Below are 144,179 nucleotides of genomic sequence, written 5' to 3'. Positions count from 1 at the left end.
TTCCTGCTGTGTCTAGAAGTTGTGAATGACTTCACAGAATTTATAACAGAGAGCCAATCAAGGAAATCATGAAAGACATTGTGGATATGGAAAATGTTTTTAAAAGGCGGGGAGAGAAGGGTTTCAAGATATGGACCTTGGAGAAATTTAAGAGTTAATAAACACCAGATGAATTAACAGAAGACAACTTGATGGAGTTGAGTGCTTCTGAACTGGTACCAGATGATGAGGAAGAAGACATATAAGGAGCAGTGCCAGATAATGAACTGACATTAGTCAACCTGGCAAAAGTGTTCTGATTATTCGAAACTGCTTTTGACTTCTTTTACAACATGGACACTTCTATGATGCAGGCACTGAACCTAAAGCAAATGGTGGAAGAAGGATTGGTACCATATAGAAATATTTTTAGAGAAATAAAAAACCAAAAATGTCAGAAAGAAAATTACAGTGTCTTTGCATAATACAAGTGTAACTCCCCTTTTACCTCCTTCAACTCTTCCACCTCTGCCGCCCCTGAGACAGCAAAACCAACCCCTCCTCTTCCTCATTCTCAGCCTACTCAATGTGAAGATGACCTTTATGATGACCCATTTGCACTTAATGAATAGTAAATAATCGTCATGCCTTACAGTTAATAAGCTTATCTGTTGCGTATGTGTGTGAGTGTCTTTGTGTGAAAGTCTAATAACTGCATGACAAGAACTGTATGAGATGTTTTTGTGTCACCATCATCATCAACATTGCTTAAGTACTCATCCTGTAGAACGCTGTGTGCAAGACTTGTATTGAACTGCATAGCCTATTGTTATATAGGCATAAAGTGAGCGATATTTAATATATAATTAATAATGTGTTAGTTTTCTTACTGTTTTATAACTTTCAGAGAATTGCATTACCATACAGTATACCTCTCTCTCTTGTAATTGGAGAAACTACATATCAGCCTATCATCACATGTAAATGGTTTTTTAAAAAATGTAACAATGTTTCCATACTGTATTATGAATATGACTGTAATACTGTATGCCATAAAAATGTGGTAATGAGTTATTCATTAATGAATAGACTAGGCTACTGTGAAGCAAGTATATTGATTACACTAGCCTACCATAAAGCAGTCATATTGATGCTTCTTTTTTATCAAGGCATGAATTGTTATACCTGTAAATAAATATGAATTTCTTTTTCACATCATCTTTTCATTTCTCACGTCTGGTGTTAGTAATGTGAATAATGTCTACAGTGTTCTGTATCATATAAGGCAATATGGATACAGGTACTTCAAGATGAATGACAGATGATTCATCTTGTAAACAGACGATGTAAACTTACAGCATCAATAAATACAGTACTGTACTGTAAATGTATTTTCTCTTCCTTGTGATTATCTTAATAGCATTTTCTTTTCTCTATCTTACCTTATTTTAAGAATACAGCATATAATACATATAACATACAAAATATGTGTTAATCAGCTATGTTATCAGTAAGGCTTCCAGTCTACAGTAGGCTGTTAGTAGTTAAGTTTGGGGGAAGTCAAAAGTTATACTTGGATTTCCAACTGTGTGGGGGAGGTCACCATCCCTACCCTCCCACATTGTGCAAAGGTCAACTGTATGTGGAAATTAAACAACATACCCCTGAGCAACCAATGGGTCAGAGGTAAAAGCAAAAGGAAAATCAAAACATCAAAAATGGAAATGTAACATACCAAAACTTATGAGATGCAGCAAAAGCAACACTAAGGGAAGTTATAGTGACAAATGAGTACATTAAGAAAAAGGAAAGCTCTTAAATACACAACTTAAATTTACACCTCAAAGAACTAGAAAAACAAAAACAAAGCCCAAACTTAGCAGAAGAAAGTGATAACAAAGATCAGAGAAGAAATAAATGAAACAGAATAGAAAAACAATAGAAAAGATCAACAAACTGAGTTAATTTTTTAAAAGATAAATAAAATTGATAAATTTTTAACTAGACTTACCAAGAGAAAAAGAAAAAGGATTCAAATAAATAATATTATAAATGAAGGAAGAAACATTACAACTGATACCACAGAAAAACAAAGGATAATGAGATATTACTATGAAAAATAATATGCCAACAACTTGGACAACCTAGAAGAAATGGATAAATTCCTAGGAACATACAACCTACCAAGTATGAATCTTGAAGAAATAGAAAACCTGAACAGAACAATAACAAGTAATGAGATTGAATCAGTAATAAAAAACCTCCCCACAAAGAAAAACTCAGGACGGGATGGCTTCACAGGTGAATTCTACCAGAAAGTTAAAGAAAAATTGATGCCAATTCATCTCAAACTCTTCCAAAAGTCAAAGAGGAGGAAACAGTTCAAATTTATTTTACAAGGTCAGCATTACCTGATACAAAAGCCAGTTAAGTATACTAAGAGAAAACATGTATATGTCTAACTGAATCACTTCATTGGACCCCTGAAACTAACACAACATTGTTAATCAACTGTACTCCAATATAAAATAAAAAGTTAAAAAATAAGAAAAGAAAAGAAAACTACAGGCCAATATCCCTGATGAATATAGAGGTGAAAATTCTCAACAAAAATCTTAGCAACCAAATTCAACAGTACATTTAAATGCTCATACACCATGATCAAGTGAGATTTGTCTCTGGGATGCAAGAATAGTTTAATATGTGTAAATCAATAAACATATATCACATTAACAAAATAAAGAATAAAAATCATATGATCATCTCACTAGATGCAAAAAAGGCATTTGACAACAATTCAACATCCTTCATGATAAAATGTTCAACAACTTGGATATAGGAACACCATACCTCAACATAATAAAGGCCATATATAACAAGCCCACAGCTAACATCATACTCAATGGTGAAAGTTTGAACACTTTCCCTCTATGGTTAGGAACAAGACAGAGGTTCCCACTCTCACTACAATTCAACATAGTACTGGAAGTCCTAGCCAGAGTAACAAGGCAAGAAAAGGAAATAAAAGAAAGAAAAAGAATTTCCATCTAAATCAAAAAGGAAAAAGTAAAATTATCTGTTTGCTGATGACATGATCTTGTACATAGAAAATCCTAAAGACTCCATGGAAAAACCGTTAGACCTAATAAGTGAATTTGATAAAGTTTCAGGATACAAAATCAACATACAAAAATTAGTTGCGTTTCTATACACTAACAATGAACTATTTGAAAAAGAAATAAAACGATCCCATTTACAATAGCATGAAAAAGAATAAAACACTTAGGAATAAATTTAACCAAGGAAATGAAATATATATTTACACTATTACACATTGATGAAAGAAATTGAACACACAAATAAATGGAAAGATATTCCATGTTCATGGATCATGAGTTAATAGTGTTAAAATATTCATACTACCCAAAACCATCTATAGATTCAGTGCAATCCCTATCCAAATTCCAATGGCATTTTTCACAGAAATATAAAAAAATCATAAAATTTGTATGGAACAACAGAAGGTCTCAAATAGCCAAAGCAATCTTAAGAAAGAACAAAACCAGAGGCTTCACATTTCCTGATTGCAAACTATATTACAGAGGTGTAGTAATCAAAACAGTATAGTACTGACATAAAACCAGATACATAAACTAATGGAACAGAAGAGACAGCCCAGAAATAAATCCACACATACTTGGTCACCTAATGTTTGACAAGAGGGCCAAGAATACCCAATGGGGAAAGGATAGTCTCTACAAAACTGGTATTTGGGGAAATGCCCTGGTGGTCCAGTGGTTAGGACTCTGAGCCTCCACTGCAGGGGGTGCAGGTTCAATCCCTGGTTGGGGAACTAAGATTCCACATGCCATGTGGCACAGCCAAAAAAAATTTTAAATGGTGTTTGGAAAACAGGATATACACATGTAAGGATTGAAATTGGTTCCCAATCTTAACATTACTCACAAAAATTAACTCAAAATGGATTAAGTACTTAATTGTAAGACCTAAAACCCACAAAACTCCTAGAAGAAAACAGGGGAAAAGCTCCTTGACATCAGCCACGGCAATGATTTTTTTTTTTTTTTTTTTTTTTTTTTTGATTTTTTTTTTTTGATTTTTTTAATATGGCACCAAAAGCAGAAGCAGCAAAAGAAAAAATCAACAAGTGAGACTATCAAACTACAGATTTCTGCACAGCAAAAGAAATAATAATATGAAAAGGCAATATGCAGAATAGAAGAAAATATTTGCAAACCACATATCTGATAAGGGGTTAATATCAAAAATATATAAGGAACTCATAACAATAGCAAAAAAATAAAAACAATTTAAAAACGGACATTTTAAAAAATAGACATTTTTCCAAAGAAGGCATAAAAAATGGTCAAGCTTATGAAAAAGTTCTCAACATCACTCATAATTAGGGAAATGCAACTCAAAATTGTGATATATCACCTCACACCAGTTAGAATGGCTGTTATCAAAAAGACAAGAAATAACAAATAACAAATCCTGGGGAGGATGTAGAGAAAAGGGAATTTTGGTGCACTGTTTTTGGGAATGCAAATTGTTACAACCACTATGGAAAACAGTATGGAGTTTCCTCAAAAAAAATTAAAAATAGAACTACCGTATGTTTCAACAATTCCAGTTATAGGTGTATCCTGGAAGAAAATGAAATCACTATCTCAGAGAGATACCTGCACCCTCATGTTCATAGCAGCATTATTGCCAATAGCTGAGACACGGAAACAACATAAGTGTCCCTCAACTGATGAATGGATAAAGAAAATATAAGGTACATTATATAAAATATGAGATACGTACAAAATGTATTCACATATATAAATAAATGAAATATTCGTAAAAAGGAAAAAAATCTGCCATTCCGCAACAACATGGATGGAACTTGAGAGCACTATGCTATGTGAAAGAAGTCAGACAAAGACAAATACTGTATGATCTCACTTATATGTGGAATCTAAAAACATCAGTCTCATAGAAACAGAGAGTAGATTGGTAGTTGCAAGGGGCTGAGGGGCAGTGGGGGGAATAGAGAGATGTTGGTCAAAGGGTACAAACTTTCAGTTTTAAGATGAATAAGTTTGGGAAATCTAATATACAGCATGGTGACTATAGGTAACAAGCTGTCTTGTGTGTTTGAAAGTTGCTATGAGAGTAGAGCTTTAACGTTCTCACCATAACAACAACAACAATAAAATGGTAATTTTGTAAGATAAATTATGTGTTAACTAACCTTATTGGAAACATTTTGCAATACATATGTGTATCAAATCATTACATTATATACTGTTTAAAACATTTTATGGAAGTATAGTTGATTTACAGTGTTGTGTTAGTTTCAGGTGTACAGCAAAGTGGCTTAGTTAAATATATATATATATTCTTTATCAGATTCTTTTTCACTATAGGTTATTACAAGATATTGAGAATGGTTCCCTGTGCTATACAGTAACCCCTTGTTGATTGTCTATTTTATATATAGTAATGTGTATTTGTTAATTCCAAACCCCTAATTTATCCCTCCCCCCCTTCCCCTTTGGTAACCATAATTTTGTCTTCTATGTCTGTGAGTCTATTTCTGTTCGATAATAAGTTCTTTTGTACCATTTTTTTAGATTCCACATATAAGCAATATCACATAATATTTGTCTTTGTCTGGCTTACTTCACTTAGTATGATAATCTCTAGGTCCATCCATGTTGCTGCAAATGGTATTATTTCATTCCTTTTTATGGATGGGTAATATAACATTGTACATATATACCACGTGTTCTTTATCCATTCATCTGCCGATGGACATTTAGGTTGCTTCCATGTCTCAGCTATTGTAAATATTGCTGCTGTGAACATTGAGGTGCATGTATCTTTTCAAATTAGAGTTTTCTCTGGATATATGCCCAGGAGTGACATTATACACTTTAAATTTACACAATGTTATATGTCAATTATATCTCAATAAACTGGGGGGAAACGAATATGAAGGATTTGGGGCTTAATTTTTAAGTATTCCGATCTTGGAGGCTGATCGTAAAGCTTGGCATCCTGTACCCATGGTGACTCTACAGGTGGATTGGGTCATTAAGAATCTCCCCTCCTGTAATATGCTACTACTTTATGTAATGAATGACCCCAAGCATAGATTCTTATAGGTATTTAGAAGAGAATTTCAAACTAAAAAGAAAACATAGTAATTTTGTCCCACCACAAATCAGCCCATCTGTGATTTGTGTATCGAGACTTCCCCAGAGAGATTTAGGCAATTAAAAATTGCAAGCCCTTAATTAGGATGAAAGAGTCAGAGATGGTAGATGAAGATGCTGATGAGTTCCAGAAGGGCTCTGTGCGTTGGAAGAGTTGGGTAGTCAATGCAATATTACATGTAAAGCAGAGTGGAACATTTCATTAGCAAACAATGTAATGATGCCCAGAGATTCCCCAGAGGGGCTCCTCGTGTGTCCTGATCTTGGGGACCTGTTTCTTCTGGTGTGCTTTCGGTACCATTCAGTGGGTGGACGGCCCTGCTTTCCCCCAGTGGAACTAAAGAGGGCGTGTCGAATCCAACACCTTCCAGAGCTCACACTGGACTTTGTCAGCCGTGACTTTGTCAGCCGTATGCTTTCTATAATCATCCATCATAAGCAAAGAAGAATTGTTTCTACCCCTCTCTCTGCCAGGCCTGCCTCTAGTACCCAAGTTTCCCCTCCGCCACTGGGTGGTTTACATATCATTCTTTCTGTTTGGAACAACCTTCTCTGTTTTCCACACCTAAGTCTCTCCTGTTCTTTGATAGACAGCTTGAACGTCACCTCTTCCAGCAAGTATCTGCGGGTTAGGCTCACATTCTTAAAAAATTCTATTGTGAATTCCTTGATTATATGGTGGTGTAACTGCCTGGGTTCATGAAAACAGTACTAACCAGGGGTCTTTAATTAAAATGCAGTAATGGTGAGGCACAAGTGAGATGCCTGCTGGTCTGGAATTTAGGAGAACAAATGTCTGAAGGGAAAAGGAAAGTAGGATTCAAGTAGACTTTCTAACGATAAAGACTCCAAAGAAAAGACTGCATTTAGGAAACTTAAAATACTGTTAATCATAAATAGAAATCTAAAAATAAGTTTGGACGGGTATATGTGGGAGAGAGTGTAAAAGAATAACAATTAAGAATTCTGCAAAGTGACACAGGAAATGGAAATAATAATCTGAATATTTTAGGCCAACACCAACAAAACACCTAACAATTGTTTTTGATGTACTGGAAAAATAAACAGATTTCATCTTTTAGTTCCTGGGCAATATTAAAAAATTTTATTCTACCATTAGATATTCCCTCTGCCAACTTCCTAAAATGATTCTAGAAGTATTACTGACTTTTCTAACTTTATTTCCCCTGCTACTATTATTTTGTATGTTATTCTGTAAGCACCTTGCTTATTCTCTTGCCTATAGGGAATAATTTTACCTAAATATTAACATTAGTCATTTGAGCATGTTTCACAAACATTTTTACCCCTCTGCTTTTCTAAGACCATCCATTACTTTTATTCTGTTTCCTGCGTCGACATTTTTCATGCTGTTTGCAATGATTTTCAGTAGGAGAAAAAAGCTTAAATGCATACAATGATGCTTCCGTGAAACGGAATTTTCAAAGATATTTGTTGCCTGGATCTGTTGCTACAGTTTTAAAATAGAAATGTTAGACCCAGGAAAATAAGGGCGTATTTTGCCACTGTAGGTAGGTTCAAATTTCCCTAAATATTTTTATTGCTTTCTTTCCTTTTTTTTTTTTTAGTTTCACAAGAAATTATTTGTGCATTCAGAATTTCTTTCTATTTATTGAGATCGTTTTTACTCATTGTTCCTTGATGTCAGCTCACCAAAATATCTGATTTCAGTATGTTTTCTGGTTGGATTCCTGAGAGCTGGCAACCTCAAACAGGTTTGTTTAGCCGTGTGATGCACAGAACTGCAGGAAGGAAGCAAAGGCTGTTAGCAGAAGCCAGGAGGAAATCTTTAAAAGTGTGATGAGCCATGTCACACACACTAAGGACACAAAGAAATTGCATTCCGCACCCTCCGTAGAGATATTGATGGTAAGTAACAGAATGTTGGGAGCAGAGTGCTTACGCAGGATCAATGCAGCGTCGGCTGCAGGTGAGAGGGAGCTGAGGATGCCAGAGCCGCCGGACACCAGGGTCAGAACTGCTGGTCCTGCAGCCTGGAAACTCTGTGAAGCTAGCCTTGAGTGAGAGCATTTTTTTTTTTTTTTTTTAAGCTGGAACGAGACAGCTCCTTGAGTGCAATGGCATTCTGGTCATCAGATCCAAATACAAGCTCAGCTGCTCTTTAAAAAAAAAAAAAGAAAAAATAGCAGATAGCTGCAGGGCCAGCCCTTCCCCCTGATGACTGTACACATTGATTTGCTTTGCAGATTGATTGCTTTTGGCATTTGCAGCCCTCCTGAACAACGGGGGGGAGAAATCCAGGGACTGGGCCAAATTCACGATGATGAATGTGTGTGAAGACACATGTGGCGTCACATAGCTTGCTCTGGATAACAGCACTTAAGAGTAATAACAGCTGGATTCAAGTTTTTTAAATGAAGGCCATATTATTATTGGGGGGAATTGGATCAATGGGAGTCAGAGGGAGATAAAAAATTACTTGACATGAATGGGTTGTACCTTGGGATAGCGGCCACCAGGCGGGCATGACACACTGCTCTGGGTCTCTGTGGGATGACTTTTCTCACCTGGACTTGGGTGTTACGCCTTAGTTTGCAACAAGGGCACAGAAGGAACACAGAACCTCTTCCGTATTTATCGTGGGGATTTTGTAAAGTATATTGTCCAATAAATCTCACGCTGCTTTCTTCACGAAGATATGCAAGAGAAATTCCTCACAGACCTTAGAGACAGGAAAAGCTATGTTCTCCAGAGGAATGGTGCTGTCTCCCCATTGTGGGCACTGCCTCTGGTGACTGCCAGGGTTTTCCTCCTGCTTTGACCCCTAAGACGTAGGAACTGGGTTGAGGGTTAGGATCAGACATTCCATATACCTTGTTCATTACTTTTATTCCTGACTTCATTCTGCTATCTTAACCTCATTCTGCTTTTAGTTTCATCTCTCTTTCTCATAGGCATTTTTGCAATATAGCAGAGTATAAATGAACAGTAAATACGAGTTCTATTTTTAAGTGATAAATTGTCATTTAAAACTTTGCCCAAGTGACGTCATCATGAGGGAAATATCCTTAATTTTTAAGAGATGCATGCTAAAGTATACATGGGAGTAAAATGATATGGGGCTGTGATTTGCTTTAAAATACTTCAACAACAGTCAAAGGGGGTAGATAAAGCAAGGATGGAAAATTTTTTTAAAGTGTCGAATCTAAGTAGTTTCTTTCCTGTTCCCTCAATTTCTGTGTATGTTTAAAAATTTTAATTAGAAAATGTTTTCCATTTGGATCAAGTTTCTGACATAGTGGGAGGCCAGGCTCTTTGTGAACTTAACAGTTACATTTCCATGAGGAAATGCTTTGTTTAATAGTTGTTTATATAGTCTTCTGAACTGGCTTTGGTTGTTGGTTTGCTTGTTGTTTGGTTTGGTTTGGGTTTCCTCTCTGCCTACTCAGTTGGCGCTCCAAGTCAAAATCGAAGACAGAATGAAGGCAGCAGGTCCGAAATCCAAGGCTACTTAAGTTGTGCTAAACTGAACATAGAAACCCTCCCATGTGCTTAGAAACACATCCTGATCTCCTCCTTGATTGCCCAAATATGCCCTTCTGAGCTGCCATTTTTTTTCCTCTCCACCCAATCCAGATCCAGACCTGGGAATTTAAATCTAAACAAGCAGGGAGTGCTGGTTCATGACAAAAGTGCTACACTATCTCGCAAAGTTGAAAGCACATAACATACCTTGTGCTCTTCCTGTGTCATGCCTGTTACTGAGTTTGGTTACTTTCTCTGTCTCTGTGTTTCCACTCCTGTATAAGAGTGAAGATTTGAGGTAAAGACTGGAATTTAAGTGTGTATCAGGAAGGAATGCATCTTGGTTTCAATATGAGTCTGAAAACATCTGTCATGGGCACTCAGCTAGCTGTTTACTTAGGGAAGTGGTCATCTTAAGAGAAGTTTATCATATGGCTTCATTGTAGTCACCCCTCCATATCCATGAGTTCTGCATTGCAGATTCAACCAACTGACCAAGGATCAAAAATATCTGGGAAAAAGAATTGCAAAAGTTCCAACAGGCAAAACTTGAATTCGCCGTGTACAAGAAACAATTTACATAGATTTACATTGTATTAGGTATTATAAGTGATCTATAGATTATTTAAAGTATACTGGAGGATGTATATAGGTTCTATGCAAACACTGCGCCGTTTTATATACGGGACTTGACCGTCAGTGGATTTTGGCATCCACAAGGGTCCTGGAACCAATCCCTCCTCGATACCAAGGGACGACTGTATTGTCTGGGAACTGATGAAAACAGGAGTAAAATAACCTCTGCTTTCTCTCCATCTGGCGATGGTAAAATGGTTGAATAAATGCACTTTGCTTGTGGCCTCGAAAAGCACAGGGGACTTCATCTTTCCAAGTGCTTTCATGCAATGCCCAAGGCTTATTCTTGGCATTTCATGCATAACTTGTCCTAATGTTTTATTTTCTTAACACCTGCTGGATCAACAAGAACCCACAGGATCATTGCTCCAAATTGTCTGAAAGAATTCCGACTATGAACCATTGATCACAGTGCAACCCCTTAGGCCACTAAAAGTAAAATGTCCTATCATCTTCAGCATCATCCACAAAATTGTACTTTCTTCTTGCACAGTCGTCATTCCAGATGTACTTTTTTTTTTTTTTTTTTTTTTTTGCGGTACGCGGGCCTCTCATTGCCGTGGCCTCTCCCGTTGCAGAGCACAGGCTCCGGATGCGCAGGCTCAGTGGCCATGGCTCACGGGCCCAGCCGCTCCGCGGCATGTGGGATCTTCCCCGACCGGGGCACGAACCCGCGTCCCCTGCATCGGCAGGCGGACTCTCAACCACTGCGCCACCAGGGAAGCCCCAAAAGTACTTTTTAATGAGCCTGATAGTGCTATTCTTATTATGATTTACAGTGGTGGCATTTCACCAAAAAACCGGTGCTACGCACACTATCAGTTAATAAACTTTGGGGAAATATTAGGTTGAACCATAGAAATGGACATTTTTACACTTCAAAATGAACGAATCTTGAAAATTTGACATGGCTCAACTTAACAGTGATCTCTCTTTCACGCAAATTATTCTGTTTGTTATTTTACTTTTCAGGACTTGCTTAGGTCAACCCCAGGCCGTTTCTGTCAGTCATGGCCTGATGGGCACATGTCGATTTCCTGGGTGTCATCAGTATTCTTGAGCCATGAGGCCAGAGCTTCAGGGGCCAAGAAATGTGCTTTGTCACCTGCCATGTGGGAGGCAAGGACTGGAGTTCCCTGCAGTTGTCAGTGGGCCCTTCAATGTCCATGTGCCCTAACTTTATTCCCTCTCTTTGTGTTTGAGAGAGATCTAACAGCCACATAGAATGCTAAGGCTCTTAATCCTTAAGGAGATTACCTACCTCAAATTTTAAATTCCTGTCATCACAGGCCATGTTTCTCAAACTGGTATAAATTGTATGTCATGCAAAACCAGAAGATGCTTGGAAATTGTAGTCAGTCCTACCCAGTGATGAATGACATAAATCACCAGTTTTCTTTGTGTTGAAAGAAACATAAATATACTATGAAATAAAATACAAAAGTCATGTGAATTTTTAAGACTAAATATGACACTCGTTAGACATGTTTTTCTTTTAGAGCTATTGCCACTCCCAGAACCATGCGATGGGAGTTCACTGTTCTCGGCCAGTAGAGGGACTTTAGTGGAAGATTTGAGACCCTGAGTTTAGGAAATGCTTAGATTTGACAGCAAAGCCCATGCAACACTCTGTAAAATTACACTGTAAAGTTGGCATAGAATATTAGTCTCTAATCATTCGTGGAATGAGGGAGGGTATATATGACGATTATCCTGATAAAAAAAAAAGCCAGTATTTATTGAGTTCTTAAAATGGGCCAAAGTATGCGTGCACCAGTATCCCAGAGGCTGGCAAACTATGTCCTGAAAGCCAAATTCAGCCCACTGCCTGTTGTTATAAAGTTTTATTGGAACACAGTCACGCCAAATCATGTACCTGTTGTCTCTGGCTGCACTCACTCTTCAACAGCATATTTGATTTGTTGCAACAGAGACTGTGTGTCCTGCGAAACCTAACCTATTTATCATCTGGCTCTTCATAGAAAAAGTTTGCCAACACCTGTATTAATGCATTTATTCCTCAAAGCAAGCTTCTGAAGGACATTCTATTATTGACTTCATTTTCTCATGAGAAAACTAAGGCATGAGAGGTTATATAACTTACCCAAGGTCATAGAGCAGGTAAGTGGCAGGACAGGGTTTGGAATCCATCAGTCTGGTTCCAAAACCCATATGTCTTAACTCATTATTAGAGATCCTTCTATATAAGAAGAAACATCTTCAAGGTCATCTTAAAAAAGCAGACGTTAGGTTGATAGCTCCCTAGTAGGTGATGCTGATATATGTATCTATAACTAAAAATGGTGCCTGAGAAGATCACGGCTCATCCATGTGATGTCCATTCCCCTTCTGCCTGTGGGCAGACCAGAGAGTCTGAGACACCTGAACAAAGCCCCGTGGAAACCACGGCTCCAGCCAAAATCACTCTTCCTGAACTTGGCTCATAAATCCCGATTCCACGCTTGTACGTTCCCCAAGTTGTTCTTTTCTACTTTAATGCCCTTCCAATGCCCACAGTGAAAGAGGTGGGGAGTTCAGACATTATGTGAGACAACGTTGATAATGGTGGGGAATGTCAGGTTTACCCTGTGGTGGTCATGACAGTGGCATTCTTTCTTTTTTTTTTTTTTTAAGAAGATGTTGGGGATAGGAGTTTATTAATTAATTAATTTATTTTTGCTGTGTTGGGTCTTCGTTTCTGTGTGGGGGCTTTCTGTAGTTGTGGCAAGCGGGGGCCACTCTTCACCGCAGTGCGCGGGCCTCTCACTATCGCGGCCTCTCTTGTTGCGGAGAACGGGCTCCAGACGTGCAGGCTCAGTAGTCACGGCTCACGGGCCCAGTCGCTCTGCGGCATGTGGGATCCTCCCAGACCGGGGCTCGAACCCGTGTCCCCTGCATTAGCAGGCAGACTCTCAACCACCACGCCACCAGGGAAGCCCAGTGGCGTTCTTTTAACTTAATATTATTAATCTTTCCAGAGGACAAAGGTTACGACGACTTTATAAAATTCTTAAGATCCTGCAGTGTGCGTGTGACTACGTCATAAATAGAACAGATGATCTCGTAGTCAGGCTTCTGTTAACTGGGATTGCTCTGTTCATTGGTATTCCTGTGCTTATAGAGTGAGGGTGCTTCCTCATTCAGAACCTGCATTCATCATAGTTTCAACATGAAAGGTATTTGACTCTTCCTGATTCTGTTTAAAATGTGCAATACATATGGTGTGCTATTTTCTTTTTAACTGGAAACAGGTTGCTTAAAAAGCATTGGCAGTTCTCTCTAATGATAAAAATGGCAGCTTACCTTTGGAACTGGCTTCCTTTGGGGGGCGGACAGGGAAATTCCCAAATAGTCCCTTGTGTGATATAAATGTAAAGGAAATAGCCACCCAGGTGTTGAGGGAGGAGATAACCAGGTGTTTGTGGGGGTTGAGCCCCAGGCTCTGGCTCTGTAGGTAGATGGGGTCTCATAGCCTGTCAGTGTCCAACTGGTTCCTCTGCTTTCAGGGTCAGAGCTGTCAGAGTGGCCTGATGGGACTCAAAAGCCCCAGTGGAGGCCAGATGGCCAGGAGGGGTCATTAAGTCCTGAGGTACGGTTTGCCATAAGCCGGGAGGGTTTGCACTGGTGACGCTGTTTCAAGGTCAGGGCTTTAATCAGCTGAGCGGAACACTAACTCTGAGTTCAGTGCATAGCCTATACTAGAACCTCTTTGGACCAGTAACCCAGTACTGTGTGTGCGTCCTGTGTAGAAATGGCTGAGGGTATGATTCAGCAGAGCTGATTTCATAAAGTCCTTGAAGTCCAGGCCGTATCTCTTGTGGGACACGCACGGCTGAGTCTACGGAGAAAGATGCATCCCTCACTGCTCCCCAAGGAGCTCTGCGCAGAACAGGGACAGTGGGAGTGCAAACAGTGGACTGCCCTGTCCACCCGACTTCCTACCAGGGAGTGAAGGGTGGGGGATGTCCAGAGTTGGGGTGTCCTCTTATAGATGGACAAGGGTCTTAACTTCTGACTTGGAGTAACGAGAAGATCCACTCACTATTATTCTCTAAATGATGTCATTTTCTCACCTCACTGTACTATGAATACTTCTGTGTACACGAATTTATTGGGCCCGTTGAGGGCTCTTCGTGAATGGATAATCTGCTCTTTGAAAATGTTTGAGTCATGAGTCCACAGTCATTTGGAGGAACTTTAAAATATAAAATTTATATTAAATAAAGTATGAGGCATAATTCTTTTCCACTGCTATGGGGTATATGGATGTTTGGTAGACACAGGGATCTTACTGAAATAGTAAAAGAGAAATCTTAAGCAGATAAAACTCTTCATGTATAAGCCAGGAACAATCTAAAATATTTTCCCCTTCCACAATAGATTATATATGTAAAATCTATGTTTTGTTGAGTGCCTAGCAGTGTAATCTAATATTTTACTGATCATCTGCTATTTCATCAGAATGATAGTTGGGTAGTTCTATTAACAGTCTTTGGTCCTCTTCAAGGATTGCTACCTAAGGTTATCATTTAGATAATAATGCCCCTTCTTCTTCATGTCCAAAACAGATTTTTTTCAGTGCTAGCTATTTCTCTAGGAGTTAAGAAATATGTCTACCTTATGGTAACAATACACAGTCAGGAGTCTCTCCCCCTGCCTTTTCCCCTTACTTGCATAAAGCTTTATAAAAGGACATCTTACTTAGAAAAAAACAGAGATTCCATAACTGTCACTGGGAAGTTGGAAAAAATTTCCAGTGCTTCAGAGCAGCATCCTCGTACAGAGAGGCCCTACCTTATTATTATTATGTTTAACATCTTTATTCGAGTATAATTGCTTTGGCCCTACATTATTGATCCCTGCATGTCCTGGGGACATGGCACATAAAAGGTCCTCACATCTGGTAAACTGCCCCTTTTTGATTTTTTTAAATTGAAGTATAGTTCATTTATAATGTTGTGTTAATTTTGGGTGGCCAGCAAAGTGATTCAGTTATACATACATATATATCTATTTTTTTCAGATTCTTTTGCTTGTACGTTGTTACAAAATATTGAGTACAGTTCCCTGTGTTATACAGTAGGTCCGTGCTGGTTATCTGTTTTATATACAGTAGGGTGTATATGTCAGTCCCAAACTCCTAATTTATCCCTCCCCTGCTTTCCCCTTTGGTAATCATAAGTTTGTTTTCAATGTCTGTGGGTATATTTCTGTTTTGTATATAACTTCATTTGTGTCATTTTTAAAAGATTCCACATATAAACAGTATCATATGCTATTTGTCTTTCTCTGGCTTACTCCACTTAATATGATAATCTCTAGATCCATCCATGTTGCTGCAAATGGCATTATTTCATTCTTTTCTGTAACCGGTCATATCCCATTGTATATATGTACCACATCTTCTTTATCCACTCCTCTGTCAATGGACGTTTAGGTTGCTTCCGTGTCCTGGCTGTTGTAAATAGTGCTGCTGTGAACATTGGGGTGCATGTATCCTTTCGAATTATGGTTTTCTTCAGATATATGCTCAGGAGTGGGATTGCAGGATCATATGGTAGCTCTATTTTTAGTTTTTTAAGGAACCTCCATACTGTTCTCCATAGTGGCTGCACCAATTCACATTCCCACCAACAGTGCAAGAGGGTTCCCTTTTCTCCACACCCTCTCCAGCATTGATTATTTGTAGACTTTTTGATGATGGCCATTCTGACCGGTGTGAGGTGATACCTCATAGTAAACTGCCCCATTCTGAACACGATCATAGCTGGATAGACTTTGTGTTAGAACTCATTCAGGTGCAAGTGACAGAAAAACCCGACTCATACTGCCTTAAGCGAAGAATGAATTTTTGGTTCACGTAATTAAAATACCCCAAACCAGGTCTTTCGCCCTCTACCCCTCCCCTTCCCCCTCCCCATCTCCCTCTGCCATATCTCAGCTCAGCTTTCCTTTTGCATGTTATCACCATGAAGTAATTCCAGCAGTTCCTGGTAAAGATAATTTTTTTCTTTTCTCAGCTGTTCTATAAAAGTCCCAGATTTATTTCATTGGACCAATTTGGAGCATGTGCCTTTCCTGAACCAATCACAGTGGCTGAAGAATTGGAATCTCTTATTGGCCAACCTAGATCATAGGCCCAGCCCTGGAGCTATCACTCTCACTTGGATAAGATTGGAAAAGTTGTGGTTCTTCCCCCCAGTATGGGTTATTTTACTAGAAAAACATAAATGGATACCAGGCAAACAAAAACAACTGATTCCAGGTTGGGTTTTGTTTTTTTCTATGTCTTTCCCAAGTTAAGTAATGGCTGTAATCATTCCTCCGTTTCCACAAGAAGGAAACTGTTCACACAAAGACTATAGAGAAAAGGGAAACACGAAAGAGGTGAGAGCTGTAGCCAGGCATATGCAGGTCGCCTCTTAAAATTGGAAAGCCCCTAAACATTCAAGGCTTTGATATTTTGGCTCAAATTATACATTTCAACACCTTACTGTTTGTGTTTGAAGTCTGGGTTAGTAATATTAATGCAAAAAAACCATCTGGGAAAACATTTTTTTCCTTTCTCACGTGGCTTCTTAATGGATAAGCAAAATGTTAATTATTTCAGCAAAAGTGTTTATAAAATGGAGCTGCAATGTTGTTTTGAATAAGGAGTTTTATCACTGTACTATCCACTTCTAGTTACAGAAAAACAGAAGCAGATTGCTTTGTACTCATGAGGAAAGTGTGGAGACCATTGCTAGAAACGCATTTTAGAATTTGCCCCAAATATTAATCTGTAAACACCATTCTTTGTAATTAAGCTCTGTTATAGCATAAGAAAAAAACTCAGTAAATCCTTTTAAGTGATATCTCATAAGATTATAAAATTTCTGAAACCATTTTTGGATTAAGAAAGCCACAGACACAATATTCACTGGGAAAAGAGGATTTTTAAAATAAAATTCTTGAAACTAACAGATTGGCATCATTAAATCAGGTGAGTTCTGGTAATTACTGAGAAATAAGACACCTGGATTCAATAAATATGGAAGCATTTAAGCATGTAGGAAAGCACAGAGAGACAGAGTAAAATGTGTAAATTTGAATTCTTATCCTATTGAAAGTCACAACAATAAGAATCACGTGAAATACTCTTGGCTTCCTGGGCAGAAATGAGCACATCAACACTTCAGGCTATGGCAATACGTATTAATGCATTACAGATAAACCAATTAAAGGGCTTGATTACCAAATGTAAGACAATGAAAAGCAGTGCTTCTCATATAAATGTATGTGGATATTAGCGTACAGGACACTGGCCCTAAAAGCCCTAGGGATCTAGATCCTCACTCTTCACACAAATTCTGTCCTAAACCCATCTGCCTACGGACACCCATCTCCTCCGCTGCCACTATCCTCTTTCTCCCACTTCACCAAAGAAGAACAAACCTCTTATCTTCTTTTCTCTTGAATCTAACCATACTGCATTCTCCCAGGGTAGAAGAACCTCTCATCCAACCAAAGGGACTACTTAACATATAAAATATAACGGGGACTTATAACGGTGGTGCAGTGGACAAGACTCCGTGCTCCCAATGCAAGGGACCTGGTTCGATCCCTGGTCAAGTAACTAAATCCCACATGCATGCCACAACCAAGGAGCCCACGAGCCGCAATTAAGACCCGGTACAAGCAAATAAATAAATAAATGTTTTTTTTTAAGTAGGAAGCTTGTTTATAGAGAAAAGAAATTAATTTAAAAAAACATAAAATATTGCCACAGGAAAAAAAATCATCAGTAAGAAATGAGGATCTCGATGCCTTATTTCATGCAGGTGACAAATGTATGAAATGATTGTTTTCATCAAAGGTTTTTATCTATCACAGAATTAGAATATTTAACTGTGAAAAACATGCTGGGAATTTACAGTCAGCTAAGAAGTGTGTTCTGTCTGCATTTTTACGATTCTCCACAGCGAGAATGAGCTTTGGTGATTCATGTTATTAACCTGTGTCTTGGTCTGTGTCTCAGTCGCACATTTTGCATGATTTCAAGGAAGGATAAAAATGTCCATGTTTACTTGCATGAAATTTCTAAAGGTTATAATATAATAGAAATCTTTGTGTTTTTTTTAAATATAGGCACACATCTCCTCCTGTCACTCTTCATGCATTCCATTTATTTATGTACTTAACATTGCTGTGCTGTAGATGACGCACTTAACAGCAATCATTTTATTCACTTTTTGTAAACTCTACAACTACTAGGGACTAAGTACCTCCTCTTTGCTGTTAATTCCCAGAAGAGTTAACTGCACTCTTTAAAGTAAAACATCTATTTAGGTATGGGTGTGTGACAAAATATTCTCAAAATGCAATCTAGTATGTAATACCCTGAACTTTAGAAAATCATCTTTATTTAATAAGGATTAGTTCCTTCCACTCAGATGTTGATATTTTAATACTGTCAAGTGTGTAATCATAAACTTAATAATTTTCATCCAGGAAATGAAATTCCTAAGCAGTCCATATGTAATAATTCTCAACTGTCTGTCTTTAAAGCCATCTGTCATGCCTTTGTAAGGTCCTTCAAGTCAACCTAGAATATTGAAATTGGCATAAAATAGGTCTTTGTTCATGAACGACAGAAAAATTCTTATAGTCTCCAGTTTCATGAGGTTGTTTTTACCAGGTTTGGTCCAAACCCAGCTCCACAAACAAGATGCCTCTAAAGAGAGTATAGCAGGTGAAACTAACCATCAATTGGTTAAGTCTTGATATAGCATGAAGGTATATTTACCAAAAACTGAGAAACTGAAAGGCTTTTAGTTTGTCTGGCAAAATACTGGGTGATGTCTTGGATATTTTAATATTTCGTATCCCAATATTATTACCAGTAGTTGAATGAAACTCACCTGCAATGGGTTTGGTAGGCCTCCACTCTGTACTTCCAACTTCTGACAGGCGTGTGCAAGGAAGAGAGCTCTCACTTTAGATCTGAAACATGGGTTAGATCTGAAAGACAGTCCATTCTCTCTTTTACTGACCCTCTTCAGGCTGACATAACTAATACTCATCACCCATCAAAGACAGCATGAAGAGATTTCCTGATAAAACAAACATGGTATCTTAGTCTGCTTGGGCTGCCGTAACAAAATACCATAGACTGGGTGGCTTAAACAACAGAAATTTATGTCTTGCCATACTGAAGGCTGGGACGTCCAAGATCAAGGTGCTGGCTGATTTGCTTCCTGGTGAGAGCTCTCTTCCAGGATTGCAGATTGCACCTCCTCACTGCATCCTCACATGGCCTTTCTTCTGTGCTCATGTGGTGTCTCTTCTTATAAGGACGCTAATGCTATTGGATAAAGGCCCACCCATATGACCTCATTTAACCTTAATTACTTCCTTAGAGGCCCCATCTCCAAATACAGTCGCACTGGGGGGTTAGGGCTTCAACGTATGAATTTGGGGGCCATGCAAATATTCAGTCCATAACACATGGGAAATGATAATTAAGTGCATGCCAAATAAATGCAAAAAATAGAGACTGAGCAGTCCTGTATAACAAACCACTCCAATACTTATTGACTTAAAATAACTGTTTAATACTCACAATTCTGTTGTTCAAGAATTCAAAGAGTACTCAGAAGGGAAAGGTTATTTCTGCAGTTTGTGGTGTTGGTTGGAGAATCCCTGATAGCCTTCCTCACGTGCTTGGTTTCTTAGCTATTGCCTGAAATGGCTGGGGGTTGGCTGGGTCTCTTTCTCTCTCTTTCTCTCTTTCTCTCTTTCTCTCTTTCTCTCTTTCTGTCTCTCTCTCTCTCTCTCTCTCTCTCTCTCTCTCTCTCTCTCACTTCCCCCCTCCCTCCCTGATTCCTAATAGGCTTTTCTACTCTAGAGCCTCTTTTTTCCACATGCCTCCCTTTACAAGGATTCTTTAGATGTCCTCTGATTTCCCCCATGATTGAAAACAGAAGCTATATAACCTCTGAAGTCCTGGGCTCAGAAATCCCAAACTATCATTTCTGCTGCATTCAGTTTGTCAAAATGAATCACAAGTCCAGTTCAGATCCAAGATACGGGGAGACAGACCTACCTTCTTGGTCAGAGAAGTTGCACAGGCGTACAGGGATGAGATTAATTGTTATTGGCTCTAGTTGCAGACAAATCTACCACAGTCAGCCCTCGGGCCACAAAAGTTTACATCACTTCCACATGTAAACCATAATCAACTCCTCCAAAGACTCCCAAAGTCTCATCCAATTTGACATCAGGTTCTATGCCCAGAATTTCTTGATCTGTGTTGATATATATTTTTATTTATTATTCTTTAGAAAAATTTTCTTTTTGAAAATGGTTTTTGAATTGAATGATTTTATAGGTCAACAAATATAAGAAAAATAATTATTCATTTCATAAGTGAATTTTTCTAAAAACTGCAAACGTCCCGGTATAGATTTTTAATGTCATAGTCACCATTCCACAGTTGTCTAGTACACTGCTTTCTGCAGTGATAGAGATGTTTTGTAGCTGCACTGTCCAGTGCTGTAGCAATTAGCCACATTTGAATATTGAGCGCTTGAAACATGGTTTATGTGACCGAGGAATTAAATTTTAAATTGTATTTAATTGAATCAAGCCAAATGTGACTAGTGGCTACTATACTGGATGGTTCAGGTCTAACAAGTCCTTTTGCTAGTTAAGTGGTATATAATTCTTTTCTTTCAACAGACTTAAAGAACATAATAGTGTTGTCCAGTGATAGACTGAATGGGTCATGGCAACCACCCATGGTCACATGGCAAGAAAAGCATGGCATATGCACATTAAAATAATTCCAGGAAGATTGAATACATGGACTATTGATAAATGTAAGCAGGATGTAGGGAAACTCCCAAAATAGTGCAATACCCTAGGGATAGTAACAGGAAAGTTGTTACCATCTTTGGGCCAGAAGGGGTAGGAGGAGGGAGAGTTGACCAGAACCCAGAAGGAAACAGGCAATGTAGAGAGGGTCACCTTGAAAGGAGAGAGACCCTTGCAGGGAAGGAGCTAGGAGAACAAATATTCATCTCTTCTCTTCCTATCACCTCCTGCCAAAAGATCTTCATTGGCCAAATCCGACTGGAAGCAAGAAGGAAAGAATACATTGGTGTAGTCTGTACAGGTCAGCCTCTGGACAGAAAGTGGGGTTAAAGAGGATGACGTAGATGTAGAAGGATAAGTAGAAGATGCCCCGTACATAAAAACATTAAAATAATTTTGTACTATAAATTATTATGTGTTTTTGGCATCCAACTCAAATGGAATTCAAGGAATTGAGTGACATTGCTATAATTAGACTCTTTCTATTTCATTTACTTATTTATGTAAGTAAGATTTTCTCAATCTGAGCTCTGTATCATTTGAGGAATAAGTGATTCATCCAAAGGTATACAAACTGAGTGGAAGGGAAAGCTCCATTCATCTCACATTTTACAAAAATATAATTAGACTTGGCAAATGTTTTGTGTATTTAGATTCTTAAATCAATGATGAGTTTTATTATCATAATTATTAGCTTCAGGTGAGTGAGACTTTTCAAAGGAGGTGAATGGAAGCATCAGCAGTCCGTGATGAGAGGCAGCCAGTGGGGGCTCAGACTCTGGGCTGGGTGGCCTCGGTTCTAGTGTGCCACCACTTGTTTGCTATGGAGCTTCAGGCGAGTTCATTAACTTCTGTGCCTCAGCTTCCTAACCATAAAATGGTGATGATACTAGTACTCACCTCATAGGGTTACTGTGAGGAATAAATGACCTGATGAACATAAAGAGCTTTAGACAGTACTGTATAAATATGTGTTGTATCAGTCAGCCATTGCCACAATAACACTGAGTAACAAAAAAACATAAAATTTCAATGGCATAAAACAATAAGCATTCATTTCTCACTGTGCACTTGTGGATTGCTTAGAGTTGCCTCAGGCTTCAGGTTGAGCCCAGGTCTGCTCCAAGAGTCTCTGATCCTCCTTGGACCAACAGCTAAACAGAGCATGTTCTTCTCATGGCAAAAAGCAGGAACATGAGGAGATCTTAATCTCCTTCTCTGAAGTTAAGACGTAAAGAACTTTTCTGAAGTAACTTTTTGCTTAAGTTTTAAATTTTCTTTTGTTGCATATCTCTTTCTGAAATCTTGTATTTTTATTGGAATCTCAATAGAGAATACATTGTTAACTGAAAAACATTCCTTGATTTTGAACCAAATTCACGCTTCATTCAAAAGACCAGTATATTCCATTCTTTGCAAGAGTCTGCATCGTGTCTGCAGCAAACAAATGACATGAATCCTGGACAACATAAAAGAAAATGGAGAGAGATCATTTTCCTTGGATTCTAGATTCGTTTTGAAAATAATTTTTTCTCTCCTTCTTTTGATAAACCTGTCTGTGGACTATCTGAGCAATTTCATAGCATCAACTGAAGATAAATAATTTGGCAAACACATCACATGTGCTAGCTAAGAGATTAATCTTGCCCCTGAGCAGATGAGGTAGGATTCCAAGGGAAATTATGGATCTGTCCATCGTTTGGCCTGCATGTTTTATTATCAGAAGCCAACGAAGTTTTAATTTCACCTTCTTCTGTTTTCTGGTGAGTAAACAACAACTGTAAACAGTGCTGCAGTGAACACTGGGGGGCATGTATCCTTTCGAACCATAGTTTTCTCCACATATATGCCCAGGAGTGGGATTGCAGGATCATATGGTAGCTTTATTTTTAGTTTTTTAAAGAACCTCCATACAGTTTTCCATAGTGGCCGTACCAATTTACATTCATACCAACAGTGTAGGAGGGTTCCCTTTTCTCCACACCCTCTCCAGCATGTATTGTGTGTAGACTTCTTTGATGATGGCCATTCTGACTGTTGTGAGGTGATTGATATCTCATTGTAGTTCTGATTGGCATTTCTCTAATAATAAGTGATGTTGAGGATCTTTTGATGTGCCTCTTGGCCATCTGTATGTCTTCTTTGAAGAAGTGTCTGTTTAGGTCTTCTGCTCATTTTTTTTTTTTAACATCTTTATTGGAGTATAATTGCTTTACAGTGTTGTGTTAGTTTCTGCTGTATAACAAAGTGAACCAGATATATGTATGTGTATATCCCCATATCCCCTCCCTCATGCATCACCCTCCTATCCTCCTTATCCCACCCCTCTAGGTGGTCACAAAGCACTGATCTGATCTCCCTGCACTATGCAGCTGCTTCCCACTAGCTATCTATTTTACATCTGGTAGTGTATATATGTCAATGCTACTCTCTCACTTCATCCCAGTTTACCCTTCCCCCTCTCTATGTCCTAGAGTCTATTCTCTACGTGTGTGTCTTTATTACTGTCCTGTGCTTAGGTTCATCAGAACAATTTTTTTTTCTTTTTAGATTCCATATATATGTGTTAGCATATGGTATTTGTTTTATTCTTTCTGACTTACTTCGCTCTGTATGACAGACTCTAAGTCGATCCACCTCACTACAAATAATGCAGTTTCATTTCTTTTTATGGCTGACTAATATTCCATTGTATATATGTGCCACATCTTCTTTATCCATTCATCTGTCCATGGACACTTAGGTTGCTTCCATGTACTGGCTATAGTAAATAGTGCTGCAATGAACATTATGGTACATGACTCTTTTTGAATTATGGTTTTCTCAGGGTATATGACCAGCAGTGGGATTGCTGGGTTATATGGTAGTTTACTTTTAGTTTTTAAGGAACCTACATAGTGTTCTCCATAGTGGCTGTATCAATTTACATTCCCACCAGCAGCGCAAGAGGGTTCCCTTTTCTCCACACCCTCTCCAGCATTTATTGTTTGTAGATTTTTTTGATGATGGCCATTCTGACCGGCGTGAGATGATACCTCATTGTAGTTTTGATTTGCATTTCTCTAATGATTAGTGATGTTGAGCATCCTTTCATGTGTTTGTTGGCAATCTGTATATCTTCTTTGGAGAAATGACTATTTAGATCTTCTGCCCATTTTTGGATTGGGTTGTTTGTTTTTTTGATACTGAGCTGCTTGTATATTTTGGAGATTAATCCTTCGTCAGTTGCTTTGTTTGCAAATATTTTCTCCCATTCTGAGGGTTGCCTTTACATCTTTTTTTATGGTTTCCTTTGCTGTGCAAAAGCTTTTAAGTTTCATTAGGTCCCATTTGTTTATTTTTGTTTTTATTTCCATTTCTCTAGGAGGTGGGTCAAAAAGGATCTTGCTGTGATTTATGGTTCTGCCTATGTTTTCCTCTAATAGTTTGATAGTGTCAGGGCTTATATTTAGGTCTTTAATCCATTTTGAGTTTATTTTTGGGTATGGTATTAGGAAGTGTTCTAATTTCATCCTTTTACATGGAGCTGTCCAGTTTTCCCAGCACCACTTATTGTGGAAGCTGTCTTTTCTCCATTGTATTCTCTTGCCTCCTTTATCAAAGATGAGCTGACCATATGTGCATGGGTTTATCTCTGGGCTTTCTATCCTGTTCCATTGGTCTATATTTCTGTTTTTGTGCCAGTACCATATTGTCTTGATTACTGTAGCTTTGAAGTATAGTCTGAAGTCCAGGAGACTGATTCCTCCAGCTACCTTTTTCTTTCTCAAGCTTACTTTGGCTATTCGGTGTTTTTGTGTTTCTATACAAAGAGTGAAATTTTTTGTTCTACTTCTGTGAAAAAATGTCATTGGTAGTTTGACAGGGATTGCATTGAATCTGTAGATTGCTTTGGGTAGTAGAGTCAATTTCACAGTGTGTATTCTTCCAATCCAAGAACATGCTATATCTCTCCATCTGTTTGTATCATATTTAATTTCTTTCATCAGTGTCTTACTGTGTTCTGCATACAGGTCTTTTGTCTCCTTATGTAGTTTATTCCTAGGTATTTTATTCTTTTTGTTGCAGTGGTAAATGGGGGTGTTTCCTTAATTTCTTTTTCAGATTTTTCATCATTAGTGTATAAGAATGCAAGAGATTTCTGTGCATTAATTTTGTATTCTGCCACTCTACCAAATTCATTGATTAGCTCTAGTAGTTTTCTCTAGGATTCTCTATGTATAGTATCATGTCATCTGCAAACAGTGACAGCTTTACTTCTTTTCCAGTTTGGATTCCTTTTATTTCTTTTTCTTCTCTGATTGCTGTGGCTAAAACTTCCAAAACTATGTTGAATAATAGTGGTGAGAGGGGGCAGAAATAAATGAAAAGAAACAATGTCTTGTTCCTGATTAGAGGAAGTGGGTTCAGTTTTTCACCATTGACAATGATGTTGGCTGTGGGTTTGTCATATATGGCCTTTATTATGTTGAGGTAAGTTCCCTCTGTGCCTACTTTCTGCAGAGTTTTTATCATAAATGGGTATTGAATTTTGTCAAAAGCTTTTTCTGCATCTGTTGAGATTATCATATGGTTTTTAATCCATCAGTTTGCTAATATGGTGAATCACATTGATTGATTTTTGTATATTGAAGAATCCTTGCATTCCTGGGATAAACTCCACTTGATCATGGTGTATGATCCTTTTAATGTGCTGTTGCATTCTATTTGCTAGTATTTTGTTGACGATTTTTGCATCTATGTTCATCAGAGATATTGGTCTGCAGTTTTCTTTTTTGTGACATCTTTGTCTGGTTTTGGTATCAGGATGATGGTGGTCTTGAAGAATGAGTTTGGGAGTGTTCCTCACTCTGCCATATTTTGGAATAGTTTAAGAAGGACAAGTGTTAGCTCTTCTCTAAAAGTTTGTTGGAATTCGCCTGTGAAGCCATCTGGTCCTGGGCTTTTGTTTGTTGGAAGATTTTTAATCACAGTTTCAATTTCAGTGCCTGTGATTGATCAGTTTATATTTTCTGTCTCTTCCTGGTTCAGTCTCGAAAGGTAGTGCTTTTCTAAGAATCTGTCCATTTCTTCCAGGTTGTCTATTTTATTGGCATATAGGTGCTTGTAGTAATCTCTCATGATCCTTTGTATTTCTGCAGTGTCAGTTGTTACTTCTCCTTTTTCATTTCTAATTCTGTTGATTTGAGTCTTTTCCCTTTTTTTCTTGATGAGTCTGGCTAGTGGTTTATCAGTTTTGTTTATCTTCTCAAAGAATCAGCTTTTAGTTTTAATGATCTTTGCTATCATTTCCTTCATTTCTTTTTCAGTTATTTCTGATCTGATCTTAATGATTTCTTTCCTTCTGCTAACCTTGGGTTTTTTTATTCTTCTTTCTCTAATTGCTTTAGGTGTAAGGTTAGGTTGTTTATTTGAGATTTTTCTTGTTTCTTGAGGTAGGATTGTATTGCTATAAACTCCCCTCTTAGAACTGCTTTTACTGCATCCCATAGGTTTTGGGTTGTCGTGTTTTCATTGTCATTTGTTTCTAGGTATTTTTTGATTTCTTCACTGATCCCTTGCCTATTTGGTAGTGTATTGTTTAACCTCCATGTGTTTGTATTTTTTACAAGTCCAGCCTGTAATTGATATCTAGTCTCATTGCTTTGGGTCAGAAACAATACTTGATACAATTTGAATTTTCTTAAATTTACCAAGGCTTGATTTGTGACCCAAGATATGGCCTATCCTGAAGAATGTTCCATGAGCACTTGAGAAGAAAGTGCATTCTGTTGTTTTTGTATGGAATAGCCTATAAATATCAATTAAGTCCATCTTGTTAATGTGTCATTTAAAGCTTGTGTTTCCTTATTTATTTTCATTTTGGATGATCTGTCCATTGGTGAAAGTGGGGTGTTCAAGTCCCCTACTATTATTGTGTTACTGTCAATTTCCCCTTTTATGGCTGTTAGCATTTGCCTTATGTATTGAGTTGCTCCTATGTTGGGTGCATAAATATTTACAATTGTTATATCTTCTTCTTGGATCGATCCCTTGATCGTTATGTAGTGCTCTGCTTTGTCTCTTGTAATAGTCTTTAGTTTAAAGTCTATTTTGTCTGATATGAGAATTGCTACTCCCGCTTTCTTTTGATTTCCTTTTTCATGGAATATCTTTCTCCATCTCCTCACTTTCAGTCTGTATGTGTCCCTAGGTCTGAAGTGGGTCTCTTGTAGACAGCATATATAAGGGTCTTGTTTTTGTATTATTCAGCCAGTCTGTGTCTTTTGGTTGGAGTATTTAATCCATTTACACTTAAGATAATTATCGATATGTATGTTCCTATTACCATTTTCTAAATTGTTTTGGATTTGTTTTTGTAGGTCTTTTCCTTCTCTTGTGTTTCCTGCCTAGAGAAGTTCCCTTAGCATTTGTTTTAGAGCTGGTTTGATGGTACTGAATTCTCTTAGCTTTTGCTTATCTGTAAAGGTTTTAATTTCTCCATCAAATCTGAATGAGATCCTTGCTGGGTAGAGTAATCTTGGTTGTAGGTTTTTCCCTTCATCACTTTAAATATGTCCTGCCACTCTCTTCTGGCTTGAAGAGTTTCTGCTGAAAGATCAGCTGTTAACCTTATGGGGATTCCCTTGTATGTTATTTGTTGCTTTCCCTTGCTGCTTTTAATATTTTTTCTTTGTATTTATTTTTTGATAATTTGATATTTTTTGATAATATGTTTCTCTTTGGGTTTTTCCTGTATGGTACTGTCTGTGCTTCCTGGACTTGGTTGACTATTTCCTTTCCCATGTTAGGGAAGTTTTTGACTATAATCTCTTCAAATATTTTCTCAGACCCTTTCTTTTTATCTTCTGCTGGGACCACTCTAATTTGAATGTTGGTGCATTTAATGTTGTCCCAGAGGTCTCTGAGACTGTCCTGAATTCTTTTTTCTTTATTCTGCTCCCTGGCAGTTAGATCCACTGTTTTATCTTCCAGCTCACTTATCCATTCTTCTGCCTCAGTTATTCTCTTATTGATTCCTTCTAGAATATTTTTAATTTCAGTAATTGTGTTGTTCATCACTGTTTGTTTGCTCTTTAGTTCTTCTAGATCCTTGTTAAATGTTTCTTGTATTTTCTCCATTCTTTTTCCGAGATTTTGGGTCATCTTTACTATCATTACTCTGAATTCTTTTTCAGGTAGGTTGCCTATTTCATCTTCATTTATTTGCTCTTGTTGGTTTTTACCTTGCTCCTTCATCTATAACATATTTTTTTGTTGTGTCTTTTTTTTTTTTTTTTTTTTGATGTGTGGTGCTTTATTCCTGTCTCACTGGTTGTTTGGCCTGAGACATCCAGTACTGGAGTTTGCAGAAGGTTGGATAGAGCTGGGTCTTGGTGCTGAAATGAAGACCTCTGGGAGGCCTCACTCCAATTGATATTCCCTTGGGTCTGAGGTTCTCTGTTAGTCCAGCGGTTTGGACTTGGAGCTCCCACCACAGGAGCTTGGCCTGACCTCTGGCCTGGGAACCAAGATCCCGCAAGCTTTGTGGCATGGTTAAAAAAAAAAAAAAAAGGAGCAGTACAATATCAAAGAATAAAAAACAAAATAGAATTAGAAAGATAAAAATTATATTAGGAAAAATAAAACTGTAATTGGGACAACTGCAACAAGGTAAAATAAAACCACAACAGAAAAAAGGAAAAAAAAAAAGAAAAGGAGGTTACAAGCCAGAAGGAGAGAACAATAATGAAGTATAAAGAATAAAATAAAATTAGAAAAATAAAAGCTATATTAGAAAAAATATAAAAGAATCAACAACAGTGAATCAACAAGGTAAAACAGAACCCCAATCTAAAAGTGGAGAAAAGAAAAAGAAAAGCCTTGGCTATGGGGACGGAGTTTAGGCGGGGGTGGAACTTAGAGGCAGAGTTTAGGTTGGGACGGGACCTAGGTGGGTGGGGGGCTGATGTTTGAGCGTGGGGCGAGGCATTGGCGGGGTGACGTTCAAGCGTGGGGCGGGGCCTCTGCTTAGGACCTGAGTGGAAGGGGAGAGGCAGCATGTCAAAAGGAGGGCCTCTGGAGTGTGGAGTTCAGGACTTTGGAGCTAAGGCCCTGAGTGAGGGTGTGTGGGTGGGGTTTAGGCCCAGCTCATTGGAAGGGGTCTCCCAGTGTAGAGGTGGGGCCCTGGGTGGGGCTGTAGGGGCAGGACTTGGGTTCTGTGCTGCAGGAGGGAGGCTCGGAGGGCAGAGGATTAGGCCTGGGAACCCAACAGGCTCCTTGGTGCCTAAGTGGACAGGGAAAGCACTGGCCGCATTCCCTTTCATTCCTCTGTGCCCCTCCCCCATCTCCCCCACAGTCTCCCCCATCGCTACTGGACCCCTAACCATGGGTGCGTCCCATTGGGTGTAAGAACTCCTCCCCTCCCCCAGCCACCCCTCAGGGGTGCCAGTTCCAGAGGTCCAGCCTTTACTTTTGCTCCCCCTTCCCTCCCTCCCACTCCCTCAGGACCCACGTGGCTGGAGGGGGCCTAGGTGGGCAGAGGATCAGGCCCAGGATCTCAGCAGGTTCCTGAGGGCCTATGTGGGCAGGGGAAACCTGGCCATTCTCCCTTGTGACCATGTGCCCTCCCAATGGTTCCCCAGTTTCCCCCTTTTCCCCTCCCCCAGCTGCCCCTCAGGGGTGCCATTCCTGTCCCGCTTCTACTTCTCCTCCCTCTTCACTCCCCCCATGCCCCACGTCCTACCCATTTGCTGGGGGTTCCTCCCATACCCTTAGTTGTCCATGGTCCCCCTCCAGGGCCTGGTAGGTAGTTGTCAGGAGACATGAATTCCACATTCTCCTAGTATGCCATCTTGACTCCACCCCGCTAGGTCTTCTGCTCTTTTTTTTTTCGTGTGTGTGTATGTGTGTGTGTGTGTGTGTGTGTGTGTGTGTGTGTGGTACGTGGGCCGCTCACTGTTGTGGCCTCTCCTGTTGCGGAGCACAGGCTCCGGACGCACAGGCTCAGCGGCTATGGCTCATGGGCCCAGCCGCTCCACAGCATGTGAGATCTTCCCAGACCAGGGCATGAACCTGTGTCCCCTGCATCGGCAGGCAGACTCTCAACAACTGTGCCACCAGGGAAGCCCCTGCTCATTTTTTGATTGGATGGTTTTTTTTTTATATATATATTGAGCTGCATGAGCTGTTTGTAAATTTTGGAGATTAATCCCTTGTTGGTCGTTTTGTTTGCAAATATTTTCTTCCATTCTGTGGGTTGTCTTTTTTTTTCACTTAAGGTTTCCTTTGCTGTGAAAAAGCTTTTGAGTTTAATTAGGTCCCATTTGTTTATTTTTGTTTTTCTCTAGGAGATGGATTGAAAACAGTATTATGCAATTTATGTCGAAGTGTGTTCTGCCTATATTTTCCTCTAAGAGTTTTATAGTATCTGGTCTTACATTTAGGTCTTTAATCCATTTTGAGTTTATTTTCTTGTGTGGTGTTAGAGAATGTTTTAATTTCATTCTTTTACATGTAGCTGTCCAGTTTTCCCAGCCCTATTTATTGAAGAGACTGTTGTTTCTCCATTGTATATTCTTGCCTCCTTTGTCATAGATTAATTGACTGTAGGTGCATGGGTTTATATCTGGGCTTTCTATTATTTTCCATTTATCTGTATATCTGTTTTTGTGCCAGTACCATAATGTTTTGATTACTGTAGCTTTGTAGTATAGTCTGAAGTCAGGCTGATTCCTCCAGCTCCATTTTTCTTTCTCAATATCACTTTTGCTATTCAGGGTCTTTTGTGTCTCTATACAAATTTTAAAAGTTTTTGTTCTAGTTCTGTGAAAAATGTCATTGGTTATTTGAATCTGTAGCCTGCCTTGGGTAGTGTAGTCATTTTGACAATATTGATCCTTCCAATCTAAGAACTTGGTATATCTTTCCGTCTGTTTGTGTTATCTTCTATTTCTTTCATCAGCATCTTACAGTTTTTCAGAGTACAGGTTTTTTGCCTCCTTAGGTAGGTTTATACCTAGGTATTTTATTCTTTTTAGTGTGATGGTAAACGGGATCATTTTTTAAATTTCTCCTTCTGATCTTTCATTGTTAGTGTACAGAAATGAAAGGGATTTCTGTGTATTAATTTTGTTTCCTGCAACTTTACCAGATTCATTAACGAGCTCTAGTACTTTTCTGGTCTCTTGTGATTTGATGACTAACTTTACTGTTGTGTTTGGATTCCTTATTCTTGAGTGTGTGTGTATCTATTGTAGATTTTAGGTTTGCAGTTGCCATGAGGTTTTGATATAGCAGTCTGTGTATAAACAAGATTGTTTTAAGTTGCTGGTCTTTTAATTTCAAATGTATTTCCAGTATCCTACACTTGTACTCTCCTCTTCTCATGATTGCTGGTTTTGATAGCATATTTTTGTGTGGATGATTTTCTACCTTTACTGTATGTTTCCCTTTACTGGTGAGCTTTTCCATTCATAATTTTCTTGTTTCTGGTTGTGGCCTTTTTTTGCTGCCTAGAGAATTTCCATTAGCATTTGTTGCAAAGCTGGTCTGGTGGTGCTGAATTCTCATAGTTTTTGCTTGTCTTCTTCTCCTTCTCCTTCTTCTTCCAGATACTACCTCTTGCAAATGCTTTTGTTAAAGGAATTCTTGCCAGGAGGCTCGGTGTGAACAGGAGGTTAAACACAGGGCTGCTTTGGTAGAGGTGAAGCGGAGATCCCCGCTTACCCTTCCCCCTTCCCACACCCGAGGGATTCTGCACAGACCAGCTTTCAAGGGCCATGTGGGCAGTGTGTGTGTGTGGGCCTGCGGGCCTGTCTAGAGGTGGGTTGGAGAGGAAAGAGATTCTATTGTTCATAAAAATGTAACATGCTCAACAACACCCCCCCCCCCCTCTTTTTTTCTTTTCTAAATTACTTGATTTTGTATTCTGGGCTCCCTAGAACTTGGATTGACTTGTAACTGAGCAAATACTTGTTTAGTTCTTGCTGAGCTGCTATCATGATGTGAGGTTTTAGAGAAATACATGGAGCAGTCCTGCCCCCAGAAAGTATATAATCTAATTGGGAAGCCAAGACGGTCACCGTCCTGAGAGTGGTTCCAAATTTACAGGTTTTCATTTCTGATCTCTTGCCTGAATTTTAGCTCTAATACTTTACCTGTCTGTCTGCCTCCTGGACAGTCTCTGCTTGGCTGTCCCACTCTCACCCGAACTCAAAATTTCTAAACCTGGAGCTATGCTCTTTCTCAGAGAACCCAGAAAGTTCACAACATCTACATCAGAGTTGTCCGCTAAAAGAACAAAAGCACTGAGGAGCATCAGGAGACAGCAGGGATCATCAAAGTGACAAAAGCAACACAGATAATTGGGGAGAGTTGCCATTAAATATGTGAAGCCCATCATGCATGACAGGGAAGAGGTGTGTCCTGCAGGGAATGTATACCAACGTCATCCCGACTAGTCTCAGATGTCTTGTGAGGCTCTCTCTATATTAATGTGATGGTAGTATTAAAAAACAGGTGTTTTATATATAAATGGCCTTTAATTGCTTGTCAACAACTACCACCACTGTTCAGCCAAAGAAATAGGAATCTGTTCCAAAAATGAAGGGAAAACTGGCCATGACGGATTTTCTCAAAGATGGTACTATGTACACAAAACCATATTTACTATAACTTCTGGGTGATGACTGGGATTTTCAAGGGTAATATTGACCTCGTCTGCTTACTTTATTTTTTAAAATTTTTATTGGAGTAGAGGTGATTTACAATGTTGTGTTAGTTTCAGGTGTACAGCAAAGCGAATCAGTTATACATATGCATACATCCACTCTTCTTTAGATTCTTTTCTGTATAAGCCATTACAGAGTATTGGGTAGAGTTCCCTGTGCTATACAGTAGGTCCTTATTAGTTATCTATTTCATATATAGTATCGTCTGCTTACTTTAAAATGAAAATACTCCGTGAATTGTGACTTCACTGTATTTGATTTTGCTATAGAGGACAAACCGAGGCGGCAGGTAGCAGACAATTGCTCGGTGTAAGGGAGAACTGCTAACAAGACAGCTGCCCAAAGGCACACTGGGTGGCTGCGAGAGCAGTGTGCTTTCCTCCCAGTTCAGACACAGGCCAGGATGAATTCCTGCATTTGGAGGGAGGCTGAATTGAAAAGCCTCCCAAGTTCCTTACAACTAAACATTTTATGAGTGTATGAATATGAGTTCCTTCGGAGGTCAGAGAGGTGAGAAACTAAAATTAGGAGGTGTTTTCGCAGAGGGGCCTTCCTGATGGAGGAGGTTATTGGGGCTTGCTTTGAAGGACTGCAAGGTTGGGGAGGTGAGGCAAGGAAAAGCGTTATTCTGGGTGTCAGAGGTGTGGAAGAGGCTAGGCAGGGGCAGGGGAATGAAGAGGCCAGCTGATGATGATGGAGGAAGAAAGAAAGATGCTAGAAAGAGCCCCCTTGAGAGAGAGGATGAGTTGAACTGTGTTTGAGGCAGTGGTGAGCTTAGCCAAAACCTGACAGCTGTTCATACATTATCTGAGAAACCTGACAGTTGCCTAAGGACACGTGAAGTTTGGAGCAGCTCTGAAATGAAAAGAGGTGGGAAAACTGTACGCTGTGTTAAAGCTTCCTCCGTAGAGCTGAAGAACTGGGGTTTTCCTAAACACAGGGCAGGGCTACCCATCAGAACTCCCAGTAGGTCCAAGGCCAAGTAATTTGCTCTTTTTAGGTGTCTCACCCCTCTGTCTAGACTGAGATGAAAGGGCAGTGAGAAAAATCTGTGAACATCCCACTAAAGTCAGGACATGACATTTTAAGAACTTTATTTCCCCACAGAGGTGAAAAGGATTTTTTAAGAATATGATAAAGATGTTTTGTTCGTGAACAAACAAGTACAGAAATGGTACAAGATCATTTATTACATAACTGAAAGCAATCCTGACATGGAACTGTTTCAAAAGGACCTTTGAATGATTGATTATCCACTTAGTAACTCTACTCTTGTATTTATTAGTTTGCCTGTCTCTATGTTTTCGTGTTATTGGGTTACCACTGTGTAACTCTGTATTTTTATTTTATTCCTTTTATCTATACAAAGGAAAGAAAGGAATACATTCAGAAAATTGGGAGCGACACAAATAACGTTTCAATCAAAGAGACCTCAAATCTAGAAATATCGTTCACCTGGAGCAGGTGAAGTCCCAAATGATCTACTACGACCATCCGGTTGTCCAGGTGTGAGGAAAACACTGGTGTGAGCACAGAGGCTAATCACAACACTTATCATTGGGATAATGAGGCTCCTTGGTGGAATAAAACATCAGGAAATTATGCTCACTCTGAGAAATAGACATAAGACTTTTGTAGCTTGGATTCTGGCAACACCCAGTATTGTTTATATCCCGTTACCTTCTGCTATAGAATATTATCTCTCCTTGGGTCCTACCAGTTTATGATGAACCTTGATTTCGAATGAGTTTTCCAAGACATTGTAGTTTTTCCTCCTCTCTTTTCAAATGTTCATACAAGTAGGATTTGGATGAGATGAGGGGAAAGGGACACTCAGGGCAAGGGAAGCAGCCCAGGTAAAGACAGTATATTCAGGTAGGAGGGAAACCAGAGGGGGAGCAACCAGGCTGGGACAGATGATTCCTCCTGGAGGGGGAATAGTGGAAGGTTAAGGAGAAATATTTTGGGGGGCGATCTTATATAGCAGTGGACATGCTGGGTTATAGAGCAGTGAGATGGGGGCTAAAGAGGGGATGTGGCAGAGGAGAAAATGACAACTCCTAGGCGGGTCATCATGAGGAACAGTGGGGACAACTGGGTGGCTTCTGAGTGCGGAGCTAGGGAACAGTCCACAAGACCACCCTCATGCAGACAACGAGTTCAAGTTTGGGGGGCCCCAAGGCCAACTTCAGCTTCAATATTTTGCTAGCAGGACTCACAAAACTTACTAAACGTTGTTATACACGTTAAACCGTGGTTATGACGTATTACAGTAAAACAATACAGATGAAAGTAAGCCAAGGGAAGAGATGCATGGAGAAGAGTCCAGGAGAGTTCTAAACTCAAGAACTTCCAGCTGGAGTGTGGAAAGCATTAACATTTCCAGGAACAATGTGAGACAATGAGCACAAATTATTGCCAATTGGCAAAGCTCACCTAAGCCTTGGTGTCCGGAGTTTTTATGGGAGCTCAGTTACATAGACCTGAATGGCCGCCCACATGGCTGACCTCAGTACCAGCCCCTCTGGAGGTCTAGCTGGTGCCATGGGACCCAAAGCCTCCACCCCTAATCACACCGTTAGAGTATTGGTGTGGCCCATGGCCCTCAGACACTCTGATCAGACATGACATTCCAAGGGTTCAGAGGTCACCTCCCAGGGACCGAGGGAAAAAGCCAGACCTCCCTTTCGGGTGCAGTTGATTCTTTACTACACACTGAGGTAACACACTTTTGCTCCTTTTTTCTCCTCCCTCACATTTCTGTCCCTTCCTTCTTCCTTTCCCTAAATCTTTTAACGTTCAAAACAATCAATGTCCCGAAGGACCGCCTCTCAGCGGCTGTCAAGTCAGGCTACAGTCATAGTGACTGGGCTCCAAGAAATGAGAGCAGAGTCGGTGGCGTGTCTCATCCTCAGCTTGACAAGCTCCATGGAGGGCACTGGGTAGATCTCGTGGTGCCAGGTCCCTGGAGAATGTTATCTGCAAGGATGACTTCTACTAACTTGGGAAATTACAACAAAAAGAAATTACCTCCGAGGCCAAGGACTAAGAGTCTGATTTCCATGGTAACATAGAGATCGCACCTCTCTGCTAGGGATGGAGAATATATGGCCCTAGAAGACTTATTCTGGGGCCATATATTCTCAAACAATGAGATTTCTTTAAAAAGAAAAAAAAATTACCCCAAAGAAAGTGACTATGTGATTTAGATCAGGCTGCCTCAAAGCCTTAGGACAGTTCCCTTTAGAGCTCTCCCAGGTGGCTTTTTGTTTTACTTACGATTTCTTTCTTGGTCAACTTGTTCCCTTCATGGAATGCTTAGCCCAGAGAAAGCCTTCTCAGATAATGGGGAGCTTTTTCTTCCTGCAGATGTTGTCATCTTCAGGCTTGCTTAATCATCTGTAGAGATTTCTATGAGGGTTGCCTACCTTAAACATTTTTTTTTAATTATTTGGAAAAAGCAGGTTTGTCTCAGCTTTGGGCTTAGGGCTGCATTATAAATGGTAAAGGGCTTTATTTGCAGATAAAATGTTTTCCACAAGCACTTGTCTAACCAAATCACAGAGCACAAAAATAAGAGGACTTGAATTGACAAAAACGATCATTATTTGCCAAGGGAAACTCTTTCAAATGTGCTTATACCTATCCACATCTGGTTTTTGATCTTGGGGCCAAAAACCCTCTTGATTTAAGTGTTTTGCCTAGGGTGCACTTATCTCAGAATTGTGACATGAAATAAATAGGGAAAGTAAACAGCATTATTTTAAAATAATGCAATTTGTATCTAATGTGGTCATGTGTGGTACTCTAACTTATTGTGTGGAGCTGTAATTTGAAATACTTCATATCCTACATTTTAAAACTAACCTAGGGTTTTCTCCGACGTTTTCAAAAGTCACTATTATATTTTCATATTGTCATTAACATTGATTATGCTACCATTCTAGTGTTCTGCTTTATATATTTTAATTAAATGTTTTATATTGTGTACTTGAACCCTGAGGCAATTTTAACATGAAGGGGACAATTTTATAAATGGAAAAAAATAAAACCTTACAAAATGATTGGTGTGTTCCCTGCTGCACAGAACATTTAAGAACCAGAATTCCTGCCTCAAAATGTTTCCAGGCTAAGTAAAATTATAAGGAAAATTAGATGCTTTCAAAATGTCAAGAGTTAGCTCTTTTATTTGGTTTGATTTTTGGTTTGTTTGATATAGGCATGAAACGTTTTCTCCTTAAAGAGGAGTCCCTTTTTGCTGAAGAGAAGGTAGTATAAAGGTTTATTATATGATTATTTGTAATCATTTAAAAATTGGATACAATATAGGTGTCCCAAAATAGGGGGCTAGTTGCATGGTTAGGTAGCATCCACACCACGTAATAACACATGTTTACTATATGTTAAGAGAAAAAAATCAGATCATAATCAGTATACACAGAAGAGTCCTTATTTTATTAAGAAAAAATATGCAGAATATGAATAATATGTGTAAATATGCATGGAAAACCCTGAAAGTCTATTTACACCAGGTTAGTAGTGGTCTCTCTGCATGAACGTGACATGATTTGAACGGTCATAAATCCCTAAATCTTAGAGTTGAAGGGACTTGGAGATCATTTAATTCAGTTTCTCATTAATTCACCAGATAGCTCATTCCATTTACAGACTGATCCAAGTATTCGGGAGTTCTCTCTTAAATGGAATTCCTACCTGCCTCCCTGTAGGTTCCACTAGCTGCTGCCCTCTCCGCCCTCGGGGGACGTGTGGAATAAATCCATTTCCTTATACATCACTGCTCTTTAGCTATTTAAAGACCGCTACTCCTTCCTAAATCTTCTTTTCTTCAGGGTAACATCCCTAATTTATTCAATCCTTCTTTGTGATTTCCCAACTCCTCCTATGGCCCCGATTCATTTTTCTGGAGGTCATGGAATTGTTGGCATATCCCTCTTAAGATGGGTCACCCAGAACAGACCCCCATGTTCAAGTGCGCTCAAGCCAGCCCAAATCCAGTGGACCTTGTTTGCTCCTTTGATCTCTAACCAGTAAAGGCCACGGTTTGTATCAACTTGAAGTCAACAAAAACTTTTCCAGAGATTTTCTATATGAGCGACTGTTAAGGGCCATGTTCCCCAATTTGAATTCATTCTGTTAATTCTTTGACTCCAAAGCAGGATCTACGCAGCTATAACAAGCTGCAATTCAGCTTCCAGCCTTTCTATTAATCCTTACTAAGCCATATCTTATTTGTTTTATTCTATATCCAAGTCTGTCAAACTCATTTCAAATCTTGATTCTGTCCAGCAATGTGTCACCTCTTTTTCAGTTTTTTGTACTTCCTATATTGATAAGTAAACCATCTCTATCTTTAGTCATCTCTGAAAATCATTTTTAAGGGCAAAGACTAGAAGTCTCTGAAATCCCAGATCTGCTTTTCACACAGCACTTGATGGTACAGTATTCCATTGGCCGTCCCCCTCTATTCACGACCTACAACTCTGGGGTGAGCCAGCAAGCATCCCTGATGAGATGGCACAGGCAGCAGCTGGGGAGGAACGCAGCCCTGAATTTCCTACCACTGGGCACAGTAAAAATGTCTTGTGCTTTTCCCACCACCAGGCACGGGAAAAAGAATATGAAAGCCAAAAGTGGAGACAAAACTGAAGAGAGGGTATTTTCCCGAAAGAAAGGAAATGTAGTAAAAGAACGGAGTCCCTGGTATCAATCAGCGCTTCCATGCCACTGACAAGCTAAGACCCTATAAACAGAGTAACGGGTTGGACCCCTGCCTAGTTTCCCCTGTAAATGCCACCCATGTCTGGCCCACTTATTTGAAATGTGGTCTCCAGAAAAATCTTGGATGGGGCAACCAAGTTCCTGGGAGAATTGGTCAGCTGTGAGTTTCACAGACTTTTGTCTTTAACCTGATTCTGCAGCGTCCCCATGGAGCTCTGGTTCCACACGTCCAAGGTGAGGGAGTTGAATGTGACCTGGTGACCTTCATGTCTTCTCTGTTCAATACTTTTGATATGAAGATAAGTTTGATGCACGGTCAAGGGGCAATTTCCAGTTTTTCCTCATTATGCTGTTCAAGGTTATCTGTGGAACACAGATTTGATATTTCCAGAGCTTCTCTCCTTTTAAAAAAATTTTTATTTTATTGAAGTATAGTTGATTTACAATGTTGTGTTCATTTCTGCTGTACAGCAAAGTGATTCAGTTATACACACATATCCAGAGCCTGTCCCTTGCTCAGCAATTCTCTCACATATCTCAAATAGGCTCCCTTCTTTTTCCATGCCCCTCAGGCACTGCTTTCTGCCCCTGCATCCTCCCTGTTTCCTGAGAAAATCGCAGAGATCTAGCCTGATGGCTAAGGGCAGCTACGGCAGCCTCTCAGGCCTAGACGACTGCACGCCCCTCAGCTGTGAATTCTGCTCCTTTCTGCGAGGGACCCAGCCCACCACTAAATTTCTTACAGCCTCAGTTTACTTATATAAAATGGGGATGATAATTCTCTCAGGACCATGGTGAGGCTATGTCAAAGAGAGAGTGTGAACTGTTAAATATATCATCTGGCACATAGAAAACACACACATAGATGTTAGCAAAAAACCCAAAAAACTTCACATTTCTCTGCATCTTCACCCTATCTGGTCTGAGAGGAAGTAGGATACATATTCTTTTTCTGAGGTGATCACAGTTCCATTTGTACTGATTACTGGCTTAAAACAATAAGAGGAATTACAGGTTTATGTAAGTGGAGGTCCAGAGAGAGGACAGAATACTGACAGCAACCTGAGGTTAAGGTGAGGGCCCCTCGGGGTCAGGAGATGGCTGCAGAAGTTCCAGCACCTCACATTCAGCAGAGAAAGAGAGTTGCTTCCAGAACTTCACTCAGAAGAGCAAAGCAGCTTCTTTTTCAAAAGTCTAAAGAAAACTCCTCTCATATCTCACTGGTCTAAATGAGATGAAATGCCTTCCCTGGGCTTCCCTGGTGGCGCAGTGGTTGAGAGTCCGCCTGCCGATGCAGGGGACACGGGTTCGTGCCCCTGTCTGGGAAGATCCCATATGCCGCGGAGTGGCTGGGCCCGTGAGCCATGGCCACTGAGCCTGCGCGTCCGGAGCCTGTGCTCCGCAACGGGAGAGGCCACAACGGTGAGAGGCCCGCGTACCACAAAAAAAAAAAAAGCCTTCCTTAAATCAGTCGGGTGATAAGTTCATGCTATTTTAGGCTTGAACCCCATACTCTATTTCTAGAAACAGGGTGGAGTCAAATTTCCCCATTGCATATAGGGTTTGGGGTACCCAGGCAGCATTGTCCAATTATACAGTTTCAGGAGGCCTGACCCCTATGATTTCTCTTCTGGAACTGTGTTCTATGCTATCCACGTAAAGTGCCATGGGAATAGTGCTCGGTGGAGTTACTCAGCTGGAAGCACTGGACTTGGAAAGAGGTACAGAAGTCCCCTACCTACACACCTTCAAATTGTGAACTTTCAAAGATGTGAATATGCGTTCGCATGTCCAATCACATAAGTTAGTTCATGTGTCTGGCGTATATTGTCACGTGCATGCATCCTCTACAAGTGGTTGTGCTTTTGTATCGATCTGCGAGAGGATGACTTCATTGAGCTCCTTGCTGTGCAACGCGAGGGGCTTACTAATGAAGACCTGATGGAATTGGAGGCCCAGAGAAAGGACGAAGAGAGACAAGAGGAAGAAGAAGTAACTGAAGAACTGAAGAGATTCACGTTGCAGGAAATGGCAAGGGGATTTTCTGTATTTGAGGAGGCACTGTTAGTTTTTGAGGCACAGGACCTGAACGTAGACGGTACACGAAGGTTGCAGCAGCCGTTCAGAATGCAATCCAGTGCTACCGTGTCATCTATGGTGAGAAAAAAAGAGCTACTAGCCAGACATCCCTGGATCATTATTTCAAGAGGGTAGATAGAATTGAATCCAGCAAGGAACCAGAGCCTGTGCCGTCAGCGTCAGGCGTGAGTGCAGTTGCAGCCTTCTGTCTCCTGTTGCTGACGATCCTTCAGCTCTACCATCTCCCACCTCCTCTCCCTCCTCCAGTCTGTAACTCTTCTTGCCTGTTCCCTCGATGCCAGCCCCTGTGTGCCAGCTGTTGGACTACTGTGCTTTTCAAGGGACTGTACTGTAAGGTTAAACATGTTTCTTTATTTTTGTGTTTGTTCTTTATGTATTATTTGTGTGAAAAGTATTATACACCTATTACAGTACAGTACTATATAGTCGATTGTGTTAGTTGGGTACCTAGGCTAACTTTGTTGGACTTACGAACAAATTGGACTTACGAACGTACACATGGAATGGAACTCGTTCGTATGTAGGGGACTTACTGTACTTGAAGTTCAAGGAAGTTACCACAGAGGTACTAGATATTGGCTAGCTCATCACACAGGTCATTCCACTAGGTGCCTGAGTCCATCTCCTCCTCCTTTTCCTACGGAACGTTCTCCTGTTAATTTATCCTTTTTCTTGAATTGGCATCAGCTCCCGTTTTTATTGGGTCACTTATGCTGATTCTTCTTCATCCAAAACCAAACAAAAATTAAAATTAAATTAAAATTAAAAAATCAAAGCTTCCCCAAACCTGCTACTCCACCAAGCTACCTTAACTCCCCTGTCACAGTTACTGAAAGCACGGTCTGTATTCATTGCCCCAGGTCAATGATCTTGCTTCTGCCTCAACCTCTCCGCTGAATCTGCTCTCTCAGAATCATTTCTCTGTAAACTAATCGAAATGTCAGGCCAGTTCCAACTTCTCCGATCACCATATCCTCCTTCTTGAAACTCTCCTCCTTTCTATCCATTTATTTGATCAATATTTATTGTTCACCTGCCACGAGTTAGACACTGGGGTAGATGCTGAGAATGCAAAGATTAAAAGAATCTGGTCCTCAAAGAGGTTATAAGGCAGTGGAAGGGCAGCCAATGAAACAACAGGTGAGAGCCTGAGTGGAGGAAACATGTAAATCTACTAGGAATAGGAGAAGCTTCTAAAAAGGCAATTCTTGGACTGTTTTTAAAAAGCTAGGCGCCTGTTGACTGGAAAATGTCAAAGGCACAGGGAGAAGCATGGTGCAATCAGGAAACTACAAGTGGCTTGGTATGGTGTGAAGGATGGCAGAGACTCTGGGGCGGGAGGGAGATAAAGTTGTTCAACAAGGTAGAAGCCAGGTCGGTCAAGGGTTTGGACAATGTGACATAGATCGTGGGCAGCTGCGGAAGAATTCTGAGCCATTTAGTGACATGATCCAATTCATATTTTACAAAGATCATTCCAGTGGAGGACAAAATAGGCAGGCCCAGAAGCTGGAGGACAAGTAAGGAGGATGCTAGAGAATTTGGATAAAAATGATGATGTTTCTGAACTACAACTATGGTGGGGGTCTGTTAAGGTGGTAGAACAAATTCAAAAGATATTGAGGAAATAAAAATATACAGCATATAATATGGGATAGGAAGGTAGGACCAGTAAAAAATGGTGAAACCAAGTGGGAAGAGAAATGCAATAATGTCAAACATAGTGGAGAGATTAGTCAAGAAAAGAACATAGAATATTCTTGGTTTCCTCGTTACTTCTATGACCAGTTCTTACTCATGCTTGGGTTCTTAGCCCTGCCCCTGAGCAGGGGTGCTTCCCAGTGAAAAAGCCGGAGCAGATCTGCATTCTTGCCTTCACAACACCATCTAATCTTATGGTTTCGACAATCACATCTATGTCCTAAGCTCCGATTCTACTCATCTGAGTCCGAATTGTTTCTCAAATTCCAACGTCAGTTTTCAGTGCTTCCTCAGTGTCTTTTGCTTGGATGTCCATCTCTGCATTCTAACTAAACTGAAATCATCGCCTTTTCTCCAAACATATTCCTTCTCCCCTGTTTCTTAATCTGTTAATGCTGCTGCTCTCCTTTTAGCTGGACAATTTACTGTCACCTTTGCTTCCTTATTAGTTCATTCATTCACTCATCAAATATTATCGAGCGCCTACGATATCTCTTGAACTCTTCTAAGTGCTGTAGATATAGTGATGACCTAAACAAAGTTCCTGCCCATATAGAGCTTCATTCCAGTAAGGGAATACATATCGTATTAGATAAGTGCAAGAGGGTAAGAGTGACAGAGTGCTTGCTTGCGACATTCAATAAGTTGGTAAGACCTTTCACTTTAATGTCTTTTGCATTTATCCTCATCCTCTATTCCAACACTGTACCAAAGTTCTGCCTTCAGTGTCCCTCAGACAAATGGTAATAGTGTCTTAGTTTAATCCAATTCATTTGAAACGATACGTAGTGAGCCCTTACTACATGCTGGATGCTTGGCTTGTTACAGATCCCGAAATGAACTCTAAACACTTTGCAATTTAGAAAAAGTGATGAAATGACCACCTAAACCACTTAAATACAAACAAAAAATTGATAAAATTCCACATGGCAATTCTACCTAACTAGCCAGGGAAATTCACAGGATGGGTAGATCACTTCTGAAGTGGGCTCAGCTGAATTAGGGGTATTCAAAATGCCACTCAAAGGATAGATTGGACTTTTATTGGGTCTAGGGTGGCAGCTGGGGAGGAAAATGCATTCCAAGGGGAAGACACTGGATGAGTAAAGGAAGGAATGTGGGAAGGCATGAGTGTCCAGGTAATAGTGGGTAGTGCCATTTTCTGGGAGCTTCGGTTACTGATAGAGGAAGCTGAGGCTAGGAAGACAGACTAGGACCATCCTGTAAAGAAGCATAAAGGCTGGTCTGATGAATTTATATTTAAATTATGAAAATCCATCGTTTTTTCTCTTATTTTTATTACATACATGACCTTTTTATTTGTTAATTTTTTTATTTATAGAACACTTGTGGAATTACTACCACTACTATCCCAGAATATTGGTAATTTAGTAAAAAATTGCTATACAAGACCCATGTGTTGAAACAGTATCTTATGATATGAAAGTTAAATGAACTCTGGTAGACGGTGACATGAATGTATTTGTATCTGAAAAATTATGTTCCTGAGCTTTGAAATATTTTGGGTTTCCCATTATTTTGAAATTAGATAAAGACTAATTTGGACGCTAGCAGTGAGCTAGCTTCCAAACTTCTATTTTTGCTAACTTCGTAGAATGAAAAAAAAAGAAAATTTCTCTCCTGTGGGCTTTATCAAAATTCTATGAATTGGCAAAGGCTATGAAACATGAGAAATTTGAAGAACAAATCTGAGTAGAATATCTCCAGACTTTAATAAATGTCTGAATGAAAATACCAAAAATATGGTTTCTTCCAAAAATATGTTAATAATTATCCATTTCTAGAATGAGACATTAGTTTCTAAAGAGGTGCTAATTTGTCTTTCTAAATAAAAGATTGAGTTGTTTTAAGTTTTGCATCACCTTATAAAAGGAAATTCCCATTCGGAGGATTTTCAAAAACAAATAAACCAGTTGAAGTTTCCAAATATAGAGCTATGTGTGTTATATTGATGACATCTCCTAACAACCAGCTTTCTGGTTTAGCTTCTGAATTATTCTGTACATGGACAATCTCTTGAAAGTATATATTTGGTAATGAGTATCACACTAATATTCTCCTATGTGAGTAGATTTGAAACCCAATATGATTTCAAAATTGGCCAACTTTGCCAAGGAAACATGAAGGTTTCCATGGTTCCAGAGAATCAATAGTGCCCTCTAAAGGAAATCCATGTGAGGTACATCCCATATCCAGGTTTAATTCAGCAGTTAATCTGCCAAATTTTTACTCAATTGTAAATCCAAAAATGGATTCAAAATTATAAAAAGAATGCAGGCCAGCCCTCATCATAAGTACCCTAGGTGGCTGCCCACCCCACTTTGGGACTGTTGGAGCAGAAAGACCATTCTTCAGCCCTAGCTGCTGCTTCGTGCTGAGAACTGTTTGTCACCACCCTGGTGGAAAGTTCCTGGAAAGGGAAAAGGTGATGGTTTCTAAAGGGAATCCAGGTACGTGTCTTGGGAAAGTGTGTTACGTGTAAGGAAAAATGTGTAGGATAGAGTTTCTAGGAAGCCTCGTCAGCTTTTTGCCCTGGGCCAACTCAGAAAACCCAAATATCGGGAAGAGAGCCAAATCAGCTGAATTCCAAGAGGACAGACAGTGTGGTCTGGCTGAAACGCATGGAAATAAAAAGAAGTGATATGAAACATTTATGGATATGTGTCTGTCCATGTAATTTTGTGGTTTAATCTTAACATTTTTTCTTCTCTCCATCTTTCATGATACACAGAGAAATAGCCACAAATGACTTGAGAATGTTACAAGAAATCCTGGGCAAAATTTTATATTGTTACTATTGATTAGTAGCGGGAGAAGCCTTGGAGATTAATATCTGCCTTAGAGGCATAAAAAGTCAATAAGTACAGAAGATGTTAATCCCAAATATACATTGCTGAAGCAGGTTATTATTGTCATAATGAGATGGCTGAGAATGAAGTTTACAGTATTTCCTTTCTTCTGTTGCCAAAACTACACGTATAGAGAATTGTTTATATTTTTAAGATTTTCCTTCAGCATTCAGGTCCAGTTTTGTCAGACAATAAATATCACGGTAAGGTTGGCACTCAGCACATACACCTGTAACAGGTGAGACAGCTTACCTGGCACCTCCAAATATAAGACTTCACCTGAGCCTCACATTGACCTTGTAAGGTCGGCAGGTCAACTATTTATTTTTAATTAGTTAATTATTTATTTTTGGCCGCATTGGGTCTTCGTTGCTGCGAGCGGGCTTTCTCTAGTTGCGGCGAGCGGGAGCTACTCTTCGTTGCGGTGCGCGGGCTTCTCATTGCGGTGGCTTCTCTTGTTGCGGAGCACAGGCTCTAGGCACGTGGGCTTCAGTAGTTGCGGCACACGGGCTCAGTAGCTGTGGCGCACGGGCTTAGTTGCTCCGCGGCATGTGGGATCTTCCCCGACCAGGGCTCGAACCTGTGTCCCCTGCATTGGCAGGCAGATTCTTAACCGCTGCGCCACCAGGGATGTCCCAGGTCAACTATTATCATAGCAGAGATGGAAAGAAATCTCATGAGCGTTTAATTTCCCAAGATCCTCTTTTCTACTTATTGATTAGAATATTAAAGCACCTGAAGATACATTAGGTTAAAGCTGAAGGGAATTTTAAAATCTGCTAAGTTGATCCATCAGCCACAGCAAAGCTTTCCCCTACCTTTCGGGACAGTCCAGTTGAAGGGACACCTTTCCACAGATATGGCTGTGGTTAGTAGAGTGAGTACCATCTTAATTAGACGTGACCCATTCGTCTAAAGGAATCTGAGAATTACGGCAACTAGAGTCATTCTTAGCAGGTTCCTCAAACTGTGAGCCAAGCTAAAAGGTGCCTCGTCAGAGCAAGCGGGTGTGCGAGAGCTGACAGGACATGCTGGCTCACTTATAGCACTACGTCTACTCACAAGCACCCTAGGATGCATTTGAACTTCACAGGCTAGAAGTTAAAAGGGTTTTTAAGTGTTCATTTAGGTTTCCCTACCACATGGCTCTTGGAAAAGACAAATCCTGGAAACTATAGATTTCTTTAAATCTCCAGGGCCGGAGGTTACAAAAAATCCCTCCTCCTATGACTTATCCTTTTCAGCTAAGAGGCTATTTTAAAGTAGGTGCCAAAGATGTACTTCTAAGGGTTTATCACCACCACAGCCCGGCACAGTGGCTGGCGGGGCGAGGATCACAGAGCTCCCTGGGTCTGACTGCCCATCTCAGTGTGGAGTGGGATGTGGGCAGCCTTCTTCCAGCATTTTTGGAATTCTTTTCTGGAACCAAGGCCCCACTTGGGGAACAATGGCTCTTGATGGAGTTTCTGCTCACGGGGGGCCTCTGGCGGGGTGAGCAAGAAAGCTTCTAGCCTGGGACACACAGAAACAGCCTAGGTACGACCGAGGGTCAGAAGCCGTCTGCCTTCAGTGCCTTGGCCACTGAACAGAAACAGTACTTTCTATTTTAGGCACTAAACTCTGTATGAGGTCAGATCCCATGGCTCTGAGAAGGGTGCTGTTCAGTTCGTACTGACTCCGTAACTGCTGGGTCTTCTCACTGTCACAGACCAGTTTCTCCTTGTCCTGTGAATTACGGTTATCATGCTATTCTGTGTGGTTGTCATACCTGGACATGGCAGGGACAGCAACTCCAGACGTTAGGAGGGCAAGGACTATTATCCCCACCTCGCTGCTGGGAAACCAAGGGGGAAACGGAATGATTGGGCCTGAGGATACTCTGCTGGCTGAGGACACTTGGCCCCACCCTGTAAGCAGTGCTCTTTGCTTTATATCATTACCCACCCTCCTTCCCTCCTGTACCGCGTGTCCATGAGGCAATGTGATAAAAGAACTAACACCGATAGGATGAGATCAAAAGTGATTCCCCCTTGGCCTCTCTTCTTTAAGATCTTTCTGGAGACAGTATCTTTAAGTGTTCACTGTCTTGGTAAGAATTTGAGGCTGGAAAGGACAGCATTTTCTTGTGGCTTTTAGGGATGATGAAAAGCAGTGAGTAAATGCGCACCTTTCATTTTCTCGTATAGGACGTTCAGGAACACACTACAGGTCTTTCGGCTGTTCAAGAAAACTGGCCCAGGTACTAGGATTCTGCTCTGCGTTGGGCTAGGGGGGCATGGGCGCTACATCGGTTAGACAGAGGATTATGACCTGTATGTATGGAAACCTTCTGCCAGAACACCGTAGTTGTTCAACGATAGAGTCGTTCAGGATGTTTCTTGTGGATAAAGGGGCAACGATCGCACATTTCATTTCTATTTTACTGGATTTGAACTTTGCTTTGGTGACTGGGAGAGCATGAATAGTTTGGGGGACGGTTTTGAAGTGCAGTGAGAGGGTGAGGAAAGAAGAACAGGCAGGAGTCAGTGGACCCTTTACCTAAATGAGTGGTTCAGAATATGCATGGCCCACAGAATTGCTTTCTCAGTCTGCTGCTAGAGAAAGCAAATAAATCCTGAGGACTATTTCTGAAGTCTTACCCGTTACAGGGTCAATCACTGGAGGCACTGGCCTCCATTAAACTGGCTCATCCCAGTAGTCTAAGATTCTACCAATCAGGAAACAACCATTTTCCTGACCTCCCCAAACTGGAAAGCGAAAAATGACATTCCCCAGACTTGTACGTACCTAGGGTTCTGGAATCAATGAGGTGAAGGTTATCTTCTTTCAGTTTGGGGCACTTTTTTTTTCTGCTGGCAACCAAGACTGTGGAGACCCCTATATATACCCTCTAGATGCTGTAGGGGCAGCAGGAACTAGACTCCAGGCTCCAGTGTCCAGCAATTGTGGTGATGTTGCTTTCCAATAACGGCTTTTAATTCCCTGAATTGAAGCAGGGATAACGCGTTCTTGAAGTCGGGGGGCCCTGCCTGTGTCGAGGAAGGGGTGTCCTGGGGGATGAGTCAGGCAGTGTTCTGGAAGTCAGCTGTAGGATCCCAGTCTAGAGCCCACTCCTCCAGCTCTTCTGTTTTCATAAGCACTTCGTTCCCAGTGTTAAATCCTTTCTGTTCAAGATCTCTCGAGTGGTTTCTGTCTTATGCTGAACTTGTTCTGATACGCAGGGTACCAGGAAAAATAGGAGAGGCCTTCAGTAAACATGGCCCATTGACATTCTTATTTCAGTAATAAGGAAAGAAAATCTAGGCAAACAAAGAAGTTACTAAGGAGAGGGGATTTGAATTAGAGTAACAATTCTCTATAATACTAAATAGCAAGAGAATTGGAGCGGTATCACATTTAGGAAGTGATGCACACTCCACTTACAGATTCATAATATGTAATCGCCTGGCACAGACTCGGAGAAGCTTGCCACAAAGAAGCATGCTTAATTCTGTTTACCCTTGTATTTCCCGAAGTCATTCAGAATGACAGTCATTATTTGGGAGATGCTAGTTTACTTCAATTTGAGGTAAAAAATATAGTCTTAATAACTATTTTTAAAGTAGATTAGTACTTTGTGGTAACTTACTAAGGAAATACTTGAGACGCACACACACACAAAAATCATGATTTAAAAAGCAAAGACAGGATATAGAAGAAAAGTCAGCAAGCAGTGAAACCAATACAATAGTGAATGTTGAACTAACAGGTGGCTAGTAAACTTAAAATGCATCTTAAGCAAAAGTCTTGAAAGATAAAGTAAAATGCTAATAATAACTATAAATTTAAAATCTTCTAATATTTGAACAAAAGACTAAGCAGTAGGAAAGGAGGAATGAAGAAATTATGTTAATTTTTATATTCTACACTGAGGGGGGGGCAACAGATTTGGATTTGTTCTTGATGCTGATAGGAAAATTTAGGAAATACATACATACATACATATTTAATGCTTAAGTAACAGAAAAGTATTTGGATTAATAGCTTTTAAATAGAGAGAAAGAAAGAAAACCTAATAGAGAAAAACGATCAAGAAATTCTAGCATTAGATGACAAACATAAAATAAAACCCAGGAGTGACACCTGTAAGTGTAAAAAGCAAAAACACTTACACCGGCTTTTAAAGAAATCCAACTATATGTTCTTTATAAGCAATCTATCAAAACCAAAATCATATAGAAAGCAGAAAATAAATCAAGGGATAAACAAAGATATCACGAGAAATGCAAACCGAAAAGAAGTAGGAGGTCTTGGTATCAACACCCAAATAAAACTCAAGGTAAAAAAAATTAACTGGAGAAAAAAAGGAGATTTTAATGTTGCTAAAAATTACACAGTGATGACAAAGGGGAGAGATGCCATTGACTCCCTCTCTGAAATAGGAGATCCCCACCTCTCAGAAGTGTTAAGGCCCAAGCCTTCAGAAGTGCTTTCCCCTTTGCTCTCCTATGTCCCTTCCAAGGGATGCCTCATTTGATCAGTGAAATCAGAAAAGGATCCTGTGTACTCATGGACTCCACTCTTGGCACACTTCCTTAGAGCCACCTACCTAAAAGCACAATGAGTTCCACATGGAAATCTCCCTGGAATATAGAATGATTCCATTGGCGAGTGGCTTTGGAGAAATCCAGCCCCTCCTCACCGAAGCCACTAGAATGAAGAGTGAAACAGTGTGCTTGCTCTGCAGACACGGCTTCAGGATCTGCTCCCTGGCATGCTCTGCCAACCTCACTATACAGAACCACCCCAACTATATAGAAATTCTGGGCTACTGCCTTTTCTGTCCTGGCTACTCCGTTAATGACTAAATGAATTCAGTGAGTAGAGGAAGGTCTATTTTGGCTAGAAATCCAAGTTAAATCCTCCAATTCAGTTTAGTATGCAATGAAGCTAGTATTTTATCCCAATCTGATTTCTGAGTATCTTTACCAATTAGTTTATAAACTAGAAAGGAGAGAGCTGTGGGTAATTACAGCCTCCAAACCTCCAAAATGGGGGCCATTAACTTTAATGAAAATATATTAAAGCAATATATAAGAAGAAGTTGACAAAACCACATTCTAGAAGGGACACTTAAAACACTCTGTTTCAATCCTTAACTGAACAAAAGGACAAAGATTACGACAGGAGATAGAGAATTTGAACAAATAATAAGAATATGAATACATCAAAATTTGTGCTCTATGAACAGAGAGGATATGCATTCTTTTCATATATTTATGGAAAAATTTACAAAATTTGATCATATACTAGCCCCAGATAGAAACTCAATAAAATTCAAAAAGTGACAGTTCTTCCTGCTATATTCTCTGACTGTAAAACTAAAACTGAAGATTAACAATACAAGCAACAGTAAAATAAAATTTTAAATGAATTAAAAATATTGAGTAATCCTAAACTTCCGGTCAAAGAGACAATTCAAATCACAGTTTCAGAAAGTTGAAATAAATCACATCAGATGCCGCCTGTGTACCTTACATCCTTCTTGGTTTCACCTCTGATTCCATCTGTATCTGAGACAATTATTTCCACACAGGTTTCAGCCTGTTATGTGCGGATAACCATGCCCCTCAAGGGTGGGTCATACTCAGTACTCATGGATTCTCAACCAGGACGTGTGGGGAAGTTAAGGCCTCAACCAATGGGGATGGGAGTCAGTGGAGAAATAGTTCTTCTTTTTGTCCTTTGGGGAGACAATTCTACGACACTTTCAGTACAGTCCTCAGAATGTCCCTATGGGATCAAGGACCACTTTCACATACTGCTCATCAACTCAATAACACATACACACCTTAAACGTCCCTCTTTTCCCTGTTTCACTCTCCCTGGTCTCTCACTCCTGCTCCTGGTATCACTTCCCATATAAACTACTTGTACACAAGCTCTTGTCTCAGGCTTGCTTTTCCCTTTCCCAAGAACACAAGGTAGGTGAAGCATGGTCCTAGAAAGCTCACCCTTGGGATGGTATCTGGAACCCAATTCACCAGGCAGATGGCAATAAGAACCCCACTGTGGTGAAATGAACTTCAGGTAACTGCAAGAGGACTGAGAATATCACCACGAAAGGATTGCTACCTATGAGCACTGAGTATATTTACCTATAGAATTAAGACTAAAGCAAATGCAGAATAGGGTATCAGAACAGAGTGTAAATGTTTTATGTCCTGATATTACGGAAATTATTAAACTTGGGAAAGGAAGGGAGAAAGAAATAGGAGCTATTGTAAGAACATTAATTTCTTCATCTGTAATAGTTTATAGAGTTAAAAGATATCATTTAAAGCTGATGACCCAAGAATCAGAAATATAATAATATTTAACAATACAAAAAGAAGATATTATCAGCTAAAATTTGTTGTTAGAGAAAAGGGGATGGGGGGAAGAAATATGCTATTTTTTTAACACTGCAGGGTAGGAAATTAATAGATATTGTCCAAAGTAGTAGAAGACTAAGTAAGGGTATTTAGTAGGGAAAAAACTCACAAACCTTTCTTAATATCAGAAAAAGAAAACACACACACACAGAGGCATATGCATGTACAAAGAAAACAAGCCACATAATGAAAGACATTTTAAAAACTGCTAAAATAGAGTACATAAAATAATACAGTGGAACAAAGATCATCTGAATATCAATAAATGTAAATTTAATTTATATATTGAAAGAAAGATTTTCAGATTAGATCACAGAATAATCCCCAACTCTATGCTTTATACAAGCGGCATATCTAAAACAAAACAATCTAGAAAGGTTCAAAATAAATACTAAGCAAACACTTCCCAAAATAAAAATAGGGTCAGGATCTTAATATCAAAAAAGGAATTCATACCCCAAAGCAGTAAACAATACACACAAAAAAGGACTTTTTTAAACCTAATGGGCACAATCCACAGTGAGTGTATACTTAAGAATCTTTCATGCACCAAATAATGTTGCTGCAAATTTTATAAAGCAAAAATTGCAGAACCTACAAGGAGAATTAGAAACACAGTCTACTAATATCGTTCACCACATTATTAGACCATTCATATAATCCTATCTATTGTTACGAAAAAACATTTGGAAAACAACTGAACAATCATTCTTGATTACAAATACTCAAGTAAAATGGGAAAATATGATTATTTGCTTAACATGATAAATCTATTTCAGCCCAAAAGTCAGCATCATGCTTAAAGGGAAAACAATAGAAGCATTCCTACCAAAAATTATGTGCAAAACGAGTATGATCACTGTCCTGACTATTATATAAAACTGTGCTGGAGGAAGGAGCCAATGCAATCAACCAAGGAAAAGAAATTAGACACATGTGGAATGAAAACAGATAAAACTACCGTTATCAACATGTTCACAAACCTGGAAAACTCAAAGAGTCGCTTTGACATATACAAATAGTAATCAGATAAAATATATGATATGAAAGTAAAGTTGCAAAAAGATTAAAAACCTAGGAATGAACTTAACAAGAAATGTGTGAGACCTTTACAAAAACAATAACAACAAAACTTTAAAACATACTGAAAGATACAAAAAAAATCGAACAAATGGAAACACATACTATATTCTTAGATAAGTCAGCCAAATATTAAAAGCATCAGTTTAACACAGTTTTAATAAAAATACCAAAAATTAAAAAAAAATAGACAAAAATGATTCTAAAGTTTTTAAGGCAAAAAGCAATATATATCAAGCAGAACTCTGAAAACATGAGGTGAGAAATGCGGTGGAGGGTCTAGTACCACTAGATATTAAAATATATTCTATAGTTTCAAAAGTTAAAACAATGTAATATTGGCAAATGAATAGACAGACAACCAAAGGAACAGAATAGAAATACCAGAAATACATTCAAATACATAAAATAATTTAGTATATGATAAAGGTAGAATTTCAAATCAAAGACAAACTTTTAACAAATAGTGTCAAGACAATTGGATAGCCATCTTGAAAAAAAATTACGTTGAAACACTGTCTCACAGTATATACAAGTATTGATATAAATTCTATCGAAAATGAGACTAGAAAATTGTTAGATGAAAATAGAGGATTCTTTTATAACTCTGTGATTCAAAACAAAAGACTGATAAATTTTACATAAAAATGAATCATGCATGGTGAAAAGAAAAAAACACATAAGCAAATCAAAAGACAAGGGATAACCTGGGGGAAAAGTTTCCAAGTCATATCACGGGTAAAGAGCTAATCTCCCTAATATGTAAATAAATTCTAGAAATAAAGAGTAATAACCTAATAGAAAAATGGAAAGATTATGAACAGTCAGTTCAGAAATGTAAATGGCTCTTAAACACAATCCCACACTTACTAAGGGAAATGCAAATGAAAACCATATTGAGAGATCTTCAGAAAGGCAAAACAGGCACTTACATTGCTGAGTGTGTAAACTGGTTAAAACCATGGAGGGTAATACTGTAGTATCCATCAAAATAACAAATTATATATCTTCTGGCCCATCAATTCCACTTCTGGGACTTTGTCCAAATGAAGATATACTTAGATATACATAAAACTGATGTACAAAGTCATTCAATGAAGCATTGTTTGTAAGAGCAAAGACTGGAACAATACAAATGCCCATCAATAGAGGACCAGTAAATTAACTCTGGTTATTCCTCACAATGGAGTACCGTGAAGCTATTTTTTAAAAGCAAGGATGCTTTCTATGTAATAATGTAAAAAGATCATCGTACTAGTTTCTCAGGGCTGCTGTAACAATTCACCACAAACCGGGTCGCTTTAAAACAACAGAAATTTATCCTCTTACTGTTCTGGACATAAGAAGTCTGAAATCAAGGTATTGGCAGGGCCACATTCCCTCTGAAGACCCCAGGAAGGATCTGCTCCGTGTCGTTCTCCTAGCTTCTACTGGTTGCAGGCAATCCTTGGCGTTCCTCGACTTGTAGGCGTCACTTTAGTATCTGTCTCCATCCTCTTGTGGTGTTGTCCTCTAGATTAGTGTTTGATTGAACAACTGGGTACTACAGCTTGCCAAGTTGACACATAAAATTAACCATCACAATCACCAAGAAATATATTAAGCGAAAAATAATTCAAGATACACAGTAGTATGTAAAATATGCTACGCTTTATTTACAAAAGGGTAAGAATAAGAATTCATATTGCTTGTATTTGCATCAGTTCTGGAAGGATTCTCGTGGTTATCTGTGTGCATGTGTAACTGGTTAGATTAGGGACAAGGAACAAGAATTTACTATAAACCTTTTCATATTATTTTAATTTTTGAACCATGGAATGTATTACCTAGGCAAAATGTTTAACTTAAAAAAAGAAGATGCAACAGTGAGATCTGTGGTACAGATGTAAGAAAAGGCAGATCATTAGAACAAGATAAAAAGTCCCAAACTAGACACACACACACACACCCCGTTTAATTTTTTTTCCTATCCGTATTTTTTATTTCCTCAGTGAACTTGTTTCTTCTGTGGCGCTAGAAAAATAATTAAATGTCCTTAATCCCTCTCGGAAAGTTTAGCAGAGACAAAGGATGATGGATCAAAGCCTTTTGAGAATCAGAGAATTCATCTTCACAAAAATGTTTAAAAACTGATAGCCTCTCCTATTTTTTTTAAAAGATACGTTTCTTACCTTGAAGGATTTGAAGGGTGAGAGAAAACAGAAAGGTCCAGCAACTTCATTATCTGTACAGTTCATGTATTTATGAAACTCAGAATTAAAAGTGAGAACTGATCTTTAGGGAAACTGACACGATCATCTCTGCTATTACCGACGTTTGCATTTGCAACATTTACATATTTCGTAACCTTGTGCAGATCCATGGCTACAAATTCCAGACATGTGTGATTGAGTCCCAGATCAGTATTTCTGGTGTGTCTCTTCCTTCAGTTTGCCAGACATGTCCATATGGACAACAAACTCAACATACTTAAACTGCAGTCACCCACCCCACCTCCTACCTCACACATCTGCTCTTTTCAGTCCCCATTTCAGTCTGTGTCACCTCCTCAGTGACTTGGGGCCTCTTCTCTCTCCCGCCCTCCTGTATCTAATGGATTACCGAGTGCTGTCAATTCTCTCTTAAAAAATAACTCTACAATTCATCCATAGTGTAGTCCTATTGACTCTGTCTCTTGTTATTTCTATTTTTCCAGTTTTATTGAGATATAATTGATATACAACACTGTATAAGTTTAAGGTGTACAGCATGATGGACTGACTTACATGTGTTGTGACATGATGAGCACAATAGGTTTAGTTAACATCCATCATCTGATAGAGTTCAATAAGAAGAAAAAGCAAAAAAAGGAAATGTTTTTTTCCTTGTGATGAGAACTGTTAGGATTTAATCTTCCGAGAACTGTCGTATGTAATGTACAGCAGTGATAGCTGCAGTCATCATGTTGTACGTTATATCCCTCATACTTACGTTTCTTATAACTGGAAGTTTGTGTTTTTGACCACCTTCCTCCAATCGCCCCTGCTTCACCCTGCCTTCTTTGATAACCGCATACATCATCTTTTTCTATGAGTTTGTTTGTTTGTTATTATATTCTACATATAAATGAGATCATATATCATTTATATAGTCATTTATAGAATGACTTATTTCACTTAATTTCACCTAGCAAAATGCCCTTGAGATCCATCCATGTTGTTGCAAATGGCAGGATTTCCTTGTTTTTTATGGCTGTTTTATTATATCTGTATATCTACAGATACAGCTATAGATATATCTATATAAATATATAAATAGAGATATATCTATAGTTATGTCTCACAACTTCTTTATCCATTCATCTGTCAATGGACACTTAGGTTGTTTCCATGTCTTGGCTGCTGTAAATAATGCTGCTATTACATGGGGGTACAGATATCGTTTTGAGTCTGTTCTCATTTCCTTGGGATCTAGTCCCAGAAGTGGAATTACCAGGTCATATGGTAGTTCTATTTTCAATTTTTTGAGGACCTTCCATACTGTTTTCTACAGTGGCTGTACCAGTTTGCAATCCCACCAGCAGTTCACAAGGGTTCCCTTTTCTCCACACCTTCGCCCGCATTTGTCGTCTCTTGTCTTTTTGATGGTGGCCATTCTAACAGGTGTGAGGTGATCTCTTATTGTAGTACTGTTGATTTGTATTTCCCTAATGACTAGTGAGGTTGAACATCTTCATGTACCTGTTATCCTTACGTATATCTTCTCTGGAAAAATGTCTATTCAAGTCTTTTGCCCATTTTTAAATTGCATTATTTGAATTTTGCTATTGAGTTGTATGAGTTCTTTATATATTTTAGATATCAACCTCTTATCAGATATATGGTTTGCAAATATTTTTTCCCTTTCCATAGGTTGTCTTTTCAGTCTGTTGATCTGTTAAGAAATCTGTTCATTGTCTTACGGGATTTCCCTTGTGTGTAATTTCTCACTTTTTCTGCTTTTAAAATTCTTTGTCTTTGACTTTTGACAATTTAGGTATAATGTGTCTCGGTAGAGCATATTAGGGTTCAACCTATTTGGATCCTTTGGGCCTCTTGGATGCAGAGGTCTATTTCTCACCACAAGCCTGGGAAGTTTTCAGCCATTATTGCTTTAGATATACTTTCTGTCCCTTTCTCATTCTCTTCTCCTGCTGGAATTAGCTTCCCTACCCAGGCTCATCAGCTAAGTATCTCTAAGGCCACTAATGCTCTTTGTGGTCTTGACTCAAGTCAGCCTGCACCCCAGTTTCACTGGCTGAACAGGTGCTACTGACTTTGCTCTGGGGGCCGCCGGTTCTGCCCACTCACCTGCCTGTCAGCTCAAGAGTTGCTGGGTTGTGCGGCTTCCAGATGTTCTTGTCAGCCCTTCCCGTAAGATAGGAGTAGGTAAAGACCACACTCTACAGTGCGTGGGGCTGTGACCCAGACTTCTGCCTGGGTGGGACTGGGAGAGCCCACTTCAGGCAACTCCCTAGTTTTTTCTGAACAGGATTTCTGGTAGGGAGGCTGGGGGAGGAGCTAAGACTCAGTTCTTCTGCTGGGCGTGGGCAGACCAGGCTCCAGGGCTGGCGGATCTCCTCATTGGAAGACCCGAATTAGGCAGACTTGTGCCCCACCAAGCTCCCTCGTCAGACTGTGCCACCAAACGGGCTGCAGAAGAGCAAAGCTGCTGCTTGGGTTGACTCTTTGGGCTCTGCAGGCAGGAGCTCAGTCTGCCAAGATCCGAGTGCTGCTTGTTGGAAGCCCCTCCTCCGTTTCTCCATCACAATCAGATTCCCAGTGGTTGAGCCCACAGATGCTCCTGTGAGCCCCATGGGGTGAAACCAGAGTAGGGGTTCCCATGAAGTGACCCCCGGTGCTGGCGGTGCTGGATGTCACCGCTGTGTTCTCTTTTGCCACTGGAGGAGCTGTAGGCACGGTGCTGTGCCGGCCCAGGGAGAGGGCCATGCGGTCAGCGTGTAGCTGTTCCTCTCACCCTTGAATTCAGTCTGTCTTGGTCTGTGTGGTGCAGGAGGTGCTTCAACCTCACTCCCGTGTTCTGAGATTCTCTGAGTGATGTTTTATTCTTGCATAGTTCTTAGTTGTTCTTCTTGTGAAACGGAGTCAAATCAGGTATGACCTATGTCACTATCTTGGTGATGTCATTCTCTCATTATTTCTGATCTGCAATTCCTAAACAGTTTAATCCATTTTCCACATTAGTATAGAAGTTATTGCTCCACAGTGAAACTCTTATGTCATCAAAACTCCTCTTTTGACTTCTATTAAGTTCCATTTTATATAATAGAATCTCCATAAACTCTTGTTAAATGAATGAATGAAGAAGTGGACAACTGGATGATAGGCAGTGAGCAGATTCAGGCACAGTTATTTTGAGACTTATTAGCCATAAAACAATTGTTAGAAGAAATGCCAGCTAGTTAAACCATTTTGCTAGAACTTAACCTCTGAAACAACTGTCCATATCACATCAAACTATTACAGATGAAGTTATTTTTCTTTGTAAGTTTCTTGATTTTATTTCATTAAATCAACCAGAGACAATGATGGCAACTTTATGAAATTTTGGAATTGAAAAGACCAGTAAATAATAATCATAGTAATCACAATAGGATTTCTGCAGTACTATAGACACAATGGAGATGTATTTCCTAGGGGTGATTTAAAATTCAGAATTCTTTCAGCTCCAAATCCATATATGTTGTGCAACACAAAGGAACACTCTCCCTCAAAAAAAGTGACTAATTCTCATCCACTAAATTGTTTAAAAACACATTCTTTATAAGTGTACCTGCACACATTTCTGTAAAGCTAAAAGCGTCCAGAGATATATAGCGCTCATCTTGCTATAAATTTAAATGTAATCCTGACCTGTATTTTTATGAATTAATAAAAATTTTACTTGGGCAGTCTGGGTTTTGCAGTTAATCAAGAGAATTGTACCTTTAAGAGAGTATCCTAGCAACCTCTCAGCAGCTAAGGAAAGACCCAGCTGACAATATACACAGATTTAATTACTCTGCTGGTCTCCATCAAACTTCGCGGTTAATCAAAAAGATACTTAAAAACAGAAACAGAAATTAAGCCACAGCTGAAAATGAGAACTATTGGTAAAAGGGCATAAGGGAAGAATTATCTTGACTATAAAGAGAACTTTTTACTCTGGAACGTGTTTATCAAGAAGCAGAGTAGCAATGAAATTGGTAAAGTTATGATTGCAGTAGGGGTGTCAGAACCAACATATTATTACTCTAAGAGATCGCTAGTTCCAGGGTCAAAATTACATTGGAATAATCACAGCTTTATAGATATTCTCAAACTTGAAACCCCACTACATTTCAAGGCACTGTCTAAATGTACACTTTCTAGTGGTGATGCATTGTAAGGGAACTAAGCCCTGGAGAGCCATGTTTCTCTTGAGCACACATTTGGAAACAGAGCTGATTTCATCACCGCTATGTCCTACGTCCTTCGACCACCAGTCCAGACTCCCCATAATCACCACCGTTATTCTACATGGCCTGATATTCGGCCCCATCTTTATCTCTATATCTATATATGTTTATAACAGATTACACAGAAACAGGTCTGTCCGAGATGAGGTAGGGTATTTTTGGGTAACAGATGCATAAATCAAGGAAGCCAGAGAAAGACAGATGGAGACTTTGTACAGCAAACAAAATCCAAACTTGTGAAAACATGGCCTACTTTGTCTAGAAATAAAAACTTCCCCTGGATGTATATAGGCATTCTTGTTTATATACATGTCTTCAGCAATGCTAAGGAGTGGACATGAGAAATCTGAATACTTCTAATTTTTCTTTTGTTTAACATATTCCCTGTATATAGGCTAATTTAGATAATTTTAATATTTCTTAAACCTCAGGCACAGAAAGCTACTTGCCTGGATCATTAAGCACACACACACACACATACACACACACACACACACACCTCAAACTGAGAAAGCTGAACTTTTAGATGTAATGTCAAATTTAAACCACATTGATTAGTTTTCCTTCAGGGAGTGCTGGAGGATGTTTGGAAAGTTTTTCTGGAAGCTTGGGGGTTACAGGCTGTGATGGAGGAATGACATATGAACTAACTAATCTTTTTGGTGCTGGTTGTTCCAAAGGCGTTTCTCTTTCCTGACTAGTTCAAATCTTCTGATATATTAGCCACAGAGAGCTAACAGTTAGACCGTATCTGGTTATAGCCGTAAAGAAGTGGCTTATTTCTAGTCTAGGTGGCACGCAGTGTGAGGGGCAAAGGTGAGTCCAGATCCAGCACCTGCACACTGTAACCCCAAGCCCTCAGTGCTAAGATTCGAATTTGCAAAAACTTGCAGGCAGCCACTTCCGTCTGTGTAGGAACGTTTCCCCTCACCACCACCTCCTATTGTTAGGTTAGAGCAGTAGTTCTCAGACTTCAGCTGCAGTGCCATCCCCTGGAGGGCCTCTTCAAATACAGACTGACCCACCCCTGGACTTTCTAATTTCAGAGGTCTGGAGTGGAGCCCGGGAACTAGCATTTCTAACAAGTTCCTCAGGGGACACTGCTGCAGCTCTGGGTGGCTTTGGGGACACACTTTGAGAACTACTGCCTCAAGTTTAAAGCAAATGTGTCTATTTAAATGAAGCTGAATCTGTTCTTCAAGAGAAAAACCGTGGTTATTGTTCAGAGAGATGCCATTATTTCCTGCTTAGAACCAAGGACTGCGTATTTATGATAAAGCTCGACTTCAGAGTTATGCGTGCCATTGTTTCTGGACCCCGGTGATAATGTTTGAGGTGATAACATGACAGATTTTCCTGGCCCCTGTTCTTTGGTTCTACTGATTCTAGTTTTTACTGAAAATATTTTAAATAAAGAACAGATATGTGCCGATTAAGTCAAGGAGGTCCTTTGTCAGTGTTTAGGAGAGTAAATAGTACAGATATCATTGAAATTAGAAGCAAATATTGCAGCGAAATTTAAGATTTGGGGCTAAGTTCTTATAGAAGGACAAAAGGACTTCAATAAACCTTTGTTCTCAGGTGTACCCAGAAATTTTCTGTATCCACGATTGCCTAGGTAGGGTAACTCTTGGGTTCTTTTTATCAGGATAAAAAAAAAAATCTGAAATCTATGATGTCCTGTTATATATATAGATTGTATGAAAAGTATGCCTAGCCAGGATCAATATCCACTGGGACGGGAGTTCTGAAATTTGATATTTAGGTCAGTTACAGAGAGAGAGGCAAGGCAGCTGCTTTTGGCCATGCTATTCAGGGCGATCCTCGCTCTGTGGCAGGGAGGCTTCACCCTGAATTTCAATGCCCTGTCTTCAGAACACAATGTGGGCTCCGGATTTCCATCTATTCCTCCTCCATGGAAACGGCTAGTGAAGCAAAACTATGTGTGTAAAACTGCTTCTCCCACAGGCGGCTTGTTCCCAGAAGCAGCAAAGTGCCTTCTGTGGAAAAACTGTAACCTCCGCGTGGCTCTGTAAAGACAAGAGCCACTTCAAAGATGGCAGATTACAGGGTGAAATCGCACGTTTCGTTTTTTAAAATTCCGTATTAGCAAGCATCTGCTGTGAAACAAAAGTTTGAGGCGTTTGGTACGGAAGTAAAACACTGACGAGGTGATGCTCTCCCTATGCTGACATGCCACACTGTTTCACTTATTCTCTTCTCTCAAGAACACATCCTTTTATTAATCATCGCGATAACCCTTGTAAGATATGATCTGCCCTACTCCCCATCCGAGGAACCTTAAGTCAAATTATTTGACCAAGGTTGTAATTAGCAAGTGACAAACCCCAAATCCTGTGTTCTTTCTACCCTACCCTGGCTACCTATTTCTGATTTTTGTTTTGTGCTGGACTGAGACAGAATGTCTTCATTTATAAACAGATACAGATTTTGCAAATGTAGCATTGAGTACGGGAAAATATGTATCTGGATCTCTAAGCCTTTTCTATGAACGTAGAAAAGCGTAGTTTAAATGTCTTGCAGACTCACCTACCGCTGAAATTGCTCACCTTTAACAACAAAGTGAACTTCTTAACACAAGCATGGTGAAATCCTATCTTATCACAGAAATGGCTTGTTCCTAGGAATAAGGCGTATGGAGTAAGCAGCTAAAGCTTATTCCATTAAGAGCCTTTCGATGTTTTCTTCTGTTAAGAGCCATTCATTTTTTTAATTAATTGGGAAATACAGTAAATACGATTTTCTTTTTTATGCCCAAAGTGTCTTCATCAGGGAAAAATGCCTCCCCCACTCCACAGAAATACCAATCATTCCAGGAAGAGGGCTAAGAGTAGGGAGTCCACGCCTCCCATGCACATGCCACCAGCCCTACAGGCGAGCACATAACGTAAACTAGCCAGGCAGACCTTTGCCAGAACTACAGGAAAGATTTTCTCTTTCTGAGGTGGGTGCCAGCTGAAGGGAGGCTAGCGCTTGGGGCTGCCAATTGCAATACTGTCAGCAAATGCAGAAGTTATCTGGAAATGATACCCAGCAAATGATACGCTAAGAGGTGGAGAGTAGGCACTACTGTTTTAACCTCCGGAGCAAAGCACATTTTCTTGAGCTTTCCAGATTCAAGCCAAAATTAATTTCCTTGCTCTGTTTAAGCTAGTCTTATTTGGGTTTCTGTCACTTACCACTTAAAGAGCACTACTGCAAAACTCTTCCTAAAATACTTTATTTCTTTGGACTTCTTACATTGAGACTATTGAATGCAGCCTGTTACCTGTGTAATCTATCATATATTACAACCCGTTAGTCTCAACTGTCAAATGGAAGCAATAGTAAGCACCTTCTTTAGAAAAAGCTTTGGGAGGATCACGCGAAAAAAGCACATACATAAAAACACCAACCGCCAATTCTATATATAGAATTCAACAATACCACTTCATCCCCCCTTTTCTCCGTTACCTTTCCAGAACATCAACAATTTGAGCATCAAATGGTTCCAAGATTTTTCACGTATGAACTCATTTACTGTATGCAACTACCATGAGGTAGGTACTGTCATTAGCCCCACCTCGTAGAGGGGAGGGGCGGTATGGAGAGGCTTTGAACATATCCAAGGACACACACAGACATTGACGGGGGAGGGAGCTGGGCTACAAATTGTCACATTCTGCAATCCAAGTCCGGTGTTTTCTGGACTTCATTGTCTTTTTGCTATGAGGCTAACTCTCTACCTCTCCTTATGTCACTAAAACTGTCTTCAGAAAAGCTTTCCAAAACTTAGCTGTTCTACTTACTCTTTTGTAGATTAGGAAGCCAGCTCATCAGTCATACACAGTTAGTGCCGAATAAAGGGACATTCTAAGTGCAGACCTAAGAGGCACAATATATTCAGTAACAGATATTGTACGTTAATTTGGAGGTTTAGAAGCTCTTTTTGCTTGTCTCTTACTCAAAGTATAATGTCAATGTATTTTGTGTACATTACCTATGCTCTATTTTTTCCAAGTAGTCCCTAAAGGAAACTCATAACAACTGTGATAACAACAGCTGATGTTTACTGAGTGCTTATAACGTATCGTGCACTGTGCCAAACATTAACCGAAGTATTTCAGGTACTCCTCATAGCCACCCTAGGAAGCATTATAAAAGACTAGTAATCGCTAAGTAGCCCAAGGACGCCCAGGGAGCGGATGGAAGGGCAGGGATGCAGCCCGGCTCGTGTCCACACTGAGGGAGAGGCAGGGCCTTACTCTCCCGGCACCTCCTACCGTGCCGCGCACCCCCCAGGGAGCACGCAAACAAGCAGTCAGTGAATGAATACATGACGTGCTCTTTGCTCAAAACCCAGAACAGAAAAACACTTTCAAGTGATACGAAAGGGGACTTGAAGGTGAAAGGGGCATTTATTGCGTAGAAAGGAAAAAGCTTTAAAAGATCCTTTCTTGACAATTTATGGTAACTTCTTTAATCCTAAAAAGTCCACACTGTCACCGTAATACAAGTTTCCCATCCCCTTTGCACCAGACGGACTTGCAGGCTCTACCCAGGTTAACACCCAGCCAGGGACAGCAGAAGTTTCAGCGTGTCTGAAAGTGAGGTGGGGATGAGCATCAGAAAGCCAGTGCGTCAGCACTGAAGTGTTTATTTTGATTCAATCTAGTCCCCCTTACCGCCGCCTTTTAATATTATAAGCAACATAAGCCGTTATGACAGCTATGAAGCGTGAAAGAATTCATTAAGACTATAATTATCTGATAAGGCTAAGCATACTGTCTAACCCGACTTAGGGCAGATTCGTCTACTTCAACTAAAAATACTGAATAGGAAAATTTAAGAAGGTGAATAATGAAATAAAAACCCTGCAGGTCCTATTTCCACTATATATTTCCCAAGTGACCTTAAGGAAGGTACCATTCAAACAAAGAGTCAGTGTGTTTTACATTTTTATTAATAAGAGTTCTGAGTGCAAATAAATTTAACTTGACATTTAGGGGAAAAAAAAGTTATTCACTAAGGTTTGTTCATAAAAACTTGTTCTGTATAATCTCCAATTTTAACGCTTAAGACCATAATGCTAAGCCTATAACTTAATTTTAGGTTTAATTTAATAATTCTGCCTTATTGCATCTGGTTACAAAGACTAGAAAACATCAGGTAGAAAAAAGCAAGAGACTAACTAAAATGACCTGAATATAAAACTTTACTAAAGGACTTTTTACAAAAGCCTTTAGAACAAAAAAACCCTAAAAATTAGAATACTTTTGGCTGAAAAATTAGCAGCTATGAACAAAATTAACAGTACATAATATTTTATCAAGAACTCCACTACAATATTGTGGTTTACGTATATTAGAATGATTTACAATATACTAAATGCTTATTTATATCAGTCATAGAAAACTTTATTAAAAATTTTTTAATATAGTTTAGCACTTTTGAGAGATTCAGTTCCCAGTAAATAACAGGAACACAATTTAGAAGATGCCAGGTGGTAACATCTTTTCATTAGAGACCTAACCAGGTCAGTCTTGTCAAAGAATTATGAAATTATATTCAATAATAAGCATTTATAAGAACTCAAGATAAAACAGTAACTCTAGTCCCCTCATCAGTATGTATGCTTGGCATGAGAAATCATACTATGAGCAAATATGTAGTAAATTCTTGAAAACAACAGTTCACTTTAGAATAAGTGCCCATCAACATTATTTATTCTTCCCCTGACACACTATTTCCACCACTCTTCATCTGAACTGTGTTTTCTCCTTGGTTGGTGGTGTATTACTGTTTCTTAAAGACCAGTCATGCCCAGCATAATCCAAGGTCATCAACTCCTTTGCAGCTGACATGAGCTACAAACAGCAGAAGACCAAACACTTTTCAACAGAAAATCGACCACCCTACTCCGCAAGGCAGGAGCCCCATCTCTTAAACAACTTTTACCAAGGTTGCTTTAAAATCAGCCCTGTAAGTCCAATAGTATCACACTATCGTTATCTCTTTGGTTTGACAGTAAGTTCAAATCTTAAAAGTACGTATTAAAATTTCCTAGTTACATTACTCTGGAAACATAATTGAGTTGAAAATCTTGCTATTTTGGGATGAAATTTCTTCTGTTCCGTGTATTTGGTATGAACTCTCACATCTAGTCACTGAGATATAAAAAGCGTAGGAGATCAAGAAGACGAATTACTGATGACACTGCACCCAAGCCTCTGGGAGCCATGACAGGGAACTGTCCACCCAAACAAACATCTTCTGAATTCAACCTAATGTATTAGCACAGTTGTAGGTAAGTGATTTAACGAGACTCTGTAATTGGGAAATGAGTGGCATTTAACTGTGGTTGCTTCCAGAGGAATGGGAAGTCCCCATGTTGTCACTGTTCCCCTTAAGAGTACCCTCAGCCTTGCCACACTTCCCAACAGAGCCTCTCACTCTTCATTTCCATTCGACAATCAGCAGGAAGACTGTATTTAGCTCAGAGAGGACAGGGCCAAAAATTAAATAAATAAATAAATAGGGTGGAGTAAAACTCCCCACTGAGCTGATTCAGAGGTAAAACCTATTTGTAAAAAGAAAGTAAGATGCATGTCTATTTTCGGTTTCAGTCAAAAGAGTATGCTTCATTCTTGGCAAACTAGCTATGCAGTGTGATATGATCTTTTTATTTCCGCTGTATTTATACTTTAAAAACTATTGCTTAATAAGGACTTAATATTTATTAAAAACTCTTTATAATAAAATAAATACTGTATTGAAACATTTTAATATTTACAATTGGAAAAAATATATACTGTCAGTCATCTCAGTGCTACTTCTTCAATTTCATCTTCTACAGAATCACCTTTTACTGCTGGTTTACTGTTTGCATGTTTTAATTGGTGTCTATTTGGATTAAAACTTCTTCCTTTGCTGAAGAAAAAGTCATCGTCATCATCATATTCCCTACCCCTGCTGCTTTTATCCCCAGGGAGAAAATTTAGAGGGTCAAAGTCTCCATTGGTGGCAGCCAGAGAATTTGGGTCACTGCTTTTAGAGGAAATGCTGCTGCCGCCACTGGCACCAAATAGCTGTTCCATCAGATTAGCTTTTTTCTCTTTTCTTGTAATTAAATCGACACTGTCTTTACTAAATTTCTCTATATTGTTTCTTTGGAAATCCAAAAGGCTACTCTTGTGGCTAACTGGACTTGACTTGCCTAATGTTTTCGCAAATGAAGGCACATAGCTACCAAATGCAAGCCCATCTGGAGAGGCTGGTTTTCTGATACTGCCTGGATTCTCACCATCGCCTTTTGTACTGAAAAGACTGATGTCTTGCAAATGATGCCCATTAAATAGTCTCTCCGAGGATTCAAAGAATGTGTGTGTTTTGGGGTTTCTCTCTGGGGAGCGCAGCTTTGATTCCAAATCACGAAGCAATGGCAGAGAAGGATATTTTAGATTCCGAGAACCTTGGAGTTCTCTGCTGATTTCATTCAGTTTAGCAAGTAGCATTTCTCTCTTCAGCCTTTCTTCTTCCTCTTCTTCCAATTTATCAGTATTTTGAATGTGGTAGGTTTCCATTCGGTATCTTCCAGTTTCCAACACTGGCTTTTCTTCTCTCTCCAACAAAGATGTCTTTTCCTTTTGCTTTTTAGCAAGTTCTTCTCTTTCCCGCTCTGTATGAAATCAAATATTAAAAATGGGATTTTACAGTAGTATTTTCAAATAAGAAAACTCAACTCTCATCTTTTACAAAGCAATAGCTTTACCTAATTTGTGTATGATCGCTACAGTGAGGGTGGACACCATAAATTTCACTTTTATACTTGATATTTAGGGTTTCAAAAAATAATATATACTTAATATATATTTAAGAGTCACAATTATAGAAAAAATTTTGTTCTTCAAGTTAGGGGTGAGAAAGAAGGTTCTCTGCCTATTTTTTATACCTAATAGTGTGCTGTACACTGAATGGAGGATGGTGGGATGGGTGGAGCAAAAACTTTAAAAATAAATTGAACATTTGGATGTCATACTCTGAGAGGGACACAACATCACTTATGTAGTGTTCTGACAGAAGATGCAATAACCTGAATTTAATTAAAAGAAAACTTCAGATAAACCCCAAACAAGAAACATTTTATTAAAAAAAGGGGTTGGTGTTCATGAAAAATGTTAATCTCACAAAATATTTTTAAAAGGCTGAGTAGCTGTTTTAGATGAAAGGAGACTGAAAAGATATGAGAACTAAATGCAATTCATGATCACATCCTAAAGGGAAGAAAATGCGGAGACGGCGAGGAAGATGGCAGACAAGTAAGACGCAGAAATCACCTTCCTCCCCACAAATACATCAGAAATACATCTACACGTGGAACAACTCCTACAGAACACCTACTGAACGCTGGCAGAAGACCCCAGACCTCCCAAAAGACTCGAATGGTGATTGGTGTCTGAAGCAGGCGGGAGGGCAGTCGCAAAGGACCGAGCCCTGGACCCGTGGAATCTGATGCCATCTCCAGCCATGTGGATGAAAGGCTCTTGGTGCTGCAGGCAGGAATCAGTGCTGTGCCTCTGAGGTGGCAGAGCCAACTTCAGGACACTGGTCCACAAGAGACCTCCCAGCTCCACATAATATCAAATGGCGAAAATCTCCCAGAGATCTCCATCTCAACACCAGCACCCAGCTTCACTCAACGACCAGCAAGCTACAGTGCTGGACACCCTATGCCAAACAACTAGCAAGACAGGAACACAACCCCACCCATTAGCAGAGAGGCTGCCTAAAATCATAATAAGTCCACAGACACCCCAAAACACACCACCAGACGTGGACCTGCCCACCAGAGAGACAAGATCCAGCCTCATCCACCAGAACACAGGCACTAGTCCCCTCCACCAGGAAGACTACACAACACACTGAACCAACCTTAGCCACTGGGGACAGACACCAAAAAACAACGGGAACTACGAACCTGCAGCCTGCAAAAAGGAGACCCCAAACACAGTAAGATAAGCAAAATGAGAAGACAGAAAATCACACTGCAGATGAAGGAGCAAGATAAAAACCCACCAGACCTAACAAATGAAGAGGAAATAGGCAGTCTACCTGAAAAAGAATTCAGAATAATTATAGTAAAGATGATCCCAAATCTTGGAAATAGAATAGACAAAATGCAAGAAACACTTAACAAGGACCTAGAAGAACTAAAGATGAAACAAACAACGATGAACAGCACAATAAATGAAATGAAAAATAAGATGGGATCAATAGCAGAATAACTGAGGCAGAAGAACGGATAAGTGACCTGGAAGATAAAATAGTGGAAATAACTACTGCAGAGCAGAATAAAGAAGAAAGAATGAAAAGAACTGAGGACAGTCTCAGAGACCTCTGGGACAACATCAAACGCACCAACATTCGAATTATAGGGGATCCAGAAGAAGAAGAGAAAAAGAAAGGGACTGAGAAAATATGTGAAGAGATTAGAGTTGAAAACTTCCCTAATATGGGAAAGGAAATAGTTAATCAAGTCCAGGAAGCACAGAGAGTCCCATACAAGATAAATCCAAGGAGAAATACACCAAGACACATATTAATCAAACTGTCAAAAATTAAATACAAAGAAAGCATATTAAAAGCAGCAAGGGAAAAACAACAAATAACACACAAGGGAATCCCCATAAGGTTAACAGCTGATCTTTCAGCAGAAACTCTGCAAACCAGAAGGGAATGGCAGGACATACTGAAAGTGATGAAGGAGAAAAACCTGAAACCAAGATTACTCTACCCAGCAAGGATCTCATTCAGATTTGATGGAGAAATTAAAACCTCTACAGATAAGCAAAAGCTGAGAGAGTTCAGCACCACCAAACCAGCTTTACAACAAATGCTAAAGGAACTTCTCTAGACAAGAAACACAAGAGAAGGAAAAGACCTACAATAACGAACCCAAAACAATTAGGAAAATGGGAATAGGAACATACATATCAATAATTACCTTAAATGTAAATGGCCTAAATGCTCCCACGAAAAGACACAGATTGGCTGAATGGATACAAAAACAAGACCCATATATATGCTGTCTACAAGAGACCCACTTCAGACCTAGAGACACATACAGACTGAAAGTGAGGGGATGGAAAAAGATATGCCATGCAAATGGAAACCATAAGAAAGCTGGAGTAGCAGTTCTCATATCAGACAAAATAGACTTTAAAATAAAGACTATTAGAAGAGACAAAGAAGAACAATAATGATCACGGGATCGATCCAAGAAGATATAACAATTGTAAATATTTATGCACCCAACATAGGAGCACCTCAATACATAAGGCAAATACTAACAGCCATAAAAGGGGAAATCAACAGTAACACATTCATAGTAGGGAACTTGAACACCCCACTTTCACCAAAGAACAGATCATCCAAAATGAAAATAAATAAGGAAACACAAGCTTTAAATGATACATTAAACAAGATGGACTTAATTGATATTTATAGGACACTCCATCCAAAAACAACACAATACATATTTTTCTCAAGTGCCCATGGAACATTCTCCAGGATAGATCATATCTTGGGTCACAAATCAAGCCTTGGTAAATTTAAGAAAATTGAAATTGTATCAAGTATCTTTGCCGACCACAATGCTATGAGACTAGATATCAATTACAGGAAAAGATCTGTAAAAAATACAAACACACGGAGGCTAAACAATACAGTACTTAATAACCAAGTGATCACTGAAGAAATCAAAGAGGAAATTAAAAAATACCTAGAAACAAATGACAATGGAGATACGATGACCCAAAACCTATGGGATGCAGCAAAAGCAGTTCTAAAAGGGAAGTTTATAGCAATACAAGCCCAACTTAAGAAACAGGAAACATCTCGAATTAACAACCTAACCTTGCACCTAAAGCAATTAGAGAAAGAAGAACAAAAAAACCCCAAAGTTAGCAGAAGGAAAGAAATCAAAAATATCAGATCAGAAATAAATGAAAAAGAAATGAAGGAAACGATAGCAAAGATCAATAAAACTAAAAGCTGCTTCTTTGAGAAGATAAACAAAATAGACAAACCATTAGCCAGACTCATCAAGAAAAAAAGGGAGAAGACTCAAATCAATAGAATTAGAAACGAAACAGGAGAGGTAACAACTGACACTGCAGAAATACAAAAGATCATGAGAGGTTACTACAAGCAACTCTATGCCAATAAGATGGACAACCTGGAAGACATGGACAAATTCTTAGAAATGCACAACCTGCCAAGACTGAATCAGGAAGAAATAGAAAATATGAACAGACCAATCACAAGCACTGAAATTGAAACTGTGATTAAAAATCTTCCAACAAACAAAAGCCCAGGACCAGATGGCTTCACAGGTGAATTCTATCAAACATTTAGAGAAGAGCTAACACCTATCCTTCTCAAACTCTTCCAAAATATAGCAGAGGGAGGAACACTCCCAAATTCCTTCTACGAGGCCACCACCACCTTGATACCAAAACCAGACAAGGATGTCACAAAGAAAGAAAACTACAGGCCAATATCACTGGTGAACACAGATGCAAAAATCCTCAACAAAATACTAGCAAACAGAATCCAACAGCACATTAAAAGGATCATACACCATGATCAAGTGGGGTTTATTCCAGAAATGCAAGGATTCTTCAATATACGCAAATCAATCAATGTGATACACAACATTAACAAATTGAAGGAGAAAAACCATATGATCATCTCAATAGATGCAGAGAAAGCTTTCAACAAAATTCAACACCCATTTATGATAAAAACCCTGCAGAAAGTAGGCATAGAGGGAACTTTCCTCAACATAATAAAGGCCATAAATGACAGACCCACAGCCAACATCATCCTCAATGGTGAAAAACTGAAAGCATTTCCACTAAGATCAGGAACAAGACAAGGTTGCCCACTCTCACCACTCTTATTCAACATAGTTTTGGAAGTTTTAGCCACAGCAATCAGAGAAGAAAAGGAAATAAAAGGAATCCAAATCTGAAAAGAAGAAGTAAAGCTGTCACTGTTAGCAGATGACATGATACTATACACAGAGAATCCTAAAGATGCTACCAGAAAACTACTAGAGCTACTCAATGAATTTGATAAAGTAGCAGGTTACAAAATTAATGCACAGAAATCTCTGGCATTCCTATACACTAATGATGAAAAATCTGAAAGTGAAATCAAGAAAACACTCCCATTTACCATTGCAACAAAAAGAATAAAATATCTAGGAATAAACCTACCTAAGGAGACAAAAGACCTGTATGCAGAAAATTATAAGACACACTGATGAAAGAAATTAAAGATGATACAAATAGATGGAGAGATATACCATGTTCTTGGATTGGAAGAATCAACATTGTGAAAATCACTCTACTACCCAAAGCAATCTACAGATTCAATGCAATCCCTATCAAACTACCACTGGCATTTTTCACAGAACTAGAACAAAAAATTTCACAATTTGTATGGAAACACAAAAGACCCCGAATAGCCAAAGCAATCTTGAGAACGAAAAACGGAGCTGGAGGAATCAGGCTCCCTGACTTCAGACTATACTACAAAGCGACAGTAATCAAGACAGTATGGTACTGGCACAAAGACAGAAATATAGATCAATGGAACAGGATAGAAAGTCCAGAGATAAACCCACACACATATGGTCACCTTATCTTTGATAAAGGAGGCAGGAATGTACAGTGGAGAAAGGACAGCCTCTTCAATAAGTGGTGCTGGGAAAACTGGACAGGTACCTGTAAAAGTATGAGATTAGAACACTCCCTAACACCATACACAAAAATAAGCTCAAAATGGATTAAAGACCTAAATGTAAGGCCAGACACTATCAAACTCTTAGAGGAAAACATAGGCAGAACACTCTATGACATAAATCACAGCAAGGTCCTTTTTGACCCACCTCCTAGAGAAATGGAAATAAAAACAAAAATAAACAAATGGGACCTAATGAAACTTCAAAGCTTTTGCACAGCAAAGGAAACCATAAACAAGACCAAAAGACAACCCTCAGAATGGGAGAAAATATTTGCAAATGAAGCAACTGACAAAGGATTAATTTCCAAAATTTACAAGCAGCTCATGCAGCTCAATAACAAAAAAACAAACAACCCCATCCAAAAATGGGCAGAAGACCTAAATAGACATTTATCCAAAGAAGATATACAGACTGCCAACAAACACATGAAAGAATGCTCAACATCATTAATCATTAGAGAAATGCAAATCAAAACTACAATGAGATATCATCTCACACCAGTCAGAATGGCCATCATCAAAAAATCTAGAAACAATAAATGCTGCAGAGGGTGTGGAGAAAAGGGAACACTCTTGCACTGCTGGTGGGAGTGTGAATTGGTTCAGCCACTATGGAGAACAGTATGGAGGTTCCTTAAAAAACTACAAATAGAACTACCATAGGACCCAGCAATCCCACTACTGGGCATATACCCTGAGAAAACCATAATTCAAAAAGAGTCATGTACCAAAATGTTCATTGCAGCTCTATTTACAATAGCCCGGAGATGGAGACAACCTAAGTGCTCATCATCGGATGAGTGGATAAAGAAGATGTGGCACATATATACAATGGAATATTACTCAGCCATAAAAAGAAACGAAATTGAGCTCTTTGTAATGAGGTGGATAGACCTAGAGTCTGTCATACAGAGTGAAGTAAGTCAGAAAGAGAAAGACAAATACCGTATGCTAACACATATATATGGAATTTAAGAGGAAAAAAAATGTCATGAAGAACCTAGGGGTAAGAAAGGAATAAAGACACAGATCTACTGGAGAACGGACTTGAGGATATGGGGAGGGGGAAGGGTGAGCTGCGACAAAGCGAGAGAGAGGCATGGACATATATACACTACCAAACATAAGGTAGATAGCTAGTGGGAAGCAGCCGCATAGCACAGGGAGATCAGCTCAGTGCTTTGTGACCGCCTGGAGGGGTGGGATAGGGAGGGAGACACAAGAGGGAAGAGATATGGGAACATATGTATATGCATAACTGATTCACTTTGTTATAAAGCAGAAACTAAGACACCATTGTAAAGCAATTATACCCCAATAAAGATGTTAAAAAAAAAAAAAAGGGAAGAAAATGCTATAAAGGACAATACTGTGTCAACTGACAAAACAGTACTGTGGACTGCAGATTGGAGAAATGTGTTGTATCAAAGTTAACTTTCCTGAAGTTAAACTACACCGGAATGATAGAAGAGAATGTCCTTATCTTGGAGAAATACATATGAAAGTATTTTAGGATATGGCCATGAAGTATACAACTTACTCTTACGTGGTTCTCTGGCTATTATTGCCACTTTACTATAATTCTGAAAGGATTTCTAAATGAAAAAACTAAAAATATTAAACATGTAAGGACACTATGCATTTGGTAACTTTATAAATGGCACGTATTTCTCACTGATAATCAGATCATTCCACACAGACTCCAGGAAAAAAAAAAATCAGTCAAAAATGACAAAGAAGTGATAGTCTTCTGCTACTTTATTCCTTTTCCTGGTTCCTAGACAGAACTGACCATAATACCTATTTTCTACTCTATAGTTTAATATGTTGCAAGCGTCTTCCTTTGTGGTTTAGCCAACATTGACATAAATGTGGCTTCTATTTCAACTGTTAGATGGTTTTAAATACACACACAAAAATATACATACTCTAAGCAATAATTAGGTCATGATTTTTTGTTAACTTTAAGGGAAAAACAGTATTTCTCTGTAAGCAGCTAATACATAATTAATAAAATACATGCAAAGGATTAGAGTCTGGGATCCTTCTCGCTTATACCTTTAAGACATTTTATCCAAATGAAAATGGATTTATTCCTGAACTTCATTTCCAGTACCTGAAACTATGTGAATTGGTTCACTAAACTTCCACATTAATGGTTGAATATGTTAAAGATTTATTTTATATATTAAAACTGAAGAAAAATTATAGGAATATATTCAAGGCCTCACAATTCATTGATTTTAATGTTTGGGCTTGTCTACAGAGTAGACAGGCTCAAGGTCAAGCCAATAAACAGGGTTGTCTTTCAGTTATCTCTTCATCAGGCTTTAGTAATACATAAAGAATTTTTTCCCCTTTCAAATGAATTCTACTTTATCTGAATTTTCTGAAGGTAACTTGTTTCTATCCCCTAATCCCAAATAGCAACTTACAGTCTTCATTCTTTTTCTGTCCTTAGTAACTTCATTCAAACGTTTCTGACTGCTTGATAGACTCCCCCCCACCACTGTAACAACCTTTTCTTGTTCTGTATAACCAGTTCACTGTTCAGCTAGAAGATATTAGGGGATATTAACCCTTTCTTTTCCAAGGGATGCTGACTTATCACTTGCTTAAACTCTTTCTTACCATCCTCCAGCTTCTCAGCCTCCTGTTTCACAGCATGGAGTCCTTGATCTTTAACAAATTTGTCTTCTCTTTCCACAATTGGGTTTAGAATCCCTGCTTCTTCATGATCATCTCTCCCTTGAGATTCCAGATCCTATTATACATTTTTTTAAATGCAAGTTCACATGCAGGAAAAGGGGGGGAAAGTAATTTAAATATCATAGATTTATCTCCCATTAAGCACAATCCCAACTGTTAGAAATTAAAGCAAATTTTCCATTTCTAAAGCAGCAAGCTACAAGTTACCACCTTTGAAAGATTTTCAAAAGCACACAAGATTATTTCTTACTTTAGTTAAAATTTTTAAAGAGGCATTTGGAAAACATATCAGAACCAATATAACGGAAGCAAAGCCAATGCCCTACATAAAATTCTTAAGAGACAAGTATCAGAAGTATCCTTACCGGGCTTCCTTGGTGGCACAGTGGTTAAGAATCCACCAGCCAATGCAGGGGACACAGGTTCGAGCCCTGGTCTGGGAGGATCTCACATGCCGCAGAGCAACTAGGCCTGTGCGCCACAGCTACTGAGCCTGCACTCTAGAGCCCACAAGCCACAACTACTGAAGCCCACGCACCTAGAGCCCATGCTCCGCAACAAGAGAAGACACCGCAATGAGAAGCCTGCGACTGCAACAAAGAGTAGCCCCCGCTCGCTGCAACTAGAGAAAGCCTGCACGCAGCAACGAAGACCCAACACAGCCAAAAATAAAGAAAATAAATGTTTATTTTAAAAAAAAAAGAGGCATCCTTACTTTGCATATTTCACAACAAAATCTGATGAATTCAGTTAACCAATAAAGGCTATTCATCAACTATTAAAGGCCAAGTGATACGGTGTTGAGCTGTAACACCGGCAGCGACAATGGCATAGAATCTTTCAAGTTTATACTATGCCCAAGGTCTCCAATTAATAAATCTTACAATATTTAAATCAAATAAAAATGTAAACTTAAAATTTATTGTTTCTTATGGTCCCTTTCACGTGTGTGTGTAATTTTTCTTAATAAAAGTAAAATTTATTACTAGTGGATTTGTAGAGAATTGTCTCCTAGTATCCATTTTCCCCTTCTTCCTTTTTGTTACAGAATCCCTTAAGTTTTAGCAGAGCACAGCGCTGCCTAACTGGAGACCACATTTGCTAGCCTCCCCTGCAGCTAGACAGAACCAGTGGAACGTGAGTGGACGTATGTATGCAACTTCTGATCACATTTATAAAAACAAAAGCTGCTTGCCCTCCACTTCCTCATTCCTCCTTCTCCCAGGTATGATAAGACAACTGCAACCACACAGATGTGGTTACATGCTTCATGATCGAAAAACAATGAGATAGAGAATGGCTACCATGGAACAAAGGTGTCTACCTATTCTGGGGACTACCCACTGACCTTCAGTTTATTACAAGAGAAAGAATCTTATCTCTTGCTTGAGCCACTGTATTCTGGGTCTCTTTCCAATAGCAACAGCCTATACTTTTACTAACAGAGCTCCCATTTGCTGGGACCCCTCAAAGTGACAGGATTAGTCTTAAGGGCTTTATAAACTTCATGATTAGTTATTACCACAACCCTGAAGGGTAACCCACCCTTGTTTTATAGATTAGGAAACTGAGGCTCCAACAAGTCACACAAGTCACTAAAATGTTAGAACTGTAATTTAATTAAAACACTAACTGCTAACTCCAGGGCTATATCCTCTTTCACTATATCAGGTTGCTGCTTCTGCTGAATCTTATAAAGGGCAAATTTTTTAACCCTTCTAAAATTAAGAATTACTTTGCTATTCCACACTTTGCCTTTTCAAAAAAAAAAAAAATTAACATGACCTAGTCTCAAGGATTTGTAAATATAGGAAGAAACACACTTAGCAGATACAGCTAACTTATCTAAATTGTAAAACAAAAACAAAATAAAGGAAAAAAACAAAACAAAACTAGAGTACACACAGGAATCAATTCAGTCCACACACAGGAGGTGATCTCAGGATCCCTGGGATACTTACAAGTAGTATCAAAAATACAGCATTATATGAAATATGCAGGATCCCTCGTATATTGTTTTCTTTAGAGTTTCAACTGTAAACACTAAAGATAAAACCCTAATAGAGAAAAGGACCTTCCAGTACTCAGTATGAGTCCTTTTAAATGAAGATGCAACACAGGCCTCCTGAATTCCACTCTAATTTGAATGATATAAAGTCAGAGTCCACTGCAATTACTTTGCTCGACATTCAGCTAAACTATAAAATTCTCTTACATAGGAAGCCAAAAAAATTAAATGTAGTCAAATTCTAACAAATCATTTGAAAGCTACTGTAACTTGCTATTATACATAAAAGCCAGAAGGATTTTTAGAGACTATCTGGTAAGAGACATATAAGGTAAGAAACTTAGATAATTTTCTTTTCTTCTTCCTCCAACCTAGAGAGTACAACTGACATTTCTGAAGCATCTGAAAGATGCAGTGTTAACTAAGAGTCAATCCAAAGGAGTTTAATAAAATGCACAGATGTTATCTCTTTCCCTGTAAAAGGCTAGTTGCATATTTATACAGCTATGGCACTAGCTTCATTGCTGAAATTTTTAAATGTTTGATATTGTGCATTTAGGAATAACTTCAAACCTAGAGTTTCATACCTAATCATATTGCTAAACTCACCAAAGAAAGACGTTCAGGTTCTTTCCGTTTGTTTTCATAACACATAACTGTTTGTGGTGTTATAGGATATTCCTCCAGCTCGAAGTCTTCACTGGTTTGTACTTCTTTTGTACACTGGTTTGTAAAATCACTCTGGCATGCAGCTACCATGAAAATTATAAAAGAATTTTTCTAATCGTATTGAACAGTGCTAAGATATATGGAATTCAATTGGTATATGTTCACCCTCTAAATGAGAAAATGCACGTTTCTCAGCTCCATGACTACTCACTATTACTGTTTTTATTTCTAGGATTTACTGGCAATTTTGTCATTTGAGGACAACTCTGAGGGATAAATCAATCTATTAAACTTTTACAAAGTTTATGTTTTTAACTTTTTGCAAACCAGAGAAGAAGGAAATTATACTTTTGTTTTTTGAAAAAGAATATGCATAAAAATAGCAAAGTATTTATGAGTGAAATGAAATGACAGCTGGGATTTGCTTTAAAGTACTCCAGAAAAAAAGTAGAAAAAATAGGTGAAATAAAATTAGTAAAATGTATAACTGTTAAAGGTGGTGATACATAAATAAAGGTTTATCATACTATAATCTCCTGTTTAGGGTATGCTTATAGTTTTTCATAAAAGTTTAGAAAAATAAGTTATAATTAGGAAAAACATTTTAATTATGTAAAACATAACTGTAATGACCTCAAGGGAAAAAACTGAGAAAGTGAAAGGATTTCTGAAAAGTACCTATAAGGAAATCTATTTCAATAAAGTTCTTTCCCTTCATCTTCCTTCTACTTCAAAATTAATTTATTTTATTATTAATAACTACAATGTTTTTCAACAATAATAACTACTATACCATTTTTTTTTGATGTAATTTCTTTTTCTTTCTTTGGAGAAGCCTTTGGCAGACGATTAGAATATATGTTTTTTAAGTCCAGTTCTCTCTCCTTTTCCTGAAAACAAACCCAACACAATTAAGAATGTAGAGTCTCAGTTTAAAATAAAACAAAAATCCTCATCTTTTCAATTGGTATTTTCCTCACCAAATTGGAATATACCTAAGTTCAGCTTCCCTTTGTAACTACCGATTATAGAAAGGAATGTCTTTAGGACATTTAGGTTACGGTAGAGCAATGATTCTCCATTGAAAGTCCAATATGCACTAGCAGTCATGAAAATCAGAATAAGGCAAAATTCATTTTCTACCCACTCCTACGTGATATAGTAATGTCTTCAACTGACTTCCAGGCTTAGCCACACAAAGAATTTAATTAGCATCTCTCAAATGTGGGTTCCAAATTAATGGCGAGTTAAAAATTAGACCATTTTTTAAAACACAAGTGTTCTTCACCATTTTGCAGCTATGGCTTTCTCTTAGAACTTGATTAACAAAATGAAAATTCTATGCAAGATAATGCACAAACACTTAATGTTGCACAAAATTTCAACCCATCAATGACCTCTGGATAGAATTAAGAACACCTACTTTAACAGAATTAATTAATTCTAATGCTTCTTCTAAACACTGTGAAAAGGAAGGGCAGTATTTGGAACAACTTTAAAAATAATCAATCATGGGGTTATCTGAGGAAGAACACTGAGCTATTCAACCGTGCAACACAGAAAAACTCTAGTTCCCATAACTTTCTTGCAGGATTTTATAACTTTTTTCAGTTATATCATTCCTATTAGTGTATCTAATGTCTCATTTTAACAAATATTTTCTTTATAAGTGCCAAAGAAAATATTAGAATTTTGTAAATGATATGGTACCAAAGTTCCAAATATAAATGATAACAATGTTTTAAAATAGAGTCTTCATCTAATATATAACATAGGGAGAAATGATGCCATTTAAAATAAAATGCTTACCTTTAATTTGTGATGTAGTTGTTGTAGCTCATTTTGAAGAATTTTGTTTTCATCATGAGCCTCATATGCCCTTTTCCTTTCAGCAAGCAACTGTCGCTGGAAACTGTTAGTACTTAGCTCAAGGTTTCTTGATAGTTCCTATGGTATGTGTATAAATACGTTAAAAAATAGTACTAAAAAAATAATTCAACAGTAAAATACTGCACTTAGTGTCAAAATGACATTTTTAGTGGTACTAAACAAGACATACAAATCAGGTTGGCCTTAGTGTTCATAAACATACAATAAAACAGAATATAGATTTATCAACAATTTAGTAAGATACTTCGCCTATTATTCCTCTCTTTGTTTTCCACAATGATTTGTAGATAAATTCTTAAGCAGTTGCATCAAGAGCACATGGATAGTCATTTAAGTTGGGAGCAAGAGACAGCCAAAGGATGTGACGAGAAGCACTGGCTTTTGGGAATCATTGTTTGGGCAAACAGAACCTGAGGCAGCCGTGTAAAATTACACAGCACTATTCAAGGTGCAGCGACCATCATCCCAGTTTTTACTTATTTCAGCTCTAAAGACACACAGGATCAAAGTGAAAGGATGGAAGATGATATTTTAAGCAAACAGAAACCAGAAGAAGGTGGGCATAGTCATACTTAGATAAAATAGACTTCAAGGCAAAAAGGGTAACAAAAGAAAAAGAAGGTCATTATCTAATGATAAAGTGGTCAACACATAAAGAAGACAACAATCATAACACATACACTCCTGGGACTTCCCTGGTGGTCCAGTGGGTAAAACTCTGCGCTCCCAATGCAGGGGGCCCTGGTTTGATCCCCACATGCATGCCACAACTAAGAGTCTGCATGTCACAACTAAGAAGTCCACATGTCACAACCAAGAGTTTGCATGCCACAACTAAGAAGTCCTTATGCCACAAGTAAAAGACTGCACATGCTGCAACTAAGACCCAGCACAGCAAAAATAATAAATATTTTTTAAAAAACACATACACTCCCAACACCCAAGCACTGAAACATATTAAGCAAATACTGATAGATTGTAAGAGAGAAATCGACAATAATACAATAATAGTAGGGAACTTCAATACCACACTATTAGCAATGGAAAGACTGTCCAGATAGAAAATCAGCAAGGAAATGTTGCAACCACACTTTAAAACAAATGGACTAACAGACCTATACAGAACACTACATCCAACAGCAGCAGAATACACATTCTTCGCAAGTGCACATGGAACAGTCTCCAAGATTGATCATACTGACCACAAAACAAATCTTAGCAAATTTAAGAAGAATAAAATCATACCAACTATCTTTTCTGACCACAGTGGTACGAAAATAGAAATCAACAAGAAGAAAGTGAAAAGATTTATAAATATGTGGAAATTAAACAACACACTTCTAAACAACCATTAGGTCAAAACAGAAATCAAAAGGGAAATTTAAAAATTATCTCAAAACAAATGAAAATGGAAATGCAACATACCAAATCTTGTGGGATGCAGTAAAAGCTGGAAGTTTAGAGCATTAATGCATATATTAAGAAATTAGAAAGCTCTCAAATAAACAACCTAACTTTATACTTCAAGAACTCGAACAAGTTAAGCCCAAAGTTAGCAGAAGGAAGGAAATAATAAAGATCAGAGTGGAAATAAATGAAATAGAGACCAGGAAAGCAATAGAAAGGACCAACGAAACTAAGAGCTGGTTCTTTGAAAAGATAAAATTGACAAACCTTTACTTGGACTAAGGAAAAAAGAGAGAATTAGAAGTGGAAGAGGAGACATTACAGCTGAACTACAGAAATGCACTGGATCATAAGCAACTAGTATGAAAGATTATATGCCAAAAAGCTATGTAACCTAGAAGAAATGGATACATTTTTAGAAACACACAACCTACCAAGACTGAATCAGAAAGAAACAGAAAATCTGAACAGACTAACGAGTAATGAGATTGAATCAGTAATCAAAAAACTCCCAACACGGAAGAGAAAAGATCAAGATGGTGGAGGTAAAGGGACATGGTGCTCACCTCCCCCCATGAACACATCAAAAATACACCTACAGGTGGAACAATTCTCACTGAAAACTAACTGGAAACTAGAAAAAGGACTGAACAACCAAGGCTGTAAGAAAGAGGTAATCACACAGGAATGGAAGAAAAGCGATCAGGTAGGGACCTGTGCTCCTGGGAGGGAACTCAGAGGAAATAAGAAATTGCAAAGGTGGATACCCACCCTGGGTATCCAGGAGTGGGTCAAGCCACAGACTGGGTGTCCCGGTCCTGGAGTCCTATGTGGAGGAGACAAGCCTCCTAGACTGCTTGGACAGATAGAAAGGCTGGAGAAGCCTGGACTCTATTCATGAGGTGTGAGCACTGGCCTGCCTCTGAAGCAGGGTGAAGAGAGGTCTGCTCTAGCAGCTGCCAGATTTCCCACAACCGTGCCACTCTGGGCCCCACTGTACCACACCTCAACACCTCCCTACCCCATAAACGCAGAGAAACCATTCAGGCTCCCCTCCCCTGTAGAGCACAGTGGAGGCTGGGAACAGCAACCAGCTGTGAGGGGAAAAGGGGTCTTGCTTCTGAGGAGAGGTCTGCGTGGTTACTGGGTTTCCCACAGCCACCTCACCGTGCACCAGTGAATGCTTTGGCTCTACTCAGTCTGTGCCACAGTGCGGCACTGGATGTGGGACAGCCACGACCAGGAAAAAGACTCTACCGTGGGTTGCATCTGAAGGAGCCACAGATACCTACACAAGCAGTGCGTTGAACCTTTGTATGTGAAAGGCCCCACTTGCTTCAGCACTCCCTACTCTGGGGCAAAGGTCTTGGTGCTGGGAGAGAGAAAAACACACATGTAAAGGGAACAGAGGCAGCTTGAGCCTGACACAAAGGGCTTCTGCTTCAGCAACTTGGGATCAGACCCCGCCCCTGACAGAGAAGTGATAGCCACTGAACAGAGAGAAAGTCCTGTCTCACACCAGGAGCCAGCTCTAGCCCCTCCATCCCCAGTCACACCCCACTACCAAGGTAAGAGCTGCCAGCACAACATCAGGAAAGATGTGACTGGCATCCACATCAAATCCAGCCCTCCCACCAAAGGCACTGGGCATGTGCAGTCTGCATAGGGACACTCCCAAATAAGAACACCCCTTCAAGTCCACAGAAGGTCACTGCTTCACCTTAGTTCATAGAAGCAGAGAAAAGTAAAATTAGGGCTTCCCTGGTGGCACAGTGGTTGAGAGTCCGCCTGCCGATGCAGGGGACATGGGTTTGTGCCCCAATCCAGGAAGATCCCACATGCCGCGGAGCGGCTGGGTCCGTGAGCCATGGCCGCTGAGCCTGCATGTCTGGAGCCTGTGCTCCGCAACGGGAGAGGCCACAACAGTGAGAGGCCTGCATACCGCAAGAAAAAAAAAAAGAAAAGTAAAATTAAAAGGCAGAGGAACTATTCTCAATTCAAAGAGCAAGAAAAAAACCCTGAAAAAATAATGAAATGGAAATAAACAACAGATAAGTAATTCAAAACAATTGGTAATAAAAAGCTTAACTGAATTAGGTAAAACAATTGATCTAAACACTGAACATTTTTTTTTTTTTTTTTTTTTTTTATGCGTTACGCGGGCCTCTCACTGTTGTGGCCTCTCCCGTTGCGGAGGACAGGCTCCGGACGCGCAGGCTCAGCGGCCATGGCTCACGGGCCCAGCCGCTCCACGGCATGTGGGATCTTCCCAGACCGGGGCACGAACCCGTGTCCCCTGCATCGGCAGGCGGACTCTCAACCACTGCGCCACCAGGGAAGCCCTAAACACTGAACATTTTAACAAGGAATCAGAAACATAAAAAAAAAACCCACCGATCGGAAATGAAGAACTCAACAGCTGAAAAAAAACACACTGAAAGGAATGAATAGCAGGTTAAGTAATACGGATAATTGCATAATTGACCTGGAAGATATAATCATGGAAATCACCAAATCAGAACAGCAGAGAGAAAAACACATTTTATAAAGTGAAAGCAATCTAAGAGATCTCTCCAATAACATTAAGTGTTCCAACATTTGCATTATAGGGGTTCCAGAAGGAGAGAGAGAGAAGGGGATCAAAAATGGATTTGAAGAAATTATGGCTGAAAACTTCCCAAACCTGAAGGAGGAAACAGATATCCAGATACAGGAAGCAGAGAGGGTTCCAAACAAGATGAACCCAAACAGACCCACACCAAGATATACAATTAAAATGGCAAAAGTTAAAGAGAATCCTAAAGGCAGCAAGAGAAAAACAAAGTGTCATACATAAAGGAATCCCCATAAGGCTATCAGCTGATTTCTCTGCAGAAACTTTGCAGGCCAAAAGGGATAGGCATGATATATTCCAAATCCTGAAAGGGAGAAACCTGCAACCTATGATACTCTGCCCAGCAAGATTAGCATTTAGAATAGGAGAGATAAAGAACTTCTGAGACAAGCAAAAACTAAAAGAATTCAGCATACTAAACCTACCCTAAAAGAAATGTTGAAGGGTCTTCTCTAAATGGAAAAGAGGTAAGAATCTGTAGGAAAGGGAAAATCCCAGTAGGAAAGTCAAATACACAGTAAGGATTGAAGATCACTTAAATAAGCCAGTATGTAGATTAAGACAAAAAAACTATAAAAGCAACTATAACTAAAAATAAATAGTTAAGGGATAATCAAGAATATGATATCAAATACACAAAATGTGGGTTACGAAGGTAAAACATGTAGATCTTTTAGAATGTGTTTGAATTTAAATGATTACCAGTTTAAAACAAGTAGATATAATTATGAGTCAACATATATGAACCCCATGGTAACCACAACTGGAAAACAAGTAATAAAGTGGCAATAAGTATTACCTATTAATAATGACTTTAAATGTCAATGGACTAAATGCTCTGATCAAAAGACATAAGGTGGCTGACTGGATTTAAAAAGAAAACAACACAAGACTCTTGAATATGCTACCTACAAGAGACTCACTTCAGGGGTGAAGACACACAGAGTGTGAGAGGATGGAAAAAGATGTTTCATGCAAACAAAAATGACAAAGTGTGGGTAGCAATACTCATATCAGACAAAATCATATCAGACTTTAAAATAAAGACTACAATGACAGACAAAGAAGGCCTTATACAATGATAAAGGGATCAATACAAGAGGGTATTACACTTGTTAACATAAATACACCCAATACAAGAGCACCTAAACATATAATGCAAATACAGACATAAAGAGAGAAGTTGACAGCAATACAACAATAGTATGAGATGTTAACACTCCACTGACATCAATGGACAGATCATCAAGACAGAAAATCAATAAGGCACAGAGGCCTTAAATGACACAACAGACCAGTTAGACTTAATTGATATCTACATGAGACTACATGCAAAAAAAAGAATGCACATTCATATCAAGCACACATGGAACGTTCTCCAGTACAGATCACATACAAAGTCACAAAACAAGCCTCAACAAATTTAAGAGGACAGAAATTATTTCAAGCATCTTTTTCAACCATAGCAATATAAAACTAGAAAATCAACTACAGAAAGAAAAGTGGATAAAGAACAAACGTGGAGATTAAACAACATATTACTAAAAAAACAATGGTCACTGACAAAATCAAAGAGGAAATAAGAAAATACCTCAAGACAAATGAAAATGAAAACACAACTTTCTAAAATCTATGAGATGCAGCAAAAGCAATTCTAAGATGGAAGTTCATAGCAATACAGGACCTTCCTCAAGAGCAAGAAAAATCTCAAACAACCTAACCTACCACCTTAAAGAATTAGAAAAAGAGCAAAGTCAGCAGGAGAAGGAAATAATAAAATCAGAGGAAATAAAGATTTTAAAAATGTAGAAAAAGATCAATGAAACCAGGAGCTGCTTTTTTATAAAGGTAAACAACATTGATAAATGTTTAGCTAGGCTCACCAAGAAGAAAAGGGAGAGGACCCAAATGAACAGAAATGAAAGATGATAAATAACAACCAATACCACAGAGATACAAAAAATCCTAAGAGAACACTGAACAGTTATATGCAAACAAACTGGACAATCTAGAGGAAATGGACAAACTTCTAGAAACATAAAGCCTGCTAAGACTGAGTCAAGCAGTTTTTTTGTAATTAAAAAAAAAAAAACCAGCAAACAAAAGTCCAGGACCAGATGGCTTTACAGGGAAATTCTACCAAGCATTTAAAGAACTTATACCTATCCTCAAACCATTCCAAAAAAACTGAAGAGGAGATAACACTGCCATATTTATTCCACAAGGCCACCATTACCCTGATGCCAAAACCAAAAGAAGACACTACAATAAAAGAAAGTTACAGATCAATATCTTTGATGAATATAGATGCAAAAATCCTCAGGCAAAGTACTCGCAAACTGAATCCAGCAATATGTAAAAAGGACTACACAACATGATCAAGCTGGATTTATTCCAGGGTCACAAGGATGGTTCAATATTCGAAATCAATGTGAACATCACATTAACAAAAGGAAAGATAAAAATCATATAATCATCTCAAAAGACACACACGAGAAGCATTAGATAAAATTCAACATGCATTCATGATAAAAACTCTCAACATAATAATGGCCATTTATGACAAAGCCAGAGCCAGCATACTCAATAGTGAAAAGCTGAAAGCCTTTCCACTAAATTTAGGAACAAGACAAGGATGCCCACTCATACCACTTCTATTTAACACAGTATTGGAAGTTCTAGCCACAGCAATCAGACAAGAAAAATAAATAAAAGGCATCCAGATTGGAAGAGAAGTAAAACTGCCACTATTTGCAGATGACATGATACATTACATAGAAAACCCTGAAGTCTCCACCCCAGAACTATTAGAATTAATGAATTCAGCAACGTTGTAGGATACAAGATACGTATACAAAAATACATTGCGTTTCTATACACTAACATTAAACTATCAAAAAGAGAAAGTAAAAAAAAATCCTGCTTAAAATTGCATCAAAAATAATAAAATACCTAGTAATGAACTTAACCAAAAAGGTGAAAGACCTACACTCTGAAAACTATAAAACACGAATTGAAGATAAAAAAAGAAATGGAAAGATATCCCATACTCTTGGACTGGAATAATTAATATTGTTAAATGACCATACTACCCAAAGCAATCTACAGATTTAATACAATCCATGACATTTTTCACAGAACTAGAACAAGTAATCCTAAAATTCATATGGAACCACAAAAGACCCCAAATTGCCAAAGTAATCTTGAGAAAAAAGAACAAAGCTGGAGGTATTACCTGATGAGATTTCAGATTATATTACAAAGCTACAGTAATCAAAACAGCATGGTACTGGCACAGAAACAGACACATAAATCAATGGAACAGAATAGAGAGCCCAGAACTAAACCCATGCACCTATGGTCAATTAATCTATGACAAAGGAGGCAAGAATATACAATGGAGAAAAGACGGTCTCTTCAATAAGCTGTGCTGGGAAAACTGGAAAGCTACATTTAAAATAATGAGATTAAAACATTTCCTTATAACATATACAAAAATAAACTCAAACAGATTAAAAGATCTAAATGTAAGACCTGAAACCACAAAACTCCTAGAAGAGAACATAGGTGGAAGCCTCTTTGACATAAATCCTAGCAATATTTTTTTGGATCTGTCTCCTATGGTAAAAGAAATAAAAGCAAGAGTAAACAAATGAGATGTAATTAAACTTAAAAGTTTAAAACTTAGAACCCATTTCATAGGTCGTCTTTTCATTTCAACAGAAAGGAAACAACCAAAAGCAAACAAACAATCTGATCAAAAAATTGGCAGAATACCTGAACAGACATTTTCCTAAAGAAGACATACAGATGGCCAACAGGCACATAAAGAGATGCTCAACATCACTAATTACTGGAGAAATGCAAATCAAAACCAAAATAAGATATTGCCTCACACTTCTCAGAATAGCTATCATCAAAAAGAATACAAATAATAAATGTTGGCAAGGATGTGGAGAAAAGAGAACCCTTGGTGGGAATGTAACTTGGGGCAGCCACTATGGAAACCAGTATGGAGTTTCCTCAAAAAACTAAAAACAGAACTACCACATGATCCAGCAATTCCACTCCTGGGTATATGTCCATAAACAAAAACACTAATTTAAAAAGATACATGCACCCAATGTTCATAGCAACACTTTTTACAATAGTCAAGACATGGAAAGAACCCAAGTGCCCATCAACAGATGAATGGTTAAAGAAGAAGTGGTATGTATATATGTATGTATGTATGAATGTGTGTGTGTATACATGCACACACATAATGGAATATTACTGTCATAAAAAAGAATGAAATTCTTCCAATTGCAGCCATGTGAATGGACCTAGAGGATATTATGCTCAGTGAAAGAAGTCAGAGAGAGAAAGACAAATACTGTATGATACCACTTATATGTGGAATCTAAAAAACAATACAAATGAATGTATATGCAAAACAGAAACAAACTCACAGATCTAGAAAGCAAATTAGTGGGTACCAAAGGGGAAATGGAAGGGGAGGGGGCAAATTAGGGGTACAGGATTAAGAGATATAACCTACCATGGGTAAAATAGACAACCAACAAGGACATATTATATAGCATAGAGAATTATAGCCATTATCTTATAACAACTTTTAATGGAATGTAAACTGTAGAAATACTGAATTACTATGCTGTACACCTGAAACTAATATAATATTGTAAATCAACCATACTTTAGTTTTAATTAAAACAAACCAGGGCTTCCCTGGTGGCGCAGTGGTTGAGAGTCCGCCTGCCGATGCAGGGGACACGGGTTCGTGCCCCAGTCCGGGAGGATCGCACATGCTGTGGAGCAGCTGGGCCCATGGGCCATGGCCACTGGGCCTGCGCATCCGGAGCCTGTGCTCCGCAGCAGGGGAGGCCACGGCAGTGAGAGGTCCACGTACCGCAAAAAACAAAAAACAAAAAAACCCAAAAACCTCCCAACACGGAAAACTCCATGACCACATGATTTCACTGGAGAATTCTACCAAACATTTAAAGAATTAACACCAATCCTCCTCAAACTGTTCCAAAATATCAAGGAGAACGGAACACTTCTGAACTCGGAAATTCTAAGAAGCCAGAAATACCTTGATACCAAAATTAGATAAGGATACCATATAGAAAAAGAGAAAACTATAGACCAATATCCCTCATGAATATAGATGCAAAAATTCTCAATGAAATATTAGCAAACTGAATTCAAGAACACATTAAAAGGATTATACACCATGGCTTAGTGAGATTTATCCCTGGGATGCAAAGATGCAAATACATCACATCAATAAAATGAAAACTAAAATTCATGTGATCATCTCAAAAGATGCAGATGAAGTATTTGACTACAATATCCTTTTATGATTAAAACCCTTAACAGATTGGGCATAGAGAGAATGAATGCATCTCAACATAATAAAGGACATATACAACAAACCCACAGCTAACAATATACTCAGTGGAGAAAAACTGAAAGCATTTCCTTTAAATCAGGATCAAGAGACAAGGATGTACACTCTCACCCCTACTATTCAATATACTACCGGAAGTCCTAGCTAGAGCAATTAGGCAAGACAAAGAAATAAAAGGCTTCCAAATCAAAAAAGAAGAAATAAAACTGTCACTATCTCTTGATAATATAATCATTTAGATAGAAGACCCCAAAGAGTCAATCAAAAAACTGCTGGATCTAATTAATGATTTCAGTAAAATGGTAGGATATAAAATCAATATACAGAAGTCGATTGTGTTCCTTTACACTTAAAATGAAGCAACTGAAAAAGAAATAAAACTATTCCATTCATAATAGCATCAAAAACAATAAAATACTTAGGAAAAAATTTAACAAAGGATGTGAAAGATCTGTACAACGAAAACTACAAGATTTTGCTGAAAGAAACCAAAGAACACACAAACAAATGCAAAGACATAACATATTCATAGATTAGAAGAATATTGTTAAAATGGCTATACTACCCAAAGCCATCTAAAAATTCAATGCAATCCCCATCAAAACACCAAAGACATTCTTCAAAGAAGCAGAAGAAACAATCCTAAAATTTATGTACAACCACAAAAGAATCCAAAAAGGCAAAGCAATGCTGAGAAAAAAGGACAAAGCCAGAGATATCACACCTCCTGATTTCAAACTATACTACAAAGCCAAAGTAATAAGAACGGTATGGTACTGGCACAAAAACAGATGCCAAGATCAATGGAACGGAATAGAGAGCCCAGAATTAAGTCCCAGCACATACGGTCAACTAATATTTGACAAGACAGCCAAGAACACACAATGGGGAAAGGATACTGTTTTGAACAAATGGTACTGGGAAAACTGGAAAAAAGACATGCAGAACAATGAAGCTGGACCTTTATCTTACACTGCTCACAAAAATTAAACTGAAACGGACTAAAGACTTAAATATAAGACCTGATACCATAAAACTCCTAGAAGAAAATGCAGAGAAGCTCATTGTTATTAATCTTGGCAGTGATTTTTTGCAAATGACCTCAAAAGCGCAAACAACAAAAGCAAGAAATCAACAAATGGAACTACATTAAATTCAAAAGCTTCTGAAGAGCAAAAGGAACAATTTACAAATTGAATAGACAACATACAGGATGAGAGAAAATTCTGGCAAACCATATATAGGATAAGAGGTCAATGTCCAAAATATATAAAAAAACTCAGTCAACTCACTAACAAAAATACAAACAATCCAATTTTTAAAATGGGCAGAAGAACTAAATAGACATTTTTCTAAAGAAGGCATCAAAATGGCCAACAGGCACATGGAAAGATGATCAATAAGGGAAATACAAATCAAAACCACAGTGAGATATCACCTCACACCTGTTAGCATGGCTCTCAAGAAGGCAAGAGACAACAGGTGCTGGCAAGGATGTGATGAAAAGAGAACCCTTATACACTGTGGGTGGGAATGTAAACTGGTCCAACCACTATGGAAAATGATAGGGAGGATCCTCAAGAATTTAAAAAGAGACCTACCATACAACCCAGCAATTCCACTTCTGGGTATATACCCAAAGGAAATAAAAACAGGATTTTCATGAAATACATGCACTCCAATGTTTATCACTGCATTATTCACAATAACCAAGATGTGGAAACAACCCAAATGTCCATCTGTCGATGAATGGATAAAAAGATGTGAACATATATACACATAACCAAATTTTTTTAGCCATGAAAAAGGAGGATATCCTGCCATTTGTGACAACATGGATGGACCTTGAACACAATATAGTAAGCAAGATAACTGAGACAGAGAAAGGCAAGTACTGCACAATATCACTTATGTGTGGAATCTAAAACAGTCAAACCTGTAAAAACAGAGTGTAAAATGGTGGTTACCGGGGATGAGGGCTGGGGGGATAACTGATGGTGTTTAAGGGTACAAACTCGTAATGAGGAGTAAATAAGCCATAGAGATCTAATACATCATATAATGAATGTAGACAATAAGACTGCACTATAATTATGTAACACTGATAAACATCACTACAGTGAGTCATATTACAGTATTTAAGTGTATCAAAGTAACACACTATACACCTTAAATTTATTTAAATTTATTATACAATGTTACATGTCAAATTTATTCAATTAAAAAATTTTCTTTTAAATAACTTAAGTTGTCAAGATACCATTTCTAACATCTGGATGAAAAAATGCCTTTTATTGATATAACTATAAAATTTTACTACAAATGTAATAAGTGTTTACTTTAAAATATTAAAAAATCACAGAGAATTTTAAAAAGTGACAGTCTATCACTCTGTGATAATCACTGCCACCACTTTGGTGTGTATAATTTGAGACTTTTATACATTTTTCTCAGTAAATAATATCATAAATGCCTTTCTATGTCAATAAAAACACTAATATCACAAAACTTTTTAAGGAGATAGCATTCTATATTATAGATTATCAAAATTTAATCATATTCTGCTCAACATTTGAGTACTTCCAGTTTTTCCTATGGTGAACATCCTATTACACATAAATTTAAGCTTATTTTTTATTATTTCCTCAGGGTAAATGCTAAGAAATTAAGTTTCTGGGTTGATAGACATTTATACGATTTTAACGCTTTTCAAAAGCACTACCAAAATGACTGCTGGAGAGATTGCAACAATTTACATTCTCTTCAAAAGTCTACTAGCCTTTATTTTACTATATTCTTGAAATAACTGGATATTGGAATTTTTAAATCTATAGGACTAGCAAAAAAGGATATTAATATTTTAATTTGTATTTCTTGGATTAATACTTAAGTTAATTTTTATGTTTATTGGCCATCCATATTCTTTATAAACTTTTTATATAGTGTAATAGGAATTTAAAAGATAATGACACAATAGGGGAAAAAAACAATATTGAAAAACAAAACGACTAAGAATTTTCCAGAAAGAAAAATATAAAAAGAAGATATAAAAAGAGAGATAGAGCTGGAAAAACCATTACAATTAAGACTGGATCAGGAAAGAATCATCAATGGATGTTAAACTTTGATGGGAAATAAGATATATAAATTCCAAGTGGCTCACCACAGACTGCTTATTGGTTTCACTGAAGGGGAAAAATAGTAATTGTATATATGGTGTACAAATCAAGAAACATCGGTAAAGTGATCAAAATTAACATCAACAATAAAGGATAGGTGAAGATCATGTACCTCCAGCTGTGATATCTTAAGAAGGAAATTACATCACCTATTCAGTATTCTAGCCAAGAATACAAAAACCTCAGTCTAATAACAATAAAACATCAGAGGGCTTCCCTGGTGGCGCAGTGGTTGAGAGTCCGCCTGCCAATGCAGGAGACACGGGTTCGTGCCCCGGTCCGGGAAGATCCCACATGCCGTGGAGCGGCTGGGCCCATGAGCCATGGCCGCTGAGCCTGCGTGTCCAGAGCCTGTGCTCCGCAACGGGAGAGGACACAACAGTGAGAGGCCCGCATACCGCAAAAAAAAAAAAAAAAAAAGATGAAAGTAAAAGAAAAAATATATTAGGCAAAAAAAAAAAAAAGTAGTGTAGATTCAATAGGCTTTAAGACAAAAAGCATTATTAGGGAGAGAGAGGAATTTTTATTCAACATTGAAAAAAAAAATCACCAGAAAGGCAAAACAACCCTGAATATGTTTTAGTTTCAATTCTGAACCTATAAATAACACAGCTTCCAAACATGCTACGTTTTTTGGCAAGCTTTATCAAGAAAAAGAAGAGGTACATATTAACTACATTAGGAATAAGAGTGGGGTATGTAACTATAGAAGTGACAGAAATTTAAACATCATAAATGCTATGAAAAACCTAATGCCAACAAATACAAAATCTGAGATAAAATGAATAATTTCCCAGAAAAATATAAATTATTAAAACTAAAAATATAAGATCTGAGTCAATCTACAAATGAAGTGAATAAGTAGAAAAATTAAAAAAAAACAAAAACAAACTAGATCCAGGTTTCAGAAGTGATAATCTACAAATTTTAAGACAGAGATATTTCCTATCTTTATAATCTGTGAAAGAGAACAGAAAGAAGAAAAAGCTCTCCAAGTCATTCCCTGTGAGAACGTATATAACCTTGATGCCAAAACTGGATTAGGACGGCTTGAAAAAAAATACATCATAGACCATTCTTACATACGCATATTGCTGCAAAAATCCCAAATATTATTAGCAAAAGGAATTCAGCAATGTACAAAAATTACATCACAAGAAGCACTTCTCCCATAAAAGCAAAGCGTAAGAGTAATGTAACAGTAAAAATATATAAATGTAATTTTCCATGTTAATTAAATGAGAAAAAAATACTCGATCACTTTAATAGACGCAAAAAAAGGCATTTGAACATTTGACAAAATTCTCCACTATCTGTGATTTAAAACAAAAATCTTAGGAAGCTAGTAATAGAAAAGCTAGTAATTCTTCATCTATAATACATATTATACACATACACAGAAAAGATCAAGAAGGATATACGGGCTTCCCTCGTGGCACAGTGGTTAAGAATCCACCTGCCAATGCAGGAGACACGAGTTTGAGCCCTGGTCCGGGAAGATCCCACATGCCGCGGAGCAACTAAGCCCGTGCGCCACAACTACTAAGCCTGTGCTCTAGATCCCACGAGCCACAATTACTGAGCCCGTGTGCCACAACTACTGAAGCCCGCGCGCCTAGAGCCCGTGCTCCGCAACAAGAGAAGCCACCGCAGTGAGAAGCCCATGCACCACAACGAAGAGTAGCCTCCGCTCACCGCAACTAGAGAAAGCCCACGCGCAGCAACGAAGACCCAATGCAGCCAAAAATAAATTAAAAAAAAAAAAGGATATACACTAAAATGCTAAAACTGATGATATCTGGGTGTAAGAATGTTTTTATTTTTCTCAAGTTTTAAAAAATGTGTATGTGCTACTTATATAAAATAAAAGGACAATTTCTAAAAATACATTTAACTGTAAAAAGTCAAATAGGAAGAAGATATATCAACTTCAGAATAGTTACTTCTGAGGAAGGAGAGTAGAAGAGAGATGTTTTGGAGAAAGTGTACAGGGGAACTTTAACATCTTATTTTTAAAAATATGACCTAAAGCAAAATTAACAAAATATCAAGTAGGTAGATGAATGTTTTAAATATTATTCTCTTTTTTATACGTTCAAAATATTTCATAAGAAAAAAATTAAAAGTGCTTTAAGAAATTAAAGATATGGAATAGAAAAAGAAGAAAAATTTTTGGCTGGAAGGACTATGGGTGTTTTCCCCCTACTTCACTGTAAGTCTAAAAATGTCTTTAACAAACATTTTTATAATACAAAAAAAAACTTAAATAACTTATTTTTTTCCAAAAGGAAAGAGCACAGAATTCTAACTGTTTAAAAGAGAGAAATAAAGGTTTACATAATTTAATTTTTGCAAGCAAACCCAAAGGATAACTGAACTTACCTTCACTTATTTTTTATTAATTAATAGAGCAATATATACTTAAATAACAACACTCCATTTGTTAAAACAGGTCTATAAATGTCAGTTGTTTTATTCATTGCTCAGTGTTACCGTAACTCAATTCTGAAGGCTTAGACCCTTGTATAAGCAAGGAACCTATAGCTGTGGTCCCCAACCTTTTTGGTACCAGGGACCGGTTTCGTGGAAGACAATTTTTCCACGTACTGGATAGGGATGATTCACGCGGTAACGTGAGCTTCACTCACCCGCCTGCCATTCACCTCCTGCTGCGCAGCCCAGTTTCTAAGGGGGTGGGGAACCCCTGCCCTATAGGAACAGTTTATACATTCCTAGTAGGTGGTCATGCAGCCTCCGTACAGATACCTGTGGTGGCAGAAAAGCTCAATAATATAAAGGGTACTGATTTCATTATCATTGGACAATTACAACTATTAGGAAGCTCTTGTTTATAAATGAGTGGAAATCTGCTTCCCAGAAATATCCATTAGGTTCATGTTGCCTTCAGAACATCCAAAAGCATATCTGTTTCTCCTCTTTCACACAACAGCTCTTTAAATACTGAAGTTACATTTTCCCTTAATTTGAATCTTATCCATAATTTCATGCTTCTTCCACTGTTCCTTATATGCCAGTTCTTTGACCCCCCCCCCCTTGGTTCTTCTGCTTGCTCTCTACAGGTCAGTTTGTTACCTAAAATTGGGTACCTGTTATCAGATGTGATCTGGCCAGTAAAATAAGTTATTATTACCTTGAGAGCCTGGGCACCACCATACTCAATTAACTTTTTTCTTTCAGTTATCTTTTTAAACAGTTATATGATTATAGGTTCCTCAACTGAAACCTTAGACTTTTTAAAAAACTGAATAACTTTCAAGCCAGGTCTCCCCATATGGTATCCATAAAATGGATGGAAAAAAATTGAGGACTCAACAGTTAACTTGATTAAATTTTATCTTGCTTGTTTTCTGCCAGATTTTGAACCTAAGGAGATCAATTCAATCTCAGTCTTCTCATCCATCAAATTAGCTGTCCCTTCTACTTGTGAACCTGTCCACGAATGCCACTTTATTTTATTGATCTATCCATCCATTCATTCCTTTAAGAGACACTAATTCTAGCCAGATAGTGTATCAAATGTTGCAAATACAAAATCAAATAAGACTTGTTCTTGTCCTTAAGGAGCCCACTCAAATACACTGATAAACATGCTGAAAGGGACAGGGCCTAATATGGCACCCCACCTAGAAATGTTCTCTCCAAGCTGACAGCTGTGTGTTTATTTGCACTCTTTGGGTTCAGTTACTGATCCAACTGTAATGCTTTCTAACATTATTTTCAACCAGTCCACATTTCTCCACTAAATCACAAATATGAAAGATTTACTGTATCTACTGTGTATCAAGATATATTCTATTTATTATATATCAAGATATACCTATTAGAATCCAGTAGATATAGTATATACCTACAGAATATAGACGTATGTAGTATATATTATATACTATATAAGTGGTATAGTATAATCTGTAGTATATATTGTATAGTATAGAGCATATAGTTTAGAATATGGATGTATACATATACTATATGTAAATAGTAGAATATAATAAAGTATACCTCACTGTACCAATCTACCAACCTCATGGGGAAAATAGTGAGGATACTTCTAAGTGAGAAATATGTTCCAAAACATACTCAAACATTTGGTAGAGGCTGGCATTAAGTATACTGATTGATAATTTCTAACATCTACTTCCACCTATCTTTGAAAACAGTGGTACTTGTTTTTTGTTACTTTTCTTGCCTTTCTTACTCTTCCTAACTCCACAAAGAATACTGACAAAGATTCTGAAATCACATTCACAGGGTTCTTCAGTCCTCTGAGGTATAATTCATCTAAATCTGGAGACTGAGATTTTTAAATGAGTTACCCATCACTTATTATTTCTTCATCTGCCTCGAGCAGGAAAAGAAAGAAGCAAAACATAGAATCCAAAAGTTATGTTTCCTTTGAGCATTTCAAGTGTTGAGTTTTGGTAGAATTACTCTAATGAAACTTCTACTGTTTCCTTTTAAAATGTTTGCAAGCCTTTGCTTACTCTGAGTTTTTGTCTTCCAACATTGTTAGATTTTACTCCACAGTATTCACCACAGTTAGCGCCAAAAATAAAACAGATTTCCAAAGTGTTACCTACTCAACAAACTGCATATAGAAAATTAGTATGAGAGATTCTGAAAAAATGATTTGTTTCTTTAACAGCATGTGGATACTGATAAAACAGCCAAAGTTAATTTTAACCTTAATTCATGCTATCGTTAAAAATTATGAAAAAAAACACAAATGCACTATAAGAGGAACATATTATTCAGCATTTAGATACATGATAAAATCCTAAGGCTTTTACTAAAATGATAATAAAATAATAGAGCAACAGAATGGGAGACAAAAGACTGCAGCTCTAGTTCCAGACATGTGGTCCTAATGACCTGTGCGACTCTATGTAACCTAGAACATGGTAAATAACATCTGTCTGTCATAACCTCCTCAACTGTAAAATGCTTGAGTTGGACTAGAGAGTGCCCCATGAAGGAGTTTCATGGGCTGCCTCAGATTGCTGGGCAAGTGACTTTCTAAAGCCCTCTCTGCAGCCTAACTCACCAATCACCACACAGAATAGTTCAAGTTCACCCTCTGTCTGGTTTTCTACGAAGAACTGCTAAAATTTGAAAAACCGATGGACCAAATCAGTAGTTGTAAACTTAAAAAAAAAAAAAAAAAGAAATAGAACGCTTAAAGTCCACTGAGCTCAATTTGAAAACCAATGCACTAAACCATTTCTACGGTCCTTTCAAATTGTAGGATACTAACTGTAATGTACTTATTTTTTAAATAGTGTACTTTTCCCTCAGTGTATTTTTTCTTTTTCAATTCATATATTAGGTGCCTGATAAATACCAGGCACTAAGCCAGACTCTTTATGAATTTTATCTGTAACATGGTTCATCACCACCTGCAAGGTTTTACAGATTGAAAACAGAGGTTCAGATAATCTAAGTGGTAAAGCACATCATAGAGCTAGCCCGGTATAGAACAAAACTTGGAACCTGGTTTATATAACATATGTCCATAAAATTCCAAGATTCATTAGGATTTAACAGCTTAAGAGATAGGTATTAATTAACAGAATAATTAAATGATAAATAATTGTTATGTGGCCTTGAATGCTAAGGCCATATTTTCTAACAACTAAGTTACAAAATTCAACAGTTTTCATATTAAAGATGCTTACATAAAAATGCATATGTTTTAAAATCTTAGGTGATATTAATCACAAGGAAGGCCAATTTGATCCTTCAAAAAATAGAATAATTTACTTTATTACTCCAAGAAAAACAATTATCCAGCAACATTCTTTAGGACCTTATATTAACAAGTAGCAAAAATGATTTTTAAATGACTTGCTGATCCAGAGACTTTAACTTGCAGAAATTTTGCATTAGTATACTTATATATGCATGCAAAGACTTATGTTCCCTGCCATGTATATTAGACTACCCCCAAAACAAGAAACTAATATATATATATATATATTAATAAGGGAAAGGGTCAACATAATATATATACACAATTGAATAATACAAAACCTTTAAAAAGAATGAGAAGTTTAGAATGACATAACCAAGATGATGACGTAAGTTGTTCCTGACTTGGCTCTGCTTTACAAGAAAAACAACTAACAACTATGCAAGAATAAGACATTACTTAGAGAATCTCAGAACAACATGGGAGTGAGGTTGAAGCACCTCCTGCACCACACAGACCAAGACAGACTGAATTCAAGGGTGAGAGAAACAGCTACACGCTGACCGCATGGCCCTTTCCCTGGGCCGGCACAGCACCGTGCCTACAGCTCCTCCAGTGGCAAAAGAAAACACAGCGGTGACATCTAGCACCGCCAGCACCGGGGGTCACTTCATGGGAACCCCTACTCTGGTTTCACCCCATGGGGCTCACAGGAACATCTGTGGGCTCAACCACTGGGAATCTGATTGTGATGGAGAAACGGAGGAGGGGCTTCCAACAAGCAGCACTCGGATCTTGGCAGACTGAGCTCCTGCCTGCAGAGCCCAAAGAGTCAACCCAACTAGCAGCTTTGCTCTTCTGCAGCCCATTTGGTGGCACAGTCTGACGAGGGAGCTTGGTGGGGCGCAAGTCTGCCTAATTCGGGTCTTCCAATGAGGAGATCCACCAGCCCTGGAGCCTGGTCTGCCCACGCCCAGCAGAAGAGCTGAGTCTTACTTAGCTCCTCCCCCAGCCTCCCTACCAGAAATCCTGTTCAGAAAAAACTAGGGAGTTGCCTGAAGTGGGCTCTCCCAGTCCCACCCAGGCAGAAGTCTGGGTCACAGCCGCACCCACCAGAGTGTGTGGCCCCCAGCCCCATCTGGAGGAAGGGCTGACAAGAACACCCAGAAGCTGCACAACCCAGCAGGTGAGTGGGCAGAACTGGTGGACCCCTGAGCAAAGTCAGTAGCACTGTTCGGCCAGTGAAACTGGGGCACAGGTTGGCTTGTGTCAAGATGACAAAGAGCATTAGTGGCTTTGGAGATACTTACCTGATGAGCCCGGGTTGGGAAACTAACTCACAGCCCCACTTATTGCTGAAGACAGACTTCAGCCCGCCTGACCAGGGAACCTCACCAGAGCACACAGGGGGGCTGCAGAGCCCAGCCAACATCCCTGCTGACAGTGGCACTTGAACAGAGAGCACGGCCCGTGGCTTTCCCTGTCTGCAGAGCAAAGCTGATGGCCTCACCTGATTAGGATATTCAGTGCACACTCTTGCCTGATCTGGGTCCCCAAACAATGAGGCACCCAGGCATCCTGTTACCCCACCAGGGCAGGGACGCTAATTCATAGTCCCATCCACCGCTGAGTATATCTCCCAGTCTGTACTGTCTAGTAAGCCTCTCCAGAGAATCCAGGCAAAAGCGAGGCCATCCTACAGCCTCACTTGGTCAGGGAATCAAGCCAGCAGTCCTACCCAGCTGCTCTCCACCAGTGGCACACCCCACCACTCCTGACCTCAGAACTCAAGTAGTTGCCTCAGCCAAAAGTAGACCCTAAAATCAGGCCCTGCCTGCTCAAGGATGTGACCAGCAGAAACATCCAGAAACCCAAATTGAGCTGATGAGTGAAGAACTGTCTCTGCCAAAGCAAACCTGCAAAGTCTGGAAGAAGGCACCACTTACTCAAATGCACAGACAACCAATGCAAGGAATCAAGGATCACACACACACACACACACAAATCAGGTAAATATGACACCACTGAAGGGAACTATTAAAGCTCTAATAACTGACCCTAAGGAAATGGAGATCTATGAACTGTCAGACTAAGAATTCAGAATAATCTTCTTAAAGAAGTTTAGTGAACTACAAGAACACAGAGACAACTAAAAATACTAGGAAATCAATGCATGAACAAGACGAGAAGTTTATCAAAGAAACAGAAACCATAAAAAACAAATGAACAAACTGAAATTCTAGAGCTGAACAATGCAATAACTGAACTGAAGAATTCAATAGAGAACTTCAAAAGGAAAGTCAACCATACAGAAGAAGAAATTAGCAACCTGGAATTAGGACACTTGAAATTATCCAGTCATAGGAGTCAAAAGAAAAGGGAATGAAAACAGTGAAGAAAGCCTATGGGACTTATGGGACAAAATGAAAAGAAACAATATTCAAATTATGGAAATTCCAGAAGGAGAAGAGAATGAGAAAGGGACAGAACGTATATTTAAAGCAATAATGGCTGAAAACTGCCCAAGCTTGTGGCGAGAAACAGACCTCTACATCTAAGAGGCCCCAAAGACCCCAGATAGGCTGAATGCTAATAAGGCTAGACTGAGACACATTGTAATTATATTGTCAAAAGTCAAAAACAAAGAATTGTATAAACTCAACAACAACAAAAAAAGAGAGACGTTACATACAAGGGAAACCCCACCAAGACTGTTCGCAGATCTCTTAACAGAAACTATTCAGGCTGGAAGAGAATGGAATGACATACTCAAAATATTAAAAGAAAAAAATCCCAACCAAAGATACTATACCTTGGTTATAGGTTATAAAGTTGTCCTTCAGAAGTGAAGGAGGGAAAAACACTTTCCCAAACAAATGAAAGCTAAGGGAATATATGTATACCTGAATCACTTTGCTGTACAGCAGAAATTAATACATTGTTAAACAATTATACTTCAGTAAAATTAAGTTTTAAAAAAACTGAGGAAATTCATCACCAATAGACTTGCCTTACAAGAAATGACTACGGAAGTTCTTTGAGAAGAAGTAAAAAGATGGTCATGTCATAAAAACAGAAGGTAGTAAAACTCACTGGTAATGGTAAATATATAGTCAAATTTGGATTCTGTAATATGGTAATGGTGGTGCATAATTCACTTACAATTCTAGTTTAAAGTTAAGGAAACAAACTCAGTAAAAATAATCATTACTACAATAATCTGTTATTAGTTACACACTATAAAAAACGTGTAAACTGTAACATCAATAACCTAAAATGGGAGGTAAGAGAGAAGTGAAAGTGTAAAGTTTAGGAATTTTACTCAAATCAAGTTGTTACTAGTTTAAAATACAATGTTATAACTTTAAGAAATTTTATGTAAGCCTAGTGGTAACCACAAAAGAAAACTCTACAGTTATTGCCTCAGAGAACATGATAAAGTCAAAGCATAATGATACCTCAAGACATCAAAACACACACACACACAAAGACAGAAGGATAAGAAACAAGGAAGAGTGGGTCTACAAAACAACCAGGAAACAGTTAACAAAATGGCAATAGTAAGTCCTAACTTATTAACAATTACTTTAAACATAAACAAATTAAATTCTCCAATCAAAAGACACAGAATGGCTGAAAAATTAAAAACAAGATTCAACAATATGCCACCTACAAGAAGCCATTAGCCTTAAAAGACACACATAGACTGAGAGTAAAGGAATGGAAAAAAATATCTCAAGCAAACGGTAATAAAAACAAAGCAGGGGAGAGGGGGAAGATGGTGGAAGAGTAAGACGTGGAGATCATCTTCCTCCCCACAGATACATCAGAAATACATCTACATGTGGAACAACTCCTACAGAACACCTACTGAACACTAGCAGAAGACTTCAGACCTCCCAAAAGGCAAGAAACTCCCCCACGTACCTGGGGAAAGCAAAAGAAAAAAGAATAAACAGAGACAAATGAATAGGGACGGGACCTGCACCAGTGGGAGGAAGCTGTGAAGGAGGAAAGGTTTCCACACACTAGAAGCCCCTTCGCGGGCGGAGACTGCGGAAGCTTCGAAACCGCGGAGGAGAGCGCAGCAACAGGGGTGCAGAGGGCAAAGCAGAGAGATTCCTGCACAGAGGATCGGGGCCAACCGGCACTCACCAGCCTGAAAGGCTTGTCTGCTCACCCGCTGGGGTGGGTGGGGCTGGGAGCTGAGGCTCGGGCTTTGGTCGTATAGCAGGGATCTCAGGGAGATGACTGGTGGTGTGAACACAGCCTGAAGGGGTTAGCGCACCACGGCTAGCCGGGAGGGAATCCAGGGAAAAGTCTGGACCTGTCAAACAGGCAAGAGACATTTTCTTCCCTCTTTGTTTCCTGGTGCGAAAGCAGAGGGGATTAAGAGCGCTGCTTAAAGGAGCTCCAGAGACGGGCGCAAGCCGCGGCTAACAGCGCACATCCCAGAGACAGGCATGAGGCGCAAAGGCTGCTGCTGCAGCCACCAAGAAGCCTGTGAGCGAGCACAGGTCACTATCCACACCTCCCCTCCTGGGGGCCTGTGCAGCCTGCACTGACAGGGTCCCAGGATCCACGGACAACTTCCCCGGGAGCTGTGCAAACAAAGAAGGGAAAGGGAAATTTCTCCCAGCAGCCTCAGGAACAGCAGATTAAATCTCCACAATCAACTTGATGTACCCTGCATCGGTGGAATACCTGAAAAGACAACGAATCATCCCAAATTGAGGAGGTGGACTTTGAGAGCAAGATTTATTATTTTTTTCCCCTTTTGCTCTTTTTGTGAGTGTGTATGTGTATGCTTCTGTGTGAGATTTTGTCTGTATAGCTTTGCTTTCAACATTTGTCTTAAGGTTCTGTCCATCCGTTTTGTTTTTTTTCACTTTTTAAAAAAATTTTTTTCTTAATAATTATTCTTTATTTTAATAACTTTATTTTATTTTATCTTACTTTATTTTATTTTATCCTCTTCCTTTCTTTCTACTTTTCCTCCCTTTTATTCTCAGCCATGTGAATGAAAGGCTCTTGGTGCTGCAGCCAGGAATCAGTGCTGTGCCTCTGAGGTGGCAGAGCCAACTTCAGGTCACTGGTCCACAAGAGACCTCCCAGCTCCACATAATATCAAATGGCGAAAATCTCCCAGAGACCTCCATCTCAACACCGACACCCAGCTTCACTCAATGACCAGCAAGCTACAGTGCTGGACACCCTATGCCAAACAACTGGCAAGACAGGAACACAACCCCACCCATTAGCAGAGAGGCTGCCTAAAATCATAATAAGGTCACAGTCACCCCAAAACACACCAGCAGACATGGACCTGCCCTCCAGAGAGACAAGATCCAGCCTCATCCACCAGAACACAGGCACTAGTCCCCTCCACCAGGAAGACTACACAACCCACTGAACAAACTTTAGTCACTGGGGACAGACACCAAAAACAATGGGAACGACGAACCTGCAGCCTGCAAAAAGGAGACCCCAAACACAGTAAGATAAGCAAAATGAGAAGACAGAAAAACACAGCAGATGAAGGAGCAAGATAAAAACCCACCAGACCTAACAAATGAAGAGGAAATAGGCAGTCTACCTGAAAAAGAATTCAGAATAATGATAGTAAAGATAATCCAAAATCTTGGAAATAGAATAGAGAAAATGCAAGAAACATTTAACAAGGACCTAGAAGAATTAAAGAGGAAACAAGCAACGATGAACAACACAATAAATGAAATTAAAAATACTGTAGAAGGGATCAACAGCAGAATAACTGAGGCAAAGTAACGGAAAAGTGACCTGGAAGATAAAATACTGGAAATAACTACAGCAGAGCAGAATAAAGAAAAAAGAATGAAAAGAACTGAGAACAGTCTCAGAGACCTCTGGGACAACATTAGACACACCAACATTTGAATTATAGCGGTCCCAGAAGAAGAAGAGTAAAAGAAAGGGGCTGAGAAAATATTTGAAGAGATTATAGTTGAAAACTTCCCTAAAATGGGAAAGGAAATAGTTAATCAAGTCCAGGAAGCACAGAAAGTCCCATACAGGATAATTCCAAGGAGAAACACACCAAGACACATATTAATCAAACTGTCAAAAATCAAACACAAAGAAAACATATTAAAAGCAGCAAGGGGGTTTCCCTGGTGGCGCAGTGGTTGAGAGTCCGCCTGCCGATGCAGGGGACACAGGTTCAGGCCCCGGTTGGGAAGATCCCACATGAGGCAGAGCGGCTGGGCCCGTGAGACATGGCCACTGAGCCTGCGCATCCAGAGCCTGTGCTCTGCAACAGGAGAGGCCAAAACAGTGAGAGGCCCGCGTATAGCAAAAAAAACAAAACAAAAGCAGCAAGGGAAAAATAACACACAAGGGAATCCCCGTAAGGATAAGAGCTGATCTTTCAGCAGAAATTCTGCAAGCCAGAAGGGACTGGCAGGACATATTTAAAGTGATGAAGGAGAAAAACCTACAACCAAGATTACTCTACCCAGCAAGGATCTAATTCAGATTTGATGGAGAAATTAAAACCTTTACACACAAGCAAAAGCTGAGAGAGTTCAGCACCACCAAACCAGCTTTACAACAAATGCTAAAGGACCTTCTATAGACAAGAAACACAAGAGAAGGAAAAGACCTACAAAAACAAACCCAAAACAATTAAGAAAATGGGAATAGGAACATACATATTGATAATTACCTTAAATGTAAATGGATTAAATGCTCCCACCAAAAGACACAGACTCACTGAATGGATACAAAAAGAAGACCCATATATATGCTGTCTACAAGAGACCCACTTCAGACCTAGGGACACATACAGACTGAAAGTGAGCGGATGGAAAAAGCTTTTCCATGAAAAAGGAAATCAAAAGAAAGCTGGAGTAGCAATTCTCATATCAGATAAAACAGACTTTAAAATAAACACTATTACAGGAGACAAAGAAGGGATCGATCCAAGAAGAAGATATAACAATTGTAAATATTTATGCACCCAACATAGGAGCACCTCAATACATAAGGCAAATACTAACAGCCATAAAAGGGGAAATGGACAGTAACACATTCATAGTAGGGGACTTGAACACCCCACTTTCACCCATGGACAGATCATCCAAAATGAAAATAAATAAGGAAACACAAGCTTTGAATGATACATTAAACAAGATGGACTTAATTGATATTTATAGGACATTCCATTCCAATACAACAGAATACACATTTTTCTCAACTGCTCATGGAACATTCTCCAGGATAGATCATATCTTGGGTTACAAATCAAGCTTTGGTAAATTTAAGAAAATTGAAATTGTATCAAGTATCTTTTCCGACCACAATACTATGAGACCAGATATCAATTACAGGAAAAGATCTGTAAAAAATACAAACACATGGAGGCTAAACAATACATTACTTAATAACCAAGTGATCACTGAAGAAATCAAAGAGGAAATCAAAAAATACCTAAAAACAAATGACAAGAGAGACACAACAACCCAAAACCTATGGGATGCAGCAAAAGCAGTTCTAAGAGGGAAGTTTATAGCAATAGAATCCTACCTTAAGAAACAGGAAACATCTCAAATAAACAACCTAACCTTGCGCCTAAAGCAACTAGAGAAAGAAGAACAAAAAAACCCCAATGTTAGCAGAAGGAAAGAAATCATAAAGATCAGATCAGAAATAAATGAAACAGAAATGAAAGCAATGATAGCCAAGATCAATAAAACTAAAAGCTGTTTCTTTGAGAAGATAAACAAAATTCATAAACCATTAGCCAGGCTCATCAATAAAAAAAGGGAGATGACTCAAATCAGTAGAATTAGAAATGAAAAGAAGTAACAATTTACACTGCAGAAATACAAAAGATCATAAGAGATTACTACAAGCAACTCTATGCCAATAAAATGGACAACCTGGAAGAAATGGACAAATTCTTTGTAATGCACAACCTGGGCTTCCCTGGTGGCGCAGTGGTTGAGAGTCCACCTGCCGATTCAAGGGACACGGGTTCGTGCCCCGGTCCGGGAATATCCCACATGCCGTGGAGCAGCTAGGCCCATGAGCCATGGCTGCTGAGCCTGCACGTCCGGAGCCTGTGGTCCGCAACGGGAGATGCTGCAACAGTGAGAGGCCTGCATACCGCACAAAAAATTAAAATCTTCCAACAAACAAAAGCCCAAGACCAGATGGCTTCACCGGCAACTTCTGTCAAACACTTAGAGAAGAGCTAACACCTAACCTTCTCAAACTCTTCCAATATATAGCAGAGAGAGGAACACTCCCAAAGTCATTCTACAAGGCCACCATCACCCTGATACCAAAACCAGAGAAGGATGTCACAAAGAAAGAAAACTATAGGCCAATATCACTGATGAATACAGATGCAAAAATCCTCAACAAAATACTAGCAAACAGAATCCAACAGCACATTAAAAGGATCATACACCGTGATTAAGTGGGTTTTATTGCAGGAATGCAAGGATTCTTCAATATACACAAATCAATCAATGTGATACACCATATTAACAAATTGAAGGAGAAAAACCATATGATCATCTCAATAGATGCAGAGAAAGCTTTCAACAAAATTCAACACCCATTTATGATAAAAATCCTCCAGAAAGTAGGCATAGAGGGAACTTTCCTCAACATAATAAAGGCCATATATGACAAACCCACAGGCAACATAGTCCTCAATGGTGAAAAACTGAAACCATTTCCACTAAGATCAGGAACAAGACAAGGCTGCCCACTCTCACCACTCTTATTCAACATAGTTTTGGAAGTTTTCGCCACAGCAGTCAGAGAGGAAAAGGAAATAAAAGGAATCCAAATCGGAAAAGAAGAAGTAAAGCTGTCACTGTTTGCAGATGACATGATACTATACATAGAGAATCCTAAAGATGCTACCAGAAAACTTCTAGAGCTAATCAATGAATTTGGTAAAGTAGCAGGATACAAAATTAATGCACAGAAATCTCTGGCATTCCTACACACTAATGATGAAAAATCTGAAAGTGAAATCAAGAAAACACTCCCATTTACCACTGCAACAAAAAGAATAAAATATCTAGGAGTAAACCTACCTAAGGAGACAAAAGACCTGTATGCAGAAAATTATAAGACACTGATGAAAGAAATTAAAGATGATACAAATAGATGGAGAGATATACCATGTTCTTGGATTGGAAGAATCAACATTGTGAAAATGACTCTACTACCCAAAGCAATCTACAGATTCAATGCAATCCCTATCAAACTACCACTGGCATTTTTCACAGAACTAGAACAAAAAATTTCACAATTTCTGTGGAAACACAAAAGACCCCGAATAGCCAAAGCAATCTTGAGAACGAAAAACGGAGCTGGAGGAATCAGGCTCCCTGACTTCAGACTATACTACAAAGCGACAGTAATCAAGACAGTATGGTACTGGCACAAAGACAGAAATATAGATCAATGGAACAGGATAGAAAGTCCAGAGATAAACCCACGCACATATGGTCACCTTATCTTTAATAAAGGAGGCAGGAATGTACAGTGGAGAAAGGACAGCCTCTTCAATAAGTGGTGCTGGGAAAACTGGACAGGTACCTGTAAAAGTATGAGATTAGAACACTCCCTAACACCATACACAAAAATAAGCTCAAAATGGATTAAAGACCTAAATGTAAGGCCAGACACTATCAAACTCTTAGAGGAAAACATAGGCAGAACACTCTATGACATAAATCACAGTAAGATCCTTTTTGACCCACCTCCTAGAGAAATGGAAAGAAAAATAAACAAATGGGACCTAATGAAACTTCAAAGCTTTTGCACAGCAAAGGAAACCATAAACAAGACCAAAAGACAACCCTCAGCATGGGAGAAAATATTTACAAATGAAGCAACTGACAAAGGATTAGTCTCCAAAATTTACAAGCAGCTCATTCAGCTCAGTTATCAAAAAAACAAACAACCCAATCCAAAAATGGGCAGAAGACCTAAATAGACATTTATCCAAAGAAGATATACAGACTGCCAACAAACACATGAAAGAATGCTCAACATCATTAATCATTAGAGAAATTCAAATCAAAACTACAATGAGATATCATCTCACACCAGTCAGAATGGCCATCATCAAAAAATCTACAAACAATAAATGCTGGAGAGGGTGTGGAGAAAAGGGAACACTATTGCACTGCTGGTGGGAATGTGAATTGGTTCAGTCACTATGGAGAACAGTATGGAGGTTCCTTAAAAAACTACAAATAGAACTACCATATGACCCAGCAATCCCACTACTGGGCATATACCCTGAGAAAACCATAATTCAAAAAGAGTCATGTACCAAAATGTTCATTGCAGCTCTATTTACAATAGCCCAGAGATGGAAACCACCTAAGTGCCCATCATCGGATGAATGGATAAAGAAGATGTGGTACATATATACAATGGAATATTACTCAGCCATAAAAAGAAACAAAATGGAGTTATTTGTAGTGAGGTGGATGGACCTAGAGTCTGTCATACAGAGTGAAGTAAGTCAGAAAGAGAAAGACAAATGCCATATGCTAACACATATACATACAATCTAAGAAAAAAACAAATGTCATGAAGAACCTAGGGGTAAGACGGGAATAAAGACACAGACTTACTAGAGAATGGACTTGAGGATATGGGGAGGGGGAAGGGTAAGCTGTGACAAAGTGAGAGAGTGGCATGGACATATATATACTACCAATCATAAAATAGCTAGCTAGTGGAAGCAGCCGCATAGCACAGGGAGATCAGCTTGGTGCTTTGTGACCACCTAGAGGGGTGGGATAGGGAGGGTGGGAGGGAGGGAGATGCAAGAGGGAAGAGATATGGGAACATATGTATATGTATAACTGATTCACTTTGTTATAAAGCAGAAACTAACACACCATTGTAAAGCAATTATACTCCCATAAAGATGTAAAAAAAAAAAAAGCAGGGAGAGCTATACTTACATCAGACAAAATAGTCTTTAAACTAAAAATGGTAAAAATAAATAAATAAATAAATACTACATCAGTTTGCACATTTTAATCACTTTCCAGTATCAAAAGGGAGATTTTTACTTATATTATAGCCCTAGTGTATGCAGCTGGTAACACCAGAGGCTACAATCCAGTATTACTGCTAAGAGACATTTTTCATCCACCAATGTTGTACATGTATGAAAATGGTGTACAATAATGTAAATCCTAAAAGCACCACTATTTTAGCATAATAGAAGAAAGTCTGAAGAGCTCCTATATAGACTACTGCAGATAACTTCACTTCTTTGATACTTGTAGCTTATTGTAATTTTTAAAAAATAAATTCAAGGTCATTATTGTCAAAGAAAAAAAAGACAAAGGTCATAATATAATGAAAAAGGGTCAATACACCAAAAAGATATATCAGTTGTAAATATTTATGTACCCAACATCAGAGCACCCTAAGCAAAAGGAGAAATAAACATCAATATAATAATAGTTAGGGACTTTAATAACGCCCTCCCAACAACAGATAGCTCATCCAGACAGAAAATCAGTAAGAAGACCACAGATTTGAACAGTACTATAGACCAAATGGACCTAACAGACACACACAGAACATTCTATCTGACAACAGCAGAATGCACATTCTCCTCAAGCAGACATGGAAGACCACATGCTAGGGCAGACCACATGCTAGGCCACAAAACAAGTCTTAGCACATTCAAGAAGACTGAAATTATACCAAGTATCTTCTCTGACAATGGTATGAAATCAGAAATCAATAACAAGAAGAAAACTGGGAAATTCACAAAACATGAAAATTAAATAACATTCTCCTGAACAACTAATGGATCAAAGAAAAACTAAAGAGGAAATTTAAATGTATCAAGACAAACAAAAATGGAAACACACCATACCAAAACTTACAGGATGCCCCAAAAGCAGTTCTAAAATAGAAGTTCAGAGCAATAAATACTGACATTAAGAAGCAAGAAAGATCTCAATAAACAACATAACTCCATGGCTAAAATAACTAGAAAAAGAAAAAACTGAGCCCAAAGTTAGCAGAAGAAAGGAAATAATAAAGATTAGAGCAGAAATAAATGCAGTAGAGAACAGGAAAACAATAGAAAAGATTAACCAAACTAAGAGTTCGTTCTTTGAAAAGATAAAATTGATAAACCTTTAGCTAGACTAACCAAGGAAAAGAGAGAATCCAAATCAACAAAACTGTATGAAAAAAGGAGACATTACAACTGATATCACAGACATACAAAGACTCCTAAGAGGCTACTACGAACAACTATATATCAACAAACTGGACAACCTAGAAAATGTACCAATTCTTAGAAACATACAAACTACCAAGCCTGCTAGTTCTATTTTTAGAGAAACCTCCATACCGTTTTCCACAGTGGCTACCCCAATTTACACTCCCACCAGCAGTGTATGAGTATTCTTTTTTCTCCACATCCTTGCCAACATTTGTAATTTGTGTTATTTTTGATGACAGCCATTCTGACAGGTGTGAGGTGATATCTCATTGTGGTTTCAATTTGCATTTCTCTAATGATTAGTGATGTGAGCATCTTTTCATGTGCCTGTTGGCCATCTGTATTTCTTCTTTGGAAAAATGTCTATTCAGTTCTTCTGCTCATTTTTTAATCAGGTTGCTTTTTTTTCATGTTGAGTTCTGTGAGCTGTTTCCATAGATTGGATATTAACTAACCCCTTATTGGTCATATCATTTGCAAAAACTTTCTCCCATTCAGTATGCTGTCTTTTCATTTTGTAGATGGTTTCCTTTGCTGTGCAAAAGCTTTAAATTTATTTAGGTCCCATTTGCTTATTTTTGCTTTTATTTCCTTTGCTTTAGGAGACAGATCCAATATTGCTACAAGTTATGTCAAAGAATGTTCTGCCTGTGTTTTCCTCTAGGAGTTTTATAGTATCCAGTCTTACATTTAGGTCTTTAATCCACTTTGAGTTTTTTTAATCAATATATAGTGTTAGAGAATGTTCTGATTTCATACTTTTACATGTAGCTGTTCAGTTTTCCAAGCAACACTTACTGAAGAGACTGTCTTTTCTCCATTGTATATTTTGCCTCCTTTGTCACAGATTGACCATAGTCTGTAGGTTTATTTCTGGGCTCTCTATTCTGTCCCATTGATCTATGTGTCTGTTTTTGTGCCAGTACCATACTGTTTTGATTACTGTAGCTTCGTAGTATAGTCTGAAGTCTAAACTACCATATGACTACCATATGACCCAGCAATTCCACTCCTGGGTATATATCCGAAAAAAACAAAAACACTAATTCAAAAAGATACATGCACCCCAATGTTCATAGCAGTATTTACAACTGCCAAGATATGGAAGCAACCTAAGTGTCCATCAACAGATGAATATATATATACCACATCTTCTTCACACACACAATGGAATACTACTCAGACATAAAAAAGAATGAAATTTTGCCATTTGAAGCAACATGGATAGACTTTGAGGGCATTATGATAAGTGAAGTAAGTCAGACAAAGACAAATACTGTATGGTATCACTTATATGTGGGATCTAAAAAACACAACAAACTAGTGAATATAACAAAAAAAAAACACGCAGATTCACAGATATAGAGAACTAGCGGTTACCAGTGGGAAGAGAGAAGGGAGAGGGGCATTATGAGGGTAGGAGATTAAGAGATACAACCTATTAGGAATAAAATAAGCTACAAGGATATACTGTACTACATGGGGAATATAGCCAATATTTTATAATAACTATAAATGGAAATTAACCTTTAAAAATTTTGAATCACTCTATTGTACACCTGTAACTTATACTGTACAGCAACTATACTCCACTTATAAAAAACAAAGACAAGGGGCTTCCCTGGTGGTACAGTGGTTGAGAGTCCGCCTGCCGATGCAGGGGACACGGGTTCGTGCTCCGGTCTGGGAAGATCCCACATGCCGCGGAGCGGCTGGGTCCGTGAGCCATGGCCGCTAAGCCTGCGAGTCCGGAGCCTGTGCGCCGCAACGGGAGAGGCCACAGCAGTGACAGGCCCGCGTACCGCAAAAAAACAAAAACAAAACTACCAAGACTGACTGAAGAAGAAACAAGTCTGAATAGACCGATTACTAGTAAGGAGATTGAATCAGTAACCAAACTTCCAATGAAGAAAAGCACACGACCCAGATGGCTTCACCAGTGAAGTCTGCCAAACATCAAACTCTTTCAAAAAATCAAAGCAGAGGGAACACTCCCAAGCTCATTTTACAAGGCCAGCATCACCCTAATACTAAAGACAGAAAAGAATAGTACCAGAAAATAAAACTACAGATCAATATCCCTGGTGAAACACAGATGCAACAATTCTCAATGACATACTAGCAGACCAAAATCAGCCCCATATTAAAAGGAACATTCACCATGATTAGGTGAGATTTATAGCTGGGATGCAAAGATGGTTCAATACATGCCAATCAATAAATGATATACCACATTAATCGAAGGAAAGAAAAAAATCATATGCTCATCTCAATAGATGCAAAAAAAGGAGTTGAGAAAATTCAACATTTGTTCTTGATAAAAACTCTTAACAAATTAGAAGAATTATTCCTCAACATAATAAAGGCCATGTATGACAAGCCCACTACTAACATGATACTCAATGGTGAAAGCTTGAAACTTTTTCTCTAAGATCAGGAATAAGACAAGGATGCTCACTCTCGCCACTCCTATTCAATATAGTACTGGAAGTCCTGGCCGGAGCAATCAGGCAAGAAAAAAATAAAAGGCATCCGAAGGCTTCCCTGGCGGCACAGTGGTTGAGAATCTGCCTGCTAATGCAGGGGACACAGGTTCGAGCCCTGGTCTGGGAGGATCCCACATGCCGTGGAGCAACTAGGCCCATGAGCCACAACTACTGAGCCTGCGCGTCTGGAGCCTGTGCTCCGCAACAAGAGAGGCCGCGACAGTGAGAGGCCCGCACACCGAGATGAAGAGTGGCTCCCACTTGCCACAACTAGAGATAGCCCTCGCACAGAAACAAAGACCCAACACAGCAAAAATACATTAATTAATAAACTCCTACCCACATCTTCTTAAAAAAAAATTTCTAATTTCCAAATTAGAAAGGAAGAAGTAAAACTGTCTCTATTTGCTGATGACATGATTTTATATATAGAAAATCCTAAAGACTTTAGCCAAAAAACCGTTAGATCTATTCATTGAATTCAGCAAAGTTACAGGATACAAAATTAACATACAAAAAATCAGTAGCATTTCTATACACTAACAAATTAGCTGAAAAAGAAAGAAAATAATCCCATTTACAATAGCATCAAAACAATAAAATACTTAGGAATAAACTTAACCAAAGAAGTGAAACATCTCTTCTCCGAAAGCTAAAAGATACTGATAAAGAAATCAAAGAAGATATAAGTAAATGGAAAGGTATCCAGTGTTCATGGAATGGATGAATTAATATGTTAAAATTGTCCACACTTACCCAAAGCCATCTACTGATTCAATGCAATGCCTATCAAGATTCCAGTGGCATTTTTCTTTTTTACAGAAGCAGAAAAAATAATCCTAAAATTTATAATGAATGGCAAAAGACCCCAAAAAGCCGAAGCAATCCTCAAGAAGAAGAACAAAAAGGAGGAGGCATCACACACATCCTGACTTCCCGCTAATACTATAAAGCTACAGTAATTAAAACAGTACAGTAGTGACATAAAAACAAAGAGATCAATGGAACAGTACTGACAGCCCAGAAGTAAACCCAAGCACACACAGTCAAAACTAATATTTGACAAGGGAGTCAAGAATACTCAGTGGAGAAAAGACAGTCTCTCCAACAAATGGCGCTGAGATAATTGGATATTCACATATAAAAGAAAGAAGCTAGACCCCTATATTACACCACTCACAAAAATTAACTTGAAATGGATTAAAGACTTAAATATAAGACCCAAAACCATGAAACCCCTAGAAGAAAACATTGAAAATAAGCTCCTTAATACAGGTGTTGGCAATAATTCTTTGGATATGACACCTAAAGCACAGCAACAAAGTAAAAAAATAAACAAGTGACACTACATCAAACTAAAAAGCTTCTGCACAGCAAAGGAAACAACCAAGTGAAAAGTCAACCTACAGAATGGGAAAAAAACATATGTAATAAGAGATAATATCCAAAATATATAAAGAACTCATTCAACTCAATAGCAAAAAACACAAATAATCCAATTAAAAAAATAGGCAAAAGACATTAATATACTTTTTTCCAAAGAAGATATATGAAAGGCAAACAGGTACATGAAAATACTCAACATCACTAGTCATTAGAGAAATGCAAATCAAAACCACAACGAGTTATCACCTCACACCTGTTAGAATGACCATCATCAAAAATTGAGACAACAAATGTCAGTGAGGATGTGGAGAAAAGCGAACCCCTGTGTACTGTTAGTAGGACTGTAAACTAGTACAGCCACTATGGGAAACAGTATGGAGGATCCTCAAAAAATTAAAAATAGAGCTACTATATGATACAGCAATTCTATTTCTAGGAATACATCCTAAGGAAGTGAAAACACTATCTCAACAAGATATCTGCACCCCATGTTTGTAGCGGCATATATTTACAACACCCAAGACACGAAAACAACCTTAGTATCCACTGATGTCCATTATTCATCAATGGATAAAGAAGTTGTGGGGTGTGTGTATGTGTGTGTATAAATGATCCTAAAAACAACAAAAACAACAAACAAACTCATAGAAAAAGAGATCGGATTTGTGGTTACCAGAAGTGGAGGTGGGGCGGGGGGCAGTGGCAGAACTGGATGAAGGCAGTCAAAAGGTACAAACTTCCAGTTACAAAGTAAGTACTAGGCATACGATGCATGTATAGGATGATGACTATAGGTAACACTGCTGTAGAATATACATGAAAGTTGTTTAAGAGAGCAAACCTAAAGGGTACTCATTACCAAAAGCAAAACAAACAAAAAAACCATTTTTGCTTTTTATTGTATCTATGAGATGATGGAGGCTAACTAAACTTGTTGCAATAATCATTTCACAATATATGTAAGTCAAACTATTTTGCTGTACACATTAAATGTATACAGTAATATATGTCAATTATATCTCAATAAAACCTGAAAAATAAAAATGAGGCCGATTTAATATATGTGTATGTGAGTGTACACACATATATATATATATTACATATACATCCACAATGATATGTAAAGAACACCAAAATATACTTTCAGTGAAAAAAACACATATTAAGCAATGTGTATGGTACCCTTTCATTTGTAGTTAGTAAAAAAACGGACATACACATATACATGTATGAATTTGTGCATGTAAAGACGATTTCTTAACAGTGATTACTTCTTGAGAAGAGGCCTACAAAGGATAGCATAGAGGGATACTGATGTTTCACTGTATACCTCTCTGTATTATTTGAATTTTTAGGCCCTTTTTTTCTATTACTTTTTCGATAGAAGGTTTTTACTGTAAATATTAACACAAAATTGCTGTAATTGTTCTACCTAAATGGTTAGTTTCTAAGGACCCTACCAAATTTATTCTCTGCAATGGTTTTAAACTTTACCCTTCAATCACAGATCTCATAATTTCATTGTAAATCTTCTTCCACCAAAAATGACAAAAATTTTGTAAATAATATAATAAAATCTAGCCAATTAAGGATCTCAATGAGTGCTATTTTATTTCACAATCAGTTCCTCTTTTCAACATTAGAAATCTTTCATTTCTCCAACTTCAATAATAAGCCCAATGACTTAATTTTTTTTTAATAAATATGGTTTACCATGCTAAAAATACTTTTGACACATGAAAGGTTTAAAAACATGATTTAGACTCTGATTCAGATTTCAGAACTGAGAGGGGCCTCAGAATCATTTAATTCTGCAAACAAAGCAACCAAAATCTGGGCATGAAGAGGGATGCACAATGTCAGAATAGGGCAAAAACCGAGCTGAGCTCCTGGTCTGACCTCCATTACTCTGTCCTAATTAGCTTTTTTTTTTTTTTAAGAAACAAAGCAGGTAGGTGAGGCAAAGGCAGGCCTTCTGGATTTGGGTTTCTGGAGGGTGAAAGGGCAAAAAAAACATTTAGAGCAGAGACCTAGCCACTGGAGTAAGGTATGGCAGGGAAAGATACAGGAAAAGGAATCTACCTAGCCAACACTACACAGCTCAATTCTCATTCTGAATCAACTAGAAAGGGTAAGGGAAGACAAAGCTGAATCAATTCTTACTTTTGAAAATGATTTACAGTGGAGGACAATATTATTTTTTTATCGACAAGAAACAAATACCTACTTGAGGGCAGCTCTAGGGCCAAGGGAATTTGAATGCCAATCTGTTACAAGAAAAACCTTCAAAAGAAAAAGAAGTCTATTCAAACTTCATTTTAGAGCTCTATGATATTCAGGCTACTCAAATCATTCCCCAAAATCTTCAGAAATTTCTAAAAAGGGAGAGAAAGCCTTGTTAACAGTTTCATTATATTTTTCTGACAAGGTAATTCACTCTGTGCCAATTTAATGTTAAAATAGAGTTGGATTTTTTTTTTTTTTTTTTTTTTTTTTTTTGCGGTACGCGGGCCTCTCACTGTTGTGGCCTCTCCCGTTGCGGAGTACAGGCTCCGGACGCGCAGGCTCAGCGGCCATGGCTCACGGGCCCAGCCGCTCCGCGGCATGTGGATCTTCCCGGACCGGGGCACGAACTCGTGTCCCCTGCATCAGCAGGCGGACTCTCAACCACTGTGCCACCAGGGAAGCCCTAGAGTTGGATTTTTTAATGCATTAAAATGTGTGCCCTACAGCTTACTGGAGTATTTTAATAATTATGTGCATGCTATTACATTTATGATCTTTTCATAAAACTTAGTAGATAACTTCCCATTTAGTGATTAAGGATTCTTATGATAGTTAGCAATTCATGATATTTGCTTCATGACAGACTGTTGATCATATCTCTGACTAATCTGCTACTGCATCCTGAGATCGGGAATGCAACCCCAGCTGTAAGGCTTTCTTATGAGGGACAGGACAGAATCGGTGCCTTTACCTTCAGCCCCTACTGGAGGACAGTTCCAGGCCCGGTAAACAATGGTGCAGTTTGGCAGTCATTAATAGAAACTGCAAACTGGGGGAATCGCTAATGAAGTTGCTAACAAAGAACCACTGATATTCAATCAGTGATTCTCGAAGAGTGGTGCAGGGACCCCTAAAGGTCTCTGAGACACTTTCGGGAGTTTGCAAGGTCAGAACTACTTTATAATACAATATTATTTGCTATTTTCACTCACTGTCATGAGTGTACGATGGAGCTTTCCAAAGGCTATATAACATGTGATATTATATAACGAAACATGTCAATATTTGGAAAGTGTGCCTAATGCAATGAACGAACATTTTCCAAATAACGAACATTTTCCAAATGACTAATCCATGATATTACAAAATCATTCATGGGTAAACATTCATTCAAAGGAGAAGACTGATGGATTTTAAGGTGACAGAGTACAAAAAATTCTTTGACATGGTTTTAGATTCCACATTGCAACAAACCTTTGAGAACACCACTTACTAAGTTTTGATGTAGTATCAAAGAATATCCAGTTATCTGAAGAGCTTTTAAATATTCCTCCATTTTCTAACTCCTACAGACATCTGTGTGAGGCTGAATTTTCTTTTATCAACCGTAACAACATATTGCCACAGATTGAATGCAGAAGCAGCTATGAGGACCCAGCTGTCCTCTATTAAGTATGACACTGAAGAAATTTGCAAATATATATCAATAAAATGATGCCACTCTTGTCCCAATTTATTTTGGGTTTAGAAAATAGGTATTTCACATTAAAAGATTTCATGATACCATTTAGTGAGTTATTGTTTATTTTAAATAAAGAAATATTTTTGAATGTTCTCAATTTTAATTTCTAATATGGTAAATATCAATAGGTATAGCCATATAAACAAAAGCTCCTGTGGTAATGGTGGGGGGGAATCTGCAATAATTTTTAAGAGTATAAAAGGGTCTTCAGACCAAAAAATTTGAGAATCACTGCATTATATAACTAAAAATATTTTACTGCTGCAGATGTTAACACTTTAACAGTTTTTTGTAGCTTTTTTACAATTTGCTGCAGTTTTATTTAAATATTAATATATATAGCTATTAATATTAAAATAAACATATTTAACTGGGGCTGCTACTTTGATAGGACCCTATTCAATAAACTTATTGAAGTAAAAGCCTAAATGAAGGTATAAAGCCAACCCTAAATAAAGAAATAAACATGTAGTCTGATTTAGCTGTCTGTACCTTTGTACAGAGCTCAACAAATTTAACCCTATCAAGCAGCTCTCCATTCCTGGTATAAGGCCCAGGATCCGGCAGACCACGGGGCACAAGGCTGGTGAAAAACAACTGCTATGGGTGATTGATTGTCCCTACTCGTATTTTAAAAGGTTGTTTGTCTAACCATGTGTCCACTTCTAAACCACAGTACTCTTAAATTACTCAGACTATGCATTCTGTCACTTCCATCAACTAACAAAATAAACTTGTATCCAACTTACAGAGGATGAAGAGGGAAGTTTTTCACAGCTCAACTATTTACAGGTAACCTTGAAGAATGCTTCCCCGCTGCCCCTCGCCCCCCCGCCCCCCAGGAAGAAAATGTAACACAAGGGGAATAAGAATTGTGGCCTGAAATCCTTTCTGGGATAAGGCAATCTATAAACAAATAAACAAAGTTGCCTGTCACAAACTCCAGCTTAAGGACATATTCCTAAAATAAACAAACAACACCGTACAGATAGTCATCCTTAGTAAAGAACAGCACAAAACTTAAAGACAGCACTACTAGGATTTTACTGCAATTTCAAGGGACACTCGGGACTTTCTCAGGTTTTAGTTAATTTGCAAAATGAAACACCACAATTGAGCTCCTAGATTCCTCCCTTACCCTTAAAGTCAATGGCACCGAGTATAAAAAAAAAGATTAACTTAGTGTTAAATAAAATTTGAAAAACTGAATGAGGCATGAAAACAAAAGCTAACAAAAGCTAAATTTCACACTAAATTAAGACACTCAATAGTAAATATTTCGAATTCTGGATTGATTACTGAGATTATGAAAGATAATTTTCTTTCAAAATGAAAACTTTAGGAAGTATCAAAACTTTAGGAAGTATGAAAAGGTAAGCTAAAAAGCAGAGAATAATTACCCTCAGGTGGGTTGCAGAGGCTCCTCCATTCATAAGAGAGCTAGTTTGATATGACAGCTGACTTGAGATTGATTTGAGAGTAGGTTCATAATAACGTATTAAATGTTGATTCCAATATAATTTACAACAGAAATGAAGCAGTTTAGATCTCCCAAACAAACGTTGAGGCTTGGAGCTAATAAACTTAACATTCCTGAAACTTGACAGTAAACTTCTAAAGCTAAGCCATTCCTTTATGTGCATTAAATAGTCATAACCCCTTGTGAAAATGATTTTTGCAATAAAAATGAGCTTTGAAATTTGAAAATAAAAGTTCAAAAATAATTTTCTCATCCAGAAAAAACTGAGACTATTTACAGTTGCTTCAAACAAAATGAAATATTTAGGTATAAATCTAACAAAACCTGTTTCAATCTGAATCCAGAAAATTAAAAAATGATGATGAAAGTAATCAAAAATGGAGAAATATACTGTGTTCAAGAATTGGAAGATTCGGGGCTTCCCTGGTGGACCAGTGGGTAAGACTCCATGCTCCCAATTCAGGGGGCCCAGGTTCGATCCCTGGTCGGGGAACTAGATCCCGCATACATGCTGCAACTAAGAGTTCACATGCCACAACTAAGAGTTTGCATGGCGCAACTAAGAGTTTGTGTGCCACAACTAAGGGTCTGCATGCCGCAACTAAGAGTCCACATGCTGCAGCTAAAAGATCCCATGTGCCGTAACTAAGACCCAGTGCAGCCAAAATAAAAAAATAAATAAATATATTTTAAAAATTGGAAGATTCAACATAATAAGGATGTCAATTCTCCACAAATTGATCCATGTTTAATGCAATCTTATCAAAATCTCACGAAGGTGTTGGTAGACAGAGACAAGTTTATTCTAAAGTTCATTTGGAAAGGCAGAGGACCTAGAGTAGCTAAAATAGGTAAAATTTTAAAAACAAAGCATAACATGAGATGAATCCCTCTACCATAATCATATATATATGGTTTACTATGTAGCCTGTAATGAGAGTGTGGTATCGTCAGAGGGACAGACACATATATCAGTAGAATAAAGAATCCAGAAATAGACCCACAAAAATATGCCCAACTGATTTTTGACAAAGGTGCCAGATTCAGTGGAGGAAGAACAGCCTTTTCAACAAATGGTACTAGAGCAACTGGGCACTAAAAGGTGGGGGAAAAAAAAAATGAACCTCGACCTAAACTTCACAACTTATACAAAAATTAACTCAAAATGAATCATGGACTTTAAAACATAAAACCATCAAGCTTTTGGATAAAAACACAGTACAAAATCTTTGGAGCTACAGACAAAGGGTGCCAGGGATAGCAAAAAATTCTTAACTTGACACTAAAAAGCACAATCCATGAAAGAAAAATCTGATAAACTGGACCACATCAAAATTTAAAACCTTTCTTCTGAAAGACCCTGTGAAGAGGATGAAAAGACAAGCTACAAACTGGGAGAAAATATTTGCAAACCACGTATCTGACAAAGAACCTGCATTTAGTATATATATAAAGAACTATCAAAATTCAACAGTAAAAGCTAAAACAATCCAATGAGAAATATAGGCAAAAAACAAACAAAATGAATAGGATCTTCTGATGGCAAATAAGCATATAAAAAGATGTTCAACATCATTAGCCATTAGGAATAATGCAAGTTAAAACCAAGAGATAGTGCTAAAAACCTGTAAGAATGGGTAAAATTTTAAAAAGTGATAACACCAAATGCTGGCAAGGATGTGGAGAAAGTGGATCACTTATACATTGCTGGTAAAAATGTAAAATGGTACTGTTGCTCTACAAAAGAGAAAGGCGGTTTCTTACAAAACGTGTGCTTATCGTACAATCCATCAAGTATACTTTCATGCATATATTCCAGAGAAATAAAAATTTATGTTCACACAAAAATCTGTACATGAATGGTCATAACAGCTTTAATAGGTAATAGCTAAAAACTGCAAACAATCCAAATGCCCTTCAACGGGATATACCATAACACTCTGTTGTATATCCATGCCATGGAATACTACCTGGGAATAAAAAAAGGAACAAGCTATTGATATATGCAACAACTTGGATGGAGCTCAAGGGAAAAAATGAAATCTGCCAACCGCAACAGGTTAAATACTGTATGATTCCAGTATTTATATTACATTCTTAAAATGATGAAATTATAGAAACAGTGAACAGATCAGTGGATGCCACAGATCAGAGAGCAGGGGAAGGCAGGAAGGTAACTGTGCCTATAAGTTGGTAACACAAGTTCCCTGTGATAGAACTGTTCTGCATCTTGACCACGGTGATGGTCACATGAATCTACACATGTGATAAAACTGCATAGAACTAAATACACACACACACACACACACAAAAACACAAGTCCAGGTAAAACTGGTGAAATCTGAATAAGGTTGATGAGTTGTATCAATGTATTACTACCAATTTCCTAACTGCAATATTATATTCTAAGTATGCTATATGTTACCACTGGGGAAACTGGATGAAGGATCTATGCGATCTCTCTACATAATGTTGTTAAAACTTCATGTCAACCTACAATTAACCAAAAATAAAGTTTTTTTAAATTTCTTAACTCCACTAAGAAAAAAAAGTAAGAATTGAGGACACTATACAGTTAACAAGTATTTCAAAGACTTATCATCACAGATGACTGATTTTCAGCTCTCAAGTGGGTAGCCACATAATTCAACTCCATCTACAACTCAGAAACCACAGACTTATTCCATTTTTCCTCTCTTCCTTCTTTCTCTTCCCTCCTCTACCACTCCATCAACCCCCTTCATAACTGGCTATAAGAGAGAACTGCAGTATGTGTGTGTGTGTGTGTGTGTGTGTGTGTGTGTGTGTGTGCGCGCGCGCGTGTGTACTGCAACTCCGTGTTCTCTCTAGTTTTATATAAACACGCACAGAGGTGTGGGTTGTTTTCAACCATACTTATTAATTAGCATTCTGTGCTCTTGGTTCCTAATTTTAAAATCCATTATGTGGCACATTTTATACTTCCCTTTAAAAAGAATTAAAATGTCAGCTATTTGTTTATGACAATAGTTGCTTCCATCCCTACCCCCACCCCACTACATAGGTAAATGGTCCTTAAAAAAAAGTTTTCGTATGTTGCTCTGAAGTTCGAGTTGATCACTGGTGGAACCTATACAATAAGATATCTTCTGTACACTGAAACAGGAGTTAATGATCGCTAATTTTGGAGAATAAGCTAGGCACTTTTTCTGGTCACTGATATACACTCCATTTAATAAGCCACTGTCTCTGGGCATGGCATTGGTAGATTGAGCCTGGCATACTACACAGAGTAAGAAGTACTAGTATCATACCATGTACTAAAAACATCTAATTAACACACTGCAGAAAGCTAATTTATTTATAGTTCTGACTTGCCCTTGCTCAGAGACCTCTGACAGCAGGCATTATTCTCATACTTTTTCCCTACCTTTGCTTTCTAAACTACTTTGTCAATTCTAAGTAATTCTAAGCCCTGACTCAGGGCTTCTGTTTGATACACACAGACACACACACACACACACACACACACACACACACACAGAGCACCACATTTCAGTGGATGTTTAACTCCGTGGATCTTAGTCACTTGCGGAAAATATACTATTTGATTTGAGATATGTGTGTGTGTGTGTGTGTGTGTATCTCATAGGTAGCATCTAATATAAGTTTTCCATATAACAGTCATGGGGTAGTACTCTTTTCCTCTCTAATTATAAGAAAAAAATATTTTTATAAGATCTGCTGTATTCTCAGACTATTAACATCATTCCACCCACCTCTCACATCAGTTTTTATTTGGGGGAGTAGAGGCACACCCTGTTCCAAAATATATCTTTCACAAATGTTCAAAGAAATAAAAACAGAAAGTATTATTCATGTGGCATTTCTTACACAATGGCCCCAAAATGTCAGTTTTCTACACTATAGCTCTTATAGTATCATTTTCAATTTCAGAGAAACAATCACATAATCAAATAGTGTATTTCCCCCAAATGGCCAAGATCCATGGAATTAAATATCCATTAACATGTGGCCCATTAATGTATACAATCTTTTACATCTTGCTCTTAAAGATAAAATCTTAAGTTCTTCCTAATCTCTTACTCAGAAAGATAATACCAAAAGAAGTTTTCATTTCCAAGCAATGCAGAACTGCAATAAGCAGTCTTAAAAGAGCACATTAAATGCCCAATGAAGAATAACACAAAACAGCACAATTAGAAACTGTAGAAATTTTACCTTAATTCTTCTCTCGGTGTCATCTAATTTTAACTCTGCTGAAACGAGTTTCTTTGCTAAATCATCTCGTTCAGGTAGCTGTCTAGCTTCAGAGATCTTTTTCAGTTTCTGTAAGGAAAGTTTTGTCCTAAATAGTTCACCTTCTGTATCTTTCACCCTTTTCTCAGTTGCCCGTTCTTTCTCTTGAGATTTTCTTAAGCGTTCTTTGAGTGCTGTAATCTCATTGTTATGACGAGCAATAAGTTGTGAGATTTCATTTTCTGTATCTTCAAACTTATTCAGGGCTTTCTCCTGCCGATACTGAAGCCTTTTCAAAGCCTTATTTTCTTTTAGCAGCTCAGCCAACTTGACCTGGAGTTCAGTTACTTCATTCTGCAATTCATTGATTTTTAGCAGTCTTGCAGAAAGAACCCGTTTTGTAACAAGATCAGTATCTTTCCGAAGTGGCTCCCTATTGAGGCCCTGGGAGTGAAATCCCACTGGGACTCCCCTTCTGTTTGGTGGACCCTTAGGGCTTGGTTTCCTAGGGACTAAAAAAGAAACAGTAATAATGTAAAGTGAAAGCTGTACCAGATGTAGTATTATTTACTCATCCTAACACAAGTGGATCCACAACATTCTTTGTTTCCTTAAAAAATGATTTTACAATATTTAATTAAATATCAGGTTTTACCTAGAGCTCTTAATCTAATGGTTTTATAAGAAAGGTTTGAAATCTTTTAAGAAAGTTCAAGAATTATATTCTGATCCAGCAAAATAATATCCCCATAGTTTATAGGGAATTATTTTACCATTTTTAACTTTACAGATAAGACAGCCAGCCAGCATTTGAACAGAGGCACCGTCAGCACTAGCATGGTACCTAATAAATACTGGACAAAATATTGTGATATTCAAGTCATTTGTGCCAAGATATTTGGGATCATTATTTAAAATGTGGAAATGTATGGAGTTTTTTTAATTAGTTAGAAATCTTTATTTGGGGAAAGAGGATGACAACATGACAGCAAGAAGATTTACCACTTAATAAATCCTTGAGCAATTCAACTTAAACCTTTTCCAGGTCTATCTTCCCTACCCACAGAATGAGGATAACAACTCATTTGTTGTCGTGAGGATTAACTGAAGTTTGCATGTAAAACAGAAAGTTCTCCAACAAATATACTCTGTCAGCGACAAAAACTTAATCCCAGGTATCAGTGATTGGAAACAGAAAACACTTCAGCAGTACAGGTATGATTCTAAATGCTTTCTCAGAGGCTTGCTTTTGTGTGATGTTCAAATCAAAAACATCTGGCATAATTTAAGAACAAGATAAACAAAAAACTCCACCCTAAAAAGTACAAGCATGTGAAATCTTTAAAGTTAACTAATACACATTAATCACAATATTTCACAAAAATTTGGAATGTTTTTTTTTCTTTTTACTAAAAGTTCATTAAACTTAAGCCTCGATATACAGAGCACCTGCCCTTTAAAAGAGGCATCTGGAAGTCTGCCACAGTTGAGAATAACGAACTTTAATCTCCAAGGTGACTGCATTTTTTCAAGAAGGAAATGCATTCCAGAGGGAAAAAAAATGAAGAAAAACTAGAAAATCCAATGTTTCCCTACCCGTTTTACCAGCCATGGATACCCTGATTTCATTATGTAAACAAGGGTAAGAGTAATATTTACAATTTAACACTATAAAGTTTCATTAAAGAGATGGAAGTTTTATAGAAGCTATTTTGAATGTGTAACTGATTTGGGATTGCAGCTCTATAAATGCTTGAATATATGAAAGGAAGTGGTAATAAAAAGAAATGAGGGAAAACCTACTTGTAACTCTGAAACTATGCTATCCAATATAGTAGTCACTAGCCACATGTGCCTACTGAGAAACTTGAAATGTGGGTGGTCCAAACTGAGATACCCCGTAACTATGAAATACATACCAGATTTCAAACACTTAGTTTAAAAAAAAAAAAGGAATGCAGAATATTCCACACACTATGTTTTATATTAACTATATTTAGAAATGATAATATTTTGGATATGTTGGGTTAAATAAAATATAGTATTAAAATTAATTCCACCTGCTTTTCTTTTTAAATGTGGCAGTAAAACATTGCATTTGTGACTTGCATTATATTTCCACTGGAGAGACTGCTCCAGTTTTAAATTGGAGCACCCATCATTTCAATTCTCTTTCTTTCCCAACATACTGAATTAATAGTTTTAGTATCTATATGCTATTATAGAATATGTATTCAGCTCTTGGAGTGACAGAAACTTTATACATAAAAATGACTGTACATAAGGATGAATGTTAATCATTCCAAATCTCTGATTTTTATGTATAAAATTATATTGCTCAGCAAACAAGACTTCATACAAATGGAAACTTAATTTGCAAAGTTAAAGCCTAGATATTATATGAATCAGGATAAAAATTTTCCACTAGTATTTTACTGAACAATTTAGCCAGACAGAAAGGGCTTCCACAACCGACTTTTGACATCCTAAAAACCTGAACATTGATTTTTAGCATATTCTATTAGTACACCTACAAACAAAGTACACTTAACCAGAACTCAAAAATATTTCTTAGCGTTCATCTACCTCTTTCATTTTTAAAACTATCAAGATGAAATACAGGGCTAACAGGAGTCAGAACAAAGATGACTTATTGTTGTGTATATCATTCTTCATCTCCCCCTTGTTAAGTCACCACCAAAAAGAGGGTGGGCAAATAAATGCTTTTTTCCTTCCGTCAGGTGTTAAAATTACGGTATGACTCATTTAAAAAACATGTAACAAAAATAAACTATGCATCTACCAAAAACTCAGTGTTTATATTACTGATAAAACAAATAGAATAAGTATGTAATATGTAATACACAAAGATGTATAAATTATTAAATTTTATTATCACATAACTTCTGATAGAGCACAAATTTTACTTCTGATAGAGCACAAATAACTTCTGATAGAGCACAAATAAAGCATGCTGAAATTTAAAAGGAGGAAGAATATGTTATCAAACATGAAATTCCACAAATTCAAGTGTTAAAGATGCTTTTTGAATCACACTTGTTCTTTCCTTAATTTAGTCTACACTGATGATTGTGACTTAAACCAAAAGGAAGTAACTTAGTGTTTAAGGAAAGTTATCAGTTTGGTTATGTTGTTTGATCTAAGGTAGACAAATTACCACAGATTTTAATTCAAAAGATAATGCAAAGCAGAAAACAGTACAAGTCAGATTGAAGACAATAACCAAAATTTTTCTGGGTGATATTAGAACTGTTTCTCATAGCTTTTTCTCAATTATCTTCTTAAATAAGATAAGGCGTAAGAAGTTCTGACTCCTTAATTGGGTAGCCTCCTAAACTGCTTCTGGGTAACTAGTGGAAAAGTATTCTTGCCAGTAATTCCCAAGGTATGTAAATGATTTCTTGGGAATAAATAGTCATTTTCTAAGGTTCAACCCTAAGGTCTGTTTGTTCTTAATTATATAGCAAAAGTTTAATATCAGATCATGCTCTCAGCCACAAAATCAAAACAAGAAAACTGCACTGAGACAGATTTGAAGGAAGAGACTAAGAAACCTGCAGCATTGTACTTGCAGGACAAACAAACAGACAAACAGAAGAAGAAAATGCATCCAAATTGTTCAAAGTATCAACATCCCTGGGAAGCTAGATCAGGGATCCATGAGAGGGCTGCTTTCAAAAGGAACATACACTCTTCTAAAAAAGCAAATGTTACTTTTCAAAGTAAAAATCTGTAAAGGCAAATTTAATCAAACTCCTGATTAAAACTTTTCAATAGCTAACTATTCTCCTGTACAGAAACAGTCAATATCTTAACACAAGATTCCAGGTGTTTCATTGCCTTGCCCCTGTTTTCCTTTTCATCTCCCAAACTTACCACTCCCTGCCTTGCAATCTTACCATTCTAAGCTACTGCTGTTATATTGTGCTGTATTTATTAACGTATATTATAAAACCTCATTTACCTTAGCTTACTTTTCTGTGATATACTCATACTCCTTACATATTTTGTTACTAAGTACATCAGGGTTTTCTTGACCAGGGATTTATTAAGATGAAGAAGAGATTTCTAGAACATTATCTAGTCAAATATATATGAATAACTAGTTCCAGACTAGTAACATTTTAGTAAGAAAAATTATTTCTAATGATTTATGTTGTTTCCATTATAACACAGCTTAATAGAAAACAGACTGGTGGACCCAAGCCCCAAATTCCAATTCTAGGCTGAATTTGAACTTTTGTAATAAGTAGGGAAAGTAATTTTACTCAATCTATAAAAATGCCCCTTAACCACTTTATATCAATGCTTCTCACTACTTTTTGAAATTGAAGATAAAGGAAGGTCCACGTGTTTTGTGGGGCTTTTTGTGGTTTTTTTGCCTTTACAGTACCTCACGAACTCCAAGATAATCATTTATTTAGGAACAAGAGAAAACAAAATGAGAAGCCTCAGTTATGGTTCTTTCTTTAGTATACCGTATGACTTTGAATATAACAAAGGATAATACACAGTACCATAAGCAACATTTATAAAAATATATCCTTTTCTAAATGTAAATCATCCCATTTCCATGCACATATCCATATACATATTAATAGAAGAGTTTCATTCATACATGTTTTCCTTAAGCATTCAAAATGAATTTTCTAGATCTACTGGACTTTTTTAAAGGATGCTTACCTTGATGACGCACTTGGCTGTCTGAAATTTGTTTTTTAGGATTTTTTCCCTTAATACTTGCCGGCGAGGACGGATGGGCCAGCGATGACCGGCCAGAAGACTGTGGTGTAGCTCCAAAATCAGATGAACGGTGAGAGTAATAATGTCTGCCTGCCTTACTTTCTTTACCAGTACCTGGACTTCTTTCTCTTTCCCCCATGGCTTTGAAAAATGGCCTCTATTCACATAATTTCACAGATTCTTTTCTTCAGAAAAATCCATGGCAATCCTGAAGAGCATTTTTTAGAGTCTTCAGATCCCGGGAATAATATTCATGTATGTGCAATTTGTTTTCTCTCTGTATCTGTGGTCCACAATTCACAGGAGGGACCAGAAAATACACTTTTTCCCCTACAATTAAGGAAGGGGGAAGGAAACTCGTCATATTTCATGAAATAGATTTCTACAGTTAATTACAATGAAATATACTAAAAGCAAAATAATATACTGCTTATAATTTTTAAAAGAGGCTGTAATTTAATTCATCTATATTTTCACACAGTTGTTTACAGTATTTGGAGAAAAGACAAACTGTCATAGCCTAGATAAAGAACATGTAAAGTACCTGACATATACTTGCTTCTGAATAAATGTTAACTGCACTTGACTCCCTTGAATCTTAAGATTTAAAATAAACACAAGTGCTGATTTTTAACAGGTGAATTATGATCAAATCACCAATTTCTTTCTTTTTTGGGGGGGTGGGGTGTTGGGGGATGGTGGTAAAGGACAAGACTGCTAACAAAACCAAAGAAAAAATATCTAAAATTGCATAAAAATGTAAAACTGAAAGTATGTAAAAAAACTAATCAAATTAAAGCACTTGATGAAAAAACATTTGCAACATGACAGAAAAATGGTTACCACCCTTAACAATAAATACCTCATATCATGCCATAAGAAAAATATGAAGTCCAAAGATAAATGGGCAAACACATGTTAAGACCCACAGCAAGCAATACAAACTATAGGCACAAAATAACATTCAACCTCAGATACCATTTTTAAACCTATCAAATTATCACAGATTTCTCAACACTCAATGCTTCCAGAATGGTTGTCAAGAAAATACTGGGAAAAAAGTTGGCAAAATATATTAAAACTTTAATTATGCTTTTAACCTTTGATCTGATAATTCCATTGCCAGATACCAAGAAAATTATCCTAAAAATAGGGGGAAAGTTTATGCACAAATATTTAATGCAGTACAATTAAAAAAAACAAAAAACAAAACCAAAAAAGGAAGCAACCTAATCTAACCACTGCAAAATAACAAAATTAAGGAAAGTATTGAAAAAAGTCAATATAGCCTAGTATCATGCAACTGTTAGAAATGTTTACAGAAAGTTTGTGTTAACAACGAAGATGCTTATACTATTACAGTAAAAGAAAAATTCAAACTGGTATATAAATATGATCTCAACTACACACAGTCATTGAAAAATACTGAAAACACTGAGCATCCTTTTTAGCTGAACTCAGGAACTGAAAAAAACTGCAAACCAAGGTATACATAATATACCAAAATAACATCTGGAATTGGATTACTTTTATAATTATAATTGTTCTTAATATTTACAAGAAATGAAAAGCCCACTGATGAAATCAGTGTTAAAAGTATATACTAGTAATAAATGAAAATGACACATGCACAAGGTAGCACTACTACTATTCATGTAGTACTTTTGTAGTGGCAAAGGACTAAAACAATCAAAATGACCATCAATAGGGAACTGGCTGCATACACTGTAAACCTCCACACAGTGAAGTACAGTACTATGAAGCTATTAAAGGAATGCGGATTACCTCTGTATATTCTCTGCAGTCTGAAGTGATCTCTAGAATATATTAAGAAAAGGAAGAGGGAGAAAAGCACGTATAGTACGCTACCATTGAATGAAGAAGGAGGGTTATAAATTTATATACGCAACTTTTTATATTTTTGAAAAGTAGAAGAACAAATTAAATAATGAACAAACAATGGGTTCTCTAGGGCAGGGCTGTCCAACAGAACATTCAGCAAGAATGGAAATGTTCTAAAACCTGTTCAGTATGATAGCTAGCCACATGTAGCTACTGAACACCTGAAATGTGGCAAGTGTGAATGAAGAACTAATTTTTAATTATGCTGAATTTTAATTAATTTAAATGTTAAAAGCCACATGCATTAGTGGTTAGCTGATTGGACAGTATAGCTGTAGAGGAAAGCAGGAAGCAGAGTTCAGGGATAGGGATAGGAGTTAGACTTCTTTATCTATAACTTTTGTAGACTCAACTTTGGAAATAATAATTTTTAGAAATTAGATTTTTAAAAAGCATTTCCTATAAATCCAAAGAAAATGAAACAAATAAATGTAACTATATATACAGTTGGTGGCAAAACCACACAGATTAACCAGTTCTAATGACTTTAAAACACAATCCCTAGTGAGATATATCCTACTGACAAAAAGTTACAAAATTTTTCTAAAAACTAGTTTCAATAATCACATTGTTGGCATTGTTATTCTCAGGCTACTACATGTGCACTGTGAGATAAAGCAAACAAGTAATTACATTGGTTCGGTTAGGTATTAGAATTTTCTAAAACAAACAAGTATAAGCCAATACGAGTTTTAAAATTCTGGAGCCCAAAATGTGAATTTTGAGTATCAGTATGAATTTATCATGGATTTTACATTTAAAAAAAAAAAAAACACTGTTTCCCAGCTCTGTTCACTGAAAAACCCTAGAAGCGAGAAACAAATTAATAGCAACAAACATTCCCAGCACTCAAATGTAGTGTCTAAATACCGTTTCCCTTAAAAGAAACTAGAACTCCTTGTAAAACGTCTTATTCCACATCTAAGAGAGGAAACATACAAGATGAATCTAAGAATCTAGAAATTTGGTCATACTAGAGAGCAAGAAAGCTGTGAGGCACTCCTGATGGAGCATCAAAAGGGCTCGGGAGCGCACTCCAAGAAGCTCCGACTAGCCAACAGTGGGACAATTGCATCATCAATAAGAATCATATCAGCAAAGGATTAAGACACATCAAATATGTTTAAATTCATGAGGTCATATGTTATTTTTTAAAAACTAATTAGTTACCTCTGAAAGACACTAGGCAACCAACTCATTCATATGAAATTGATACATAAAGAGAAAAAAATCAAACATGTATCCTACCTATACTGTTAAGAGCTGTATCTTAAAATAACAAAACAGTAGATAAGGGGAAGTATTGAGTTGGCCAAAAAGTTTGTTTCTTTACAGAATTATTCTAGCTAATAAATTAAAAAGGGAATATCAGAATGACAGAATTAGAATACTGCCACTTTGTAACCACTAATGAAATAATGAAAGTAGACAGTGCTCACTAATGGCTGCTAACACCATAGAAAAGAAATAATCAGACACTGTGTGCCTTCCAGATAGGACAAGGATACCTCTGAAGTAATGTGCTCCTCCTACAAGAAAAATAAAATCTGATTCTGGTCAAACTTCTAAACTGAAATGACAATTTATAGAAAATACAGGGGACAGAGGTACAAGGAAGCAATTAGCAAAATCCACACTGTGGCAAATCCTATAGGACAAACTGGCTTCTTTAACGCATAAATTGCAAGCAGGAAAAGAAGAGATGGCGAGAGGGTTTCTATATTTTTTAAAAGTCTTAAGGAAAACAAACAATTGTAATCTATGAGCCTTGCTTCAATCTTGATTCAAACAAATTATATAAAAGAAAATTATAAGATAATTTAAACACTGACTGGATATTTAATGACATTAAGGAATTGCTATTGCTTTAGGTGAGATCATGATATTGTGGTTACTTTATTTAAAGAGTCCTTATATTTCAGAGGTAGATGTTGAGATATTTATAGGTAAAATTAAATAATGTCTGGGGTTTGCTTCAAAATAATCCAAGGGGAAGGAGGTAAAGAGATTAAATAAGACTGGCCATGAGTTAATAAAACTATGTAAAAACTGTGGAGACTTGCAGCTTCACTATTCTACCTCTGCTTTCATATTGTTTCAAATTTTCCTTAACAAAAAAGATTTTTTCAAAATCAAGCAAACAATCTTAGAATTTTGTTTTACTTCCTGGTAGATTATTAGTGCCTGGCAATCTCAGTCTCTGTTACAATTAGCTATCTGATCTGAAATCAGCAACAAGTACTAATATTAAAAAATATATAAATCAGTCTGAATCTTTCACTTTGCAATCATGACAGAAAATATTTACACATTTAAAAAACTGTCTAGGAAAAAAGGATGATGGATTAAAGCAATTAAGTGGCTCTATCACTTATTAGCTGTGCAAACCTGGAGAAGCCACCTAACTTCTCAATCTAAATCTAAATCTCAATTTTCTCACCTGTAAAGTGGAAATAATAATGGTAACTTCCTTAAAGAATTGTTGTGACAATTAAATGGGATAATTCAATAACTATCACACAATAAGCACTTGGTAAATATCAATAATTGTACATTACAATTCAAACATACAAGATACTCAGTAAATTCTGATTAATACTCTTTGTTAAAGACTTTCAGTTTTAACAGTATAATTAAAAGTTGATTATATGATATGGACGAAGATTATTTCTGTTTATATGCACATAGCAGCAGTAGCTCCCTATGACCTATCCCATGTAAGTCAGGGGTCCCACCTAACTTCTTCTTGCGAAGGGTAAGAATCCACAAAAACATTACCTGCCATTCATCTCATATACACCAACACTAGCTCTCTCCCCAACCCCTGCCCCAAACATATACATGTTTAAAAAAAAAAAAAGAAGGAAATATCCATTGCCCCATTATCCAAATCCTGTTTCCTGGGACAACTATTTTAATGGCTTATACTTTTTGCTTATACTATTTTTTTTATTGAAGTATAGTTGATTTATAATATTGTGTTAGTTTCAGGTGTACAGCACAGTGATTCACTTATGTGTATCTATATATATATATTCCTTTTCATATTTTTTTCCCTTATAGGTTATTACAAAAATTGAGTATAGTTCCCTGTGCTGTACAGTAGGTCCTTGTTGGTTATCTATTTTATATATAGTACTGTGCTTATACTATTTCTTGAATTAGCAATTTTAGACTATGAAAGATGAGGATTTAACTCACACCTCATTTTAAATGGCTGCAACATGCAACTACATGTTGGTTACGCAGAGGTTTTTCTCTAGAATTCCTAATTGTCCTTTTTTCTTGAGAGGAAAAAGCATCCTTCTTATCACATCACTGATATCTATCAGTTTCTTGGTCATTCTATCTATAGCCTGAAATCCATTATTCTTCCTCCTAAAAGACATTTTTCTTGGAGACCAGTAATTTCCTATTCTAATGTAAACCAATGACTTTCTACCCGCTGCACCACTATCATTCTGGAATAACTTTTACTGTATTTCTGAGTTCATCTACCATTTCTAGTGGCCCATGTCATCGTCTTTATTAGTTTTCATTGTATTTTACTGCTCCATATCCTCAAGTAGCTTCTTCAGAAAGGGTTATCCGAGGTAAAAGTTCTGAGTCTTTGCATGCCTGAGAATGTCTTTATTTTGCCTCATACTTGATAGTTTTCATAGGTTCCAAATTCTAAGTGACTCTCTCAGAACTTTGGAGACACTGCTCCAGTGTCTTCTAAACCCTCAAAGCTGCTTATGAGATGTGACAGTCATTCTTTTACTCAACATATACTTTTCTCTAGTTCTCACTATGCAACAGTAATGAAAAAAACAACAACGAAAGATCCCTGCCCTTATGGAGTTCACATTCTAGTTATGTTCATCTGATTCTCATTCTTCATAGGTAATCTTTTTTTTTTTTTTTTAACTCCCTAGGAACTTTTAGGATTTTCCCTCTTGCTATACTGAAATGTCACAATGATGTACGTAGGTGTGGTTCTGTTTTCATTGTGTTGCCCTTTTCTTTCCCTCTTCCTTTTAATCAGGAAACTTGTGTCTTTAAGCACGAGAAATGTTCTTAGGTTTCTTTTTTGATAACTGACTCTTCCTTTACTCTTTTTGAAACTTCTACTGGTTAAATAACAGACTTGCTCTCTTTGTCTTTTTGGACTATTTTCAAAGACATTTACTCAATCTATCTTCTAAATCATCCAGGAATTTTTTTTTTAATTTGTGCAAACATCTTAATTTGCAAGAACTCTTTCTTGTTCTGATTTTTTAAAATAATTATTCTGTTCTTGCTTTAATGAGGCAATACATTCTCTTTCCCGAGAACACTAAATAGACATTTTGTTTGTTTTAAGGTCTCTTCTGATCCAGAAATTATCTTCGTTTCACACAGTTACAGTTTTTCAGTTTGTTCATCTTAGGTTTTTTTATACACTGATTTTATTTCTTTGAAGATAATTTTTAGTCACCCACTGATATTTAGGAAAGAAGAAAAAGAATGAACGGAAACCATGTACATGTGAGCGGGGCCTCCTGACAGGCACGCGTTGCTTTAGGATGAACAGCAAAGAATCAGCCATTATGCTGGGGACTCCCTAAAAGTTAGCAATGAGGAGGGATTATCTCCAAACACAAATGTCCACCATGGCAGCTCTACTTCTTCTTTAGTGTCATCTTTGTTTTTATTTCCAGAAGAAATTACTTCTATGTTTTTTGATGGGAAAGAGAGTGAGGGGTGAAGGGCAGAGAGTATTACACTGACGGTCGCTGTGCATGAGCTTGGGTGGAAAAGGAGGCACAACTATTCCATTTATAGTTTTTTAATTATTCTTCCTCCCCATTTTCAATTTTCTTTTCTGACTTTTTAAATCCCAAGATACTCTGAGACTCTGTTGGATATATCAGAATATTTCTTTGCTGCAGTTCCCTCTTGAATATCTTGGGACATAGTTCTGTTCTAATCTATTCCACCCGTCATTTCTTTCATGTTTCAGAAATGTGTTGTAATCTCTCGTCTACTGAGCGTATTCTATCATTCTTACAATGTTATACGTTTATTCTCTTTTTTTCTTTAATATGATTTTAATGTTGCCTCCAAGTAGAAGAGACAAATACATATGGTCAGATCTATATCTTTAACAGCAAATATAAGTCATCTTTAGGCTAATTATTTATAACAATTATTCTCGACCTTTCAAGACAACCTGATATAAGCAATCACTTTTCCAAAGTTCATGAAACTACTATTCAATTCGTACACTTATTCAGTCAACAAAAATTACTGATGATACAGACGCCATTTTAGACAATGAGGAAACTAAAATGAGCAAAAATACACTATGAGTTCTTTTAGGGCAGCATCTGGCTCTTCCATCAAAGAGAGACGATTAGAAAAAACAGTCACAATAAATTATGTATGTATCCTTTATATATTCCCTGAAAATATTACATGTTAATTACACGAGAACACTTTAAAAGTGATAAATTCAAGAACAGCCCCCAGGACATATATGTGGAGAAAACCATAATTCAAAAAGATACAGGCACCTCAATGTTCACTGCAGCACTATTTATAACAGCCAAGACATGGAAGCAACCTAAATGTCCATCAGCAGAGGAATGGATGAAGAAGATGTGGTACATATATACAATGGAATATTACTCAGCCATAAAAAGAAGGAAATAATGCCATTTGCAGCAACATGGATGGACCTAGAGATTATCATACTAAGTGAAATAAGTCAGACAGAGAAAGACAAGTATCATACGACATCACTTATATGTGGAATCTAAAAATGATACAAATGAACTTATTTACAAAACAGAAACAGACTCATAGGCTTCGAAAATAGAAAATAAACTTATGGTTACCAAAGGGGAAACGTTGTGTGGGCGAGGAATAAATTAGGAGTTTGGGATTAACACATACACACTACCATATATAAAACAGATAATCCACAAGGACCTAGTATACAGCACAGAGAACTCTACTCAATATTCTGTAATAACCTATGTGGGAAAAGAACCCGAAAAAGAATGGATATATGTATGACTGAATCACTTTGCTGTACACCTGAAACTAACACTACATTGTAAATCAACTATACTCCAATATAAAATAAAAAATTAAATTAAAAAAAAAAGGAGAAGAATAGTCCCAGGAATGCTAGAGAACATTTCGTTACCTTTGCCAAACTTCTGATTACTTAGGATCTATGCTGAAATAAGGTAGGTATTTCTAATCCCATATTATGTTACAAACCTTCATGACAACAAACAAGCATTCCTTAGAAAATAGAGCAACCCAAAGATCTAAGCCTTCCTAGAAAATGGAAATTTAGACACTTGTGAAAATTTTCCTTTATAAAACTAGTCCTTAGTCCTTGTAAGAACACCGTTGCCTGGCTGTCAGTGGCTGCCAGAAAAACTGTTCAAACAAGCAAACAGGAAAACAAAAGTTAACAAGTTAAAGAAAATGCATGAAATATTAGACCAAAATATGAAAGGAAGAAATGGATAAAGATGAGGTAAGACAACTATTAGAATAATAACTAATAATGTTTTTACGAAGTACAAACAAAAACAAATGAACTACTATAGTTTAATAAGATTACATAACAATTTAGCACTGGAAGGAACCCTGGGAAATCACTCCTTTCTTTGCATAGATTAAGGAAACTAAGACCCAGAAAAACAAAGTGACTTACCCAAGATCACAATTTATCTAAGGTCACAGACCTAAGTTAGTAAAACTGGAAATGGACTACAAGTTTTCTGACTCTTGGTTGAGGGACCTATTCAATATTTCAACACCAACCATCGATGAGAACTACCTCATCTTTAAAGCCACCTCCATGTGCATCTATTCCATAGTGTGGCGCTCCCCCTACTAAAACTGAAGCAGCATTTCTGCTCCTTTTTAGAGCTAAACTTTTCACCTGTCTTCCTTCCCACTCCTCTCCATCTCAAGGACTGTGCTCCTGCAATTCTGCCCTCTCTACAGGATCATTCCAATCAACAAAGAGGTTCTAGTAAAGCTGCTGCTTGACTCCATGGCCTATTGCATCTACAACCCAATTTCTCCGCTCCAATTTTCCAGTAAGAGTTTTCGAAGAGTAATTTATAATCTAGAATGTCATCTCTACTTCCTTTCCAACAATGTTTTTCTGAATCCACACTAGTCAGGTTTTCATCCCGACCATTCCACTGAAATAGCTTTTGTCAAAAGAGACAGTGACATTCAACCTGGTGAAATCCAAGAACCAATTTTCTGTCCTCTTCACCCCTGACCCCCCAGCAGCATTGGACGAGACTGCCCAGTCCCTCCTGCCTACAACACTCTCTTTTCTTACTTAACTTCCATAGCCACCTGCCTTCCTGGTTTTCTCATTACCTCATTGGCTGTCTCTTCCCAGTCTTCTTTGTTCAGTCTGCCTCCTCTTCCTGACCTCTAAAGGTTGGAGTACACAAGGCACCACATATTTGGCCCTCTTTTCTTTTATCTACACTCTCTCCTTAGGTGATCTCACCTAGACTTCATTTACCCTGCCTTTCGGATTCATATATTCACCTTCCTATGTGACAACTCCAGCTAGGTATCTAAACATCATTTCAACCTTACATGCCAGTACAAAATCATGATCTATCCCCTTTCTACTCCTACCCACTCTTTCCTATTTTTCTGATCACATTAAATGGCATTTCCATCTACTAAATTATCCATTTCACAAATCTAAGGATCATCCCGGATTCCTTCTTACTCTCACATCCCACAACCAAACCATCTGTAAAACCAGGCTGTTTTATCTCCAAAATATACTCCACATTTGATGATTTCTTACCATCCCCACTGCAACTGCCCTGGTCCAAGCCACCATCTTTTCTCACTTGAACATCTACAACAGCCTCCTAACTGATATCCTGCTTTCATTTTTGTTGCCCCCGTTAGAGAAACCTATTGAAACTTGACACAGAGATCAGACAGCATGACTCTCCTGCTTAATACCCAATTTGTTACTAATTGATAGCTGTGGTTTGTCTGAGGCCACAAAGTGAATGAGAGGTTTAAACTCAGGTGAAAATCAATGAGAGGGGTTTAAGCTCAGGTGGAAGTCAGTGAGAGGGGATTAAGCTCAGGTGAACTGGACCCGTGCTCTTCACTACTGTTAAACACTACCCCGTGGTCCTGCCGACTTAAAACGCCAAGTATCTGAGCACCCACTCCGATTCACCGATGCCAAGAAGGCACTTTTTTTTTTGCCAACTCTTCCCTCCTCTCATCCCATCTCTGAAGGATGTGTAAAAATTTCACAGCCTGCACCAAAGAGCCGTTCCACACTCATCAGTCTTAACTTCCTATCATTTATTAATTCCAGGGCTACAAAGAGCCTCACAGCCTCCTTCCCCTCCTTGCCCCGTCCCTCCTTTCCCATCTTCAGTGTCTGCAGGCCCCTAGGGCTTTCTAATAACTCCGAACCCCTTCTCTAGATCCTCCTGCAAGGCGCTCCCTTCCTTCTTTCCCTGATCTCCCAAAGCAACCCCTCCCGAACTCGTTCTCATCCTAACTTCCCAATCCCCCACCTTTCGGTCAACCTCCCCTCCGCCCAACCCCCTCCCAGCCGCCGGGCTCCAGATTTGTTTTCCGAGGACTTTCCTTCGCCCCGCGTCCCCCAGTCCTCCTCCATCCCTAATCCTTTAACAACTCCACTCGCACGCCCCCACCTGCTTGGCGGGTCCCGCACAGCCCGGCCTCACCTAGCACCCTCAAGTCCCCCCTATCCCCACGCCCACCCCAAAGCCCACCTCCAAACCGCTCCCGCCCCTCCTCAACGCGGACGCGGCGCCCGCCTCCTTACCTTCTGTCCGCGGGGCCTCGGCGTCTGGCCGCCAAAGAGGGGATGCCAGACTCGGCTGCGGGGCGGGCGCTCAGGGGGCTGGGGTGCGGGAAGTTTGAACACGGGGCTAAGGTAGGGGCGGGGACGTCAGCTCCTGTGTTGCAACGGCGCGGCGACCTCGGCTCCAGGGTAACGGAGGGGGAGGCCCAGACTGCACTGCGGGACGCCCGCAGCCAATGATAAGCCCGCCCCCGGCCTCCCATTGGCTTCTGTTGTTAGAGGGCGCTTTCTATTGGCTTCAGTGGAACCGGAAGGCGGGACGATGAGTAAGAGACTAGGCGGCCATTGGTTGACCGCTCTGGCTGTAGAGGCTACGGAGAGCGGCGAAGTCGTGCGCACCGAAGCTCGTAGAAGCGCGCCCGGCCCTTTAAGCTGAGCGAAGCCAGGGGCGGCCGCAGAGGGTCTAGGTCCCTGGGCGGTGGGAGGTGAATGGCGCGGGCGGAGAGGAGACGGGTTACTTGACGTGAATTGTAGAAGTAAGCCACTGCGTAGTTGAAAACATTGAAAATTGTCTCGAATCGTTTTTGGAAATCGCTTGGTTTTAAATTAGAAACAAATAGCTAGTCGCTTCTCTGTCTTAGCACTGAAATTGCTGATTTTCAGGAGGATGTGGAATAAGTGTACTGATGCGCCTGCCTCGAAGACCTGGCTTTAGTGAAGCACGAAAGTGCCCCGAATTAGGCTTAAAAGTGATTGTTAGGTTTTGGAAGGGGTTTGAGGTGGAATGACATTTGTGGCGCATGTCATAACCTATTGAGAGCTGCTTTAAGGCATATTTTCCCTTCAAAAATAATTGACAGTATATATTAAATGGCATTAATTGCGGGAGGCAGGGAAGGTAAAAAGAAAATCCTCTCTGCGATGAAGTTTCAAGCCTTTCTGAGCCTTCTGATTATCAAGATGGTTTAACACCATACTCCGGTGTTCTCGCCTTTGTTAATTTCTCTAGCCCTTTCATTCTGCAGAGAATCTAATTCTTGAAGGCAAAGGCGTTCTAATCAATCTTCTGACCGTGAATTACGGTAATTCCGTTTCTTGCTTGACCATGTTTTCGACTTGCACTGTTTCAAACCTTTCATTTTACCCTGTCAATATATTTTACTTCAAGTTAAAGATTAACCCACCTAAACAATACCATAATTAAATACAGTCGTCTCTATGCGCAATAATCGGGAGAAGATAGTAATCATCTGTTAGTAAAAAAATTAAGATGAGTAATACCAGAAACCGCACGGAAATAGCTTTTCATTAATGTGTTTAAATCTGCTAATACTCTTCATTAAACTAGTTCACTGGTTATTACTCCGTTAAAGTTAATACTATGTAGCTCAGTAAACGCATTGATGGATTACTTTTAAAGGAACTTGCTATAGAGAGTCAAAAAACATCCTGTAACTAGATTTAAAAACAAAACCAAAAAGAGTCTCTCCCCAAATAGTCAAACTGGGGTTTGCTAGCACTCAAGGAGAGCTGAGAATGAAACAGTATTTATTAAGCACTAACAGTGTGCTAGTCAGTGTAATATTCTGGCTTCATTCAGGTTCTAGACTGGTATTGTTATTCATCGTTCTACCTGAGGAAACAGATTCTGAAAGGTTAAAGGATCTACCACTAGATACTAAAGTAGTAAGTGGTGGGGTCAGGATTCAAGCCAAGGTCAGCTAAGTTCCAGGTTTCAAATTTAAGGCCTTTAATGTGTTTCACCTACAGGTTAATAGAGTTGCTGGCAAGCAAGAAAGAATTTTAAAGTTCAGGAGTCTCCACAAAATTGTCTAATTGTATGTAACACATTTTCAAGATCTTTACAATGTACAGTTTTATTCACTCTATTGTACTTGGAATAACAGTGACTATCAATTTGTTGGATCTAGGAAAAAGACCAAAAGAATTTATAAACCTACATAAGTTAAGAATCAGTTTATTGAACTAATTTTTTAAAAGATTATCCCAAAATAGGAGATAATTTCAAATGTTTTTATGTGATTTTACATGGTTTTGATAGGGCTGGAATTTCCTAAGATTATACCATTTGCCATTTCATTTCACTATATACTACATAGAATTCTGCTTTTCAAAAAAAAAAAGGTAAACAAAGCCAACAAAATTACATCTTTACATTTCTGCCACTTGAAATTATAAGCAACAGGAAACAGACTTATTATTTTTAAAGATTATGTTTATGAAAAAATTTATGTTAATAATTATTAAGCACTTTGGAGTTTTATTTTTATTATTTTGGGGCTTATATTGTTATTGCAATATCTCCAGATTTAACTGAATGTTAACTTTTTGCAGGACTCTGATTGCCTTGTTTAATACTGTGTGGCAACAGTGATACAGATGATATCAATTAAAATCTTCCTAGAAATGCTTACCAGTAGACTTATTCCCATTTTGCATATGGGGAAACTTAAGTGTTTGAACAATTTGTTAGAAGCTTCATAAAATTAATAGACTAGTAAGTAGACTTTCCAACTGTAGACAATCCAGAAATTACAATGACTATAATTTAAAATGGGCATACTAGAAATAATCACAACTTAGAAAGTACACCAGCATATAATTATTCTTAGCTAAAGTTCAGTTGTCCATTTAATACAATTCTTAAAAAAAAGAATATATATATATATAAGAATATATATATTCTTATATATTTTACCTTTTGTGATAAGTAATACAAAATTCGAAAATTCTAAATCTGTTTGGTGTCCATATTACTAGAAAATTTTAAATTTATTTATAAATTCCAGGTAAATAGTGGGTTGCCAACACATAATATTAACTTTTAAACATTATCTAATACACCAGATGTTTAAAAAAATGGAATGGCTTAGGAAAACTTGAGTAGGGTATAAAGAACAGTAAAACTGGGGACACAGAAAGTAGTCTGCTCTTATAAAAACAAATTTAGTCTAATTGATTTTTGTTATTATTTGCCTTTGCAGTACAGAAAGCTGATACTCTTTGACTATTACTTTCTTTAAAGGATACATCTTATTTGATCACTTGATGAAATTTACAAGTTAATTATTTAGTGGAGAAAGAAATAAGGCTATTGAGATGTTTACTAGAATTTTTCTTTCATAATTGGTGAGTAAATCATTAATAGTTTCTCAATTTCTTAGAGTTTATTTGAATTTGGGGGGCTTTTGTTTTGCATAGAAAGAACTAAATCAAAAGCTGGTTTAAGCTAGTTTTTAATACATGTTTTCATATTTTGTTACTCCACAATTACATCTTTAAGTAAATTGACTTACAGATCAAATGCTGTCTCCAACGCAGTAGGACTAACGTTGAAGGAAAATGTAATTCTATTTGTATTCACATTGTTAGATTTGAAAGGGAGAATGTTAGTATAGTTTTCTTAGTAGATGATTGCCTGTTCTCAACTAAAAATAATCCACAGGTGATTCTATTAAAATCAGTGAGTGTCTTTTTAATTGACAATAAATATCCTAGGTAAAGAAAAAAGTGTTTTTACTACTTTGGAGTTCTAGCATAATAGGTATTTCTCCAGTGAAAACAGAAAAATGGCATAGCAGAGCTGCAATGGGAAATTTCTGAGGTAGAAACCTTCGTTCATTCATTAAATGCATATTGAGTACTTGGGGAACACAGAGATGAAAAATGAGGTCCTTGTCTTCCAGCTGCCTGCTGTCTAATGAACAAGGTCATCATCAGAAGATGACCTTCTGATTGCAGGTCATCTATGTAATAAGGGCAATTATAAAGATACACCTAAGGTGCTAAGGGGACTTGGAGAAGGGACTCTTAACTCAGCCTGGTGGCCCAGATATGATTCCCAGAGGAAATAACTCTTGAATTAGAGCTTATGCCACATAAAGCTAACCAGAAATGGGAAGATAAATAAGGTAGAAATAAATCCGTATATACCCAGGCAGGGCAGTATATGCCCAGAGGCAGGGCAAATCGTTTAGTAAACATCATGGGGGAGGGCATGGGGAAAGGTAGAGCATACACCGAGAGAGGGAGTAGCGCCTTCTCTCTCCAGTGTATGGTTGGGTAGGAAGCAAAGGCTAGAGATGTTTAAATGCGTTTTTAAGCTTGTATTTAATCCCAAACACCATAGGTAGTGACTGATGAATTTTTGGACTGATATGATTTGATCTGCACTGTAGAAAGATTATCCCAGCAGGGTAAGACTAGAAGCAGAAAGGTCAGGTAAGACCTTTAAAACTTCCGGAAGGGGCTAGTAACGTAGGCAAGAAATGAGGAGGGCCTGAATCAACAAATATTGATCAAGGGAGCAATATTGACCCATATCAAGTGAGCATCTTCTATTCCTGGCCCTGGGCATACAGTTTTACATACTCACTTTAATCCTTGCTGCAACCCAATTTAATCCTTACTACGACTCTGATATAGTGTTATTTTTGTTATTTGTTTGTTACAAATGAAGTCTGGGGCTGAAAGAGGCTAAGTGCTTTGCCCAGGGTTACAGTTAGGAAATAGCAGAGTAGGGGTTTAAATCCCTGTCTGACTCTAGGACCCGGGCTTTCAACCACCTGTTTTTGTGGTTTATTAATGAATTATCAAATCAATTTATGGTTTGTAACCACATTTTTTAATGGATATAGAGGAGAACAGAAAATACCAGAGTATATTGTGTACAGGAAGGATAACTATCATTTTATGAAACTTCTGTTTCAGTGATTTTTATATATCTATTATGTGGTATTACTATGTCTCAAAGTAAAAAAAAAAGAAAGTTTGAAAATGACTGTACTATGTTATACTGCAATTGTAGTAGGGAGAGAAAGAAAATGGGTGTGTGTTACCTATGTTATAAGTTTGGGTGACTGATTGTATGTGAGAGGGTGATGGGGAAGAAGAATCCCAGGTTGACCCCAAATTCCTGGAGAAGACGCCTGGTACCCTTCACCAAAGACGGTGAGTACAGAAGGGCAAGTATGAGATAAAGGACAGTAATAAATGGTTTGGGGACCATGTTTGAGATATCTTTGGGACATCCAGGTGAAAATGCAGACAGCATTTCTTAGGAAGTTAAACATACATTTATAACATGACCCAGTAATTTCGCCAAGGTATTTACACTAGAGATATAAAAAAAAATTCAAAAAATACTTAATCAATAGCATTTATAGCAGCATTATTCATATTAGGCAAAACAGGAAACAACCCAAATATCCATTAACATGAGAATAATATTTTTAAATACAGTATTATCCTTACAATGTAATGCTGGTCATCAACAGAATTAACTACTGGTCAGCATGGATGAATTTCAAAGGCATAATGGTGAGCAGAAGAAGTCAGACACAAAAGCATATATTCTG

General features: G+C 38.0%; 1 protein-coding gene across 1 annotated transcript; it reads right to left on the bottom strand.

Moving 5' to 3' along the window:
- Nucleotides 1-66,110: 66,110 nt before the first annotated feature.
- Nucleotides 66,111-128,214, bottom strand: LCA5 (lebercilin LCA5). The gene is made up of 7 exons (XM_065889152.1): nucleotides 128,016-128,214; nucleotides 123,294-123,823; nucleotides 79,298-79,435; nucleotides 78,282-78,378; nucleotides 77,429-77,571; nucleotides 74,734-74,866; nucleotides 66,111-66,970 (listed from the first exon to the last, which is right to left on the bottom strand). The coding sequence occupies exons 1-7, from the start codon at nucleotides 128,212-128,214 to the stop codon at nucleotides 66,111-66,113; spliced, it is 2,100 nt and encodes a 699-aa protein (XP_065745224.1).
- Nucleotides 128,215-144,179: the final 15,965 nt, after the last annotated feature.

This window comes from Phocoena phocoena, chromosome 12 (genome assembly GCF_963924675.1).
Source record: "Phocoena phocoena chromosome 12, mPhoPho1.1, whole genome shotgun sequence".
NCBI classification, from domain to species: Eukaryota; Metazoa; Chordata; class Mammalia; order Artiodactyla; family Phocoenidae; genus Phocoena; species Phocoena phocoena.
Note: the sequence above shows the minus strand (reverse complement) of the source record. Positions and strands in the feature narration are given on the sequence as shown.

Coding starts and splice junctions, on each gene's coding strand:
- LCA5 (XM_065889152.1), bottom strand. CDS start 128,214: ATGGGGGAAAGAGAAAGAAGTCCAGGTACTGGTAAAGAAAGTAAGGCA. Junction 123,824..128,015: donor CAGCCAAGTGCGTCATCAAG/GTAAGCATCCTT, acceptor TTTCTTTTTTAG/TCCCTAGGAAACCAAGCCCT. Junction 74,867..77,428: donor AACCTGAACGTCTTTCTTTG/GTGAGTTTAGCA, acceptor AATGTATAATAG/GATCTGGAATCTCAAGGGAG.